Genomic DNA, 115,849 nt, shown 5'->3' with positions numbered 1-115,849 from the left:
AAATTGGTTCACAGGGGCCAGGGAAGGCACCCGCATCTCCATTTCTAGCTCTACTGAACCTAAATTTTATTATTTGATTTCAAAGCAAAAAATACACAACTTACTTTACTTCACAGAAGAAGAAACCTCAGCAAAGCATCTTTTTTCCCCTAGCAGGATTGGGTTATAGCTCCCCCACTCCCACCCATGCAGCTGAGCCCAGCGCCTGGTCAGCCTGAGAGCTGTGAGGAAATCAAATGCACATGTCAGCATCCCCCTCTCCTGCTCCAGCCACAAACCATCCCAAAGCCAGAAAACATGCCAGGGAGTGGTATACTAGCTGTGTCTTTTCTCAGATGAACTGTACAGCAAAGGCCTGTTTGCTCAACCAGATGAGTGTTTTGGAAAGGCAATACTCTAAAGGTTCACAGCACGGAGCTTTCACACCGAAGTTCAGAGCTCCGGGATACATAGCCAAGAGCTTAAATGTAACAAAATTAGTATTAATGCTCACTGAAAGTGGACAACAAATATTTCCTTAAAGGAAATTATGCCAGTCTGATTAAGCAAGTGCTAATTTACAAATATAACTGATTGCAAGTCTAAAAAAATTTGCCTTATTATTTTCATCTATAAGAGTAACAGTCCTCCCCTCCCTTCTCACTTGCTTAAGCAAAATACATAAATACTCAGCATAATATCATCATCTGCCTCACTCCAATAGTTTTTATTTAATGTTTATCTGGATTCCTTACAAAAGTTTCCTGTATTCCATATGTTGCTTAAAAATAGTATCTATCATTTAAGACTGCACTCCACCATCATTTCCATACATAGCTCTAAGGACAAATAAAAGTAACTACTAGTCAAAGTTACAAATATGCTACTCTCTTGTTAGGAGATGCAAGAGGACCATTTTTATTTTAATTTATCCTATTTAAATGAAGTGCAATGCTCAAAGTGAAGAAAAAGCTAACTAAGCAGCTTGTAAACATGAGCTACAGCTCACTCATAAAGCTGCCAAGCAGAGGAACCATGTACTCAACTTCTGAAGTTATTTTGCCATGAATAAAGCAAAGACGAGAGCCTTCTTTCAACAGAAGTTTTACACTAGTTGCATTTGGCTTCTTTTACTAAGAATCTAAGAGGAAGTAACAATTTATAACCCAGGGTAAATCAAAGCAAAATGGCATTTTGATAAACACTAGAGCCTGTCAATCACCAGGAAACACTGTATCAGATTGCTGAGGAATTCCAGAGCTGCTACAGCAGCTCCAGCAGAGCAGAGCCAAGGGTCTCTAGGAAAAGCCATCACTAGCTGTGGGCAGGTGGCGCAGCACCCACAGCCTGGCACCGAGACTGCCAGCTGCCCATGAGTAGCCAGAGTATTGCTAGAAACACATCCAGGAAGCAGAGAACAAAAGGGAAGGGAAACCGAAGACCAACTCGTGCTAGGAAGCCTCAGCGTTAAGAGACACACATTTGGCTGCCAATTTCTTCTGAACAGCATCACTGGCAGTCGAGTGTCTGCACCAGACTGATTTTCAGACTGATGAAAACTGAACTTATGTTTATAACCAAGGTGATAGCTCTGTTACAATTTTTCCCTAGTAGTATGGTTTGGCACTAAAAACAGAAAGGCAGAGATCATGAGATGATAAATCCTGTTAACACACCTACTACATGTTCAAAAATTTCAGGTTTTTGTTAGGGAGGGTGGGAAGACTGCAGTATTTCAGGGCCACGTACACAGCTGAAGCATTAAACCTCTTCTGCATATAAAAGGGTGGATAATGAACGTGCGGGTAAAGAAGGGTGAATGGTGAAATAAAGCTGAAAATTTACCATTGCTTCTGTTTGTAAACAGATGCAGGAGGAACCAGACAAGCATAATATTTGGTAGTCTGCATAATTACAACAGATGTCTATGTTGGATAAAGTGGCCTGTATAGCAGATATAGAGGCAGAGTCTAATATACATAAATAAAATCAAAACAGCTAGTTATTATCAATTTGCTTATGAAGAAGGAGGAGACAGTTTATCTGGTGTTTAGTATTTATAGCTATATTTACAGCAATATTCATTGCACCCTTGAAAGAAATTCAGATCTACTACGTTAAGCAAAGTGGGCTTCAAAAAACTGGATGTCAGACTATACAAATAAAGTATTAGTTTAGGCATGGTAGACTTTATTTTGGCACTTTAACAAATGCTTTATTTTACAGCAGTGGCACAGCATTTGCCAGAAATTTTCTTTTCTTGGCACAGTTATTTCAAGCAGTTATTTTACTAATTGAAGTTCACTAAATATTGCACAAGATATACCTGTTAAATTCTTACCCTGTTTTTACTTGCTGAACTTGTATGGCTTTGAAAAACTTGCCAGTTAAGTAAAAAGCAATATATTAAATATTTTAGCACAGGATAGCATTCATTTGTTCCTAAATGACCACTGAACTTGGGACAGCAACAAACACAAGTTGCGCAACTCTTATCTGAAGAGCTACCAGATCTTATTTACAATACATTGCCATTTCCGAAAAGCACTTCAGCTTGACATCCTGAACACCTGTACTTTGGAAATCCCAAAAATAAAAAATGAGGAGGTCAACAGAGCAGAAGACGAAGCCATTTGTCTGTTACAAAGCATAATATAAGGAGGCAGACTATCATCTTCTCCCCGTGTCCCTCTATCCAGCACCTATCTAAGGTCTAAGCAACAGAGACTTTCTCTTCTACTCGGAATATTTCTTTCTTCTCTTATGAAGATGTTCCACTTGTCTCAACTCTTCTGCTGGAGTCTGAGCAGAAAAAACCAAAATTCTCCAAAAGGACAGGGAAAAAAACAAACCCAAACAACAAATCAAAAACAAATACACACAGTAAATGAACTGGGGTACTCCTTTGAATTTTACAGTAGGGAAAACAACATTTGCAGGAAGAACAGCCCTGTGTCAACACTGCCATTAAACATAACGCAAAAGTCGAATGTCTCACAGCTGATACACCAGATGCAAGACTTAAACATTCCCACTTTTCTCTACCACTTCAGCAATAAATCTGGTATGAGGATCACCCTGATCAACAGCCTTTCTTTTTTTGGTCTGGATTTTTAAGATCTACTAGTGTACTCTGTGACATTAAAATGTAAGCAAATAGACATAAAATGAAAAACATACAAAAGTATATCACAATGAAGAATTCTCAGTATTAGGCCACATGATTTATTCAGTAGTGTTTATGTTCCCAAATTACAATTATGTCTATCCATGTAAGACTACAAAAGTTACCATTAGAATTGTCTGTGCTTATAAAATACCAACATTTTCTTTTACTGTTATATACTCATTAACACCAGTCTGCAACGAGTCACATATAATCATAGGCACTTCAAAGGCTTTAAAGACGTTTACAACTTAAATGCATTTTTAAAGAACAAAAATTTAAACCTCTACTTGTACCTTCAAATTGCAAATAATTAACAAATACAGTGGCCATAGAAATCTGCAGCAACTTCTCAAAATACTGTTAGAGTCTTTGGGTTTGCTTAGGTTCGTCAGTAGCTTACTACAAATCTTCCTTACAGGAGATTTGTTTAGTAAGAATATGACTATACAGTTTGTAGTAATAATCCAATTTTACACATTAATTTGCTGTTACAAATCTCACTGAAGCTACAGGTACGCTGAGAAACAATGCAAAGTGTAAAATTGATATTCTGACACTTAAATTTATACAAAGTGGAGGTTAAAGTTTACATAGCTGAAAAATTACATTTACACTAAAAGTTACTGTTATCTGAATTATCTGAAGACAAATTGCACCATGACAACTACAAAAAGGCATTTTTTGGAAACAGATAAATTAATGAAATAAAAACTAACTTGTAAGATCAATCTGAGACATGCTGACAAAAATTAAACAACTTTCATTGAACTATAGGATAAAACAATAATTTTCATTATTTTATATTTATGCATAAAGTTTTAAAAATCATTCAGTGAACATCAATGGTTTTATAAAATAATGCTTTGCCACTGTTATTCACAGAACACTGCAAATGTTAAGTTTTAATTTTACATTTTTAAACGAATATGTGAAAAGTTTTAAATACAATGGGGTTTTATCATAAAGGTGCCATAATGGCTCTTTAATGAAAAAAAAAACTTCATTATTCTATGCAAAAGCTTTATTTAAAAAAGTTCAGTGATCTCATAAATAGAGACACTAAGTTGGAATTTTATGCATAAAACTCCTTAGTAGGTGCCTTTTGATAGGCAGCACAGGATGGTTTACGTTCACCAAGGTCGTAACTGCCTTCATCCTTCTTCCTCATGCGATACACCAGCAGCAGGATAAGGAAGATTGCGAAAAGAAAACCAATAACTCCGCCAGCAATAACAGCTGCAATCAAAGAAACAGAGATTCACAATATGCCACTAAAACAAGTTTAGCACCGTACTTCTTTTTCATCTCACACAACGAGTTTGCTATTATTTTCAAATTGCAGGAAAGGGCTCCCATTATGCAACTGTCTTCATTATTAGTATCCTGAAATATACTGTCAAAAAGCTTGTTTGCTTTCATGAAGGCAATCATTTAAAACGACATTCCACTTACAAGTCAGAGATCTAACAATCCACAGTTCTAAGAAAGTTGTTAAATTTTTTTCAAAACCTCAATTAAGAAGACCACTACTACTGCCAGAGTATAAAGCTGTCTTTCAAACTCATTTTTTAAAGTTACATTTTCAACTTTAAAAGATTTTGTTACCCTAGCTAAAAAATGGGCTTTTCCTTTTCTCTGTCAGTTTTCACTCTGACTCTAGGCTAAAATGAACTTCCTATTGGTGAATAATAGGAGAGAACACCTCATGCACTTGTGAGTGTGTGCAAAGTATCAACTCCCAACCAGACTTCAAGAGGAAACCCACATGCTTCCACTGATGTGGATTTAAGGCTATTTCACATTTTGATGCTCACAGGAAGATGTGGTCCAAAACTATGTGACTTTCATGGCTCCCAACTCCCCTTCCAAATACAGGGGGGGAAAGTATACCTGTAAACACTGTCTTTAGGCCAAAAAAAATCTCACAGGTAGTGAAAACACTGGTGGCCAGCTTGTGCCTCCTGAGTTATACAGAGAAATAGACCCTCTTTTTCTCAAGGAGTATCTGTACCCTAATGGACTGTGCTTATCCATCCCTTTCCATCCACCCATGCCTGCCATGAGCTCCTCCCAGGCAGTGTTCATCTGCACCAATGTGCTCTTGGGAGGTGAGAAATACATTACAAGCATCAATCAAATTCCAACTCCTTTTCTGAGCTGTGAAAGCTCCAGATACTCAGCTGGCAGTGTTCAACTTGTGGGCATCAAATCAATTAACAACAGACTTCGCTATTAAGTATTTCCCCAAGATGCCCAATTCATTCTCATCAAATCAACCACTGGCTACCCACTATGAATGTGCTTAGTACTAAATGTGTTTAATACTACGAATATACCAAGAAAACTCAAATGCTGAGTTTGCATTATTTGATATGGATCCCCTCTGTTTTCTGTTTTATTTCTGGTGAGATAGACCTTGGCAAACACTGCCTCACCTGCCAGAACTTCTGTTCTCTGGAAGAGGTTTTCTGAATGCTTCTGAGTGAACACGTCAGTGTCATCCCCTGGCTCATCGCTCTTTTTCTTGGCATCCATCTCAGGCCTTTCTTCTTTATCAATTTCTTCAGGTGACTGTGGCACAAAAAAGAAAACTGAGCATTGCTTACAGAGAGGGCAGACCACAAGTCGGCAGAGTCACTGCCTGCCGTGGGCAGTCACATAGCTGTGGCTCCACGCACGTACTGCACAATACCAACACATCACAGAGAAAGCTTTAAGAACACAGAAAGTTGGTCTAGACATTGTAATTGGATCTATTTCTCGTCACAATGTCAGAATGAAAAATACTGCCTGTAAGTTTAAAACCTCCAAAAGTACATTTAGCGAACAGCTGTTAATATTGCCTGTGTTTATCAGGATAACAGCCTCTGAATGAAGTAACAACTCTGAAATTAACACATCAGATATGTTATATGCAGAGAACACCTTTGAGGGTAACCTAGACAGTATTATCTATGGTGGTAGAAGAAAATACTAAAATACTGAACGGGATCTGCTGAGTTTTCAAACTACAGCCAAACTGTACAGCATTCTCCTTTGAGAAGGGAAGTTTCACACAGAATTTTTGAATAACTCTTTGAGAAATGTAAAAAAGGTGCACCTCAAACTCAAAGATATCTTGAGAGACTGTCTGGTGTATCATGATACATTCTTATTTTGCATCTCTCTTTTCTTTCATGTGAAATCCAGATGTTCCCATACAGACTTTCTAGTGGGAATGAAAACAAACAGCTCTGTAGTCATTTAGCAGGCTGTAGTAGTAAGTAAAGTTTGGGGGTGCTTTTTAATCCATATAAATAGGAGACTTAACATCAAGCCCTCAAGAGTGTACAGTGGAACCATTTTAAATGGTGTTGCTCTCCAGCCACGCACCTTTGTTTGTGCAGGCACCTTGGTCTGCATTTTCACTGTGGTGGTCTCGGCCCTGGATGCATCACTAGTTGTCGGTAACTTTGGAACTGTTCTGGATGTTGTTATCACTGCACTATCCTCATCTTCTTCGGCACCTGGAGACACAACATAACGCTTCATTGACCTGTGAAATTCTTCCAGAGCAACTACATTCTTTATTATGACACCAAGGTAGAGGTGCTTGCACAGCCCACCCTAGGCAAGGTGCCTAGATGACAATGCCTGCTAAGATAGAGATGTGAGTGCAGTGTGCCCAAACTGTCAGAGGGATACTTGCCCCAAGTGACCCCATGAAAAAGGAAGGGAGTGCATCAGCTGGAATAAGTAGCAACCAAGAAACTACCATGATACTTTTCAAATAGAAGAACCCATCCTGAAAAGAGGTAAGAAAAAAGCTTTAACACTTGTAATAGGGGCAGAAAGTCTGGAGTGAAAGCAGCAGCCATCAGGCCTGGGTGACATGGGCAGACCCCAGTGCCATGGTCTGATGAGGTCCCATGGCATCAGAGGCTCTGCTGGAGCTTGGCAGTGCCACCCCCCACCCTGTGGCTACCCCCAGCAGCTACCCCCAGCTTCCCCAGAGCCACTGTGGGCACCCCGGAACCCACACCTTGGGGTGCAGGGTCTCCTCCTGGGGGTGGCAGGAGGTGGTGGTGGTGGGGGTCCAGGCTTATATGGGGGTACCCAAGTCCCCTACAGCAAGGGTGAGTGGACAGATGGTCCTGTACACTCAGATAAGGGGAGCTTACACACCCATGGCCTGTGAGATGGGTGTCTGTGTTGTGTGGCACACACTGGATCAGTTACAGAAAGTGATTTAGATATTTATAGTTGCTTGTTACCATTTTATAAATGGCAGGTATTGTGCTTGTCTGTTGCACTGTTGATATTAAGCCTAAAAGTATAGCTCAGTGATTGCTAGTTAATTACATACCATAAATAAATCAATACACTTCTTTATCTTTACTTAAACCATATGAACTGAACAGTTTTTGCCTGTCACATACTGCTTCAACAACAACATTTCTCCTCTACAGCATATCTGTTGAACTCTAAAAAACTAAGCAATTTCTATCTATAGGAAGATTATTATTTCTGTTTCAGTCACTAGCAACTCACATGGTTTTAAACTCCACAAAATTCAGAAGCCCTTTTCTTTTGAAATGAGTAAGAGGACAAAAAATTCCCTAAAGATTACCTTAAATTTAATTTCCTCCACATTCAAAGCCCTGCTGGAGTATGAAGGCCCCTTTAGAATATGGTAATGGCCATGTCTAATAAATATTCTTTAGTGATAGTGAAAGGAAGAAGACACAGGAAAGAGACTAAATTATTAGCAAGGCCTGAAAGAGGAAAAAAAGAATTGACCCATTCTTGGACCGCTCCTTAGGAATCTCAATGTGTTCTGCTCATTACAGGCACTGGTTACCCAAGTAACCCTTGGGTAATAAATCTAGCAAATGTGCAGAAGAGTAGTTCCTAACAAATAAAACGCTCCTACAACAGAATAGTATGACTCACTCATTCCAAACTGATTTTTTAGTTTGTTTTTTTAAAGAAAGAAAACAGACTGAAAATATGAGCACAATATGTTTTGAAGTCATGATCAAGAATTACGTACATTTGGCATTTAAAGGAGGGGCATTAACAAGACAGCAACAAAAACAACCTCTGATTGGTAGAAAACAAAATTTAGAATCATTAAAAAAAAAGTCCTAGATTAAAGATACTGGCACAGAATAATACTGGGAAAAAAAACTTTCAGAGATGCTGAATTTACAGCACAACCTCTATACTGAAGACCTCACAACAAGAATCAGGTATTTTCCTGAAATGCTATTCAAAGATCAAAAAAAAAAAAATCAACATCCTGCTTCAGAACAGAGGTGAGGAAAGGCATCCAACAGGAAAATTTTTCTGGCTTTGACTCAAGAGTTTTCTTTGAGAAATAATGGCCCCCTGGATAGCTCAGAGTTCTTCCTTCCAGTACTTTACCTTCCAGAGTTCCTCCATATTACACAAAGCTTTCACAGTCAAGGAAATTAAAACTGATGATCAGATTAGAGATCTGATAAAACACACCTTGAGAGTACAGAAATGTATTTTCTTCTTTTTATGAAATGAAAAGTCCCACTTAATCACAACTGTTCCTCCAAATTCTTAAATGCCACCTTTGCTTCAGGCAATAGTTGTGTCAGCCAGATAAAATGGAGAGCATTACAGTCTGAACCTCTTTGGCTAAGGAGGATGCAGATGCATGTTCTCTCAATAAATGGGTGACTAATCTAACCCCTGGACTAGTCACTAGATTTGCACCAAAGGTACCCAACTCTTCTTCCATATAGCCTTAGGGGAATCCTGACAATCCCCAAAACACTGAAGCAACTATCATTTAGGCTGGATTCGGGTACTGGCTCAGACACATCCCCATGGTTCCTGCTTTCTAATTAGCTTTATCTAAACAGGTCTCTGCTTGGCATGGAGTAGATCTAAACAAGGGGAAGATACTTACCTTGCTAAACTGACAGTAGTATTTTTGGAATTACCTGTAAATAGTGAGAGACCAAAAAAACCACTCACTAGTCCTCTCCAGAACACAGCAATAGCATTTTACATAGTTCCCTAAACACACATTTACATCATGTTCCCTAAAAGGCACAAATAAGAGCATCACCAAATCCAAGTAAGATTGGAAAGGAAAAGCCTACAGTGAGATGAGCATAACTTCTAAGTAGGTTGTTAAGAGGAATACTGTGAAACTGTTGGAGTACAAGATTTTGTAGAAGATTGAGTACAAGTGTTGATTTCTTCCTCTGGAAAATATCACTATTTCTATAGCTGGTTTCTGGATTGGGTCAGCTTGGGTCATGGTGCTGGGTATTAACTGCGTTGAGTCCCTCTTATTGAGGGCACCACAAAAACCCTGCAGTAATTAAACCCATAGCCATCTCTGTGGTAGAGCTGAAAGCTCTTGACCATCACATGCATCTTTTATCCACTGTAACTTCTTCAGGACATCCAACTGCTGTCTTCAGAGTGGTCAAAATAGCTCTAAATGCTGCCATAGTATTGGAAATATCTAATATAACCCTCAGCGATGTGTCTGTTAGCCACCCTTGGATGACAGGAATGTGAATACTCCTCAACACTCTTAGTGCTAGAGGAAACTTGTCAGGAAATCAAGATTGTGCCACCTTAAATTACTGCACAGAAAGCAGAAATTACTGTATAGCTAGTAATATTTTTTGTAGAAAAAAAGCCCACAGTAGTTAGCATTCTTACTTGCAAAGCAGCCAGTGATTAACACTTCCTACCAAAAAAATCCAATCATTTCACCCTATCTTTTGGCATCTTATTTGTCTGCTGTTGCACATCACACTCTGGGAGTACCACCAAACAAGCCAAGGTGGGCACACACAACCACCATCTCTTTCTCAGCAACGTGACACACATTTCTAGCTGACTTATCTTGCCTCCATTCACTGAAAAGTCCCCAATGCAACCCTTAATCAACACAGTGTTAGGCACCCAGAGATGACACTGTAAACATAATTCTGTGCCCTGCCAGGGAACTGCAGCTGAAGTAAATGCAGACAGTGCAAGGATGTCACCTCTCTGATAGCTCTCACACAAGGAAGAAAAAAAAAAACCAAAACCAACAAAACTTGAGGAAGGATTAAAAGGAATAGTTCTAACTATGCTGAAGTTTAAGATTCTGTCCAGCATATCAAAAACACACTTTTCAAACAGTATCACTGTAGATTTTTATGTCGAGGACCTGGAGAACCAGGCAGTCAATGTCATGAAGCATGCTTGGGGCTGGTTTAGCAGGTGGACAGAAGTTCTTGCTCCAAGACAATCTGAAAAGAACTTATGAGTGGGACCATAGCAAATGGAGAGTGAATCCTTGCTGTGTTGCCTGCACCATGGCAGGGGAAGCACACCAGGAGAGGTGTGCATGCCAGGCATGCCGCCCTATGGTCCAGGAGCACCCAGTGTCGGCCCTGGACCTGTGCTGGCTCCTGTGCAGCAGCCGGGAGAGCGCCCGTGCCCCCCAGCTTCCTCAGCCCCAGGACCACGACACAGCGCCCCGGCCACGCCACCCCCAGCCACAGGACTCCCAGACTGGCTGCTGGCCTTGGAGCGCAACGTCAGCTTCCCTCTCGGTCATGAGCCAAAGCAGATCTGCTCTTGTGTTTCTTGAAGAAGCTGCAACCCCCCCACCACAGCTTTTGTCCAAGAACAGCCCCCAGTCATAGCGTCAGAATACATAGAGTTCATCCTGAGCCAATGTTCTCAACTCAAGCTGCTACCAACTGAGAAATGTTAGGCTGGGGAAGAGAAGAAGGGGAAGGAAAAATGTGCATGATTTTATGATATATATTAGCATGAGTAATTTTAGAGAAGACACAAGAACAAGACAGACAGTTTTCCAAAGAACTCATAGACAATTCTGACAAAGATGGTATCTTTCCTTAACACAATGGGTAGTCACGCTGCTTAGCAGCTACTTTCACTGATTTCCAAGAACAAGGCTCTATTAAAATCTTTTATGCCAGATGAAAAAGTAGCAATAATTATAAAAGTATTTCAAATTGTATATAGGCTGGAAAACGATTTTTACTTTTTATTATTATGCTATATAAAACACCAATGCTAAAGAAGTGATGATAGACTGAAGCATCTCCTCAGAGATGGAGACTACAAGAAGGAAACAATGGACTAACTGAATCACTACAGATATTCTACTGTTGATATACAAGAATAAGGAGGCAGGCATGGCTCCTCTGTAAAGTGTTGACCTGTGGATTCAGATTCAATACTTGGGCAAATGCACAACAGTAGTTGAATGTATGCAAAGAAAAAAGAGGCTATGAAGGGAAAGAAAAGAAAAAACCAGAACACCTTTGCTACTCCTTACAAAAAGCCCTCAGCCAATTTCTAGTTTGAAATGTGTCATGCCTACAGTGACACTTGTCCATGTTAATGCTACTTGAAGACCTGCAAGGGCATTAATGGTGGTGCTGACAATTCCTGTTTATCTCCATAGGCCTGGTGGCAGCTAACAATTTTCACAGCAAGGAAAGGAGTCAGCAGTGTTGTCATCCTGGATCTGTTTGCTTGGACTACGCATGCTACAAAGCAAGAAAACCACTCCTGAGTGGGAAGGCTCTTCCTGCTAGAAACATTACATTACATCACTGAGTATCCAAGTAAAGAGAGAGAGACTGAACATAATATGAGAAACATCAATCAATGGTGTATCTGCAGGACTCTTTCAACATAAAACAGAGAGCAGTAAGTATCGGAGGAGGAGGGTAGAAAGGACGCTATTTTGCTTCCCTGAAGACTTTTTGCTCTGTTTAAAAATATTAGATCTGGGTACTGTCACATGAGCTCTCTGCGGGGGCACCAAGCTTGTCTGCAATGAGACTTTCCCTGTTTTCTTTTAGGAAAGAAACAGAGATTGCCAGAGACAGCAGAAGTGCACTCCAACTTTCACCCATGGCTCAAGGCTGAGCATAGGAAAATAAAGAAGAGAAAGACAAGGTGTTACTGTTGAAGTCTAGAGGTAGTCTAGACTTCTGTCTTTTTGGCTTCACTTTTACCACAAAATCACAGAATTGTTAGGCTTGGAAAGGATCTCTGGAGATCATCCAATCCAACCCCTCTGCCAAGGCAGAGTCACCTAGCGTAGGTCACAAAGGAATGTGTCCATGTGGGATTTGAACATCTCCAGAGAGGCACACTCTACAACCTCCCTGGGCAGCCTGTGCCAGTGCTCTGCTTCCCTCAGTGTAAAGGAGTTCTTCCTTCTATTGAGGTGAAACTTCTTGTATGTTAGTTTATGGTCATTGCCCCTTGTCCTGTCACTGGGCACGACTGAAAAGAGCTGGTGAAAAGGCACCATCTTCTTGGCACCTCCCTTTGAGGTATTTATAGGTGTTGATGAGATCCCCTCTCAGTCTTCTCTAAACAGGTGCAGCTTCCACAGTTTCTCCTCATAAAAGATGCTCCAGACCCCTCATCATCTTTGTGCCCCTCTCCTGCCCCTCTCCAGCAGCTCCTTGTCTTTTCTTGTACTGAGGAACACATAACTGGACATAGCTATCCAGATGTGGCCTCACTAGGGCTGAATAGAGGGGCAGGATCACCTCCCTCAATCTGCCGGCCACACTTTTCCCGATGCACCCCAGGAGAACACTGGCCCTCCTGGCCACAAGGCACTGCTGGCTCACGGTCAGCTTGTCATCCACCAAGACTCCCTGGTCCTTCTCTGCAGAGCTGGGTCAATCCCCAGCCTGTGCTGGTACTTGGGGTTATTCCTCCCCAGGCGCAGGATCCTTTGTTGAACCTTGATTTAACAAAATCTGAAGTCAGTTCTTGTGCTGTCTTTTCCACTTCAAAAGCAGGTCTGAATTTTTAATCTTCCATATTAGAAACGGTCAACACCACAGAGGGGTGGAAAAAAACTACACCAGACTGTTCTTCATACAACTATTTACTGTCAACCTACTTCCTTTCCTGAAGCTTACAAAGTCACCAGCATCTGAAGACATGACAGAATGGGATGCTGACTGAAAGCACATTTTTCCTGGAGATCAGAATATCCCTTAGACAGTCCTGGGAACTGAACAAAATCACCAATTCTATAATATTTTTTTTTTCAAATGAAATATTAAATTTCTCCTCAAACAAGTCTCCATCAAGGAGGTCCAATTAAGCCTCTCATCACACTGGAATGTCAAATTGCCCTGATAGAGGACTCCCAAAACACAGGGTATCACCAACGTATGAATGATGATGGGCCTGGATTTGCCTGGCAGCACAATTAGATGTCTGCAGACCTTATTTTAACATAGCTTTGAATCACCAAAAGAAAAGAAAAACGAAAATCCATCCAAAAAATCTGAAGTGTGCCTTACAGGTAACATAGACAAGGCACTAGAAGCAGGGTTTATCCTTTAAAAGTACACAAATTATATATAAGCATCGAAAGACATATTAAAAAAAAGTACAATAACAAACATGTAAGTAACACACTTGGAAAATAAATGGGATTTCCACAGCTCAGCAAATACTCACAACAATAAGGAAATGTGTTTTCCAGAGCTACCATAAAATCCTGCACTTAGCTTTTAATATTTGGAGTCTCCAAGCTAGTCTAGAAGATACTCGTTGAAGAGACGTTCTAAGAGAAATGATTAATGAGCTCTCACTGACACTTTTTTTGAAAAATTTTGAGCTAGCTACATGTCTCTAATGAGTGTTTAAGTCCGAGAACTCAGTATATTGTATTTAAGAATGTCTTTATTCACTATATGGATGTAATTTCCTCAGAGAAAACTCACAGTTTTGGCAGTATCTAGATTTCTAAATGTAAAAGAACAACAACAAAAGAGGAATGGACACCATGTTTACGTGAACCTGACTGCATATAAGAGAAAATAAGATTGCTGCTGCTATGTTTTCTTATGGAGTGCTACATTAGCATTATATCATGGGAGAACTAAGCCTTCTCTAATCTTTATGTCTAAACTCCAGGGAGATCTACACAGAAATCAGAAGGAAAGGAGAGAGCCAGCAGAGAGAAAATAATGCAGTGAAATGATGCAACTAAGGAGTAAGAGAAGAGAGCAGAAAGTTAATGCTTAAAACCTGGCCCACAGGGTGCCCAGTGCTCTGTAAAATAGCAAAGCACTCAGAACATTCACTGAAAGTATCATCTCCAGCTTATAAAGCAAAACTGCACAGATTTCCCTCAAATAATTGCATTACTTCTTACACTTTTGAAAATCAATTTGTGACATGTTTTCTCACCTGAACCTGACCCAGAAGAATAATCATCATCATCAATTGGATAGACGCCTGATGCTTCTTCAACAGAGCTGTTGTCAAGGTATAAATCTTTATCAGAGGTCAAATCTGTTCTCTGGAAAACAGATAAGAGGGAATGGTTAAAAGGGTAACAGTTCTCCAGCACAGCAGTTTCTTCATCTTCACTTCTATTTTCTAAGTTGATGGTGGCACACTGAAGCTTGTACTTTCAGTTTATGCCACACATTTATCTAAGTTGTTAAAGAAATTTGTAAAAATTACAGCATTACCAAAAAAAAAAAAAAATCCAAGCCTGCACAATGGAAACCACACTTCATCTCATTAAATGCATGAATGAATAAATAGGATTTGCAAATATACTCTGCAGAGCTTCTGTAACAAGAAGCAAATCCCAGGACTGAAACCCTCTGTCAGGATCTCAAATATACAAATCTATAGGCTGTCACATGAAGTCTGTTCATTTGATCTCAGATGAGAAGGAACAAAAGCATGTATCAAAAACTATCTCAGAGGTCAATCAAGCCAAACCTCATGAAACACTCTAGTAGTTAGAATGAACAACTGGGACTACAGAATATGAATGTTTCTAAGACAGTGCTATTGATTAAGGATTATGACATTTCCAGCCAGATAAAACAGCATTATGCTCCAATTCTTAAATGAATACATCCCTCCTAAAATTTAACTGCATCTTCAACAGACTAAAAATCTGGTTTCTTGTGACTATCACCACATTTCTATGTCTGCAAGTATCTTACCACTGAAGAGAGATTCTGTTAAAATGAGTTCAAAATAGAACAGGGTATCAGTCACCTTTTAAGTTGACAATTCAGGCATAGGAAGACTAAGAATTTTATTCCTCCACCTCGGCTTCCAGTTTCTTAACAGAGAATAAACTTCCTTAGGAGAGCCAGGTATCTTGGATGGCTGAGAAGGTACCTGTCACTACAACTCCTATTACTTTAACCAGAACTTCTGTCTATGCCTGTTTGTCATGACTTTTTGATGAAAATATGACAGTTATAAATGGACTTTCAAGTAAAAAAAAAAAACCTAAATGCCAAAACGCTATACCAAAATTAATCTATTCAGGATCTCATATAAGCACTCAATCCTGCTGCTTTGAGTCCCAAAGGTTTCCAACTTACTTATTACTGCATGGCACTGACTGCCCCTTTCATTCCATCCAGCATTCACTGTAGCTTTCCTAAAGGAGTACCGAACTGTGAATGGGTTAACTCCTGTATACAAAGACTCACATCTAACTTTACAAGGTAACTTTTTTTCCCAGAGGTCTAAAATTATTGTTGAAGACATTTGCGATTTCTTTTTAGGATTTTTTTGGGCAACAGATTCCTGTTTAAAGCCTCTTCACAGCAAGACACTGCTCTTCAAGTTGATCTACAACAAAAAAATTATTCTTTATGAAAAGCAGAAAGGCCATCCTGATTATTAGTGTATTTCACAGTAAAAGATCTTTGCATGGGGGGTACCTAATACTTCTCTGAGCAGCTCTGAACTAAAATAGTATTACCCCAATTTTCTTCTATAAAGGAAAAGAAAACCAACATGATTCTTGGTCAAAGTCTACTCCTACTATGGCCACTCTTACGCGTGGGATATGTGGGGTGGGAAAAAGCACCCTGTTGTTAAGATAAGCTCACAAACACCTGCTCTGATCTGCTGCTGTTAGTTCACATGGTCTGCCTGGAACTGGCTGCAGTCCAAAGCAGAAATTCAAGATGATGTCTGGTCACTATCAAACAACTTAATTCTTTTAAAAGATGTCTCCAAAGAAAGTCATTAAGTACCTTAGTATGTGTATACATGGTATTGCAATTAAGACACAGCTGAGACTGTTTCCGTATAGGAAAACAACTCCCTGTCACAGGCCAAATATCCTGCTCTTGATCCAGCTGCCACAATGGACCAAGCCACTTCACCTTATTTCACTTTCAGACACAATCATAGTACAAAACAGACCACTCCTCAATATCAGGCAGGAAAAAACAAAACATCTTAAAAAGGAAATGCAGGTGGTTGGCCATGAATATAGAAAGGCGTACAATATTCAAAAGGTATCAGAGGCAGTGAATGTTACCCAATGCTAAGTTGGGAAAAAAAGTGAAAGATCTACATGTAAGGAATTTCCCAACAATGGAAGTTGCTTTTGGCAAGAAGTGAGAAACAGCCTGAGTTTGCAAAAGTAGGAAATGAAAACCAGTCTTCATGAGAACAGAAGCATCAAACAGCCATGCCCAGAATTTTTAGTGCTCAGTAAAAATATGAACTTATCAATAAATTTATTCCCTAGACCATTTCCAACCTCTGTCTATATCAGAAGCAAACTTAGTAGGATTCAAAAACCAAACAAAACACTTGCTTCTCCTTCCCCCCTCAAAACAACCACCCTGCTCTCTTCCTCTTTTCAGCCTCACAGAACTCAGAGAAGACAGAAATGACTTGTGACAGTTCTTCTGACAGTTCAGTTTCTGTAAGACAGATGAGCAGCTAACCCAACCCGGCCCAAGTTGCAAGTGCCTGGTCAGCCCAGCTCCCCACCATCATATTCACTCCCTTTTTTTTGATGAATTATGTCTCTTCAGCTGCCAAAAGCTTTTATTTCTCACTATGCTGAGATGTTGTTAGGATTTAAACTAGCTGAACACAGAGGAACAGAAATGGAAGAGAAGCCGGGTAGCTTTCAGCAGGAATTTGAGCATCTGTTGTATTTTATTCTGGGGATGCAAAGAATACAATGTGAAACATTATTTAATATCTAGTATTGTGGATGGCACATCATCATCAGAATGAGCAAACTATTCCCCACAGTCTTATAGAACCAGTACAATATTTACTATAGGGAGAAATGTACAGTAAATTTCAAATGCATTCAGATCAGACATCAAGCTCCACCTGAGGAAGATGCTTTGCAGTCTCTCTGACCAGAGCCCCTTGCCTCAGTTCAGCCTGTTTCAGTACAAATGATTCTCATCTGGTGAAACTCAGCAGGACACAAGCACCCTCTTAAATCAAAGGCAAAGGAAGCATATCCTAGCTTAAAAATTTCTAAGCATCTGCATAGATAAATGCATTCATTGCACTGTCTTTGCAAGCTGGCTAGTAGACTCGGGGTAGAAGCACCCCCTCTATACCCACAGCTTGCCCCTTTTATCCCAGTTGCTCAGAAACACATAGATGCCTTAGGCCACTTGGAATGGAAACTGCTTTAAGGCTCAGAATAAAAAGAAAAGCCCAACAGTTAACAAAAAACCCCACAGCCATTAAAAATAATTCTGTGAAGATTAAGCTTAAAAAAATGAGAGAAAAATAATGAAAATAAAAAGAGTATTTTATGGTGTTTAGGTCAGTACCAAGCACTGAAGCCACGCTTTACAATTTTATGCTCTGCTATGTTAAAATAAACTTGATTTAGTATTTGCTCTAGAAATGTTTTCTTGCTTGTCAGCTGGGAATCCATGGGGGTCCATGGACTACTTCCAGGATGTTCACAAAAGACAAGTTGGAAAAACAAATCTGTTGTCAGTAGGCTTGGACACAGAAAGGTCTGTACTAGCATTTCAATATATTTAGGAGGAAAAATAAAAAAAGTTTGCAAATTCTAGATCCATAAAACTACTTTTAGGTATTATGAAGGCCAAATATTTAAGTGACCACTTCCTGTGGCTAACAATTGAAATGAGAGTACTCATGTCACTTTTATGTAACAGCCTTATTTTCAGACCTATTAAAACAGCAGGAACACCAGGCAAGGATGTCTCTCTTATCAGCCCTTTAATCTGGCCCTGAAGCCACAAAAACTGCTTGTTACCTCTTGACAGAGATTGCATTCTCGTCCATCATTGTTATCACAATTACATTTTTATTCCAAGAATATAATGCTGCAAAATCCTGTGACCTAAATACTTCACATGCTACATGCCAATGGTCACTGATTCCTGCCTGGTTATTGACTACACTGGCATAAATCTAAATCTCATGGAAGTAGTATAGATTAGCACCCATTAAGTACTAGATAAAAGACATTTCCCTACCAATAATATGTTGAATTTGAAATCTCAGTGTCTTTATTTTACTAAATCTTACATTTAAAGTAATTTTTAGTTTAATGAACTGGGATCATCCAGGACATATTAAAAAAAAATACCCAAACCCCACATTTTGACACTGAGAGAGGAAACAAAACAAAAAAACCCTTTTTCCTGTCCCATCATCTCATGAAACACCTAAGTCATCCATCAAAATTACAATGACAAAAACTGAAAACAGACAATGGGAGGCTTGGGAATGGATAGCGTATTTCATTAGAAAAAAATACAAAGTTTCCTGTCATAGCCATTCCCTTTCCTAGTTCTGCTGTTACAGTCAGTCCTCCCATTCCATGGGAGTGATTTTGGAGTAAGACATTAAAGACTTTTATGCCATGTGGATGAAGCCAAGAAAGCTGGTGTGAGCAGCAATGAAGGAGTAATGTCTACCATGGCTGTCCGTGACTGCTGAAACTCAAGACACTGGAGCAACGAGTAGCTGACACGTGGAAGGAAACACTTTATTATCTGCAGATGAACTCAAATTTTTGTTCTCTGTCTTTGCGTATATGCACGGGACAGCGAATCTGAGGTTTGCAGCTGTGTTACTAATGATACTTTGCCTCCCTTTTTCCCCAGATGGAATTCTTTTAGATGCAACCCATTTAGTATGCAGAGAACCAGAGACTAATATTTTAAGAGTGATGTTATATTACAAATATCTAAGCCAGAAGCCTCTGAAAATTTGCAAGCATTACAGCTGTTGATTAGGCAGAGATCTTCCATGTAAAAAGGAGAAAGAAAACAGATTTTCTCTTCTATTAACACACAGTGCAGTTTCATATATGCTTGTATAAAAGCACGCTCAGCTGGTGAGTCTGAGTTCACTAGAGCGCTGTACTCTTCACATACACTAAATTTTTGGAAAGCTAACTATGTGAACGCATTCATCTAAAGCCTGAGAGCCATCACAGAGGTTCTCACTGAAGGCTGGAAAAAAGGCAGTTGTGTGAAGAAGCTGTATTTCCCTCTAGGTTTCCTGCAAAAGGAACTATGATCTGCCACGCTACAGGATTTAGTCCTAACAAACCTCAGCACTGCTGACCTTGAAGCTGGCAGGTGTCCTCCTACTGTTGTTCACCAGTTCTTTGCTTTCCCTCGTCACACTAGGAAAGGTCGAAGTGTTTGTTAACCTTGTCCAGGAATGAGAGGCATGATTTTAAACCAAAAAAAAATGAAGTACAAAACTTGAAAATCAGATTTCCACTTCAAAGTACCATGTTTTCCCAGAGAAAAATACCAACCAGCAGAGCATCCATTTTCCATTTCTCATTGCATTACTGGTTCTCAGAGATGAGCCTCCACTGGCTCCTTCAGTCTGCAATTTCCTATGCTGCCCACATGTATCCAGCTACGAACATGTAATTTTGACAGAGGATTTTATGTTACAAGGTGTGTTTACCACTACTTGTCTTAGTACAGATGTCTGCCTGTCCTTTCACTGATATGCCCTACAGCTGGCCACAGTAGAAAACGAGGGAAGTAGTCTCCATTATTTCCTTTCAAGGTGACATTGCCCACTTTTAAGGGCTCACAGGACAAAGTCTTCCCAGCAAACCCCACCTCAGGTGCACTATGCCAACCACAGTGGCGCCTTCAGCGGAAGTGCTAGTGGGAGGTACGGCTGTGGGATTTTCTGGGAAGTAAGATGCTAATAATTGCTGACATCATTCAAGCAAAACACGCTAAGGACTACCGATTTCCTTCCTTAGAGACACCATCCTGCTTGCACAATGCTGATATGAGTGGAGCAGGTACTGGCTGCAGGAGAGCTGCCCTGCACCACAGTCCAGGTCATTGTGATCACAGTCAAAATATCCTTTCCATAATGACAGGCCCCAGACTGAATTTTGCAAGTTTGAGAGCAAGGGTTTTATACAGAAGATAGCATCTGTATTGCTCATTTACCCCAAATCATTCTGACAGTTACCATCTCCCAATTTTATCTCAAAATGGCTCAAAACCCTCACCGATCCTTGTGCCCATCTGCATGCCCAATGTGAAACCAGCCTTGTGACAGGAACTGCCTGGACTGAATTGCAAAAGCCACCACCACCTCCTCCACTGCTGCCTTTGGCCAACTAAATAACAAGCTTTGACTGCTGTGACTCATTCTGGAGAGCTCATTTCCACAGGTATTTTTAAAATCTTAGAGGACATCTGCTGCCCTTCCTCACCTAAGAGCATAAGAGCAAACTGGCTTTGCATGGGCGTCCCTACTAGTGTAGTGTTTGCCTCTAGGGATGGTGGTGTGGGTTGTTGTGGGACAGCAGTGGCGCTGCCATCCCGTGTGGTGCAGAGCGGAGCCACTACTGCGGCTCGAGCACCTGCCAGAAAGATTATTCACGCTCCTTGTACCTCATGTATAACTTCCTGATCCTGCACAAAACTATAGCTTTAGGCCTCCAATCTCTCATGACAGATAAAGAAAGGGTTTGACTGCTCGTGGCTGTTGAGGAAAGGCAGAGAGCCCAAAATAAACACAAGTACTGCAAACTGCTTCTACTACTGCTGGTGTTCAACAATAGAGAAGTCTACCAAAAGAGCTGATTTACAGAGATTGCCTCATGTCAGAGCCAAGAGTCTAAATATGCTGGCTTTTAGGATGCACACAATCTGTTACGCCAGACTAATTACCAAAACAGAGGCATATTTGACAGGGACAGCATTAATAAAACAACTCTTGCTGGTGTCAGGCATTTCAGCAGTCGATGTCATGGCTCACACTGAAAAAAAAAATAAACCACATCCAAGGAGACACCAACAAGCCACCACCACGTCAGTTACTTTTCACTTATGGCCACACACCGAAGAAATTACAGTGCTGCAGTTGATAGGTTTAAGTTCACACTCTTCACAAAGCCACAGAATCTCAAGTGCCTGTTTTCTAACAGTCATCTGTGCCTTTAGAAATATTCCCTAATGTGCAATTACATGCCGTATGGTACACTGCATGATAACAGAACTTAAAATGGTAACAGGAAAGCTTGTTTAACCTTAACTGAAAAATGTTTTTCTTCCCATTATAAAGACTCACAGATCTGTTTAGTGGGTCTTTGGCCTGCTTACAGCTTTGGAGCTGAAGCTTGTCCTATCTTGAGGAGAAAGATAAATGTCCTCTAAAGTTCTGGCCTGTTTGTGATGAATTCCAATAGGAAAAGCCTCTATCTTTCCACTTATTTTCACAGTGTCTGATTTCCAGCTGTGCATAATTTATCTACTAGGTGCACAAAGAGACCAAACTTTAGTCCTTATCCAGAAATTGTCTTGCCCATGGTGGGACAGAGGTTGCTGTATGAAGATACAGGAGGGAGATAAGCAAGCATGGCAGCAAGACAAGGCAGAGCTTTCTGTCCTTACACACGAGTACCAACAGCATCACCGGTGATGAAGGACAGATCCAATGACTTCCTCCACAGTCTCCACATCAGTTACCTTACAGCCTCCCTACACTATTAAATTAGGCTCAAGCTCATGAATAGTATTAAAGGACTGCTAGCTGAATAAGACCATAGTCATGCCACTCCAAAGATACATTCATCATCTAACCTGAGGAAGTTACCTGTATCTTCATTCAGTTATAATAATTTTCTGCAAAAACCAACCTTTACCTCTGTGGATCTTTGCCACCACTATAGTACAGTGAAGAGCAGTTCTACACGGGCTACAGCTTAGAACCAAGAGATCTTCCTAATTCCATGACCACATAAAATTTACTCTCAACTTCAATATGGTTACTTAGAAATTATAGAGGGGCCCACCAAATCTGATGTCAGCTGAGTCAAACAGTACTGCTGTGCTGTTTATACGAACCCCTCAGCTTGATGCTCTCTAACTCCACACCAAATGGTCTTTTCTTGTATGTGAAACTCAGAAATGAACACTGCAGTTGGCTCCTTCACCTTGAAAACCTCAAGTCTGCTTAACAGTCAATTAGAGCACACATCAATTCCCGTTTCCCATGTAGAAGCAGAAGTTTAGTATCAAAGTTTCTCTGGGTCTCCCCAAATTACAAGATCCAAAGCCCTTTCAAGCTTTCATGCCAAGCCATCAATCGATGCAAAGAAAGGTTTATTCTTCAACTCTGTCTTCGACGTAGGCACGATACAACAGAGAAACTATTTTAAAGGGCTACAGCTGGATCAGCTTCCAAAGTGCTACTCCAGACTGAAATATTAAAGGGCAATATACAGGCGAAACAGCATCAGAAGCCAGCAGCCAGCAATGTGCATCACAGATTGATTTATCTCAATTAGCACAGCAATTTACTGCACATTTTCCAAGAAGCATCCATCGGTTTCCCTAAAAATAGGATCAAAATCACCATGCAAATTGTTGCCACAGCTCAAAATGGTAATCAGTTTTTTAAGGACACATCAGTCCCATGTGCAGACAGGTTAAATTTAAGGCACGGCCATGACTGAGAAGCCAAATGAACTCCTTTGAAAATGCTGAATGAAGAGGTCAGCCTGTCTTTGAATCACCAGTCACAAGTCTGAAAGTAAAAGGAGAAGCAGGTAGCTTTTGGTGTAGAGGTCATAACTGAAGTACCTGCCCCAGTCAGTGCTTTTAAGTCTAATGCATACTGGCTCTTCCACACACACCTCCTCTCTCCTTTCATGCTTTACTGATCCTTTTTGCTAATCAATCAGAAGAACTAACACTTATATTTTCCTCCCTCCTCTTGAGAGTGTGGATGAATGATTAAAGCTGCCAGGGTAACCTCTTTGGCATGCATGCCAATAACTCCCCACCTAATAGCCTTTCCTCTGCCTCACTGCCCTGGCCCACTGGTGATTACTGCAATCCCTTGAAGTGGTCAAATTGCAGGGCAGACCCCATGGAAACCTATGTGGAGTTGTTCTAGTTCATACCAAAGAATAATGTTTTTAATACAGATTGTTCTTTTTAAAACTCTACAAAAGCAGCTGTAATGAGTCGTAGTGGGAACACTGCAAACCTCCACCAGGTTTCAGAACCCCCATATTGATTCCTTTCCGGTCCATGGATTTCAAAAAAATAACCCCATGTGAGGAACTGAGTGTCAACTAACACGAAATCATTTAAATTAAGATCTCTTTGCCATTGGTAGCAAGAATTAGCAATAAACTATCAATTACATTCCTTCTGCATGTCCTTCTGCACAGGAAAATCACATATAAAACAACTACATTATTATGGTTACATTACGCAGCAATTAAATACTGCTAGCAAATGTTATGCATGGCAACTGCAATTTGTCAGAGATCAGGAAGAATCAACTTCACAGTTTAAGGAGTGAGCATTTCCAGTTCTGGAATGCATAATCTGTTATTCAACAGAGCCTTACTCATTGAACAACAAGGTCTGCCTGTGACTATCTCAGTGGACACTCCTCTTTGCCACCTGCAGCCCCCAGCACTCCTGGTAACATCCCACCAAAGCTCCCCACAAGCAGAAAAATGACTACTGGTACACCCACAATCTCCTTGATATTTCTAAAATTGTGCTCAGTTGTACCAATTAGCTGCACGAACTTCTCTCCCTCCTACAAACACATGCAACCTATTTCAGAAGATAAACGCCACTAAATTAAGAGAAATTCTGGATTCTATAGAACTGAGATGAATGCGGGTGGTAGCACGTTTATATCCCAGGCTTGCTAGATTCTTAATTAAGGAAACTAGAGCTCAAATAAGCTGTAAGTATGCTTAAATGAAACACCTTTGTACCAGGGTCCCTCAGTTTCACTGCAACAGAATATGCAGACTGGGCACTCAACACAAGAACAATTACTCACCCTTTAAACAAATACATAAAACCCCCCAAATCATCATCTTTATACCACTTTGGGTGCTAGGAGAGAAGATAGTCAGCTCAAAAGCGGTACTGTATAATGATGCAAGATGTAAACTGAACTGCAGATCAATGTGAATTTTGCATTAGCCAGAACATGCTGGATGTGCTGACTTCTTTCTCCAGTCCAGGAAAACAATCACTTCATTTATTCAGGTAACTACTTCTAACTTGTTAGGTGCTGGAAGCACAGAGGTAGGGAGTTAGTTTGTCCTAGGTCAAAAACACTGATAAATTCAAAACTTGGTTAAATTAGGCCACAGTCTCTGCTGCCAGACAGATAAATGGTATCACTGCTACTCTTTCCACTGGTATACTCCTCAGACACTGACAGCAAACACAGACAGCACTGAGACACCAGGTACATCTGTGTGAGATACCTCTTTGTATTCCAGATCTCCACACAGAAAGACAACAAAGATGATTTTATTGCTATTTCCAGGTGTCAACTCATCTCACTGGTTTCCAAGATTAAATTGTTGGATTCAGCACACTCTGATCCCATCTTACTTAACTGAATTTTTGCTACAAAGGCTTGGTTTTCATATCCTCTTTGATGCCTACAAAGATAAGAAATGAGTTTCCTTCACATGGGATAAAACATCATTCTAATAACTTCCACTATAAAAGCAGTTGAGTGAAATCAGAGATAGGGTGGCCTGCACAGGCTATGTGGCTTCAGAAGCAGTCTACTGCCCTTCAGGCACAACTCCCCTCCTTCCACCAGGGAGAAGGAACTGGTGCCTCCTTCCACCAGGGAGAAGAACTAGTGCAGCACTGACACAAGCACAGCCAAAGACAGCAGACAGGTTGTGCTGGGGAGGACACAGCATCCTGCCAGCAATGCTAGACAAATTCCTAGCCAGCTGGGGCAGAGGCAAGAAAGATTTTCCCTCCTACCCTCCCTCTGTCTTTGGCTTTCCTGCTGGTTCTCTGGGGCTCCCAGTGCAGCATCAGACTGGACAAGGGAACCATGGGTACAACTTCTTCTAGAGACATACACAGCCCAGAGCTGCATTCAGAAACTAGATGGATATACTGAGCAGAACCACTAAAAGAGAATTTCAACTATACTGTTGGGAATTTCTCCCCACATGGTTGCCCACATCAACTGCACAGCAAGACAAACCAAGGCAGAACCTTGGTGAGGCAGTCTGCTGTGAGACTCCATACCTGCGCTTCCACACATTGTAGCAATTAACAAGCATTCATATTCCTGAGAAGAACCAGCTAACATGTCTGCTCTTAAAAACCCCCACAAATGTACATGGACACGGAGGGCATCAGGCTGAAACTGCACAGAAAAATGTACTCTAAAATAAAAGGGCTACTCCACAAGCAGTGGAAGGGCTGATGCCAGATTTCCTACACAGGTTCCCCTTTCCTGCTTCTTTCCCTTGTGCTACTGCCTCCCTATGAGCTGTGCAGATGGATATGGCAGAACATGGATCAAAAAACTCTGAAGATATGGGAATTTCTCAAAATAAAAAGTTTCAACTGGAATTACATAAGGGACCTCCTTCAAACAGCACATAATTTTTTGGTTTAAAGCATGGTTAATAAAGCTGTTGGTTTAATTGAAGTTTTAGTTACAACAATCTCTCCCAGTTATTGTGAGCAACTACTTTTAATAAAACTGAAATAAGCTTCATATTGATTATCTTCAGCTGATGTTTTAAAAAATAATGCTATATAAAATTAGCACCAAAAGAATTAATACATTCGTAATGAAGGTAGGGATCAATTACACCATATTAGATAAATCTACTTCCCTTGATTCAGTGGAAAGCAAGCCAAGTAAGTTGTTTGACAGCATTTTTAACAGTCAGATCCAACTGAAGAGTAAAATACAACAAAGACTCCTTAACAGTATTAAGTATCTTCTAACGAAGAACAATTCTTTCTTTCTTTCTAGCATTCATACTTTAAATCAGAGTTCTGCTGGAGGGAACAAAGATTTCAGTATTTCTATAGACGAATCTCAAATCTTCCTATAGCTGTCCCAGCACCATCAAGGTTAGCACCACTCTACAATCTTCACTGCCTTATAAACACTGTAAAGCTTTTAAAAATCTATATGCTTGCAAAACCTCCCGGAGCTGCTACACATTGAGGATTTCACAGCATTATTGACCTGGGCAGCCTCTTTATCCTCAGTAAGTTATTTTAAGCAACTTTCTGCCAGCAAGCAAGTCTCTTTGTTAGGCTTTGTCTGTATAATGGCTAAAGCACTGCTTACATACAGCACAAAATGGGAAGCTACTAAGCAGAAACCAGAATGAGGTCTGTCAAATTCTCTTTTTATTTCTTGTTTTCCTCCACTTTCCTGATATGCTTCTAATACCCTACAGATCACTGCCCTGCTGCCAGGAGTTCTTCCATGCACCTGAGCCACCTCCTGAGAGGGGGCAATGCGAATGCATAGCAGACGAAACAGACTGAATCGTATTTTTGGGACCATGCTCTCTAACTTGCACACTTTCTTTTGCCTTGTTTGAACTATATATAGACAGCAGAGAAACAGAACCTGGCAAGTGTATTTACCTACTGAGTGAGAAAATACATCACCTGGCTTGGGAGGTGAGGAAGAGAAAAACAAAAAAAGGTAAATTTCTCATACTTCAAACTCAAACCCTGAATACTCTGCTCTATTCTTAAGTCCCTTATCAGATAAGGGTCTCCAGCTTGAGGATCAGATTTCTTTGGCATGGTAGGAAAAGCAAATCTCAACCCGATATATACCAGCATACATCAAAAAGCCATCTCATGGTCTTCTGCAGGCTTGTGCCTGGAGGTATCAACAGAGAAGGCCAGTGCTAGCACAGAGGTCTTCCCCAGATGTAACTTATGAACAGCCTTGTCAAGCAGTCACATCCATGCATCTTCTACTTTTCTACTTACAAAAATATTTATGAGGCGATCCTGTTTGAGGGAGTAGCTCTTGCTTGTACTTCTACTTTTGAAGCTTTTTTTGAAAGCTTGTGTGGCCCAGTGACCCATACTATCCCCTTGGGATACCTACGTTGTTTTAATCCAAGGGCACATCATAAAATCTACTCAACTGACAGCCCAAACAGGCACAGAGAAGATTTAGACTTGATACCAACTTCAGCATCACACTTGATAACTAGACTCTCAGCTGAGGGCCAAGATACACAGTGGAAGCTGCCCAGGGAGAAAGGTAAAAGAAAGAGATTTGAACTTTAATCCACAAAGTCTTTGCTAGTGGTATTTTATTTCTGGATATTAGATCAACTTTCCTATTTCCTTGTTAAACCTGTACCTTGTGGAGAGAATGCAAAGAATGGATGTTTTCTAAGTTATCAATTCTGTAATGCTTGCGAGTACCATAAAACCAGCTTTTAACCAACGTCCTATAGAAGCAACTAATTCAGCACTGACATCTTTCTGCTACTTAACATGCTTAAAGGTTGGCAAAACTAGCAGAACAACGAATAAGTAACCTGTCCACCCTGTGTTATTCTACATAAAGTGCAGATGTATTCCAATAATCTGCACCTTATTTCCAACAGTTCTGCTTCAAAAATACAGCACATAATCTGCTCCATATAGCTGTCAATCAAATGGACAAATTCCCTTCAGTTTTCACTGCAGATATGTCTAAAGCAATTTCACTTTGCAAGGATATCCCAAGATTAATAACAAAACTTTAATTCAAACCACACATTTTTCTATGCAAGAAATAAAAAAGGTTGCTACACTGACGGCATTAGAAAGCTTCTTGGTTCCTGTTTGCTTCAGGAAAAGGGTCACTCAGCAGTTAGAAATGGAACAAGCAAATAGGGGTTTCATCAGCCTAAGTGTTATGGATGTTAGCTGCTTAACAGACCTGACCTTGCACAAACCTGTTCACCTCCCTGAGTTCTGTGAACTTAAAAAAAAAAATCTAAGGACAAAGAGGGAAGGTGTAAAAGCTCTGCTTAGGGAGACCATACAGACCACTGTAAGACAATGCAGAATAGTTTTGCAACATTACTAGCACAAACTTGCATATGTACATCTAAGAAAACAGAGGTCAAGAACTGCATTTCAAATGACAGCAATGCAACACAAAGCAACATTTTAACGTAAGCATCTATAAAGCTAGAAGCATAGAATGCTCATATAATGTAATTTTAGAAAAAAGTGTACAGGAGTGATCAAGAATAACCCTTTCTCAAAGGGCAGGGCATGAACTGTGTAAATCAGGTTTCCTCATAAACATACATGAGCAAATTAGATCAAGAAGTTATCAATAAATACAATTCTTCAAACAACAGAAATGGAAGCAGCTTTTTATGGCAAGTTGAGGAAGAACGTAAGGAGCCAATTGCAACATATCACATCATGGAAGGCAGCATTTGATTACTCACTTTGACAAGACAGGAGACATCAGAAAAATACTTTCCCATACCTTTCTAAGGGACAACAACTGAAGAAGGGCAGATGACGACCAAGAAGTCTTTGAGAACTGAGAAGGTGAAGATCGTTTCTGCTTAAAATTAGAGTCATGTCTATTCATTCAACTTCATAATGACACAATAAACAAAGACCACTAGGCAGAGGAACAGAATAGCTACCATCATTTGATAAAGCAGAGTCATCAACCCATTTCATTTCTTTAAAAAACATTGACTCCACACTGGACAAATCCCACCAAAACTAATGATACTTGTCCAGTGAAATACATAGCTGCACTTTGCTTGCAGAAAAAATTGTCTTATCAAGATATGCTGACACCTCCCCAGTTTGCTGTGCTGAAACTGTTCACCTCACAGCCTGACAGAGCATGGCCCCCTCTGGAGACCAAAGCCCCTGCCCAGCTCCTGACAGGGACTGTCCTTCCTTCACTAATTACATGTACACACACACAGGCCCAGGCAGCAATCCCCCAGGAAGCCTCTAATGGGCTGGGAGAGCCGATTACTACTGGCTTACAGCTCAGATGTGTGTAGCTGAAAGGTTTAACAAGCCTCCATTTCATTCTTTTAAAGCTAGTTTGAAGGGGGAAAAAATGATTGTATATGAAGAACATCACCAAAAAAGGTGACATAAAACACGGCGCAAAGTGGTGAGGTAACACCTCAGGTCTCACTTTCTGGAGTGAGGGCCATGTCAGGAGCCTCGATGCCTCCCAGAAAGTCAGAACTTGCTCTTTATTTTCTCCCCAAACACCACGTCCTTCATGAGGTGGTTTACAATTTTAGAAAGACCAAGCCATGCTCTGCAGGTCTAATATTATCAAAATCTGCTTTGGAGATCACTCCCTTTCCTATGGCAGGCCATGGAGCAGAAAGGAGAGGAAAAGGTCCATCCCACCTGATCCCTGCCCATGGCACCCGCAGCTACTGGCCGTGGGAATGCTGCTGCTCCTCACATGCACCATCTCAGCAGCCACTGGCTTCGGGCAGGCAGCAAACGGCACCGGGAGCCAAAGGCCTCCCTCCAGGCAAGCTGCGGCCTGCTTTTACAGAAAATGCAGCATTTTCTTCATTACTTTTCCAGCAGGGCCAGTTCTAAGTGGCACACCACTTGCATTCAGAGAGAAAAAAATTCTCATTTTGTCACCAGAAAGCTGTGGAGAAATTTCCAGCAAGCCATCTCCAGGCACACGCCCCCTGGACACTAACTTGTCCCCACTCGCTTTGTGGCAGCTCCAACACAAGCCCAGCTAGGCAATGGCCAGCCACAGGGACCTGGTTTTTTGAAACCCCATTTTGGGAGGATGAGAGAGGGCTGTGTTGTTCCCCTCTCTGTGCTCATTACTGCCACATTTCAGAGGTAACATAAAATGAAAAGCACTTGAGTTGGGAACAGCCAAAAGCAGTCCTTCAGCACTTGCTGAAAAAAAAAGGTGGCACTTAGAGATCTGACCAGAAAACCTCAGTACATACAGACTGTATGTTGAGAGACGGGTGCAACAGTACTGCTTTTTTCATCTGTTCTCTTTTTAAATCAATACATGAGATTCAAATTAAGGGATAGTTTAAGATACCTCACACCATTGCTCTACCTTAAAATATCTTAGGAAATTAACTTAATATCCACTATTGATTTATAAGCAAGATATATATTATCCTATATATCTTAGGATATCCCATTCTCAATTTATAACCAGCCCTATCATCTATAAATTAAAGCTCCTGTCACTGAAAGAGTCACTAAAAGGAGCGAGCTTTTCCCTGACTTTCAAGCCTACTCCACTGAATCACACAGCTGAAGGTTTCCACTTTGCTGGAGAAGGTTGTCATTCATGACATTATGCAGCACTGAAAGAGCCAAACAGATTAAATGGACATCTGCATTTCCAGTCTGCTATAAAAGTGGTTTAATGCCAAGCAGTGTTTAAACAGTAAAACTGTCTGCAATTTCTGCTCTATAATCTGTGAGTAATCAATCAGTCTCAATGCTGAGCTTCTATTACTGCTTCTCTGCAAGGAGATGGAATCCAGGGCACATACTTCTTGTTTATACCCCAACACTAAAGAGGAATTAAACACAGATTCAGTCTGCATTCACAGTGATCCTGGCACACGTCAAGTCTCAGGCTTGTATTTTCAAAGCAAAGCACAGAAAGTACCGTGAAACATCCAGTTATGGCAGCTATTTGGCATTTTACTTCCCCTCTGAATGCACCACTGCAATAAATACCCTGAGGACTTGCCAAAGCAGAGTAACCCATGAGAGCCCTCATCCTCATATTCTCTGAATCCTCTGCACCTCAGAAGAGAGGTGCTCAGAGAAAGCACAGGATGCAGCTGTGGTCCCATGCCACCAAGGGGGTCTGGATGCTCTGGCTGGAAGCCATCCCAAGCAACAGCAGCAAACTCGACATCTCAGAATTGTTGCTTGATGTTGTCGTGACTGTGGGATTAAGACTGTGGTGCTGGGGATTCAAACTCATACTTCTTTTAACAATCTGTGTTCACGCATTTTGCTTAACATGTAGGTGTCCCTTGCTCTAGGGAGCTACACAGACACTGCCAGCTGTGCAGATCAGCAGCTGACCTCCCTGCTCAGGAACACTGAAGGTGTTTCCATTTAAGCAGGGGAAGGCCAAGAAGGAGATGTGGGCACTCTGATCCAGGTACAGGTTGGAGCGAGGCCAGAGCTAAAGACAGGTAGCTCCCAGAGGCTCAGTGTACCCTGTGACAGGGTCTCACCTGGATTACACTGCTTCCTCAGCTGGATGTGAGCAGGCCCAGGCCATGCCTCTTACACAAGAGAAGGCTTCCAGCGTGGATTAATGCTCAACCTTTCCACGTTCCTTAATTCTGTTGTGCACAGGCTGTTGCAAAGTTCTCTCTGGCATGGTATATAAAGCATGACTAACATCCACCACCTGTTCGTCCCTTTGATACCAAAAATGTGACACCTTCACCCCTGCCCCAGTGCCAGGCTTCATGTGACAGAGACCCTTGCTTTTTCTGAAGTGGTCAGACAGGTTGTCCCACAAACACCCTAGGTTACACCATTCAATTTAATGTGGCAAAAGTGAAGCAGTTCTCCCTAACAGGGGTATCATCAGGGGTTGAATTCACATGTCTCAGCTGACAACTAGTTTAAAAGCAGCTCCTGCTCCATGTATTTATTCATCAATAAATTCTGAGTGTCTAGCAAGTGCCCAGCATGGTGGGCTGGACCAGGAGCTCAGAAAATGGGCACTGCTCCTCACTCAGCTCTGCTACTGACTGCAGTCACCCAACCTCAGTGGTGTCTCCTACATGGGCTGGGGGTTTCAGCCAGCTTCACGGAAAGTGCCACAGCCTGAAATATAACATAAACCTTGGATGAAACCTAACGTATTTTTCCAATGTTATCTGCATCTACTCCTACTCGCTGTGTCTCTCTGCTCAGCACAGGAAGACAAGGGATCAAAGCAAGTCCGTGAAGAGTCACATGCACATTCCTTTCCCTCTTAATACCTATGTACAATTAGGTTTAATCACTACAAATAGAGTTCACTTGAAATTTTGAATCCACTGGCCTCATGCTGATTTATCCAATTCAGAGCTTTAATATAGGGGCACTCTCAGATGAGACTAAGGAGGTAGGGAGACAAAGTCACTGTGTATTTCAAGCACCTAACTTTACTTCTATTCAGAGCAGCTAAATTTAGGACCAAAAGGTCCTTCTACACATCAGTGGAGAGAGGTATACTTCTCCAGCAGGCTGCTCACAGTCCTGATTTTATGTTTGAATTCAGATTCCTCAGCTAGCAGCTGAACAGTCTTTCCAACACATGATAAGCAAGGGAGTCAAACTGACTGAAATAGCACGTGTAACATCAGGTTCCAGTAGGTCTGAATGAGTTTTGGAATAACGCTAGAGAGGCACATTGCAAAACCAGCAGATCATCTGCATCTTCCGAGGGAACAATTACTGTGACAGCAGAACATTTACGAGACTCAGAAAAAAACCTCAGAATCTCAGAGCTGCCATGAGATGTGCTGAAGAAAAACCCAAACCCCATGACTTGGGGCTGCAGACATATACTTGCGCAACTGATGGTTCCAATAAGAGACCTCTGTTCATTTGCAATGACACACTATAACCCAGCCAAGTAGGTGACTTGTCCCTGGGCTGGAACAGCAAGTACTCATTTCTCTGGACAGTTAATAAGGAAGGGGAAATATAGCAACCACAGCATAATTCCTGACTGCAGAGCTCTTTCGGCAAGAAGCAGCTGTATTTCTCTAGCCATGTACAACAGCAGCTATTTCAGCTATATAAGCACCTGGACATCCCTGTCATGAAACTAAACGTGCAGACTTGGCTGTATAGAAAACCAATTCTGCTGGATAATTAGCACAGCATTATGGGCCAAAAAAATTCTTTCGGGTAAGCCTTTTACCTCTTCCTCTGCTTCTTATAGTCACTTGTTGACTGCTATGAAAATGATATTGTTCCACACCTGGAGAACTGTAACTCTCCTCCAGATCTTAATTTTACCCCGTACAGTCATAAAATCAATAGTTACATACATCCATTCTGAATGCCATCCAGTGGGCAGAGGAGAATGCACGCTGAACATAATAATGCTTTAGAAATAAGATTTTTCATGTGCCACTTTGAGGAAAGGAAACCAAAGGAGTAGCTGCATTGTGATACAGTCATTGAAATCCTCAAGACACGCAACTATCCAGACTTGCACTATCCGAGAAGGATGTAATGGTTTGTAAAACCTGCAGACTGTGTATTTTACTATATCTTCTCATGCACACTGAGAATGAAATGTAATCTACTAAGCCTTAAAATTAAACATCCTGTATCTATCATGCCATGGGACACAAACCAGCCAAAACAGTTCAAAATTCACAGTTCTCTTCTATGTAAAAGAGCTTTGTATACCTATCAGTTACAGAACAGCAGAAAAACTGACCTAAGGCCAACCTCTAAAAGGGAGCTGTGCTTGTGTTAAAAAGTGCTTGAAGTTTCTTGTAATTATACACCTATTCCACCTGCAGATAATAAGAACTTACTCCCTCAGTAAGACAGCACTCCAGTTCCTACTCCTGTGCCACCTTCTTTACTTTAGACCCAGGCTGTTGATAAATGCCCACACAGTATGAAAACCCCCTAAGGATACCTGCATATAATGCACTTACAAACAATGATGTCCTGGTCAGCACAGATGAAATTACCTTACAGTGGCTTAGAAAACCTTCCAAAAGGGACAAATTGTCCTAATGTAATAGGAGGCTGTGGGAACAAACAAGCTGAGAACAAAACAAGACAATTATACAAAAGCAACTTCCCTACAAATGTCTGAGAGGCAATTACAGGATACTGGCGTGCTTCCTGGCCCCAAGCTGAAGTACCATCGCGGTTCATCAGCGACAGGGAAAAAGGAAAAGAGAAAAAGCACAAACATGCATGGAGAATTTAAAACCCATTCCTGGAGAGCCCAAACTGCCCACAGGGCCAGGCTTAAAATGAGGCATTCAGCTTCAGAGACACGTTCTTTCAGGCAGGTGCTTGTGTTGAGCTCCATGCCCAAAATCCTATTTTAATCACTGGAAATCTTGTAGCTGCGGCCAGGGTAGCCCTGTTGAGCTTCCTAACACAGGCATATAGCACTGCTTGTGATGCCTCAGGCATACTGCCTTGTTCCCAGTTCCTGCTCCAGATGGAAATGCGTCTCCTGCAGATCCCATTGCACCTTTCAGGACTGGACTTTGCGAACCTCCCAGCATCAGAAGGTATCTCAAATGTCACAAAAAAGTTAACATTATTTGTCTTCTGTGTCCCATGCTGGGAGGGCTGGATTTGCAGCAGAAGGAGGAGGCTGTCTCTGAATTGGGGACTGGTCTGTGGCATAGAAGACAAATGACCCTGAATGAAGTTGTGCAGATGTCTAAAACACTTCTGGAACGCTCAGCTTTGTAACATAAGCAAAGTTTGGCTTATCATCCTTCAGTAACAACAACCCCTGCACAGTAAGGCAAGCTTTGGAGAGCCAAATCCCCAGATGCTCCTCACAGCAGCAGACATCAACCTAGACTTCTGCATCCCATGTCTGCAAGATGATTACATGGGATACAAGACCTATACTCAGAATTTTTTTCCCCATCAGGTTGGTTTTTTTAACTAAAAATGCCAAGCACAGAAAGTTTCCAAACCTTCAAAATGAATTTATAAGTAACCTGTTGGCAAGGAAATTAAAAGAACACTAATGTCTTTGTAACACAAATCTATTAGACAGTTTTTTTAACAACTAGAAAACCAGGGACCCAAGTATTTGCCCTCCTTCCACAACTTAAGATTTGCTTAAACTGGTTCTCCTTGCTTCTGTGAGAATCTGCAATAGCTCCTGCACCAGCAAAGGGACATGTCTAAGCTCTCCCTATGGAGCTTTTCTACAGATCACTAAGTTCCCCTCATCCCCTGCTGCCTCCGACACATCCATGTCAGAGGCTACAGGAGGCAAGCTGCTACATCAGCCACAGCTTCTTGCAGAAGGAACAATCCTCCTCCCCTTTGCCACAGCAAAAAAATATGTTAGGAAGGACTTGAAGGCTGCAATCCCGAACTGGATCTTTTATGAGATGAGCAGCCGAAGACAGCAAAGTGAAGCATTACTAGCTGTCTGGTTAAAACACATGTAGATACTCTTCTTCCAGAGTTTTCCACTGTACAGATCACCAGCCATATTTACACAGACATCAGAAAAAATCTCAGAGAACATCTCATTCTTTCTTCAAGGCCAGAAAGACAGGTCCAGGCAGAATCTGCCCAGACTGATGCCTTATTACTGATGTTTCCGTCTTGGCTGGATTAAGCCAGAAACTGGCCAGACAGGGGAGTCGATAGTAGCTCTCCCTTCCTCATCAAGGTGGTGATGAAAGCTCCAAATAAGACTTCCAAAATAAATCCTACTACAACATTTTTAGGGCGTAGGCACACCCCAAAACCGCATAAGCCAACAAGAAGGCTTTTGTTCTCTTGACTGAAGTTTAAGCCTTTCAGAGCACTCCACTAAAGACCAACCAGAAAGGCTACCTATTTCCTTCCTTCCCAGGCTCTCAAAACCACTAGCAATGGTATTTTTCTTCAACCATAAATCAGACTGCCTACTAACACACTGCAGCATGGTATGTAGAATTTAATTTGTACAGGCAGTCAAAAAAAAAAAGAAAAAAGCACAACTGTATACCATACCTCATTCACGTCTATTGAAAACAGGCAATTTGCTTTATTGCAATACTTCCAAAGGGAATAAAAGGACAACTTTAGATTTTAAAAAAAACCCAAAAACCTGTATACACATATACACACAAAGGAAACACACTCAAAACCCCGTTCACAAAATCCTGCCATCACCAGGAAAGGACAAGCCCCAGATTTTAATTCCTTTACAGGCTTGAATTCTGTGATTAAATTAAACATATGAGCAATTAACTTTTGTGAAACTATTATATAAGCTTTACTGCATATACAATTAGGAAGCCTTGACAGCTTCCTACAGAATAGCTATTCCCACAGGGGCTTTTAATTTCTTTTCAATATAAGTACCTCTTGTGATGAACAGAAAACAATACACAAACTCCTCACAACAGCCTGAGGATCCCAGCACAGACTGGGACATGGGGGAAGGATTTTTTTAAATCTTTACTCAGAAATTTAGAAAACTTGCTATACTTCTAAATTTCTTTGATTTTCCCATGAAGTGCGGTTGCTGCAATAACAGTCCCAGGTATCTAGAAGTCATTAGCAAGCTGCTTACTTTATGTTCTGTCCTTTTAAGGCAGAAAACATGTTCCAAGTTTAAACTTGCTTAATGAACTCTGTTATCTGGGCCTAAAATTTTTCCTGTGTAAAGCGAGCATTATTTAAATGTTTCTACTGTTTTCAAATACACAGACAAGATTCATTTGTCTGTGTCTTCCTGATATTGCCTTGAACCAGCAGCATTAAATCAAATGTCTCTTACTTAAGGAAGGAATGAGCATCATTTTCAAAATTGATACAGCATAAGTACCACACGTAAATTTAGACTTATTTGAGGTAACTTTCTTAAGCAGGGAAATCCTAAGGCTGCTTCTGGCAACAGGAAAAAAAACACCTTTATTTTGTTGGAACTACTGACTGAGAAATGTCCCCTGTTCAGCACCAGTAATGAAACCCACTGTGTTGGTTTTGGCTGGGATAGAACTCGTTTTCTTCACAGTGGCTGGTATGGGAGTGTGTTTCGAGTTTGTGCTGAACACAGGGTTGACAATATACTGATGTTTTTCCTGTTGCTGAGCAGGGCTTACACAGAGCCAAGGCCTTTTCTGCTTTTTGTACTGCCACAGGGGCAGGGAACTGGGGTTGTATGGGAGGTTGGGAGGACACACAGCCAGGGCCCAAACTGACCAAAAGAAACACAGGTGACCCAAACTTACCAAAGAGGCATTCTGTAATATGTGACATCATGCTCAGTAAATGAAGTGGGGAGAAGGAGGAAAAAGGAAATGTTTGGAATGATGGCATTTGTCCTCCTAAGTCACCATTACATCTGATGGGGCCCTGCTCGACTGGGGATGGCTGCCCATGGGAAGTAGTGAATTCCTTGTTTAGCTTTGCCTGTGCGCACAGCTTTTGCTTTCCCTATTAAACTGTCTTTATTCCAACCCACAAGTTTTCCAGCCTTTACCCCTTTACCTTCTCTCCCTGATCCCACTTGGTGGTTGGTTGTTGGATACTGTTAAACCATGACACCCCACCTTGTGTGGGCTGAACCCAAAGCACAGGTAATATTACTGCCCTTGAGAGGTAGCCTTAAATTATGGGAACTTGTTCCCAACAACCACTGACGAGAAAAAAAAAGTTCAGGCTTTAGCACATTCCTCTAAGGTTATAGGCTGTTGAAACCCTGAAGCCAAACCAGACGGATTTTTTTCCCTCAGAAATAATTAAATCACATTAGAAAAAAAAAATAGAGCAGAGGTAGCATAAAAAACCTATCTTTGACATCGGACACTAATTGAAAAGGATACAAAACCAAGTAAGTTTAGGAAAACATTAACCTTAACTATACAGTGAAAATCCATAGCCAGTAAAACAATCATCCACATCTAATACTTACTTATTATATGCCTTAAGTAAAACTGAGTACCTAGCTCAAGGGAACCCCTGCTTAAAAATTAAACATAAATAAACTGAAGCACAATAAGCATCCACAATATAAAGGCATTGCTCTTAAGTACAGCCATGAAACAACAGTTGTACTACAGCATCTCATCTGAGATTGTGTTTAGAAAGAGATGCCATTAGAGGAACAAATTTATTAGAAGAGAACACAGCAATTCCTGCCAAGCTGTTTGATAGAAACCAGGCACTGATATAACCTAATCTGAACAACTTCCCATTACCAATACCACTTCCTAAAAGGAAGGCATTAAGGTTGAAGGGCTCTCACAGCAGCTACCACAATTCACTACACAAAGCAAAGCAATCTAGCAGAATTCCTTTTCTAAAAAGTAAAATGGTCATCCTGAGATGTCTTTCCAAATCACAATTATTTAATGCTTCTTAACAGAGAAGAACTTGTAGCATACTATAGAATTTGCAAGTAATTTAGTTGTTTACTTTTTACAGGCACTCAAATGGGACTTGTTATCCAGTCTCTCTCCTTCTACCTTAGCTCTTGGCCATGCTGAAGGCAACAGTGCTGTCACTTATGGTTTAGATAAAGAGACTTCAGTGCTCACTCAGTGCTGTGGCGAGAATTACTCTGACACAGCATGGATCTGTATTTTTATCTCTTTGCAATCTCATTGAAGACTACAGCCTTCTTTTACACAGTTGAAGTATCAAGTTCTAGCAAGGAAGCTATAACACTGAGCTCTCAGTACCCACCTCTCTTGAAACTAAGATTACCAGGAAAAAAATGCTCCTCTCTTATTAGCCTTTTATTATGAAATAGCTATTCACAGATTCCTGAAATAGCTGCAATTCTTTTCATTCACTACGAAGAAACTCATATAAAGATTAATGAATTGCAGAAACATTATACACTAACAAAGGGAAGATGCTTCAAGAAACAGGAGGAATGCTCATTCAGCATTGCACAACACTGAAAAAATTATAGAAAGTAACAATGTCAAAAAAGGTGTATTTATAAAAAGTTCCCACAAAATATTTGTAAGAGATATAAAAAACAGGAAACTAAATTATAATGCATACACTTTCTAAAATTGACTAGTTTGCGTTAAGGGAAGAGAATGAAAAACAGGAGACAATAGTAAAATACTGTTATTTCCATATAAACCTGTCATAAACTATAAATTAGACTTTCCTTGTCAAGTTCTTCAAAAGGCCAGTGAAGCAGGTGACATGCTAACAGAAATTCCACACTGCAGATTACACTGTGCTTTCAAACTCACACAGCTTTTTTGAGGTGTATTCCCATGGCATAATTGAGAGGAGAGAGGTCCAAAGCTGAAGCTTCACTTGGAAAAGGCGAGGTGGAAAAACTTCCTCTGCCTATTTCACTTTCCTCAGCATTACTCGAGCAATTGTCACAGACTTTAAAGGACAAACAGAGGTCATACCAACAGCTGGCACTAGCTAAGTCACCACACCAATACAATTTGGAAACCTGCTTCCCCAAGAGTCACCCAAAGCAAGGCTGCTGGAATTTGACAAATAAAGCAGATCTGCCAAAAAGAAAAAACATTTGGCCATGTAGTCTATACCAGTTATTTCTACTCCCAACATGCCAGCCACCCTCCCTCTGTTGCTGGTGAGGCAGCCGGAGGAGCAGCCCTTCATTGCCAAGACCAGAGCTACCCGTGGGAGCAGCAGGCACAGCAGTGAGAAAAATGGAGAGACAAGGAAGGAAGGAAGGAAAGAATATACTAGGCCAGGTGAAATAAAGGGGTAATTTCCCAGTACAGCTTCTCTTCAATAGAGCACCTCAAATTTTACAGTAGCAAAAGCAACCTAGTAGCAAAGATGAATGATATAAAAGTTGAGCAACTGCAAAAACAAAATATGATGAATATATGAATCATATGATGAATATGACTGCAGAAAGGCAGCTTTTCATCGCTAATACACCCCAAGAGGATAAATTACGGTGAAAGTCCTATTACACAAAAATTCAGCCACCTGGGAATTCAAACAGTTAGCAGCCAGATCTATTTTTAATCACACTCATCTGTCAGGCCTAACAGCAGAGAGGGAAGGATTTCACAAAGCCAAATCCTCTGAAACAGCGCAGAACTGACTACAGGCTGCAGAGGTACTGCATTCACCGAACAGTATGTGCCCACAAACCCTGCCAGCTCCCCAGGCCAGGGCCAGAACATCTGGCTTCAGAGGAACACGCAGCTGAGCACAGTTTCAAGCAAACCCTTGACTTCAATAAACTAGAATTCATCTGTGCCTGATCTACGTGGGACAAGGCACCAAAGCTTCTCTGGTAGGAAACAGCAGAATCAGAATTATAAACAACTTCCAGAGGCAGTGTGTATGCAAGAGTAGAATTAAGGCCTCAGTCCCTGTGTCATACGTGACACAGATTTGGAGGACCCACTCTGCAATGTTGCTGACGTTCATGTGCACCAGTACCTACACCTGGTGTGAGCTGGCCAGCTCAGTGCTAGACCAAAGTCTACAGATGCAGATTCCCAGATGCCACAGTGAGACTCCAGCCCTTGCAAATATCTACTGATCTTGCCCTGAAGAGTACTCTCAAGCAAGAGGAAGGCAGTGGCCATCCAAAACCCTGGGCTTCAGCCAGGCCTGTGCTGCAGTACCAGAGACAGAGGAGATGCTGTGGTTTTATCCTTACAATGCTTAGTAATTTGAGTTTGGGTCAGGGGGGAGGATCTGGGAAGAGAGAAGATCAGGCAGACAATTGACAGTTATCAAGTAAGAAAAGCATGACTGCTTCACAAATACTTAGCATGGAGAGCTTGGAATGGAAAGTATTAACTGAAATGGGAATATGACACATGTTTTAATTCGGTCACATGTAGGAATGACGAGTTAACAGAATTACACAGGCAATGACAACCACTGGTCTCCTTCATATGAAACACAGAAGAAACATCCTTTCTTCCAATGAAGATTTGTTAAGACTCACAAACTTCTGTCATTTTGATTTCCTCTCTCAAGGACTGACCAAAGTAAGTGAGCCACTGGTAAAGCACTTTCTTCTGGAGTTACTCATCTTTTCCACTGAGATAATTCCATGTTTGTCTGCAGTGATCTGCATCTCCCCTCTAAGTTGCATTCCTAACTTTTATTGCCAAACAGCAAGTAAACTGCCTTTGGTATATAAAATTTACTTTTTATAGGAACCAACAGTTCCTCGGACAAACTTGCAAGCAGCCAGCTGCCTGTTCTTGCATTTGTCAGCTCCTCCTCATCAGCCTGCTCCTCTCAACACAACACTTCGTGACTTTGCCTTACTTCCATCTTTTCACTGACAGAACAAGTGTTCATACCATTCCATGCTTATACTGAATTTTGTACCATTCTCTCTTCCCTCCAGAGCATTCAAATTGCTTATATTATTTCGTAAATTCATAAATAAACTAAGTAGCAGACAAGAGCATGCTCTGGCCTGTCTTGGATCAATACAAAACTGTGAAAACACTCCATGGAGCAATTTAATAAAGCCAACAAATCCTCCAAAGAACTTATTTGGTCAGTTTTGGCCCTGTACCTGCTATCACTTTTGGATTAGAGCTTGCACTCCGTGACTCTGAACTCAGGCCTTTATCAGATGCCTGCCCTCATGTCTCACTTTATGCGCAACAAGGAGTCCCACCAGGGACCCCATCTGGGCTTGCTCAGTGTGCTTAACTTAAAGCATGTGCTTAAGTCATGGATTGCATCTGATTTGCTTTTTTTTATTTATTTTTAATTTATGCTGAAAAGAACTGCTCTGAAAATACAAGTTCTCTTTATTTTTTACTTACTTATTTACAACTCCAAAATACTTCAGGACACCATACAAGTAAGTGCTTGTACTTTAAACCCCTAAGATCTTTTTATTCAGCATCATCAACAATTGAGTGGTCTGAAAATGAGATACATGCAAGAGTAACAAAAGAGAAACGCCTGGGATCCATCTAACCTGCACATCACCACCAGCCTCTCCAGACAGTGCCTACTGCACGTATTCAACATGAGGCCCACCTGTCACAACACAAACTCTATCACAGCTGCACAGAGTTTTATTTAAAGGTCAACAATCATCAGAAGCTGAAGAGATACAAGTGAGGGAGGTGATGGATCAACCAGTATTTAATGTTATGCAACCAAAAGACTCTCTTTCAGCAGCAACTAGTCATATGTAGAGAGTGGGATTTTCCTAAATCCCAGCAAAATAAAGACCATCATCCAGCAGAGCAAAGCTCGTGCACTAATAGATGTGGACTCCCACACAAGGAATCACTGCTATTTCAACCCCTCTCCCTTGAGGACTGAAATCCTCAAGCATCCTAATTTATTTTGTCTTCAGTTACTGATGCCACATGGCCACACCATGGCCCCTGGCCCGCAGGCAGTGCTTATCCCACATGGCCATCACATGCCAATGGCAGGGCCACCCAGAGCCCCTGGTGTGAGAGAAGGAAAGGCTCAGGGACCATGGGGCAGTGTGGGGCTCCCAGCCACATGCCCAGCTCACCCGCTCCCCTGCAAGAACACAGCTGGCAGTAGAACTGGGAGCCTCCAAGCCATCCCAGCCCTCTTCCACCTCTGCAGAGGTGACAAGGGGGCTTGGGGCATGAGGCCCAGGGAAAGCTGCTGGCAGGGCTCAGGCAAGAGGGCTGTCCACGCCACAGTAGGCCCCAGGGATGTACTTGGGAAATTAGGATGATCACAATTCTCTGAATGCCCTTTTGCCAGTTCAAGTATCCACTTAATTCGGGGGTTAATTTCATTAAGCCATAACCATGACAGTCAATACTTCTTTGCATCCATCAAAGTTATCAATGGATGCCTAGCACGACCAAAGCACCTTCTTTTCCCATATAAATGAATTTCTGCTAAATCCACATCCTATGTGCACACAGAGATATAGCTACAGAAAATGGCTTGGCTTGGAAGAAGAATGAAGAGAGCTGTGAGCATGTAAGGAACTTTTTTTTTAAGAATCACTCTGGTGAAGTCTATTTAAAATAAATCTCTTTTGAAAGGCATTGTAATGAAGTTCTGCGTGCTTGTCACAATGCACTTTTACAGGACATACTTCAAAGCATTTCCTTTCTTTGCTGAGATGCCACCTAAACGTCTATCTTTTTCTGTCACACCATATTTATTTTTGTTGCTCAATGTTTATTCCTCTATAAATCAAAGTAGTAGAGAAATAGATGTGCATGTATTTATTATCAAAACAAGTAACAGGTCAGCTGTCTTTGTCATGCTTTCATTCTCCAAGAAAAACAACACCACCTTTCCGTACTCTCCGTTCTACCTGAGATCCTTCAGTGTCTCCAAAGCTCTAGCTTTTTTTTTTTCACTTTTCCATCTGGAATAAGATCTCCAATTCTACAACACAAACTTCACTGAAGCCAATGGCATTTGCTCAGGTACAACCAACAGTAAAAGCAATACTAAGTCCCAACAGAAATTAGCAAATGCTCCAGTAAATTTTGCTCAGAAGTAGACAAGGTACAAGATACTATTAACATGAACTACTTTATGCTGCACTTTTCTGATGTTCAACACTGAGCATCATCTTGATCCCAATTCTTTGGTTTTGGTGGCAGTAACTAGACTAACACTGATGTGATGGAGGAGAAGAAACAAACATTGGGTTTTGGGGAAGAGGGAAGGAAGAAAAAAAGATGGCAGCATATGGCAGCATATAGCTTACAACACTGCTTTTTCCTATAGAGATTCAGAACATAATCATGCTTTACAAAGCCTGAATCAATATCTGTTCATCCAGAAGATACCAGAAAGTTGAGATTTATTCATTTCTACAACTTTTTTCTTTGCATTCAACCAAGACAACATCAGGTTACGTTTGCCCCTAACTTAAGCGGCTGCAAGGTCAGCCTTTACTTCCCCAAAAGCAGAGGAGTTCCTGAATGCCCTGGTGAAGCTGCCAGGCTGCCCTTATCATCTTTAGGGCACCTTTCTCACTAGGCACAAGATGGAAGTGTCTGAGCTGGGAACAGGCACACAACCACAGGCACCGTGGCCCCGATGCTGCTGTTCACCCACAGCATGGGCAAAGGAGGAGGCACTGCTGTTTGCTGCACTGCACGAATGCCTGCAAGCTACTGGATGAATTATGCATTTGGGATAGCACCAGTTTCTATTTTCGTGGTGCTGAGGTGTCCATGTGCAGCTGGAGGACTGGACTCTTATTTTTTTCCAAGCAAAAGACTTAAAATACTTCAAGTTTGCTGCCTGAGGGTGGGAAAGCAGCTTATCCTATAAAACAAGAACCTTCTCACATTGTTATGAGAGGTTCTAATTTAACGTAACTGGGGTAATGGGTAGCCAATTTTAAGCAGGTGGTTTGGTTTAAATATTAACTCTGGTGGTACATAAGGCTTTATTCAAAGGGTAAGTTCAGCTGCATAGTGACAGTTACAGTTTACAAACTAAGTGTAACACAGCAGAGAACTGCCTTGTAATTAGGCCCTTAAAAGTTACTTTTAATCCTCAAAGTTTCATATTCTGCAGTCTCTTTAAGAAATAAAACCTCACACGAAACACATTGACTGAAAAGGAAATTAATAAAGTAAGAAGCATTGACTTTTTTATATGGTAAGAAGTATATAACTAAATCTGTCTCCATAATCCGGGTAGATCACGCTGATGCGTGGAAAGCCCTGAGCTGCTGGGCAATGGGAACTGGACATTGGAACAAGTGAAGTCCCTAACTTGCTTTGATTCCTCAAGGCAAGTCTGCAGCAAACCACCACTTAATGCATGAGGCAAATACCACTTACCAATTATTTCTTTTCAAAAGACCCAGCAACACATCCCAAGCTGTTGTTTGAGGCTAGATTGCTATTCCTTCATTGATCATAGTAAAATCAGTTCAAATTTTGGGGCTGATCTTTTCTTTCGCTTTGTTTGTATCTAGTCTGCTGTTTTTTAAGAAACAAACCAATATAATTCTGGCCAATTCTTTTTGGTTCCCCTTTGTTTTGCCTTTCATGTACAAATGGAGTTTTGCCTTTGCCATCAAACATCCATAATACATACATATGAATTACTGTTTTCATGTCCTGTAGAAAATCCTGTCTCCTCCAGCCTGAACTCTATATGCATTCACATGTTCTGGATGCTCTGGAAAATGTATCTGTAGTACTCCCAGATATCCTCTGACACTAACGCTGAAAAGCAATCCCAAATAGACTAATGCTTCACTTTAGTACTGCTTTCCTACTTCCCTCTCCACAAAGACTCTCTGGTCCTAAAAACACACCTGTCAATTCTGGATGCTTAAGCTTCAGAGATGAATCTACTTGACATTGAAAAACAGATTTTAAAAAGAAAAATGTGTTCAGAAATTCAGCAGTGTGACATGCATAATATCCACCTAAATTCATCAGGAGAAAGCACAGCATCGCTTGAGTAGATGATCCATTTCAATCCTCCCTGAGAAATGAACAAATTCATATCTCTAAAAGGATTTGCCTTGGAGAAATGGCCCCTTTCTGAGTGCTGGGAAGTGCAGATACCCACATCTCCATCCAGACCCACTGACAAGCACTGAAAAGGGACATTCCAACAGCAGGCAAAAAGCAGCAGGTGGGAAAGACATTGCCTCATGTAGATCCGGGCAGGGAGGGCAGGAAGAGAGATGCCTTTCCAGCTGAAGCTGCCTCCTGGAGAACCTCATTCATGAGGCATGAATGACTGATATTTAGCAGCTAATAAATATTTATTAGGTAAGAGCTAAGTAAGTTTTAATAGCTCATTTAAAATATTAGCTAATTTTCACCATGCAAGTAAGAATGTTATAACCATATGCACTGTGATGCATAAACTTGGCTAATTCATATACTGAAAGCCCTGAATAACATAGATTTTCAAAGATAAAACTGATAAAATACAGGTACTGTACTTCTTACATGAGCATAACAAAGTAATAACTGATTTGCTGTTGCTGCAAAAGGAGCTAGAAATTCCTTAGATTATGCTTAAGTATTTCCATGACAGCCATATCAGTTGATATGCATTTTCATCATTTCAGATGTCAAATACCACAAGGGGTATTTGTGCTTTTTCCACCCAAACAGTCAGCTACAACTTGCCACTCTGTCCCATCTCTCCTAGTGAAGGTGGTCCTCTGCTTTCACAGGAGCTACACACAAGCACCTCATCTTCCCTGGGTCATCTTTCTGAAGTCCCACAAACAAATCCACCATTACCTTCACCCTCATCTCTCAAACATTAGCTGCTACACCATCATGCTTCCCTGATGAAGGAAGGGTTTGGTGAGAAGTCAGTTCTTTCACCTTCTGGCCCATGCACTGGGAATGACAATGCCATGTACCTCTTCACTCTTCATCAGTGCTTCACTCGGCTCTTGGACAGAGCAGAGTGAGGAAGTGACTGTAGTCACATCTTCCACGCAACAAAAACAAAACAAAACCCCCAACAAAACAAAAGTAGAAGGAGTCAAAAGTTACAGCACATGTATTTTGTTCAAGGTTTTCCCTCCTTTTCAGGGAAAGCTGCATCTTTCCTATCCATTGTTGCAGCCACTTCCAAAACATGCATAATCTTCTGAAATGGCATTAACAGTTGTGAGCAGTCACAGAATGATTTTCAGCATGTAAAGTCACACCGTGGCTCTTATCTTTCCTTGTGTCTCTCCATCTGACTTTGTTGATGCCCTCTGTACACACAAGAGATCAGCAGCAGTAACACAGCATTACACCATCCCCTCTACAATATTTTCAGCAGAGTTTGACACTTTTTTATTAGTTGAGGGAAGATCTCTCCACATTAGAAATACAGACACCCAAACAAGCTCTGTTAGCAGCAGTTTCCGCTGAGAGGTAAAAGTGAACAGAAGTTGATACCTTTTTCTCACAGAAAGTGCTGAGACACCACCACTGGAGTTCCAGGCCACTTCATCCCTAACTTGTGCTAATTTTACTAGAAATCCAGTATATTTATTTACTATGCATCAATCCAGCCATTATCATAGAATTAAAAAGTAATTTTAAATTAATGAAATATGGAGGACAAAATACTTGGATTTGATATCTGTGGTATTTCCAAGACTGCCTGGAACTGCAATCACAGTAAGGAGGGCATGACAGGTCAGATCCATATATACTCTCAAAATTAGGCTCCTTACCAAAATACATATTTACTTGTTTGACCATGATACTGCCAAGAGACACACTGTCCTTTTGGAAAATGTCACCCACATCTTTCTCAAAAATACACTTTCTTATGCTTTTGTGAACACTTTAGCATACAAACACAAGCAACAAAAATACAAGAAAACCAGGAATCACAGACTGCCAAAGTTCCTTAATCACAGGCTTCTTCTCCCAGCATTAGAAAAAAGTAAATCCTGCTCTGCTTGGCAGGCCAGCATATTATCTTAAATAAGTAGAAGGGCTGAAAGAAAGTCTCCCTTCATTTCCCAAACCCCAAGAGAAAACAGAGGAGTTATTTCCAGAGCATGTTCTCAATGACCACCCAGTGAAGCCTATTCATTTTGGTCAGTTGTTGTAAGTCCTGCACCACACCTAATGAACACAACTACCTTCTTCTGATGCCTCTTACACTGCCAGCAGGAGAGGATTAAAAATAATTACAGAAAAAGAAAACAAAACAGCCCTAAAAAATCATATTGAAACAACTCTCTCTTTAATTTCCTTGGTTTGTCCCTTCTCCATTGGAAGATGTCACCTCATGCAAGAAGTCAGCCTTACAGTTTCAGATTCTAGTTATATTTTAGAGCAAACAAACCTCAAGAATTTGGACAACAGGGGCATGTGGGATCTCTGCTGTACAAGCAGGGACTTGGCACACCCCAGCCATTCTCCCGCAAAGGTTAAATAGCTCCCCAGGAGAGCCTGGATGCATCACCCAGTCTTCTGCTGATGGGAGATTTGTTATTTGTGCTACAGGTATTCTACGAGCGAAAATCATGAGGTAGCAAACTTGTCAGATGTTCATGCTTTCTCACTACTGAGCAGTTTCTCCAGTTCAAAACTAATGTCTTCCAAGAGTCTCTGCAGAGCACAGGCTTTGTTCAAGTTAGATATGACCGAGAAAAGATAAAAGGATAAACTAGGTGCTTTGAAACAGCCAAGCAGCTACAACCCAGAAAACACAAAGTTCATGCTCTACCAATAACTCAAGTCTTACCCTGTTTCTTTGCCCTGACTGGAGTATCAGCACTGCTCAGAGCATACTCTCAACTCTGGAAACATTTCATGTAATTGACCACAAATGAAGTAACACAGACATGCTCTTCCATAAACTGGAGAGGCTCTTTGGTCAGGGATAGGTGAGTTTCCAGTGGACCAGGAGGGCTGCATGGAGGGAGCAAGGCAGGAGTCTCCTGAAAACCCCACAACTGGAAGCTGCCCACCTTCCCTCCTGCTGCAGCTCCACCTGCCTCAGGCTGTTACAGCCATCTATTAAAATACACTCAATGAAACTCCTAGTGCCCTTTTTCAGACCTGCGTGAGTCAAATTTGACTCAGACGATCTCAGAGTCCTTTCATTCCTTCTTCTTGCCTTTCCTAACCAGAAAGGGGATGTGGCAGTTGGATGTAACAGCTTTCTGAACAGTGCAGCTCAGCAATTAGAAGATTATTCTTGGCTTTACCCCCTGCAATTTTTAAGTCTCTCATCCCTGCTATCTCTACAGATTCAGGCTTCCCAGTTCAACCTCCCTTCTTCTCATTCTCTGTCACAGCAGACCCTTCCTCAGAGGCTGGAGAAAAGGTTCCTCTGCCTCAAAGGAAACCACAGCTTACAGCCCTCTGACTACTCTCAGAGTAAGCCTCTGGCAGGCCAAACACTAATTCTTTCTGAAGGGGTGGATATTAAGAGGCGGCTTTGTACCAGATGATGATTCCCAAAACTTTACTCGAAGTCCCACAATAAAGCCCAGGACCAGCATATTCTAATAGTCTTATTTATCCCATTCTTTCACAAAAACTTCTTCCCTATGCAGGCTTGCCCTTCATTACTGGAAATAAACTGCACCCAAACCTCAGCAAGGTATTTTTGTGGTTGTTTTTTTTTTTCTGTAGCTAAGACACCCACATGAGTTTTTGTTCAAAACAAAATAAAATAAACTGGTATTAAAAGGAAGGTAAAAATAGAGCTCAGAGAGGACTCTCATAGCCTGCTCCTCAAACAAGGCTTCTCCTGTGCAGCACATCAAGGCTATTTCAAGAAGCACCTCCCATTTTTCACCCCTGAGTATGTCAAAGTGTGTCAGCTTAAGAAGCCAAAGAAAGAAATGGTTACTTAAGGGCAAGTGCAAATACCTTGAAGGGGTGGGAGGGAGACAGGGCTGGGTTACCAGGTTGCTCACCACACAGGGTATGGAGAAGCGTGCATGCACACGGCAGCTGCTGAGCCACAGATAATCCCCCTTCCCTGTGCCAGGCTCAGCATCTCCAGCGGGAGCACAAGCACCTCGGGGAGAAACCGCTTCCCTCCCTGCACTGCAGCCCTGGAGTGTGGCCATTAGCTCACGCACACGTTCGCACTCTTGGGGTAGCAACACTCAACATTTTCCCCTCTGGTATCCACGGAGAGAGATTAGCACTCCAGTATTTCATTAGCCAAGAGCGTTAAGTAATCCAGAAAGTCGTGGAAAGAGTAAAAGTACTGAGGTTAATGTACTTGGTGAGGCTCTGTTGAATGGTTTGGGATATTTTGTTTCAGTATAGCATAAGGAAAGCAGCTGTCACCTTGATTATAGTGCCCTCGGTAATCTGACACTTCAGCTAGTCCCAACTTCAGACGGCTCCCCCTCCATTTGAGCAGCGCAGTTACTGATCACTTAAACAGACAAACGGTGATGTGCACAAAGCAAGTTTTGAAGTGAGGCTGTAGATAAGAGGAGGAGCAATTTGCACCCACCATTCCCATCCTTCTGCAGTCAGAGAGGAGAACACAGAAGTCTTCCAAGAAAATCCAAAGAACAGAGAGAAATGCCAAGCTGCAACGTTTGGCTCTACACACACACTTTCCAGAAAGCAAAGGGGATGAGGGATGCAGTGCTCAAATCATCCATGTCTGCTTAAACGCTTGGTTTGTGCGCTCCAGCGCTGTCAAACAGACATAGCTGATGAGTCAAAGATGGAATTAGCATCCCTGATACAGCAACTCTTTTCCAGCCCAAACCAGTCACCTCCAGGTTTTTCCTTTAATTAAGGTCTGGCCAAGACATGTCAGCAGTCCAGCATCCCCTTCCTGCCAACAGCTCTGCCAATACTTTGGTCACTCACAACCAACTCCTCCCCACTCCCTCCTTCTCACTGCTGCGAGCTGAGTGAGCAGAAGGATTCCTGAGAGTGGGCAAAGGCCCAGAGCTGTCCCAGTTTTTCATCTACCTTTTCTTCTGCTCTTGGATCTTGTACTTGCAACATGAGACTGGAGAGCTGTGCCAATGCTAACAGTTACCTTTTGTGCCTGATAGCACAAAAGCAGCAGCAGGCAAAGAAAAAAATCAGTCTAATGAGGTTGGAAGCACAAGAGATTGCAAAGAAAAAGAGCAAATAAATAACTTAAGGTATAAATTACAATTAAAGTGCACTATAGTTACCATGTACTGTGCAGTATTGCTCAGAGATATCACTAGCACAAGTTAAAACACCCCACACTGAACAAAAAGTAGCACTTCTGGTAGGAAACTGGTACTCTTACACTACCACCATGGTGATAATGGCATGAGAAATTGTACGAGTGACAGGTCAGACAATTTTAAAGCCTTCAGTTTGTGTTGCTTTGTTTGTTTTTATCTTCTGATAAAAACAATCTACACCAACACAGACAATAACACAGAGCACTACCCATCCCTGCAGCACACTCTATTTTGCCACTGTTGAAAAATAAACCTGTTTTCTCCCCATTTTCTTTTGAAGACAGAAGTCCATAAAGACATGTCATTACATCTGCTTTTATTTATCCAGAGGAAAGTCAAAACATTTATGCTGTATACTTTAACTGATAAATTTACATAGCTACATGGACAATGCCTTGTAATTTAATGATTTCCCTCGAAAAGAAAGCAAACTTTTATTTATAAGCTGCTTTACATTTTAGAGGTTTTCACTAAAATAGAAGTTCAGCATAATACGAAACCTTTACTCATAGATAGAGAGCCAGCACTGAACTTCAGACTTAGTAATCGATCACAAAAAGATCCAGCAAATGAAAAGAAGTCTTAAGGAAAGCTAATTGACAACTGCAAAACACGGGAGGACGTGCCTCTGACAAACTGAACATCTTTTCTGTTAAGCTGAGTACTATATTTACCACCTGGCCTGCAAGGGCTGCTTTTATTCAAAAGCTCTGCAGTAAAATATATGCATGCATAGAGGATGAAGACTTTATCATTGAAACCTTCTGCAAGAAATTAGGGGAACGAGAAAGACTCACACACTTCCGCAGCAAAATTAGGTCAGGACGCCTTTGAACAGCTCCATTTGAAGGCTTTGCCAGACTCCAGATCAAATACTTTTTAGTGCATTAGACCCAACGGCTTAAGAGATGAACTTCTATACTGCTGATAATTATTACTGGTATTATGCATTGCTGCTTCCCTCTCCACCTGTGGATAATTATAAATAGCCTAGATTTTCCAGTCCCTGACATATGCCACTTGGTTAACAGCACTTCTAAAACCTATCCTTTATAACCACAGGTCACGCATTTCAAATATGACAACCACATATACACACAGATCGCTAAATCATGACTTGCCCCACACATGCTCTTATCTAAATGCTCCCTGAATATACAGATATGGCTAAATGGCATTAGCATCACAGTAATCAGTGATGTGAAGCTGTAAAGTGCCAAGCTGGTGATTCAAATACAAACCTGCCTCTGCCCTCCTGTGCCTACGCACAGCCCTGGACAGTGCAACCAGGAACATCACTGCGAATGGCTCCATCATCTCCAGATGCGGCTGGTGCTCTCCTCCATGACAGCTCCTGCTCTTGATGGTCTTCAGGGCCCTCCCCGAATAAAACACAGTCCAATAACCAAACTGGGAGGGCAAAGGTCCCCAGATATATGAGGCAGTTAATTATACACCTCTTCCCTGCTCAGCTTTACTGCTCAAACCTTGAGAAATGGGCAATAGAGCCCACCAGTCCCATATCCAGTCATGTTTGTGTAAATTTTCATTAATAAATAAATCTGTAAATAACCAACAACAATGCCCAAACCTCAAAACTACTTCATCGAGTCATTCAGAATTTTAAGTCTTTAAAAATTCAGACTTCTCTGGGGTTTTTTTAATCTCTTAAAATTCACAGCTGAATTCACTCTAGCAAGCTTGGTCCTTGGGAGGGTTGTTAAGATACACCAAAACATCCTACTCCAGTTTCCTACTGCTCCTTGTTTAGCTCTCCTGTTAGGTGACACTACTAATTGTACAGCTGCTACAGCTAGCTGCCAGAGACTGCTCTAAGGAGGTTTTCCAATTAGATTAGCTGAATTGAATAACGAGAGAGAGAGGGAGAGAGAGAGAGATTAGCTTTTTCTGTGCATCTCTAGGAAGCCACAGAGAAATCCCCCAAAATACTCTTGCTAATCCTCCCTTAGGACCCCTTCATCTCTGATCACAAATACAGAAATACCATGTGAGCAACTTCACTCCATGGGAACTGTGCCAGCCCTGACTCTCTGTAAGCAACAACCTTCATGACAAGGCATCCTACCTACTTTAAGACTGACAGTGTCTGTAAGAAGTTTTTTTCCTCAGTCTTCCTCAGGTTCCTGAAGTCAAATACACTTACCCATGTAAACTAGAGGAGGCAAGTCTCAGATGTTATGTGAAACCAGAAATGGCAAAGAAGCATTACAGAGACTCCTACCTGTGCAAACCACCACAATTTTTTCCCCAAAGTAAGGTTTGGGGTTTTTTTGTCATAACCTAAAGCTTCCTAATTCTATCAGTGCAGATAGAGAAGGTCAGAGGAAGAAACTCAAAAAAAAAAAACCTGACTGGCCCATGAAGTCAGTAGCATTACAAAATACTCACAAACCCAGAAAACTTCTTTAACCCACAGACAACATCCATGGTTCTCAAAAAACAGTACAAGAAAATCTACATTGCTATTATGTTTATGCCACCAGGCAAAAGACCAATTCAAGGTGTTCACCAGAAGAGACCTACATGAAGATGCCAAGTCACCAGATTTCAGTTACATAGGAGCGATACAGTCAAGCAACATTAGTATAACCACAAAACCCAAACCAATACAGGTTGTGAATTACTGAAAGAACTAAAACAAAAGATAATTCCCCTTTTCTAATGCCCTACAGTTGCGAAACAGACAAGAAGTGGCATTTTCATCACAGCAATACTGTTAAGAGTACTGTCTCAAACCATTTTGGATCCAATGCTCTGTGTTACCAGGAGCTCAGAAGTTCTCTCCATCAGAGAGCCCCAGCATGGTGGAGTGGGCACACGACTGCCTCTCCACTGCAGCAGAAAGGCTATTTATTACTGAGCCTGAGCCCCACCAAAGGCAAAGAGATCCCCCTTGCAGACACAGACCTCTTCTTCAACAGGGCATGGCTGGTTGGGCTAGACAGCACCAGAGAGAAAAATATTTGCAATAGGCAGCATGACTAAAGACAATGAGTCAACTCAACTTCAAGGCCCTGTCTCCTCCAGCACCTGCACACTTTAAGGAGGTAAGTCTGTTTTTAACAGGTGGCCATGGAACCTACTTTCCCCACCCTCAAACCCTGCACAGTCAGACCATCAAGCAAGACTGAGATGTTAAAACATTATCCAAACACGAATCATGAGCCCTGATTATTTAAGGCTGTTAAATGATACATCTTTTTATAGTCAGCAGACTTTTTCCTTCTCCCAACGCCTTCATGCCATTCCTCTCCTCTGCACACCAACGGATGCTCTGTGCTGCTCTGCAGGAAGGACCACAGCTCCTACCAGAACAGCAAAAACCATTTCATGGTTTGCCAGAGGGCTTCATCACTGCTAAACTCTCTGGAAATTTCTGGAGACATCTGTCATGCTTCCATGCAGCAGACAAGACAGACATGTCCACTGAAGTATTTTGGTCAAAAGCGATAAAAAGGAAAATTCAATTGTGACATGGACAAAAAATTTCTGCTGAGCCAGGGGTCCATTCAGGTCACAGCAGCTCCAGTGGGACCCCCCCAAGCCTGGTCAGGTCAGGTACAGAGCCATGCTAATGACTATTCCCAGTTTTTCTCCTTAGACCCAAATTTTTCCAACTCATTCACATTTTGCAGTGATGACCATGCCTGTCCCTGTACCACGGCTTTGACAGCAGAGAAACGGCTGTGCTGGAGAATCAAACCAAAAGCACCTACGGGAGCTACTGAGGATCAAATCATACACATAGGGGAAAATTTATGAAACTGCTGTATTAAATCATAAATGAAGAACAAGGAAAAAAAAAAATTGAAAAGAACATCTACTGTTTAAGGCTTTTTTCCTGGTAAGTAAGGTCAAAGAGGCTGCTCCTTACAAACTAATTCAGTCCAAGAAAATTATTAACACAATTTTGAGAGCAATGTTGTTGTGTTTATTTAACTGGAAAGCATGTTCTGTGGGGCATTTCTTTTCCTGACACTTGAAAGACACACATACAACAGTATAAAAAAATAAAAATATACGTAAAATAGAGCTCTATATAGAATAAAGTTCTATATAAAACACATACACACAGAGAGTTTCAAAGACCTTCCAAGCTAGAACTGCAGAAGCTGGAGATAGGTCAGTGCTGAATGCTCTGTGGAAGACAGTCTCTGTGAACACGTAATTTCAAAGGTACCCCAAGAGGTTTCGTTTCATGACATTTTAGATGGCTGATTTTTTTTGAATGTGACTTCATGGATGAGAAATAAGCAAAGAGCACATCTGGAAAATCATAAACACTTTCACCAAAGACAAGAATTCAGAATATATACATGGAACTTCAATAACTTTTCCTGTCTATCTCCAGGATTAGCCATTGCTCTTGTTCTGCCATGGAGAAGGACATTTGTCAGTTGCAGATGCTACCGATGCTTAAGCTACCAATTATTCTAAAGCATTAATCTTCTAACTTTGGATGCTGCCTCAGCAGTTCCTGAGAACTTTACACCTTCTCTCAATGACATTTACACAAGCTGTAACTAACACAACCAAACTTCACACACCCTCTTCATGGTTGCTCCGTCTCCTAGCTGGACAAACGCTTTCCTTCATGCTTGCACCGTCACCAGTGGCAAGTACCAAGTGCCTCTGAGCTCCCAAATGGGAGAAGATTCAGTCCCACAGTCAGGAGAGTACCTGAAGGTTTTGCAATCTACAGTCCACAAAAATCCTCAGAATCTTGCTTCTCAGCAGCATTATCTTATGCATATTCTTGCTATAGGAATTGTACATTATTATTATTTATAGGACTAAGACATATCTATCTTTATTTATACAATGTCACAAATTTATATTCAACGGAAGCTCCGTTTCTGGCTGTCCCAAAGATGGTGTGTTCCCATTACTTTGAACTACCATCACCTTTCCACTTTGCTTCCCTTGCAGGTTTTCATTTTAAATAATAAAAACACCATTAATGTCACACGTCAGTGACTGCATATTTGAACATGGAACTGCACTTGAAAAGGATTTGAATGGAAAGGCTTTGTGGATGCTTTCACCTGGTAATCAGTGAAAGTCACACACTGATGCTGGAATCTCCATATCCAGAGTGAGCACAGACAACCTGGGAAAGGAAGAATCTGTCTCCTGGACATCTCTCATCTCTGCAGCTTGCAACATACAGCATGTACTCAAACCCATTTCTAGCCTTCCCCTGCAGACCCCAGGCCAAAAAGCAAACAGGACTCAGCTCTTAAAGCCAAAACATATAAAGTGCGTGGGGTTTGGCTGTGCCCTCCAGGTACAGTGTCCAGCCAGCTATTCCTGCAGATACTGAAGAATCAACACAGCTGGAATTGATGCAGCTCAGCCCAGAGAAAGAAAAAGCTTGCTTCTACTTGTATAATTAAAGGAAGGACAGAAGCAGACATACCAGAAAGGATCCCTTTGAAGATGGGAGAGGGGAGACCTGGTTAGGTTTTTCATTCACGTGGCAGCAAGTATGATATTTATTTTGTTCTCTATTGAAACATCCTTAGTCTTGAGGCTACACTGGTCATGCATCCAACTGCTCCCTGGGAAGTACTTCATCTCCCAGGCTATATTACTTTAGCAGCACTCTTTCCTACAGCTCTGTAAGAGTCAGTCCTCTCAGTCCACACAGACAGTCACAGTTCTGAAATACACTTCAAATAACAGGGATAGGTCACTTCACACTGATCTGAAAGGCAACAAGTGACTTTCACTAATGTGGAAGAACGTCTAGAGAAAATTATGCTTTATTATATATGGTTAATCAAACAGGAACAAAACACGTCTGACAACATAATATTTAAATACAGACAATATATTCTGGTTGTTAATCACAGTGCTGGCTTCTGAACATTTTGATTCCATTCCTGTGTATACCACAGGCTGTTTGACCTTCTGCAAGCCCCTCTGTCTCCTTACTATTAATAAAAGTACAATGTATTTATCTTCATGCTCACAACTCAAACACAGCCAAACACATTTTTATTTGAACTTTCTCAAATCAATTCACCTTGGGAACACAACAATTTAGCTTAGAAGGGAGATTTCTGAAGAAGTTGTTTATATATAAACTAAAAACAGTGATTTCAGATGGAGTGTCCAGCTCAGGCTTTAGTTAAGCACAGCTTATATGACACTACACTCTAATAGCCTGTCTACAGACAAGGCCAATTTCTGCAGATTCATCACCGCCCTATTAGTCATTATTTCACTTTAAATGAAACCCCTGCTTGAGACATCAAAAAAAATAATTTGCTCAGCACAAACACACTTGTTGCAAATGGTTGTTAAATGCTACATTTTCTTCTACTGCAATCAGTATTCCAGTACTTTTGAGGATTACATGTATTCTGTATTTCTGCCTAAATTTCTAGTATGCTTTTGAAAGCATCCCCCAGGGCTGAGCTAATCAAGAAAACAACATACATACAGAGAACTGTCATTATTACAGGGTCAAACACTAATGCAATCTGTACTCAAGAGATTGCAAATTATACCTCAATGTGGGCAGAAGAAATCATGTTCCCAAATCACCGAATAGTGTCATGTAACCTACAAAAAATTACTAGTCCTGAAAAGATTATAGATAGCAATTTATTACCATCTTGTAAGCATGAACTGAAGATAACCAAACAACAAGCTGTTCACAAAACAGCCTCCAGTAATTCTCTCATCCTTCCTACAACACCAACTGCAAAGTGACTTGAATGTGGACCAAATCACTTGCTCATGACTTGCGCATCCTCTCTCAAATGCGGCAGCACAGAGGGCATCTTTATGACTCAGATTCAAGTAGGGTCTTATATGAGACCTCAAATAAGCTTGCCAATCTCAAACACAACATTTATGTTAAAAATCATAGTCTGTCAAATCTGTTCAGAAGACAAAAGAGCATTTCTCCATAACCAGACAAGAGTTCTTTGTTCAGTCGTTGAGCCTTACTAAAGCCTGCAATTCTCTGCCATAAGCAAAACGTTTGAACTGCTCAATGGCAGAAGTCAGTTTGGTGAGAAAATGTAATTAATAAATGCCATCCATATGCCTCAGCTTGACATTTTATAAAGACAACTTGCCATAAAGAGCAGTGCAAACGGAGAGCTCTGCAAGCGACTGGCTCCTCTGCAGGCTCTTCTCCAAGTTCAGGACACCCTGACAAAATGCCACATTCCCCCCTGACGATGGCAGGTAGCTCTCCACCATCCCCCCTGGAGGCATTAGATCATGGCTGTTTGACATAACTTGCACCTCTACTAGTCAAGAAATTAGGCCTTTATCTTGTCATCCTGAGATTATACTTAACTTAGGACCACAGAGACTCAGATCTACCCAATCTCCAAGCAAATGCCAGACTTAATGCGCACTCTCCAAAGTCCACCATCTTTATCCCATTAGCTGCAGTAACTATCTCAAACCTACCACAGAGGTGTTATCTGCCCAAGAACCACAATCCCAGCACCCAACTTCAAACCCTAAGATATTTGTCCTGACTTGTTCCTGAAGACAATGCTCTCATCTACTTCCTTGATAAGGATCTAGGAAAAAATGCAGAGAAAACATCTCTGCACTTTAGGCCTCAATAATTAAGTCAGTTCCAATGTAGACCTCAGGGCTAGGATGTTAAAAAGAGGAACTTCAGTGTTTGATCTTGGGTCAAGATTCAACTGTTCTTTAATTTTTAAAAGATAATCTAACCTGAGAGGGCAACCCATTTCCAGAAAGTGGCTCCTGAGAACATCCACCTAAGGGGCGGCTGTAATACCCAACACTGGTGGCAAACCCCAGAGCTCCCCAGAATTCCCAGTGCACGGCAGTGCAGACAGCTGTTGGATGGCAGAACCTAGAAGTTCCGTTAGAGCATGAGAAGCAGCCATGGCAGATTCCAGGTGTTGCCAAACCACAAAAAAGCAATGGATGAGCATTTATTAAGTCTACAGTGAGAAGGAAAAGTACATGTAAATTGGAGGTGGATAAAAATAAATCAAGACTGAAAAGGCTTCCTCCTTTCTTTGGAACTTATTTGACAAAACAAATTTAACACACATAGCTGGTATTTAGATTTATATGCTGTATGTGTCTCTCCTATCTCTTCAGCCCTTCTCCTCTAATTACTAGCTCTGAAGCCTAACTGCCTTTTTCAAAAACACGTTCCTCCTCTCCAACACACTATCAATTTTCCAAATTCCAAAACTAAAGTAACCATTAGAAACAAATGTAGGAAAATTACCGCATCATGCTTCTCAAATACTAAATACTTCTGAAAAATATACCAAATATTACCCTTGGATCATCTTTCAATAATTACATTTATGCCAACAACTCAGCGGTCAGATGCTTACACAAGAAACAAAGACCTCTCAGCTGATGCCCCGATGATCTGTTTCACTGGAAGTCCTAAACCCAGCCCCACACGCACGCATTGCTGACGTGAAGCAGTCTCCAGACTCCAGAATCTTCCCAAGAAGAGATGGAATTAACCTTCTGTGAGGAGAGCAGCACCATAACACTGCAGTATGCAACACTACCTGCTAGCCAGCAAAGTTTCTCAATGTGCACTTGGGCATGCAGAAAGGATCAGACTGTCACACAAGCTCGGGAAAACCATTTGTCCCACTGTTGCAAACCAGAACGAAACAGAAAGGTTTATCAACCTCTTCCGAATGGGAGCTGACAACTACAGCTGGATACTTGGCATTGCTCTCTGATGCTATTAAAATCAGCAAAAGCTGACTCCCAGCATCATCAAGACTGGGCTCAGCCTTTTAAAAGGCACATCAGGCCTCTCACTCACAGAGATTTCCTTTTCTTTCCAGCAGTTTCATGTCACTGTCTTTCTCTCTTGCATAAGCAAACCAAAAAAATTTCAAGGTAGCTAGAAAGCACATTTTTTTGCCATTCAGCCAAGCCTGGGTGAATCCCGCATGTCCTTGCGGACCCACACAGGTTACCAGACCCCACCATAATCTGATGTCTCACTGCACAGTGCACTGATGGCAGCAAATCACTCGGCAAGACCTGGGTGCACTCCACCAGCTTTGGTGTGGGTAATGCTTGCCACCATGTGCAGGCTGGCACTAACAGGTCGGGCTCCCTCTCACCCTCTCCATCACAGCCCGGTCCTGAAGCAGCTGCTCCCCTGGGGCAGCTGGCACAGCACAGCAGAGCACAGCTTCGATGCCACAGCCCATGCCAGGGCACAGGACGCACACACCCAGCACCGACAAACCACTCCCGTGGTTCAGTGGCAGGTCTCACTTCCAGGACATTCTTAACACAGTGCTAACATCTACTTGGCCCACCCCAATAAAAATGTTTGCTGATTATCTGGACCAAACATAAGGAACTCATTGCTTTAAGAAACAAAGTCTGCTGCGGCTTCCCCCTCCTCTACTTAAAACTCATGGATTATTTACTTCATCAGAAACGAGGGTTTTACCTTATGGCTTTGCCTAGCTAATGATAATAAATAGTAGAATCTAAACACAAGAAGAAATTTAGAGCTAAATCCACTTGACAGTGCTCTGGAGAGCTCGGAGAAGTTTTTTAAGCATCCATATAGAATTTCTCTTATGACAAGGACAGACTTCTGCAGAGAAGACAGATTTGGCATCTGTCTTTTCCCACAGACTGGTCTACAAAATCCTATCTTCAGGGACCATGCAGCTGCTGCCAGGCACAGTTAGAGGAAAAAGAAGGAAGGTGAAAGAAAAGGAAAAACACCAACCTCCTTTTACTTTCCCAGTCCCTCCACAACTTTCTGGCAGTAGTAAGGGCAGTGCAGCAGAGCCAGGAAGGCTCCCCCCACCTCACTCTCCCCACTGCCCCCTGAACCACACAGCCCCGGGTATGCCCCGACAACGTACCTCACACCGCCACAGTGTGTTCATCCTAAGGCAAAAGCCCATCAAACTTAATACTTTACTAATTACTGTGGCAGTTTAATAGCTACTCCACCATCAGAGAACTTTGTACTAACAGCATTTTTATAAAATTAAAGTGTATTGTACCTCATTAGCCAAGGGTGTTTCTGCAGCACAGTTACACTTAGTGGAAACAAGAGTCACTGTTCTACCCAACCCTTTTTTAATCAGTCTTTAAGAAAAGTGTTTTGCAATTGTATCCTTAGAAATCTCTAATGATGAGCCAGATTTCATGAAGGCTGTGACTTGGCTAATTTATACAATAGCTAGAGAACTTCTAAAGTTAACCCAAGCTAGTGACATTATTTAGTTCAGTGAAGCGGCTCATTTTAATTGGATTAAATTATCATGGTATTTTTTTAATTTCATATTGAAACCTCAATTTATCATTTCCTAATATTTGCCCAAACACTGCATCAGTGTCATTTGCATATCCCTTCCCTCAAGACAATCTCAGATCCACAGATGGAAAAGACTAAAACCCTCTGGCCGGCCCTCGCCGGCTCCTGCCGCGAAAGGGTGGGAGCGTTCACCGGAGAGAGGCTTTCCCAGAGGTACAAATCCCGGCAACAGAGCTAATTGCATTAAGCAGAGGACCCCGTTAGCGAATACACTGGTGGCGCGGAAAAAGTGTAAACAGCGGCATTATCCCGAGCACCTCGCGGCAAGCCCGCGGGGAAGGGCCGGCCGGGTCCGCAGCACGCTCGGGCTCCGCGGAGCCGGGACCGGGGGCTGGCTGGGAGGCGCGCAGCGCGTTATGTCTGAGGGGTCTGGGAGGTCCTGAGCCGCGCAGCCAAGGGTAGTTGCTGCCTCTTTTCTCTTTTTAGCAACGGGCCGTGAAGGGCGGATTTTGCAGGGGACGCTCCCGCCTCACCACCCGCGGAGCCGGGGGAGGCGGCGATGTCCTCGGGCGGCCGCTCGGACACGGGGCGGCCCGGCGGCTCCCGGCGCTGGTCCGGGACGGGTACAATCCCCCTCCCGCACTCAGCCCCGCACCGCGGCCCCTCGGGCGCCCCGCGGCCGCCGGGCAGCCGCCCCTCCTCCGGGGAGGCAGGGAAAGAGGCACCGGGGGGGCTCCGGGGCCGGCTGGAGGCTGGGTCGTCACGGCAAACTTCGACCAAGATTCGGTGTAGGGCGGCAGGGTGCTCCGCTCCGGCAGGGTGCTCCGCTCGGCTTCGTGGGGTGCTCGGGGTTTTGTTTTGTTTTGTTTTTTTTTTTTTTTTGGGTGGGGGGGGTCGTCTCTTTCTTTCTTTCTTTTCTTGGCGGGTGGGACGGAACGGTGCCTGCCGTTTGCAGAGCGCTCAACTATCAACAGATGCCCCCCCGGAGCCAGCCCAGTGCCCGACGATGCCACGGGGCAGGGCTCGGGCTGCGCGCCCGGCGCTCGGCTGACGGAACCGAGGTGGCCGCCCTCGTCCCGTGCCGTCCCGCAGGGCTGCCGCCGCCCCCTCCCCTCCGCCCCGGCACTCACCGGCTGCCCGGAGGCGCAGGCCACGAAGCTGACGGTGAGCGCCAGCCACACGCCCCGCATTATTCCCGCGGAGCCGGCGCGGCGGCCGCCGGGGGCCGGGCACAAAGGAGAAACCGGGGGCCGGCGGCGTCGGCAGCGCCCGAGGGGCGCGGGGCAGGGCCGGCGGCGCCCCGGATCCGGCCCGCCGCGCTCCGTGCGCTGGGCTCCGCACTCCGCTCCGGCGGGCCCGGTGCTGCGCTGGGCGCGCGGGCTGCAGGCTGCCGGCTCCGCCGCCCTCCCTCCGCCCCGAGTGCGCGGCGGCGGCGCCGCGGCTCCCAGTTAAACCCCGCAGAAATTCCTGCAGGATTACAACACAGATTGGCAGCTCCCCCAGCCAGTGGAAACAAGCAGCGCGCCGCCGCCGCCGGCTCTCGCCCCTCGCAAATTCAAGCAACTTTCCTCCCCCCGCCTCCTCCTCCTCTTTCTCCTTCTCCGCCCTGGTCTCCCCTTCTCTCGTCCTCCCCCACAGTGGAAAACATGAGCAGCGCCGCGGACCGACGAAGAGAGGGCTGGTCCCGTAAAAAAGCGGGGACGTGGAAAGGCTCCCCCTGCGCCAGAGAAATCTGGCCGCGACCGCGTGTTTTTAGCGCTGTGCCGCCGGGGTTCGCACCGCTGCTCCGCGCCACCCTCCCCGGTTAGCCTCGGTGGCAGCTTCAAGGGTCGGAAAAAACCCAAAATGGAGGGGTCAAAAATCACGGGAAGCGGGGCTATCCCAAAAATGCCAGCTCATTGTGAATCTCCACTTAGCTTTTTGCTGCAGAATGCATTACTTTAGACTTTTCGCCCTCAACACGAAGACTAGAAACTTTTAAGGGTGAGGGGAGGCAAAGTAAGAGAGGGCTGCGATTTGTAGCTAGTGACATGGATCCAGAAGCTATGTTTTCAAAATAAATATTGCAGGAATTGACAGCACCCATAATGTGTGCTCCAGAAGCCAAAACAAGAAGTCTTGCTACGACTAGTCCATGGTATTTCTCAACTGGGGAAAATGGTGGTTTTGCAGAGCTTAGAAGCCTCAACCCGATCCACTTGCGTATGCCAGCATGTTTCCACCACTGAAAGTGTACATACATTACATCAGTCACTGGACATGGGAAAGGAGCAATAACCAGGAAAGCAAAATATATCAGTCTCACTTGCAAACTACCACTGGTGATTTAAGTCAGAAGGTAGCAAACAGCGTTTTATAGCCTGAATCAAAAGGTCGCAAGGACCATAATGATCTCTTTTGTTTGAGCAAAATCTATCTCTCTCAGGGGACCCTGGCTCAAGAAGAGCCCAGGGAGATACCCTGGGCAGATGTTTTTCCCAGGCAGATGTTTTTGCAGGCCCTTCACTTTGCTTACTCTGTGCTCTGTGAAGGACTTTGGCCAACAGGTTGTGTTGAGATCCCAACCGCCTCCAGTTCCCGATCTGCTTGCCTTCCTATCAAAACAGGCATGCCATGTAAGAAAATAAAATAATCTGGCACAAGCAATCTCTCACCCCACTCATGACTTTCCCAGCCTCTCCCAGGCAAACACATCCCTGGAAATCCCTGTGCAGTGTGGGCGCGGCAGCTGACTCTGTGCTGGGAAATGGCAGGATCCGTGTCCTCAGAGGGGTGGCTGGCCATGCCTGGAGCGCTCTTACTGTGTGCGACCCACTCACAGGAACGTGATACCTCTCAACAGTTACCACACTTGCTATTTCTAGATCCACCTTCCGGACATGCCATGTCATTGATTTTAGGCTGCATTCCCCACTGAAATCCTACCAGATTTTCAGTGGTCTGCTCCTTGTTGGTGTCACACACAGAGATTTTTTAATGTATTCCTTATATTAAACAGATTGTTTAATATTATCTTTCTCCTTCAAAGTGTGTTGCAAATACTTAAGACCTAATTCTGTGTATCCTCTTCCTTTGTAGGCAGCCAGATTTCAATTCAACTAAGCAACAATTTCAGCACTGTTTGATGTGGGTGAGTAAAGTACAGTGAAGAAAAGGGAGTAAAACTGTTTGGGCAAAATCTGTAGGACCTCACATAGGCATGGGGTCTTACAGGCAGCGCAGACTGCCGGTAGGGGAGAGATGAAGAGGCTGCAACTTGCCCCCAGTCAAGGCGGAAACCAGAAACAGCATTCCTTAACAGTAGGAAAACAGAACGCCACATTAGAAACCAATACCATAAAAGAGCAAATGTGAAGATGGAGATGCTGCATATGGGAGGCATCCTAAGGGTTGTCAAACACCAAGGGGCAGGTGGTGTACCCTACTACAGTAGGGTATTTTTTTGACATTCTTTAACAGGCATGTCTTTTAACATATAAACCAAGCTCAGCTTTACTTCCATGTTACAATCCATGATTATCAGTTTTACATACTTGGCAGAATCTATCAACAATCAAAGCATCACCTGCAGCAAGTGAAGAGAAGACCTTCCTCAGGCAAAGATGATGGCAACAAATGGGCTCCTCATGGACCACCAGTGTACGTATGGGCAGAGCCCTTGAAGGATCTGGGGCTAAGACTTGCAGAACCTCCAAAGGCTTACACAAATCCTTAAGCCTCGGTGTGGACAATATCTAATGCTAAACATGAAGATAAACGCACAAATTAATGCCAGAAGGAGCAGAACTAAAGACTGGAAGCCAGACAGATGATTTGAAAAGATAGAAATGAGCATGAGGATTAAAGAATAGAAAACAAATAACCCTTGTAATTCACAGAAATAAAAAAATATTGTCTTGGGTTCCACTTACTCCCTCCCCACTCTCCTGAGTCTTCTATCTGGGAGCACTGTACAGCACTAAGAGCATTTCCTCATGGGGTCCCATGGAGAAGCAGCTGCAGGCCTGGGCATTTCTTATGCGGACTGTCAGGCAGTGTTCGCCTCCAGCCCTCCAATGGACACGGGCCACCCAGTCAGTACACCGACATTGAGGCAAACCAGGCAGGGGTGGGATTTAGGTGGGATTGAGACAAACTTCACCAAAGGCCATTTTTTTTTCAAAATGTATTATATGGTGGAAGAATGCAAGAGGACCTCATGTGTAGCATGTCGTGTGTGGTTATCAACTACAGAAAAGACCCAGTTGTCTACCAAATTTGAAAGTTCAGTTTTGGGTCTCTCCTAAGGGGAAAGTTACTGGAATTTTAGGGAAGAGTCATGGTTAGAAGCACATGGGAGCTGTGCAAAAAAGCAAGTTGGGAAATCTTGGGAAAAAGTTTTCCAGCCTATGGCCAAGGCACCATTAAGGATAAGGATGCATCACAATTTTTTGAGTGCTTCCCAAGCATTCATTTTTGCATGGTCAATCCTGCAGGGGACTTGCACAACAAGTAGCACCAAAGAAAGAGATCTACATGGGGAGGAGAGTTCCTAATCATGCCATTTCTCTATTAAGATTTGTTCAATAATACAAGTTGTGGTTGAGAACGCTTGGCCCAAAGCACAGCCCTGAACCTCACACTGCAGTGGGTGACAAGCTGGTGTTGGCCAGAGCTGTTTGTTATGTAAATGACTGATGGTTGTATTTGTGCCCAGAATGGGATAGCCTTGGCATCACATTCAAAGATCATAAGAGGTGGCAAATTTTCTCAAATAACTTATTCAAAGAGGGACAGAACCTGTGAAAAGGAAGAAAGCAGCTGATGTTAAATCCGTTTGAACCCACACTGGCAATGATCTGAAAAAAACTTGCTAAAATGTGTTGGTAGGACAGTTTAAAAAGATTTATTACCACATCCCCAAACTCCCAAATTTTATGCTTCTAATTTAAGAACAATTTGAGAACTGCTCATCTCTTCTATAAAAATGTCTGCAATACCTGTAAGTGCAGTTGTGTTCATTTCTGTGTTATGGTCTGAATTCAGGGATGTGATAGGGTGGGACTGGTACTCATGGGGCCATTGAACCACAGGAGAGGTGCCAGCAATTTTTGGTAACACATCAGTGAATTATTCTTTTCTGCATCAGGTCTTAACAGTGTAATTACATGAACATGCATCCTTCCTCAACAGGCTCTTGTTCTAAAGGGTAGCTTTTCTAAGCATCCCCAAAATACCCTAGGACATGCTTGCTTCTCTTTGATCCAGAGGCCTCTTTTGCTATGCAGTTTCTGAATCACAGAGATATGCAGGTTGTTTAATTTTTATTGTATCTATAGTTTTATTTTGGTTAGATATGAAGTAAAAAACATGTCTGCACAAAACCAGGCATCCCTGATAGCTGAAACAACAGCGCAGCAGGAGCTAAGGGCATTGCTGAGCAACCAGTGCTTGTTGTGTCTGCTGTGGCACCACTGGGGCTGCACAACTGGTCTGTATGGGGTTTATAAGGTGGTTTATAATGCTGGGCTTTATATGAATGCAGCAGAAAGTCTGAGCTTGGCCTGCAACAACTGGCAACAGAAGCATGCAGCTGACAGAACTTTTTTTTGTTCATTTTTCATGGACAAGTATAGTGGTAGGGAGACGTAATAAGAAAAATAAAAGGCTGGCATTAAAGGCAGAGCACAAGCAGCAGCCTCCTATGAGATGGTGGGTTGGGTGAAACAGTCCAGAAGTAGCCTGCAAATGGGGCTAGTTTGTGTTTGTCACTGTGCAACAAAAGGAGTGAGTATCAATGCAAAGAGACAGGGACATGCACCCAGGCTGGGGGCTTTGCGCCAGTGAGGGGATGTAGAGGGGGATGTGCAGGGCAGCAGGGGGATCTGGAGTCTTCTGTGCTCATTGAGAATGGGGTCAGACAGCTTTCCAGGAGAGTTACTTTTGGGAAGTCCTGACCCCTACCTAGAGGGGAACACCTGAACCAGTCATTCATCTGGATTCAAAGATGGCCTTTACACCTGGCATTGAAGTCCAGCTTTGGCAGGACTCCTGGAGTAGGGCCCATCCCCTGCTATTCAGCAACACGCTGAATCTTTTAAATGTAACATACATGCCCCAAGTGCCTTGCTGATCTCTTTTCCAGGGGAGATGCCTACCAAGAACTATAAGTAAAGTGAATGACAGTGCTGACAGCTAGAACTACCAAAAATTATGAAACTTGGCCAAAACCCACTTGTATCCTGGGTACAGAAGCTTTGTCTTTGGACATTAACTGCTGTAAGAAACTCAGTGTCACTTTGTGCTGGCTTCCTGAACAGGATAAAATTTACCACTCTGACAATCCTAGCCAAGGCTATTGCCCTTTTTTTTTATTAGGACAAACTGTACCTTTAAAATAGAAAAGATATTTCTTTATCTCTGATGGTTCCATTTAGAGCCATGGCTCAGTATTTGCCTGAGACATTTGCATACCTGAAAGTGTCTCATATGTGATGATCTCTGCAAATGAAATGCGTTGTTGATTTAGTTTATTATCCCAAAAGATCGTATCATGGTTAAGGTTTGTCTGCAGTACACCAGGAGAAAAATACAGAAGGGTTGAATTGAAATAGATTTCAATACTGCAAGGTATACTGCTCAAGTTAATGAAAGGCAGACATACATTTGGCTGCTGTTGCTAACTGAATAATACAAGTAATAACAGAGGCATCTATTCAATTCCTGATGAACATGAGTAATTTTCATTATCTTAAAATGTGTGGGAGTTATGAATTAGAGGTGTAATGATTGCCCAACACTTTTTCATTATTATATCTTGTTGTCAGTTGCTTATACATTTGCCAAAGTTGAATGCATCAAGCTGAAATTTCCTATACTGGGTATCAACCTCCAGCTGACTTCATTTGTTTAATTTTATTTTTGTTTTGCAAGTTTTATCAAGAATGGTGCATCTGTTTCCAAGAGCAAGGTTAGGAGAAAGTATGTTATTTTGTCTATGGTAATCCAAATTCCCTCCAATATTTCCCTGAGAAAATGTTTTACCTCCATGCATGGGAGGAAAGCACAAAAATTTGGCAAAAGGACTCAACCAAACACCAGAAATTTTCTTTTCAACACATTTGGGAAATTATTCTCAGCTTTGTACCATGTCTAAGCATTACTCTCTTTGCAGTTTGTGCATGCTCAGTAGAGACTTGTTAAATTCTGACATCTAAAAATCCCGTCTAAGCCAGACATGTTCCAGCTCAGAGCCACAGAAATCCTTCTTTGCTTGGTCTCCAAATAAAAGGGCTGGCTTTAGAGTTCCCCTTAGCACCTGTGAGACAGGGCCTGCTGTGTGTGCCTGTGCAGCAAGGGGGAAGAGAAGGGAGGAATAAAGAGAAGGTCAGTGGTTGTAAGACTTGGAGACTGAAGAAGAAGAAGAAGAGGAAGAAGAGGAGGAAGAGGAGGAACAGGAAGAAGAGGAAGAAGAAGAAGGAGGAGGAGAAGGAGAAGAAGAGTAATAATAGTAATAGTAATTGTAATAATGATAGGGGGGATATGGAGGGGGGGATATGGGGAGGAAGAAGGACAGGACCAAGGGTGGAGGGAGACATTGGCACAACGGAGCAAATGCCAGGACATCAGACCCATGGTAGATGATACCCATGGGGGCAGCAAGGGAGGAACGCAGGACCATGCAGTGTCTGGGGTGGCTGGGAGGAGAAGGGGAAGGATGCAGCCCTGACCAAGACAAGATGGTAACTGTCCATCATTGAACAACTGTGCTCTCCTCCAGACTTTGAAATTACCCCACCAGAGGTAAGGCACCATCTTCCTGTGCTGTCAGCAAATAGCAAAGGGAAGATGTCTGTTGGCCCCAACGCTCTGCACTGGGTGATCAGTATAAATAATAGGCTTTTTAGTGAGAGATAATGTTGTCAATAAGATCCATGCAGCAGTAAGATCCATGCAGTATTTTGTTGCAGAAATTTAAAGCTATGGAGACAATGACACAGACAACTATAATTAAAGATGGTATCATAGAGCATTAGTTGCAAGGACAGCCTTAATTTTGATGTTTTTCAACTTCAAGCACTTTGTTTTGTAGCTTAAATGCTTTTATAGCAAAGGTTTTCTTAATGTTGTTCTTAATATATAATGCCCAACGTATCCCATTTAACTAATTTCTGTTGTCTGGCCCTGGAAATCTGTACCTATATGAGGAATGCTTACAGACATGAAAAAATCACCAGAATTAGCTGACACCATGTATCGCTTCCTAACTTATGAGAGTAAACAGATCCTGAAGTACTTGCCCATTTAATTCACCGAACATGCTAAAGTTAGTCCAGATTTGTATGCAATTAATGAAAGTATTTTAAAACAGTATCTGCTACCTCTTGCCTGCTCCTACTTTGTTGTTCAGATATAAATGTATTTTAAATAAATATATATTCCAACAGCAAGTGAGCATCTGTCTATGTCATCACAGCTATCTGGGTTTTTTGCATTTCTGTTTCTCTCTCTGTTGGTGTTGCTTTTGCCTTCTCAGGATGGAACTGGATCCAGAGCCAAAAGAATTAAATAAAGATGTGTCCAGGTTATGCATGTTTCAGCATATTTATTCCAATTTCAGGATATACATCCTGTGAGCATCAAAACAAATTAGTCTACAGTACAAGGAGAGTCCATGGTCTGGCCGTTTTCAAGAGAAAATGCAGCTGGACTTTTCATGCTAGAGAGAAAGCTTCGTTTTCCTGCAGCAAGCTTTTATTTTTTGAGTCTAACTGCAAACTCCTCAGGTATGTAGAAAAGGCTGCTTATTAGGGGTGAAATGAACTAATAACCACTGTCCCTCAGAGGTTGTAGAACTGTCTCCAGGGGAAGTCTGGTACCCGGGTGAGAAGGACCACCATGCCATGAGGTGGTGTGGTGTGGTGTGGTGTGGTGTGGTGTGGTGTGGTGTGGTGTGGTGTGGTGTGGTGTGGTGTGGTGTGGTGTGGTGTGGTGTGGTGTGGGGCTTCCCTGGGCTGGAGTATCCCTCATTTCGGGTTTCTTAAATCAAAGAGTACTTAGTACACATGTTCTCGATAATGACCAGCTTTCTAAGATAGTAAAATGGCAATTATGCAGGGCTGCAAGCAAGGGATAGATTCTGAATGAGAGAAAATTGGTTCAAAGCATGTGATTAAATAGTAGTAGGCTTAAGGTCTTAATTCTCATCTCCCCCTATGTGAAGCAGGAGTAACTCATTTGTAGTCAGTGAAGCTACAGAGATGTAAAACAGCATTGAAGGAGAATCAAGCCATTGTTCTCTGCAAAACTCACTGATAAGACATTAATTACTAAAGAGAAAATGCCATCAAAGTATTTTAAATGCTTTGCAGAATTCAGGAGACAAACTCATTAAATGTTATGTCATACAGGGAATTAGTTCCAAATTTGTGAATGTGGAGAAGGCAAATGCTGCACTACAGATAAATGAAAGATTGTCTTGAAAGCCTTCTTCAGAAGACCACTTGCTTTTGGAGCGAGAGCCAACCCCACACATTACATCCAGAGATGTGAAACAATTCCAGATAAAATAAATCAGCCTGAACCTTGATCCATCTCACATACTGAATCCCAGCCAACTGCAGTTGTTTAAGGTTTGTAGAAGTTCACTGGACTCTGTTTCCTGCCCAGCCTGTCTCCCCTTCCTCGCCTCCACTCATAGCTCTCGTCTTAGGTCAAGCAAATCTTGGAAGCCGAAAAGTTAAACACCAGTCAGACAGCACCATGTGCGGTCTTTTTAACTGAACACCCAGTTAAGGCATAAGAAATCTCTGGGGGAAATCCCACCTCCAGGGATTTGATAAAATCTATGGTAAAATTCTCATTTGATCTCTCCAAGGGCAAGATTTTACCCTCCTCCTCAGGATAATGCCCAGATAGTTTTTCAGACCCTACCTGCTGAGATCGGGTGACCAAGGATTTGAAGATTCTGATGTCTTTTTGAACAAAAGCTCTGAGCAGTTAACCCTCAATTAAATCCTCCATGGAGGAGATGAAGCATATTAGTATACAAGAAGGAGCAGCAGAGGAGTTATTAAAATGACCATGTCACCGGGGACAGTGCTGCAAGCCCCGGCCACCACATTGTGCTGTGCCCCGCTGGGGGACCCTGGATGCTGAGGGTCTCAGTCCAGCATCATGGTTGTCTTGAAGGCACATTTTTCCCCCAGGCTCTTTGCTCCTGGCATGGGTAAAACCCTGTGGCAAGATGCTGGGAGTCAGGCTTCTCAGGGCTGAGTTCCACATCGGGCTGTGTGACGGAATGAGGGAAGCAGGACTAGAAGATATACTTGTCGCATGAGACAGGGGCAAGGTGAAGATGCCATGACAGTATGTCCCTAATACATGACCTGTGTGCAACACTGTCCTGGGATCTGATGGGGTGACTGCATTCCTCTCATGAGATCTGTGTGAAGGAGAGAGCCCTTTGAATGTGCCTTACATTCCAGCTCTTTCTTGTCACTGTTGTTCAAGCCCAGCCACTCAAAGCAGGAGAAGGGTCACACTATGCCATTGGCGTCATTGTGTACTGATCACACTTTGGGACTGGTGGCAGGAGCTCAAAAGGATTATTCACAGTCCCTCGAGCTGCCAAAGAGGCTGTCCACTGCAGAGCAGCAGGAGTGGTTCCCTGGCTCACAGGAGAATGCATCTGCCAGGACAGCAATGTCCTCAGCTGCGGGACATGTCTGCCAGGACAGCAGTGTTCTCAACTGCAGGACTTGCCTTGTCATTGCCATCCCATCCTGGGCACCTGCAGTTTAAATTTCTGGGTGACAAGAAGCATAACAGGTGGTTATAGCAGTGGTCAAAGTGGTCATAAGAACACAGTTTCACTCCTCAAAACAGAGATAACTTGTGCATCGACTAGAGACTGCTCTGATTTTGTCTCTCAGTGGATGGTGCTGCTGCCTCACAGATGTAATTTCCATCTTGAGTGGCACAGTGAAACTGCTGCCTTTCCCTTGCACTTTGGGATGGGTGCTCTCCTACTACCAGATAGTTCAGACTTCTCCTACACCAGGTAATCTTTGAGTTTCCATGGTTTGGATGCACTTGGTTTGGAGCATTGCAGCTGTCAATCCTTTGGTATAATTCTGGGCAATAGTGCAGATGCTCAAGGAGATCAAGTCTGACCAAGTGAGTGTAACCACAGAGGCTCACAGGCAGAGTCCCTGGAGCTGCAAAGTCTTAGACACAATGTGCAGATTGACCTGAAGGGTGTCCAGCTGCACAGTTTGAAGAGGGTAGAGGTTTTGGTTGTCTTGTTACAGTGGTAATGGTAGCTGTGAGCACACTGGTGCCAGACTGTGTTGCTCACTGAGGCAGCATGTGCCCAGGCTGGCTGGCTGCAGGTGTTTGAGACCATGGTGGGAAAGGAAATGTGTGCCATTGGCTAGAGAGATGTACAGCATGAGGCCCTTCAGTGAAGATAGCCACTGTCTACGTGGAGCATGACTGACCTGACCTCTGTTACCTGATTTCCTGAGGCAGCGAGAACACGTGGTCCTGGATCAGGGTAGAACCCAGAGAAGGTGTGAGCCAGAGGAACCATCTAGTGATTCTGGGGAGGACCAGAAGTCAAGACATATATCAAAGGTCAGGAAAAGGCTTAGCCACAGCCACAATGGGCTTAATTTAACAAGTGTATGAATTGCAAGCACTGCCTGGAGCAGCTGATCATCACACCAACATGCAGCTCCAAGGCTAGCCAGGAGAGTGTCCTTATCCAAGAACAGGTCACAGATCGAGGAAACATAGTAGAAAGAATGTCTTCTTTTGTGAATGATATATTTTGCATCCAAATCTACATGGGACCTATTTTAATAGTAAATTTATACTAAATTGAGGAAAATAATAGAGATATCCTTTTACTGTTCTTGCAAAGGCATCTTTTCAAAACAGGCCAAAAAATGGATTAATAGTATGGAATAAAAAAGAATTAAAACAGCAAATGTCAAAGTCATGTCTGTGCTGCTGCAGTGTTTCATCACTGGGCATCAGCTTGCTGGAACTGTGTCCATCCCAGTGTTTTGTTAAAACACTGCACTGGGAACAGTAATTAAACAGATTCTGATGATGGTTTTTAACACATGCCAGCTGGCTCCCAGCCAATGTCGAAGCAGAAACATTGTGGAAACTCATGGTCAATGATGACTTTGATCTTTGAAGGGCTTTGTAGTGGCGGAAGGAAATGGGAGGATAGGAGGGAGGGAGAAGGATGCAAGCAGTAGGGAGAAAAAAGACTAATATTCATTGGAGTGGGAATTATCACCTTGACAGAGGCAGTGGGTGCTTTCTTCCTTCCCCTCTTTCTTTACATGGGGTAGTAGGCACAGTCATAAACTTTATGATAAAGACTCATGTTTGTTAATGGCAACCCATATGAGCAACAGAAGTCCCTTGAATATTCCCACGTGTGTGTCACTGGGATTGCTCTGTGAGCACCTTCCTCTGCACACCGGCTTGCAGTGGCAGGCCCTGCCAGCACATTAGTTTGCATTGGACACTGCATAGTGTTGGAGTCCTTCAGGACAGGATCCAGGATAAAGGTGAAGAACCACTCTTCTGCAGCCAACAAAATCATAAACACACATGCTGTTCAAATTGTCTGCTTAGACATTGCCTGAAATGCTACAACAGCTCTTTAGGCACAAGGAAAATCATTGCTTCTGTCCCACAAGGTTCATTGCTTAGATGTTTCATGAATGAGGAACAAGGATAATGGACAGCCACATCTGGGATGAACGAGCACAGAGGGATGTTTCTACAGTTTCGACCAGTTAGCTGAAATTTGGTATGACTTTTCCATGTTAACAGCAATAGGCACGAAGAAGGAGAATCTTATTGCCCTTTTTAAGCCTTAGAGACTTAAAGAGGTAGAGGATGTTGCTGATTTTCAGGTGTAGTGCCAGCTGTGACTTGGTCAGAAATGAGCCCATGTTCCCAGCCTGTGCTGGAAGGCTCTGAATACTGGTGTGGTCTCTCTAAAGTAAATCTCACTTCTGAGATCACAGGTGCTTTCACACTATTGTCCTTAGGAAATTCTTTACAGAAGTAAGATTTGCTTGACAGTACAAGATGCAATGCCTCTGTAGAACCCCAGAAAAGCTGGAAAAACTTGAAAATATCTTCACATTGGAAAAAAACCCCTATTTGCCTTCCAAATTCTTCAATAATGTTAGATGGTGACATTGAAGATTTTTTTTCTTTCTTTCTTCTTTTCGGTAGTGAACAACAATTTTAAATTCATTAAATTCCAACTCTAGAAGGACACATTTAGCAGCTGCAGAGTTTTGGTGCAACTCCTAAGAATTTCAAATAAAAAAGTCCTTAATGAGTTCTTCTGTGCTTTTGCACACACAAAAGATGCTGTCAGTGAGAATAACCTTTATTTTAGTTCAAGGGCTCCAGCAGATAACTGAGTTAAGTAACTAACCTTGCATCAGCTGAGCTCCTAAAGACGTCAGTAATCATTTATGTGCACTCCTCACCTGCTCTAATTGCAAGGTGAGGCAACTCAGCATGAACTCTGGTGGGAGCATTTTAAGCTAAAGCATTTCCTCCAGAACTGAATGACAGTAGTTCAGTTTTGTATCTGAGTCATAAGAAAACAATAAGCTGGAAAAGATAACCCTGTTGTTTACAGGATGGTGTCTGGCCCCACTGCGAAGAGACCTTGAACTGGAATGAAAGGACAAGCAATCTGAGAATCATTCTTGCCTTTTATATCAACCTGTGTGGACATATTTAATTGATTTACAAATTACTAATAGCAAAGAAATTTATGTAAGTCAGTTATAAAATAATTTAAGTGTGCAAGATATATCTCATCCTCTTAATTAAAAACCTATTAATTAATGTAAATTTTTTGGTGTGTTTATACAATACATATTGGAAACTTTTTCATGTAGTATACCTTGAACTCTGACTGCAAAAACAACCATGGCATTAAATGCCCCAGCAATAGGCAGAACTACAAATGCCATGCCCAGAAAAAACATCCTGGCAATTACACCCACCATGGACTCTTAGGTAAGATATTTTTCTGTGTGCTTCTCCAATGTGCCTCACATAACTTGAGCATCCTTGCTTTCTGAATTTGTTTGTATGCTGAGGCAGGCCTGCAGAGATGTGAGAAAGGAGGGCAGCAGGAACTCAGAGGTGCTTCCTCAACAAATGGAGCGTGTAGCCACTTGGTCTCCCTGTTGGCTTGCAGGAAAGAGACTTGTAATCATAGCAGAGCTAACTAAAATGCTCAGCCTCTTGGTCATTATTTCAGTGCTCTGACAAAATCCTTGTTTAAAAAACTGAAAATAAAGTATAACTGTAGTTGCTGCAGTAGTAAGGACTGAAGTAGGTCAGCAGCCACTGCTGGAGAAGCAGCCTCTTCCTACGGGGCTCCCGCCTCCTCTCACTCCCAGGTCAGCAGCCATGGGTGCTTCCAGGCCCCTGACATAGGACAAAACCCCTGAATTTTACCCACCCTGCAAGGAGCCAGGCCTGCAGCACAACCAAATGAGTAACTCTTTTCAGAGGGTGCATGGGTGCCTCTGTCTGTCCCAGGACACTGCTGCCAGCACTGGGAGGAGCTGCTGGAGCTGCAGGGCTGCACTGCAGATGGAGTACTGGCCATCTGCATTTTAAATTGGATTTCTCCCAGGTGGGTAGACATTTATCCATCCATGGCTGATTTTCTACAGCAAGGTGTGGTTTTGCTAAGTGAAGATAGTAAAGCAGAGAATCTTGGTTGGAAGCAAGGGCTTGTTTACTGCAAGTGTGAAAGGTAAACAAGGCCAGGATAATAATCTTCTACACCACTGCCAGTGAAGCCACTCTGACACCAGCCAGCCCTGGGGATGCATGGCGAGAGGGGCTTGTACCTGTGGGGAAGTACAGGCACAGTTGTGCTGTCCGCAGGCAGCTGAGGCCGTGTGTCACTGTGGGAAGGGGTCGGTGGCACAGGCAGGGAGTGACAGCCACACGTGGCTTAGAACAGCCTTGTTGCAAGACCTCAGCACTAGGCTGGGAGCTCTGACCTCGGGCCTCTGCCCTGCCAGGAGCACCTACTATGAGGCTGAGCCTTCAGGTAGCTCAGCTGCAGGTGGAAGGACAAGGAGTGGGAACACTTCTCCACTGCACAGGAAGAAACAGGGACAGCGCACTGTAGGCTGAGAGGCTGTCATGTAGCAGGAGCAAAGTGTCTACAGCTTTGTGTTTTGTTGGAAGTCACAAAGTATGATTGTCTAAGAACTCACATCTGCATCCCAGTGCAGAGCTAGACAAAGCCCAGTAAGAGTAGCATTTCTTGATGAGCCTTTCTTCCTTAGCTAAGTATTATTTCCCAAAATTATGAAACCAGAGTCACCATTTTGCTTGGAAAACTAGATTGCTGCTACCCTTATTCTTCTGGACTGCTGCTCTATCCATGTGAGAGGTGAAAGGGAGTTCCTAGGAGATCTTTAGTCACAGTTTAAACAGACCTTGTTTTTTCAGTGGCGTGTGATGTCTCACAGAAAGTTACTCCTCCCTTAATGAGCCCCTGGGGATCCAGTTGTGTATTTTTTCAAGATCTGTGATGCACATATGTATCTATATGGCATAGTCCCAAATCCTTTCAAAGATTAAATGTGAGATGAACATCTGGTTTGCACTATTACAATCCTTATTAAACACTAATTTCTTCTTCAGAAAAGCACCATCTGCCACAGCTCAAGCCCTTGTTTTCTAACATGGGTTTTTCCTCAGAAGTACACAATGAAATAAATCTTCACCAGTTATAGTCCCCAGAAATTTCCTGAGATGAAAAAGCACAGTGACAGTAGTAGACTCCAAGAGTTGAATTGTTTCAAAAATCCTACATTATTATTTTACTTCGTAAGAAACCATATTATCAAGGATACTAGCTCCACATTATTAGGAGTTCATTTAAATGTTTTGATAAATCCTTTGCTGAAGGATTTGATACTTTTTCAGCAGCTTAGAGCACTACATCTTCAAGCCTTAATAGCCAAGGTGCAGATTTAACAAAATATCTTGTTTCTCACAAAATTTCTGGAAAAGAGATACAGCTTGTTATAGATATTAGAAAGTCAATTTTCATGCCAGTTTAGTCTGTCTTTATGACTCCTGTTCTTCAGCCCAGCAGTACCAAAAAAACAGGAGAGGACAACACCTCTGGGCCATCCATCATCTTCTGCCTCGTTCAGAGGCAACAGTATTCCCTGCATTTCCTGTGGTTCTGAGTCTCTCAGGTCTTTTACATGACATTGGAAGATTCACCTCACTCTGCTCAGGAGCTTGAGTGTCTAAAAGGATTATAGTCCCCTGGGCTCTTAGGCCCTTATTCTTGCCCGTTGCTAAAGCAAATCTAAATAAATGCTATTAAGAGGCTAAATTCAATTTGCTGTCTCTCGGTGTTCTGGTATCACACCAGTGAGAAGCTATGTGCATATCACTCCTGTGGCCAGGGAGCACCACATAATCAGCACCCTTAAAGGCCTTTTTAAAGTGCTGAGTCCACAATGTCATGGTGCTGGGCAGCTGTGGTGCATGACTCCAACCTCTGCAGTCAGTCCTGCCTGAAGAAGATAAAGCTGAATGAGCATGTTTAGCTTGATTTCAACCCTTCTCAGGTACTAGCAGCTGGAGAGATTTGCACAGAAAGAGCTACTGCCAAGATCAATGTTGGATTTAGATAGGAAAGGAGGAAGACGAAGGTGGACTCAGTCCCTCCACCTGTAGATGGCTGAGGATCTGACTTGAAGAGGCCAGGCAAGCCCCTGTAGGGAGTCCTTCTCCAAACATGATACTATGGGTCCTTTCTCTCAAAAGAGACCCCAAACCTGCTGAATGGCTGGTGTCAATGGCAGGAGAGAGTATGGCTGAACTCCACAAATGCCTCATGATGATGGTTTTCCTCACATCAACATCCAAGACCAGCTTACTGCACCCCCAGATCTCTGTGATGCCAACATGCAGCTGCTTTTGTGTTTGAAAATTCTTGCTGCATTTTGATGCCTCTGTAATTCCCAGGTGTTGTGTGGTCCATGGTGCAGCACAATATGAGCTCAGCCATGGAGACCAGGCCTCCTGCTCCTCTCTGCAGCCTGCTCTGCTGAGCTGCCTGCCCTGCCTGCCCACCTCTCCCAGGAGTTATGGTCATGGCAGCAACAAAAAGGAATTAATAAAAGTAACCTCACTGTGATACACCTCTGTGGTGTTAAAGGATATTCTACATACTACAAAAGCCACATTTTTCTAGTCTGGACCTCCGCTTTGAAGATTATTAGAAAGTTGTACCAAGTAGTGACAATGCAAGAGATGAGGGGTGTGCCTTTTTAATGTAAATCTGAAATTGATCCCAAATGTGCTGCTGATAAAAGTGCTTCAAGAAGAATGCTTGGGAGGTATAAACAGTGTAGGGATTTTCACCTGTTGGGTGGAGGTTCACATCTGTGTCAGCTTGACAGTAAATTTTACAAAAGTGAAGGATTAACAGGTAGAAACTGTGATTATAAAGAGTGGGTGAGCATCATATGGAGCCAGAAATGCCTGCTCACACCATGGTGAACATGAGGAAGGCACAAGTGCTGGCATGCCAACTTTTAAAGGAAACTGTACTTTTTCCTGCAGATCTGTATCTGATCCAAAATCTGTACATCTGAGGGGAGAGAAAGGTTCAGCCTCACATGGAAATTGACACCAGCAAGAAGGAGTCAAGGGAGACCCAGGCATGGCCACAGCTATCCCAGGGAAGAATGACCCTTTCTTAGTGGTTCCTAGATTTCAGTGTTGATCCAGCTCAGATAGTCCTCACTTGCCCTGTGGCGCCAGAACCAGACCCTGAGATAAGGTTCAAGAGTGCAGATGAACCACTGCACCACTCCTGTTGGACACTCTGCCCATGGTGCTGCCCCTTCAAGAACCATACTGCTGCAGAGAAATTTCAGAAGCTCTGTATTTATCTCAGCAGGAAATGGGGCCAAAATCACAGAGGATTCAGCGCATTGGTATCTTCTCCAGCTGTGCCTATTGCATAAAAATCCTCCTGCTGTTCCTCCAGTGATACATCTTTGCCAAACAGCCAGGGGTCTCAGTATACCTGCTACTAAAACTGAAACACAGGTAGGTGGGAAAATTTGCTTCAGAATCATAGGAAATCCTGTTTTTGAGGGTGGCACTGGCAGAACAGCACAGGGCTGGCAGGCTGCTGCTCCGCCCATCACCCAGCTGAGTTCTTTAGGGGAAGGGAGGTCAGAGGTGGAGGTCGCCTCTGTGTCGCCCTCCAGGTCAGGGATCAATCCTGTGGCATTCCTTGAAAAACAGAAGAGTGAATGTATAACCTCAGCAATGTCACCAAAATTCCTTTTGACCACTAAACGAAATGAAAGAGCCATCCAGAGCCACTGGAGTTACTGTGTCTGAGAATTACCTATGCAACACTGTTGTATGGTTGTTATCAGCTGATGGATTTTCACTGTAGTTTTACGCACCCCAAGTGTGAAAAATCCAGTACAAACCCAAATTCCTCAGGACTTATTTCACGGCAATTTCAATATTAAATGGCTCTTTCACACAGGCAGACTTTGAATGAGAAGCATATGTCCAGAACTGGTACCTTTTGTGAAGCCCATGCATAGGACGATGAAACCCAAAGCGACAAACTCTGAATTGTGTGACCTGAGTTGATTGTGTGAGCCACTTCCATGCACTGAGCTGAGAGTTTACAAGAACTTACTGCACTGACTAATTCCAGCAGGGTACGAGGAGTTTCATCCCATTGCCTGAGGGAGGTTTGATTACTCTGTACTGCATGTTGCAATCCTCAATCAAAACGTTTCACTACATTCAGTTCACCGAATGGGAACATCTGGCAATTTACAGCAGAACGTCTTGTAGCATTTAATGCCCAAGTATCTCTCTCCTACAACCTATTTTCATTTTACTGAACAGAGACCCAATTTCCTGAATTTTTAACCAGACTTGCTAACATAATCAAATTACCATGATTCCTCGGCAGCGATTTCAAAAAGTTGTAAAAGCGCTGTTCTGGCTTTGCAGTGAATCCCTATTACATGTAGAAGATTTTGTAAACACTTTAAATAGAATGCTTTTAATTCAATCAGACGAGTAAACAGTGTTTGGTTTTGACTATTCAATGTATTTGAGCCACAAGCATTTTTTCAAGTGAGTGGCTATGGGAGTTTGTAATGCAACACAAAGCAAACACTGAGAATAAAAAATCACACTTGTTCAAACAGGATTAGAGAGTTTATTCTAGCAGAGTTTCCAAGGATTTCAAAGAGAAAATAGCAATTTTTTTTTGCTTAGAGAGGTGGAAAATATGTGATGCCTGGTCAGTGATTGTACTTGGTAGAATCCCAGCAATACCGTGCAGTGGTTCTTGCTGGGTAGCAGGGCAGGGATGCCATTCACTTTTTAGTCTCCCAGCCCTTTGCATCTGTCTCCAGTTCTGGCTTTGCTCAGCAATCGCTTTCATTGTATTTCGTTAGCATGAACTGGAAGCCGGCAAAGAACTAAAAGCCTGTTTCTGGCATGCATACAGCAGTTGCTGAAAATAGGAACTACTCCACGTGTCTTCATGTGTGCTTTTTGCTTGCCATGTGTAGGATATGGTGGTAAGAAAGGGAGCAGTTTCCTTGTCTTGGGGCGTGCGTACAGTGCCTCAGCCCTTGCTTGGGCAATAGCTCTTGCTCCCATGCCCACGCCACTGTACCACTCCCTGCATCCCTCCTCCCTCACCATTCCTCCCTGTGCCTCCAGCAAAGGTCTCCAGGTACCTTTTGCCAGCATTTCCCAGCAAAACACCCTACACAGCACTGGAAATATCCAAAAGCATGGAGTGAGCATCATCCCTCCTCCACTTTCAGCTGTGTTGGACTGCATGGTGTCTGGCCACTCTGCCCTCTCCCACAGCCTTGCTCCCCAAGGCAGCAGCACATCAGGGTGATATCAGAGCTTCATAGGAAATGACTGCAAAAACCTCACCCCGTTCAAAATATTAGGCAACACAGAGAGGTCACTGCAGACTCCCCTAGAAGTATTTATTTCCTAGGTACTGCAATCCAATTTTCCATGATAGTAAAGTAGATGTTGTGTGGGTATGTAAATCCTTTATCCTGGATAGTGGTTAGCAGGTTAGCTTGTGAGCCCCCACCCATTTCTTCAGAGGCGTATTTGTAAGCAGACACCGAATTTCTTGAACACGATTTGTAGAGTATGGGTTGTGCACAAACTTCTTGTTTGTTTGTTTCACCCGCTCACAATTCAGGACTTACTTTGTGCAGTTGGCAATTTAAGTGACACAGTGTCATTTCTGATCCTGGATTAGATGGCTGAAGTATTTTAAAGAGAAGAGGTGAGAACAGCAGACAGAAAACAATGCCATTCTGCTGTGAAGACACATTTCTTCTACAGCTCATCATCAACTTCCATGGAATTTTTGTAGGCATGAGCAGTGGTCCAAATACTGTCCAGAGGTCAGTAAGACAATTCCACTGGACCCAGAGTATTAAAAAATATATTAAAAATGTAGATTTCTTTTACCAACTGGCCTCATGTGTCTGCATACACACCCACATTTGTATAGGGACACGTGTGGATGCAAAACAAGAAAAGAAGTATTAACCTTGTGCAAATACCATATGCACAAACAGTTTCTAGGCATTTACTGTAAAAATATACAATTTTGAGACCCCTCTGCACAGTTTGAGGAAATGTTTAGTGTTACTAAACTAAATAATTTAGTTACAAACTATATTATTGTGCAGAATCTCTAAATGCTGCCTTGATTTAGTACTCTGTTAGCAGTCTAAAAGCCTTATCAAAAAAGGTTAGAGAGCTGAATTTTTATTGTCAATTTCCTTAAAGTTGATGTTCAGAATCAAATAATATTTAGCCACTGCAGTGGTACCTAATTATTTCTCCTTTTGTTCAGGACACTGGAGTGCTCTAGAGAGCCTGGGTAATACGAGTGAAAATTTATGTCATTACCATTAACAGCAGTTCTGATGTAAGATAAAACCAGCTATTCTACAGGGGTATTTCCAAAAAAGGGTGGTAGTCATCCCAGGCATTTTGGGTCTGGGCAGCAATTCACTGTGCCATGCCCCCCTCACTGCTCCACAGCTCTTCATGCTGAGGGCCGAGCAGCTCCAGTGCCCAGCAGGATTTCGAGGCTGTGGAAAAGCAAAGCTTGGCAGTGAATCCTCCCTGCAAGTCCTCCCCACATCAGCAGGTTCCAGAGCTAACAAAAAGTGAAGGTTAGGGTTCCTTTTCACCTCATTGATGATCTAATGCTCATTTCCATTTGACCAAACTAGGAAGGATGTGCTTAAAATAGGGAAAGTGAATGCCTCCACTGGAATATTTAGATTCTGAAGAGTTATCAAATATATTTGTCACACGGGTGGGAGAATTTCCCCATACAGCTTGCAAGATGATACTGCAAAAAGACTACTTATAAGGGTAATATTGGGCAATAGTCATATTTTTAGCAACATTTTAAATAATTTAGCATCTGGAAGTAAGGAGAGAGAATCACTCCCAAGTGATTCACATTGGAGGATCTGCTTTGTAGGCCAGAGTTTGGGATGCTCTCTGCTGTCAGTAGTTATTTCTGCAGGAGGCTCCAGCGTGATACCATGAGTCATTCAGCACCAGTGTTTAGTGCTTTCTCAACAGCCTGTACCCATGTCAGACCTTTCTTAGAACCCAACTGCAATGGCAAAGCTTGCACAATAGGATCTTCAGACATGAGACTGTCTCAAGCTAGAAAATAACCTTGTTCACAAATCTAATGGTGAGGAATTCCTTAACTTTTTTCTCAGCTGTCTGCGTGGCATTCCTTTGACACTGGGGGGACATGAGAAAGTCTATGGCCCTAAACAATGGTAGTGGAGTGAGTTAAATGGTAACAGTTCTCCTGCTGGAAGACCTCTTGCAGCTTTTCAATCTCTCTTTCTTGGTTATTTTTATTTAGGTAAGTGCAATATAAATTAGGAAAAGAATTAGAGAACATTTTGGAAACAAATTTCAAAACTTTATAACCAGCTGATATAGTTGGCTGTTTACAAAATACTGAAGCAATGAGGTTCTCATTGCATTTGTTAAAAAAGGGAGGGCTAGGGTATTTATAGAATTTATTTTTCCCTGACCAAAACCATGCTCACAGCACATTACATGCCTTGTACCCAGGTGTCAATCATATTTTTTTTTCTAGATGAAAGCTCTGGTAGGGTAGGATTGCACCGTATCAAGATCACATAAAATAAATGAAACCCTCATTTTCCAAAGCTGGATGTTACAGCATCCATGGTGCCCACCGCCGGGGCCTCCAGTCAAGGACAGCAATTCACTGACACAACAATTTAGATGGGGACACTGGCAGCTAGTTAGGCACAGTATGAAACTTTCAATTCCTGCCTTTTATCATTTTATCTCATCACCTTGTAGTGGAGGCAGCATTTTATTGGTAAGCTTCGGAAGCCAGTAAATAACACTGTTTAGAAAAGTGGTGTGAATCCTAAGTGGCAGTGGGCTGAGATTTCAACAACCTCTGCAGATGGTAGAAGCAGGAGATGGGGAGATGGGCACTGGGACGTCTGCCTTTTTTTTTTTTTTTTAGTTTAGTTTTGTTTTGGGTTGGAGGTTTTTTTGTTTAAACTGCTGCAGGTTGTGTTGTTCATTTGCAATTAAAGTACCAAAGACCAAGTGGCCCCAGGAACACAGTCATTTCCGATTGTGCCAGTGAAAGACAAGATTGCTGAAATTTCAGTAAATGTTATTCATAGCCTCTTACTTATCAAAAGAACCATGCTATTTAGAGGTAACTAATGGATAAAATATGAACAAAGATTAAACTACAAAGGCTAAAAAGACTATTTAGAGCATTACCATTATGCAAAGTCCTGACATTAATATTTAGACACTCATGAACACTTACATAACTGCAGCTTATTTTTAATGGTTTTCTATCTTGCTTTGACAACAGGCTGCCAAAATGTAATTTAGGACTATAAGCTGTGAGCCCCACATGGAGAAGAAAAGCCTGTAGTTCACGTCATGCACAGGCTTTTAAGACTTAAGAGACGATAGCAATTGTATGGCAGAGTGCAGCTTGCAGGGCAATATCCATTTACATGCCATTCGAGCCCCTCGGGCTGCACGAAGCGCTGCAGAGTGCGTCATTAAAAAAATGGGATGAAAAGAAGCCGGTTTAGTTACAAGTGAGCTGACATGAAGGCAAATTAATTCGAAAGGTAAGAGGAAGAAAAGAAGTCCTGGTTCTGTCAGTGTGGCCACATACCCACTGACTCGGGCACATCTGTGACTTCACTTTTTGTTGTTGATTCATCACACCGGATTTTCTGTCCTTCCCGTGGTATAAAACTGCAGGAAGGGGGTAGAGCATCAGACCAGTGTTTCCCAGGCAAATAGAAAGTCAAGCAGAGCCAATGTTTTAGAAAAACCTGTGGTTTGTGTGTACTAGGAAATCAAGGTTATTAGTTAACATTTGTTTTTTCCTCATCCAGCCTGAAGTTAATAATTATTAAGCCTGTTTTGAGAAAGACAGGGCCAGGGCTTGACCCCTGCTAAGCATGGATGTCACCAGTAATTAGCCAGGGCCAGCTCTGATGTGATCCCTGGGAACTTAGTGTGGGTGACAGGCTGCAGAGGTGCTGCTGCAGCACCTGAGTGGCTGATCTGCCTCTGGTTTGCATTGCTGCAGCTGTTTTGCTCTTGGAGGAATCTGTTAGTGGTTCCCTGAGAAAGACCCTCAACCCCCCGTGTGTGATTGTGCGCTGAAGTTTGTGGGTGAAGCACTGCTCCTGCTGTCCACACTTGGGTGCAAGGAGTCGGGCACACAGAGTTGCAGACACTGAGACCAGGTGGCTGCTGCAAAGAGAGGAGCCCCAGTCACCCTGGGGTGAGGGCTGATGCTGCTGCTGTGCTGGGGCACATCCAAGGGTGGCTGGTGGGATGTGCCACCTTCCCCTTGGTTAGTCCTCTCAGGAGCCAGTGACCTCTGAGGAGTTGAATGGGAGTCTCATCTCTTTGCTTGTCATGGTATGTCCTGTTTGTCTCCAGTTTTATGGCCACATGATTTGGCCTTGAATTTATATGCATAAAAATAAGTGTTTATATTCCCACTCTAACAAAGGTTGGCTTTACTCGGGGATTGCAAGCAAGAGAGGGTGAGTATAAAAGTAAGATGAAGACAGAAGAGATGACCACACTTAAATGCACAGTTAACATATCTGCCATCAGTCAAGGTCTTTTGGTGCACTACATTTCCAACCTACTTCCCAACCTAAACTGCCAGTGGATACTCATGGTGGCATGTCGATCTGGGTCTTGGACACTCTGGGAGAGACCTCAGACATTGTTCATCTCCTCCTCCCAGAGCTCATCAGGGAGCTGAGCAAGGCTCTGGTTCAGTGCCAGGCTCTCTTTAGCCAAACCCTGGAGCCTGGGCTGCAGATCACCACTGGTGGCCAGCACTTTCCACTCCTCATCCTCTTTTATGGGTAATGAGCTCTCAGATGGGCTGTTTGCTTTATGCTGGCTTTGCAATAACTGGTTTAATCAACACCTTCATCCACTGTGTCTGGCTACAGATGGAATGAAGGAACAGGCAAGATTACAAGCCCTCTGTGTGACCTCCAGCCTGCCTACCACCTAGCACATTCCAGACCAGCATAGGTGTCCTGAACCTGGCTGAGACCTGGCTCTTCCTTTTGTTGATGGAGCTCTTCTTAGGAAAACAGCCCTCTAGAAGGGCCCTCTTCGTGGCCTCACAGCTTTACCAAATCACTGAGATGGTGCAGTCCATCTCCATAGTTAAAAGAGGCCTGATAACAGTGGTGACACGCTAAAGAGGTGTTTGCCTCAGTGTCCATGCAAACCAGAGGGGGAATTTGGGACAATCTTGGTGGATTTGTCTGGGAGAAGGATGGGCACCTGTGCTTTCTGCTGAGGCTGCTGGAGAACACCCCCCTGAAGATATACTTGAGATTTCCATAGGATTACATCACTTGTCATTTGGGCAGTTCGGCCCAAGGGTGCGATCTTAAGACACGATGTGATCATGTGGCTGCCTCCCTCAGCTCCTGCTGCCAGCAGATAACATGGGCATCTCCTGAAGGACTGACCCTCCCAGATCAACCACTGCTACAGAGAGGACAGTGGCTGATGGCTCTTTGTGGTGTTAATGCAATAGTGTGGTGGTGTAACTTCGTGAGTCTCAACATGCCACTGTGTTAGTGTATAAAAATGGCTGTGAGAAAAACTTCAGATCTGACAGTTGTAATTTCTTTCTTCACTCCTTGCTATAAAGACAAACCCTTCCTCTCCCATCTTTTTCTGATCATCTTTACTGAGAGGACTTGTGTCTTGAAGACATTTGTAGTAGGGAACCAGAAGCCTCCTGTTTAATGTGTGACTGGGAAAGGAAATCACCCAATGCAGAATTAACTTTACAGAGGACAGGCTGACCTGGTCCTGCAGCCGGAGCAGGCACTGCTACAGCTCTGTCAGAAAAGAGGCATCAGGCAGAAAATCTGGGGAGCCTGAACTGGGGTTGCACACAGAAACAGCACCAAATGGTACAAGCTGGGAATAGCTACATTGCCCTACACGGAGTCATATGTGGCGGCCGCTGAGCCTATGCAAAAAGGGACAAAGAGAGGCCACTGGTAGGACAGTCCCTAAGATCAGAGAGCCTCCCCAGATTACGGTGAACAGAAAAGGCTTCCCCCAGAATGCTCTGCTTTGGTATGGTAATGTACCCCAGTTCTGATTCCCTGGTTGCCCCGTTGGCCTCCCCGCCCCTTTGTACCTTATATGTCCCTGCCCTAGAAAGTTCTCCACTCCATGTTTCTCCCATTGGCCTTTGCCCCTCCCCACTGCCTCAGAGTTTCCCCATTGGCTCCCATTCCCCAGTCCCGCCTTTGTACCGCTCCCGTGCCATCAGATCATTGGGCCCTGGAGCTCGATCCGCTCCCGTACTTAAACCTGGACCCTCCATTGTTCTTCGTCTTCGTCCCTGGAACCCTTCAGGGTGTGGTTGCAATAAACCTCATCCGTGGAACCCCATACAGAGACCCTTCCCGGCTCTTTGTCGTCCATCCATTCCTGGAGCTATCCGTGTGTGTGTGTGCATGCATGTGTGTGTGAGCGTGTGCTGGTCCTGCTGAGTGGCTTCGCTTTGGAGACGCTTTTAGGAAGGTCACAGCAGCTCGTGCCCCGGCACCGACAAGCCACGCGGTCCGCGACAGTCATAGGAAACAATAGGACAACTATAGGTTCTCCACCCATCAAGGGTATTGTGGAGAGCATGTCATAAGCCTGGAGGGTGTCTGTCATGTCCCTGCCCAGAGGGCTGCTGCTTTGGAGCAACAGAGAATGCTGAAACGGGGTGAACAAACCATCAGCTGTAAAGAAGATGAACATCTGCACAGAAAAGTGGAGAAAGTCATTGGGGGTGTTTGTTCAGGCTGTATGAGGATGTCACCTTGGGTGTGCAAAGTTTCAACTTCTCCAGACCGCAGGAGGGGGAAGAAATGCTCCTGAGATAGTCACTCTGCCTGAGGAGGCTCCAGAGACAGCCGTGGCTGCTGGTGTTCTTATGCTTGAGAACATGATGTGATGTGACGTTACAGAACTGAGCTAATGAACTCCCTCCCCAATGACACCAGGTAAGCCTCACAGGTCATGAGACTGGACAGCTGCTGCCTGTCCTTGGACTAGGAGCCTAAATCCCACCAGAAGTACCAATTCTGGGAAGGAGGAGCCAAGAAACTCTTGAGCCTTCACTGACATCTTGGGCAAACATGGCAAATTATAAGGTTTTTTAATATGTGCTAGGATTTCTGTTGTGTTAATAATAATAATATTAGTGACTTTTTGGTTAGGCTGGAAAGGGCAAGGAAGAGGTTGGTGACAGCCCTACAAGAGGCCCACCAGAGCCATTTGCTGTCTTGTGCAGCAGCTCATGTTAGCCCTTGTTATGTGGTTTTGACTCAGACTCAGCAGAAGCACATCTGTGATGATTCTGTTGCTAAAAGAGGTTTCTAAGCACCACATCTATAACCTGCTTATATTTTTATGTGCATAAAAACAAGTGTATCACTCCAGTTCTGGACAAACTATGCAAAAGTCACAGGCAGAGTGGCTGTTAGCCCAAGCACTTCAGCAGAGTTGTAAAAGGGATGACAAGAGATGCTGGGGACTGCACTAATTTTTCCTGGGCTCTTAGGAAGCTGGTTGTTGGTGCTGTTTGTGAAGTTTGTGTCAGTGCCATATTCTCAACACAAGGTAGTCCATTAAATATCAGATCACAAATCAATGATGTGCAAATGCTGTGTGCCACAGAGAGACTTCTGCTCATTTCCTGTGTGAGACTGTTTATTTATTTCCTTCAAAACCTGCAGACTGGAAATTCAGGTTTCTAAATAGAAGGTAATTCTTCCATCACAGCAGGATAGCCATCATATTCTCCACAAAACCATCTGTAGTAATAAAAATACAAGCCTCACAATGAAAAGTCCTCCTCATTTTTTAAACCTTCTTCTTCGCAATAGTGATACTCTTCATTTCCCTCTTGCTTACTGATACTGAGAGCCCAGATGTGTCTGCCAAACTGGTTTAATTTTCTCTTTGGAATATGAAAAATATTTGCTACCAGGCATACATTGTTTTTAACCTGCTAAAGAAGGACTCCTTCTACAGTATGATAGCTGCTGCTTTCTTCTGTCAATCTGAGTTAACTTCTCTGTTTATGATGGACTGAGCACCAGAGGAAGGGAATTATTTTGGGGTGCTGCAGAGTAAGATGTTTCAAGGATGTTTGGCTGTAGGAGTGTTGATCTGCTGGAGGGTAGGAAGGCCAAGGATGGGCCAAGGCCAGTGTGTGAGGTTCTACAAGATGAAGTGAGGAGTTCTGCACTTGTGTCACAAGTGCTACAGGCAGTGCTACAGGCTGGGGGCAGAGTGGCTGGAAAGTGACCCATTGGAAAGGCCCTGGGGGTGCTGGTTGGCAGTGGCTGGATGTGAGCCAGAATGTGTCCAGGTAGTTAAGAAGGCCAATGGCATCCTGGCCTGTATCAGAAACAGTGTGGCCAGCAGGACCAGGGCAGCGATTGTCCACCTGTACTGGGCACTAGTGAGACTACAACTTGAATTCAGCTCAGTGTTCAGTTTTGGGCCCCTCATTACACAAAAGACTGGTGTCCAGAAAAGGGTAACAGGGCTGGTGAAGGGTCTGGAGCACAAGTCCTATGAGAAGCAGCCGTGGGAGCTGGGGTTGTTTAGTCTGGAGAAAATGAGGCTCAGGGGCAACCTTTTCACTCTCTACAACTGCCTGAAAGGAGTTTGTAGTGAGGAGAGGGTCAGTCTCCTCTTCCAAGTAATAATCTGTATGACAAAAGGAAATGGCTTCAAACTGCACCAGGGGAGGTTTAGATTGGATATTAGGAAAAACTTCTTCACTAAAAGGGTTGTCAAGCATTGGAACAGGGTGCTCAGAGAAGTGGTGGAGTCACCATCCATAGAGGTATTTAAAAGACGTGTAGATGTGGCATTCAGTTTAATGGTGCACTTGGCAGTTCCAAGTTAATGGTTGGACTTTATGAACTTAGAGGTCTTTTCCAACATAAACAATTCTATAACTATTTATTTTAAACATTTCTTTCCTTGATCACTCCTCAGCTGCCAGACCAAAGGGCAGTATGGTCAAGGAAGCCCCACATGAGTCTTGTCCCCACTGTGGTCTGCAGAGCAGCACAAGTAACTAGTGAGAGCCTTTGCTGCTCAGATGCCTGAAACTTCACTCCTTCCTGAGGTCCTGAACTCAGCTGGGGCATCCCCATGATACAAGCTTGATGCTTCACTGTGTCAATGGAAATTGAGTCTTTCTGGGGGAAGAAAAAGCTTTTGTTTGGGTCTATGAATATCCTCTGAGTCCGCTTCATTAGGTTTCCGGTAGGCAATTTTGCTGTGGATTTCATCAGGGATTTATCTTGATGCTCTCTGGGTCATTTCCTTGGCTTTACCCGCTGGCGTCAGGACTGTGGCTAGAGGCAAATTGATTCTCTGATGTCTTTGCAAATGAATTAAAAAATCATTTCAAATACAGTTGAGAAAGGTTTTTCAGGTTCCTGTGACCAGCGACCTTTCAATGCTAAATGATTCCGGCTCCAAATCTTTTCCTTGAAAATACCTTGAAAATAAACACAGAGTCTCATAAAATCATTTAACTTGAGTAAGACTGAATGCATAGTTGCTGTTCATAATAAATGACTAATCCAATGAAGGAAATTTTTACATTAGTTCTGTTTTAATTTTCAAAATAGAAAATTATATCAAATAATAAAATGGAATTGCTTTTCTAACACAGAAATTACAGGGATGGATTTCCCCCTCCTTTACACAGACCTGGAGTCCCTCTGGGTGAGTGCAGTATCCATAAGGGGAGAGCCTAACTTACAGGGTCAGGTATAACCAGACCCAGGCCTGCTGCAGTCAGTAGGATGTTGCCCTTCACTTCGGGATGTGCAGACTGAGTTTTAGATGCACGTTTTCCTTTAAAGCAATTGCACACCAGTTAATTGTTTGTGTGTGTATGTGTGTGTATGTGGACCAGATGCACAGATTTGCAGACCCCAGAGAATATCAATGCTTTCAAAGGATGTGATGTAAAATTCTGTACACTAAATTTATTTCTTCCCATGCAACTGTGTACAATCAGTTCTAATAGGAACTAGACACTTCCTGCACGTCTGTTTTTTAATGGAATCTGCTAAGTTTTACAAGGGCCATATTTAGCTGTACATCCTCTCAACTGTTAACTGTATTATCCTTTTAAGGAAGTCATTAGCTGCTCACTAAACACTCTTCCTATAGTGGTTTTACAATGCATGCACATCGAAATGTAGTTCTCTGCAGGCTAAATAGTTCTCCATAGTAAAAGAGTGCATATGTATGTGACTAGAATAAATAAGGACAACCTCTAAAATGTATGGCACAATTAGCAAATGATTCCTTCCTCTCTACCCTCCAACACCTCCTAAAACAAACTTAATATGCTTAAATAATTTCCTTTTTTTTTGTTCTGATCCCAGGACTTTTGTTCATGCCACCCAGACATTCTATTTTCTGCTACATTTTTGTTTCAGCTTGAAGGAAAGGAATGATTTTCACATCCTGACTGGTTCAGCATTTGCAGCTGAAGCTGTTTTCTTCCCTGTGTCATTCTGGACTAGCTTCTACATTTCATCTCACACCATTCTGTTATGCTTTGCATGTATGTCTCGGTTTGAAAGACAGGTGTCTGCTAAGGAAGGCAGAAGCCTCCCTTGGAGTGGCAGATGTAACCCCTTTCCCTCTGAGTTATTATAATTTTGAAATCAAGGGTCTTTAGGCAAAGATGTGGGAAAATAGGAATAACAGTTCTTTACTATATATATATATATATATATATATAACTAGTCAAACAAAACAACAACAACTATGGCAGTAACAGCAAACACAAACCCAGTCCCAGCCTTCTCGGCTGTCAGGCTATTTCCCCTCGGGTGCAGTTCCGCTTGCAGCCGACAGGGATCGCTGGCGGCTCCCGGTGAGCAGGGCAGGTGCGATGGTTCCCCCGCGGCTGCAGGGGGCGCTCCGGAGCGAGCTCGGGGAACACGCGGCTGCTCTGGCGCCCTGGGATCCCGGGGAAGGGTGGAACAAAGGAGCTTCACAAACCGGTGGGCAGCTGGTCCCGGAGTCTCGGAAACAGCAGGCTGGACTGGTAGGCTGGAGCGGCAGGCACAAACACAAATCCCGGGTGGCAGACGAGATGTATCCAAAAGGGGAACCCCCCGGGGCTCCAGGCAGGCAGGGTAAGCACGGCTACAGCGTAGCGAAGGCTCGAAGCAGCAGCGGGGCGGGCGGCCACAGCCCAGCCTCCAGCAGGGCAGGGAAAGCAGCCCTGGGATCCCCGGTGTTGTTCCCAGCAGAAAGGAAAGACGCCGAAAACGGGAACCAGCAGCTCCTCTCTCCGCGGCTTCTCCCTCCAGACGCTGAGAGCGAACTGAACTGCCCGCCAGGTGAAAACAAAAGCCTGGCCGGGCCCTTTTGTCTTTTCTTAAGTATGGCTATCTCCTCTCAAGTATGGCCATTTATCTCCTAGCAACATGCTATGGGAAAAAATTCCTTTAACAGAAAAAAAAACTAGGACTAAACTAAAACCCCAACATTATCCACCCCGAATTTTTTTCCATACTAACATGTTACATGAAACTTAACTTTTTAACCATATAAATACAAGCATCACCTAAGTTATATACATATGTACATGCTGATACTGATACAAGTACAGAGCCATGGGTAGTTCACCCTAAAACAAGGTCCCCTTGAGGTATGCATCGGGTCTCTCCATCCCTTTGCATCACCCACCAGGTACAACCTGGTCCCTGAGCAAAAACAACCCCACGGATGGGTTTGTCTTTGCTCAAGGCAGACTTTACCCAAACAGTTTTTCCAAGCATACCTCTCATGTGCACCACTGGAACCTTATCCCCATCTGTTGTTTGTAGGGGTTCGGATTGGGCAGGGCCAGCTCGGCTGGTGGAGCCTCGGGTGTTAACTAACCAGGTGGCTTTTGCTAAATGCACCTCCCAGTTTTTGAAAGTCCCCCCACCCAGTGCCTTCAAGGTGGTTTTAAGCAGTCCATTACACCGCTCAACCTTCCCAGCTGCTGGTGCATGGTAAGGGATGTGGTACACCCACTCAATGCCATGTTCTCTAGCCCAGGTGTTTATAAGGCTGTTCTTGAAGTGAGTCCCATTGTCAGATTCAATCCTCTCAGGGGTACCATGCCTCCAAAGGACTTGCTTTTCAAGGCCCAGGATGGTGTTACGGGCAGTAGCGTGAGGCACAGGGTAGGTCTCCAGCCATCCTGTGGTGGCTTCTACCATTGTGAGCACATGGCGCTTGCCTTGGCGGGTTTGAGGCAGTGTGATGTAATCAACCTGCCAGGCCTCCCCATACTTGTATTTGGACCACCGCCCACCATACCACAGGGGCTTCACCCGCTTGGCCTGCTTGATCGCAGCGCATGTCTCACAGTCATGGATGACCTGGGAGATACTGTCCATGGTCAGATCCACCCCTCGGTCTCGTGCCCACTTATAGGTGGCATCTCTGCCCTGATGGCCTGAGGCATCATGGGCCCATCGAGCTAGGAACAACTCTCCTTTATGTTGCCAATCCAGGTCTATCTGGGACACCTCTATTTTCGCAGCCTGATCTACCTGCTTGTTATTACGATGTTCTTCATTAGCCCGGCTCTTGGGAATGTGAGCATCTACATGACGGACCTTCACAGATAGCTTCTCTACTCGAGCGGCAATGTCTTTCCACTCCTCAGCAGCCCAGATTGGTTTTCCTCTGCGCTGCCATTTTGCCTTATTCCACCTTTCCAGCCAACCCCACAGAGCATTGGCTACCATCCATGAATCAGTGTAAAGGTAGAGCTTTGGCCACTTCTCTCTTTCAGCAATGTCCAGAGCTAATTGAACGGCTTTGAGTTCAGCAAATTGGCTCGATCCACCTTCTCCTTCCGTAGCCTGTGCAACTTGTCGTGTGGGGCTCCATACAGCGGCTTTCCATTTCCGGCTAGCGCCTACAATTCGGCAGGAACCATCAGTGAAGAGGGCATATTGTCTTTCACTCTCTGGTAGCTCGTTATACGGTGGGGCTTCTTCGGCACGCGTCACCTGCTCCTCTTCTTCTTCAGAAGATAACCCAAAAGTCTCACCTTCTGGCCAGTTCGTAATTATTTCCAAGATCCCAGGGCGACTTGGGTTTCCAATTCGGGCGCGCTGCGTGATGAGGGCGATCCATTTGCTCCAAGTAGCATCGGTGGCGTGATGCGTGGAGGGAACCTTTCCTTTGAACATCCACCCCAGCACCGGTAGTCGAGGTGCCAGGAGGAGTTGTGCCTCAGTTCCAATTACCTCTGAGGCAGCTTGGACTCCTTCATAAGCTGCCAAGATTTCTTTCTCTGTGGGAGTGTAGTTGGCTTCGGACCCTCTGTAGCTTCGGCTCCAGAATCCCAGCGGTCGGCCCCGAGTCTCACCAGGCACCTTCTGCCAGAGGCTCCAGGACAGACCATTGTTCCCGGCTGCAGAGTAGAGCACGTTCTTCACCTCTGGTCCTGTCCTGACTGGGCCAAGGGCTACGGCGTGAGCGATTTCCTGCTTGATCTGGGCAAAGGCTTGCTGTTGTTCTGGGCCCCAGTGGAAATCGTTCTTCTTGCGGGTAACCAGGTAGAGGGGGCTCACAATCTGGCTGTACTCAGGAATGTGCATCCTCCAGAAACCTATGGCGCCTAGGAAAGCTTGTGTTTCCTTCTTGTTGGTTGGTGGAGACATCGCAGTGATCTTATTGATGACCTCAGTGGGAATCTGACGCCGTCCATCTTGCCACTTCACTCCCAGGAACTGGATCTCTCGGGCAGGCCCCTTGACTTTGCTCTTCTTGATGGCGAAACCAGCTTTTAGGAGAATTTGGATTATTCTCTCTCCTTTCTCAAACACTTCTGTTGCGGTGTTCCCCCACACAATGATGTCATCAATGTACTGCAGATGTTCTGGGGCCTCACCCTTTTCCAGTGCAGCCTGGATCAGTCCATGGCAGATGGTGGGACTGTGCTTCCACCCCTGGGGCAGTCGGTTCCAGGTGTACTGCACACCCCTCCAGGTGAAAGCAAACTGGGGCCTGCACTCTGCTGCCAGAGGAATGGAGAAAAATGCATTGGCAATGTCAATAGTGGCATACCACTTTGCTGCTTTGGACTCCAGCTCATACTGGAGCTCCAACATGTCCGGCACAGCAGCGCTCAGTGGTGGAGTCACTTCATTCAAGCCACGATAGTCCACAGTCAATCTCCATTCCCCATCAGACTTGCGCACAGGCCAAATGGGGCTGTTGAAGGGTGAGTGGGTCTTGCTGACCACCCCTTGGCTCTCCAGCTCACGAATCATCTTGTGGATGGGAATCACAGCATCTCGATTTGTCCGATACTGCCGGCGGTGCACTGTCGAGGTGGCAATTGGCACTCGTTGCTCTTCCACTTTCAGGAGCCCAACTGCAGAAGGATTCTCAGACAGTCCGGACAGGGTGTTCAACTGCCTAATGCCCTCTGCCTCCACAGCAGCAATCCCAAACGCCCACCTGAGTCCCTTTGGGTCTTTGTAATAACCATTCCGGAGGAAGTCTATGCCCAGAATACATGGGGCCTCTGGACCGGTCACAATTGGATGCTTTTGCCACTCCTTCCCAGTCAGGCTCACCTCAGCTTCCAAAAGGGTCAACTGCTGTGATCCCCCAGTCACCCCAGCAATGGATACAGGTTCTGCCCCCACATGTCCCGATGGCATTAAAGTACACTGTGCCCCAGTATCAACCAATGCATCATATTTTTGTGGCTCTGATGTGCCAGGCCATCGGATCCACACCGTCCAGAAAACCCGGTTCTCCCGTGCCTCTTCCTGGCTAGAGGCAGGGCCCCTCTAGCCCTGGTTATCATTCTTTCCCTGGGCATACATACTAGAGGTACCTTCGAGGGGATCTGACATATCATCCTCCTGTCTGTAATACCTGGCAGCTCGGTCACGGGAGGCTGAGGCTACTTTCACCTTAGCGGAACCCCCTCGGTTAGTGCCTCCCTCCTTGAGTTCACGCACCCGCGCTGCCAGGACAGAGGTAGGTTTCCCATCCCACCTTCTCATGTCTTCCCCATGCTCACACAGGAAAAACCAGAGCTCAGCTCGTGGGGTGTACCCTCTCTCTCTAGCAGGGGGACGACGGGCTCTGACCTGGGGGCCTGTGACTCGCACTGGTGCCACACTGACCTTCCTCATCTCCTCCCTTATCTCCTTTATCTCCTCTTTGAGGTCCTGGACCACAGCAGAGACATGAGTTTTCAGTGGACCATTGACCATGCTATCATAATTCCTGAGCTTGTTGGCAACAGAGCCCACTGTTTCTCGGTTATTGTCAGCATCAATGGTTGCAATGAAGGTGGTGTATTGCGATGGCCCTAGCCTTGCCAGGTTCCACATCATCTGTCCTGTGCACCTGACCTTATCGGGGTCATTACCGTGCTGTCCATCCCTCCCAAAGAGTACCTCTAATACTGCCACTTCTCTTAGCTGTTGGATCCCTTCCTCAAGTGTCTTCCACTGCATTCTATGATGGTACTCCTGCATTCTCTCTTTGTGAATGAACCTTTCTCTCACACTCATTAAGAGCCGGTCCCAGAGAGAAAGGGGTCCTGGCTCCCTCACAAATATCTGGTTCACACCTGGGTCCTGGGTCAACGATCCCAGATACCTTGCCTCACCACTATCCAGTTGCACACTTGTGCCCATGAGGTCCCAAACCCGAAGCAGCCAGGTGGTATAAGGCTCACGCCCCCTTCGCACAATGTCGTCTCGCATACCACGGAGACTGTCGTACGACAGGGACTCAATGATGATTTCTGGCTCTGGCTCCCCTGCTGGTTGTGAGGGCCCTGGTTCCCCATCATCATTAACTGGTCGTACTGATTTGGTCTTACACTTCCTCCTTTGCACAGGGGCGACTGCTGCTGGCTGTACTTGTCCTTGGGGTTCAGCTGAAACCTGGGCGGTTGTAACATCCGTGGGTTCCACTGCTGCACCGTCAGACTCACCCTTTTTGGGGCAGGGAGAGGTTTTTTCACTAGCTGAGGAGGTGTATTCCCTTAGCAATTGGCATATCCCCTGGTGCACCTGGCCCATCTCCTGGCGCATCTCCTGCATCCCTTTCGCCAGTACCCCCACCCATTTCGGGTAGTCCATTTCTGAGGTGGGCTGTTGGGTGGTATCAGGCTGTGGGGCAGGGTCTCTAGTGTCTGGGGCTGTGTCAGGCTCTGGGGCTGAATCAGGCTCTGGGGTAGGATCTCTAGTGTCTGGGGCTGTGTCAGGTTCCGGGGCAGGATCAGGCTCTGGGGTAGGAACTCTACTCTCTGGGGCCATGTCAGGTTCTGGGGCAGGGTCAGGCTCTGGGGCAGGATCTCTAGTCTCTGGGGCTGGTGTCTGGGTAGTTATCCAAGCCAATCTCAACTTATCCTTGAATGCTAAATAGAGTAGGCCTACCAGCAGCAGGTGGTTAGTATTCAGAAGGAATCTAAACCCTTCAAAAATTGATGGGGTGGGTCCAAATAACTGGTTGAGGGGTTGGGGGAAAACTTCCCCTGGTGTCATTTCCTCACAGAAGGTACCATTGTTAACATAACCCCAAAAACATGCGCTCAGTGTGTGATAGCCATTTATCCACGTGCCCACATTCCGGAGGAAGTTAAAAACCCATGAATTCCTCACCTTCTCGACCCACAGCACAAGCTGGATAACAGCAATGGTAGCCTTAGTGAGAGGACCCATATTCAAGTAGGGAGCTGCAAAGGGGAAGAATATAGCCACGGCCACATGCCACCCGAACCAGGGCAAAGTAGACCACATAGTGCTGCCTACCAAGGTTCCTATATCCAACACACCGAATTAAGTTATCCAGGAACTGTTATTCCTTTTTCACCTCTCTCTCTTAATGCCCTCAGGCCCCACGGTTGGGCGCCAAGATCTGTCTCGGTTTGAAAGACAGGTGTCTGCTAAGGAAGGCAGAAGCCTCCCTTGGAGTGGCAGATGTAACCCCTTTCCCTCTGAGTTATTATAATTTTGAAATCAAGGGTCTTTAGGCAAAGATGTGGGAAAATAGGAATAACAGTTCTTTACTATATATATATATATATATATATATATAACTAGTCAAACAAAACAACAACAACTATGGCAGTAACAGCAAACACAAACCCAGTCCCAGCCTTCTCGGCTGTCAGGCTATTTCCCCTCGGGTGCAGTTCCGCTTGCAGCCGACAGGGATCGCTGGCGGCTCCCGGTGAGCAGGGCAGGTGCGATGGTTCCCCCGCGGCTGCAGGGGGCGCTCCGGAGCGAGCTCGGGGAACACGCGGCTGCTCTGGCGCCCTGGGATCCCGGGGAAGGGTGGAACAAAGGAGCTTCACAAACCGGTGGGCAGCTGGTCCCGGAGTCTCGGAAACAGCAGGCTGGACTGGTAGGCTGGAGCGGCAGGCACAAACACAAATCCCGGGTGGCAGACGAGATGTATCCAAAAGGGGAACCCCCCGGGGCTCCAGGCAGGCAGGGTAAGCACGGCTACAGCGTAGCGAAGGCTCGAAGCAGCAGCGGGGCGGGCGGCCACAGCCCAGCCTCCAGCAGGGCAGGGAAAGCAGCCCTGGGATCCCCGGTGTTGTTCCCAGCAGAAAGGAAAGACGCCGAAAACGGGAACCAGCAGCTCCTCTCTCCGCGGCTTCTCTCTCCAGACGCTGAGAGCGAACTGAACTGCCCGCCAGGTGAAAACAAAAGCCTGGCCGGGCCCTTTTGTCTTTTCTTAAGTATGGCTATCTCCTCTCAAGTATGGCCATTTATCTCCTAGCAACATGCTATGGGAAAAAATTCCTTTAACAGAAAAAAAAACTAGGACTAAACTAAAACCCCAACAATGTACAAAGTGGAACCATCAACTTTCAGCCTAAAAGGTCTATTTTAATATGAAGGGGAAATAAAATGAGGAAGATCATAAGTGAAGTCTCCATGAAGAAGTTCACTGCACTTCCTCTTTCTGAAAACAAACTGGGGGCTGCCTCTGGCAAATATGAGGTTTGTTTTAATGTGACTGTACAGGAAAGACCTTACTCCTTGAACCTGCCACAGTCCTGCTCTGTGAAGTCTGCATAAAGTTTACATGGGAGTTATAAATCCGGAAGAGAGAGCACTGAAATAAATGGTCTTTACTTCCTGTGGGATAATGGTATTGTACTCTGCCAAACTGCATGTTGGATTTTTGCTGTACCTCTTATTCCCTTGAATAATCAAATACCAAGAAATTAGAATCCACCTTCCTTTCTTTACTTACCTGCATCCACTTCCTTTACAAAAGCAAAAAATAAAGAAAAGACCACACCAGATCTTACTTTCCGATGTATATGATTTTGTTCTAAGTTCTGTGGTTCTTCCTCCCTCTAACTGAGACTTGTGGAAGTATGTGAGCAGGTGCCTAAATAATTTCAAGCATTCCCACATCAGGAAAACTTCCCTTTCCGACTCTGGGGGACTCTGCAGCCCCTGCAGAGTCAGTGGTAACAGGAACTGCCCATGGTCTTGTATAATCCACCTACTCTGCTGTTCACTTTTGTGGACTTCTCCCACAGCAGTGGTAGACAGTAGACAAAAATAAATGGCAGAAAAATTATTCTACCTTACATTTTTGAGAATTTTTATGTTTGGGCTCTTTCGTCCTGTCTGAGTCTGTCATGGGCAGGTCAAGGATGGATGGGGTCACAGTCCCAGAGCAGAAGCAAAATGCTGAGGCATGGACACAAAAACAAGACCTGCTCTCCCAGTTGGCTGGCAACATGTATTTGGAGATACAGTGAAGGGGCTGGGGAGGATGCAACCTTGACAGTGTGTGTGCTTAGAACAGGCTAGTAATGAGCCTTGGGCTCACCCTAGGATGCTGGTGGCATTGTGACCTCTGTGTGATTTGTGCTCTGACGTGCTCTAACCAGCACAGGGGACAGGGAAGTGGGAAGGAGCTGGTAAGTCTTGTCTTCAGTCTGGCAAAAGGACACCTCGTGCACTCTCAGCCTCTGTGAAGCCAAGGGGCCACACCACATCATTCCTCCCGAAAATGCAAATCCCAGGAGTCTGATAACTGGGAAAATCCAGGGTAAAACATGAAAAAACTTCTTAGAGAGTTTTGCCTTCATCTGCATTTTTAGGAGGTGTGATCAAGCTCTCAAGGCTGTTAGCCTAACATTTGGCATCCATTAAAAAAGTATTTATTTTCATCATCCACATAAACAGGATCCTTTTTTTCCCCTCCCTTCTGAAAGAAAAAAATACTGGCTGATATGTTTCTAGGAAGCTAACAAGGTCAAGAGTGCATACAAAGCTGGATATGTCCACTTCCCACAAAGTTCTGCTGAGTTCTGGTGTTTGGAGGACTTGGTCCTTTATGAATGAAAACAAGAGAAATTAATTGAATTCAACATGACTTAAAGCAAAGATTCCTGGAGAAACAATGTTAGAACAATGAAAAGAAAGTTATTTCCATTTTTACAGAATTATGGAAAAAAACACTTTTCAAAAAATCCCCAAGCTTCTTTTCAAAAAATAAGAAGTCAGAATTAGTCAGAACCTAATTTTCCAAAAATTCTTCTATGTTTTGTTTAGCTAGTTGGAGACTACACCCCTTGATGGAGCAAGGAAAATATCGGGATGGCCATGTGTGTAGCAGACATGATTACAGTCACACAGAGGGCTGCCATCTCCATGTTAGGCTTCCAGGGAGAACCCAGGGGCCTCATTCACAGCTTGGACCCCTCCAAACTGGGCCCTGCATAAACTCCCTGAGACATGCACAGCCAATTTACTTTTAAGAGCAGAAATATACAGCAAGTCAGTATTATTATTATTATTATTATTATTATTATTATACAATAGGAAATGGATGTGGAGGGTACAGTTTTGATTAAGGAGCAGGAATAGATGACTACACAGAGTGGAGCAATGGAGAAAACAGTCTTTTTGATGGAGATCTTCAGTCTAAAAGCCAAAGGTTGGTGTTTAGGGTAAAGGCAGATCCCTGCATCACGGAGCTGGTGGAGAAACCACTGTGCACTGACTCTTGGCAGATGCAAAGGATGAGACTGCCTTGCTTCTTGACCAAAGGCTTCTGACAATACTCCCCACTAGAGCCCTCAGGCAACTGCAGGCTTGGTTACAAGAAAGGAAACAAACCACAACTTTTTTACAATGGAGGAAGGTCACCGAAAGACTTTAGCAATTTGTGCTGGGACCTGCTGATCAATAGACTCACAAATGACCTAGGCAGAGAGGTGGGCAGCAAGATGAGAGCATTGTCAGATGATGGTAAGTATTCAGGATAGCAAGGCACTCTGCATTTCCCAGGGCAGAGTTATAAAGTTCAACCTGATGCATAAAACACATGAGATACAAACTGAACATGCATTGCCTAGTGGCAATGCTGGTAGCTCTAGACTGCCAGTGGTGTGTTGTATGCATAACTACACTGTAAATAGATTTATTTCAGTTTATCTTTTAATTAAATTCATGTCTGTAAGCTGCAAAACCAAAATACTTCCTGGGGACTCAGAGGAGCTGTGCCGGATGGAATGACGTTCTTCAGCTTTGAATCAGATCTCCTGGCTAGTGAAAGAGTATGATTAAGAAAGACTAAAACATCTGGAAAACAGCTGATGATGATGTCCCCCCAGGGGACATCATCAAAATATCCTGAAAGAATATTTTTGTTGCAGAAGCAAGGCCAGTATCGCACACACAGAAGTTTTTTTTCTTGGGAAAATAAAAAACCGTCCTCATCCAGAAGTTTTTTTCTTCTCTCTATTAAAATTCAGGAAAAAAAACTGAAATAGCAATTCCTCCTTTTTGGGATAATGAAAACAAATGCTTACTAATATTTCCATATTTAGACAGGACAGTATACTTGGGGGATTCAGTCACTCATTTGGTATCAAGGGTTCCTTTGTTTGAAGAAGCAAAAATAGCATTTCAATGACCCTCATGGACACTTGGGCCTTCAAGCATAACGTATCTGTAATACAAAATTGCAAGTAATTCAAACCCCCTTTGAAATTTATGTTGAGATTCAGCTCATTGAAAAGTTGCTGGAGGGGCTGGCTCAGGAGGGGTTTGCAGGGGGTTTGGGTGTCCATCAGCCAAGTCCCCTCAGGTTCATTCCCAGAGCTGCGCCTCTGGCTGGTGCAGTGGCTCAGGCGATGGCCAGCAGCCTTCTGCATGACAGCCCTCACTAGCCTTGCTTCTTAATTGGACAGAGAGATAACTGGACATCATAACTGCACATCAAACCTTCTTCCACAAAGGAAGAGTGACCTGCTGCTCTTGTCTTTAAGGCCTGAACTCATTTCCTCCCTGGCAGAGTCAGACACTTCCTCTTGTTCAGTGACACAGGGCTCAGCTCTGCCCTCCACGGCCATGTGCTCGTGGGATGACACAGAGCCAGCATGTCACCAGCACAGCTGGACAGGACAGAAGCAGCACAGCTAGACAGCTCTTTGACCTCCGTAACAAAGGGAATAACACCTCAAAAGTTTCCTGAAGAGCATTTCCACCCCTCTGGCTTTCTGGCTGTCTCAGTCTCCTCTTAATAGACAGGAATGCATGAGGCTGGCTGCTTCAACTTAACAAAGTGAGACCTTGGCTGCTGCTCTCTGTAAATTCTTACCTGACCATCCAAGGACATGGAGGTCATGGGTCAGCTTCCTAGTTGGGCAGTAGGGACAAAATAAGCTGATGAGTTTTAAGATGGAGCTTGATCCTTTTAGTAAAGGACTTCAGTGAGTTGTTGGACCTAGGAGACCCAAGTTCCTAGGAAGCTACGGGCTCTGTGTTTTCCATCTGCACCAGCTGTGTTTGCAGAGGATCAGACAGCTGTCTCATGGAGTGTTGTACAGGGTCACAGAAATGCTGGCCAATACTGTTTTCAGATATTAACCTTTGATGATGGCATTTAGTCAATCATTGCCCTTATGTGGCATCAAAAGGCTCCTCCTTATTCCTCATTATGGGTATTGTTGAGTTCTATTTCTAAGGTAGTTTTCGCCACTTCTTTTACATTTTCAAAGAGGAAACCAATTAATCAAATGGCCTTAAACCAACCTTTTTTCAGCATGGTATTTTTCCATTATGTCTTGTGGTCAGCAGCCTCTTGTGCCTGCCTCCATGGGATGTGTTTATCCCCTCATGGCAGTATTAAGTTTATACAGTCCTGCCCTTACCTGCAGTGTTTCCAAGATGAGTCAGGTAATTTTGGTGGGATCTCAGAAGCAGGCATCATAGGCTGCAGCAATTTCTGGCACATGGCAAGTACCCCATTCCAACCTGCCAGAAGCAATTATCTCTTTAATGCAAAGTTAGTCTCCAGTCAAGGTAAGGGAACTGAGAAAATGGCAAGGAAACGGGAGAGCTGCAATCTAAAATTCTGTGTAGTCAGAGCCATCTGAGATCCCATGCTGTGAAGATTGGACGTGATATCTAAGGCTGCATCACTCCATGCCTCAGTCCCTCTTCACATCCTCATGCAGTTCTGCTGAAGCCAGGGATAGTCCATGCAGGTTCTGCTATTTGGAGTTTCAGGATTTTTGCCTGAGTTTCAAACAGTTACCAGAATGTAATGGGAAATATGATCACAAGGGGTCTGGACTTGGTAGCTTTCCTATTTAGTTAATAAACCCATTTATTTAGACTTAGAAATTTCCTGTGGTCTGCAGCATATTTCCAGAAAGGAAACTCAAGTGCTGCTGTACAACTGCTGTCTATAAGCAGCACCACAGAAAGACAATACACAAGCCACTTTCATTTATTTCACAATTCGGAAGTAATCACACTCCTTTGTAGTCATGTGCTTTTTACTCAAAGCTCTCTGTGTACTTCCCCTCAACATAAAGTCATGTTCTGTTGCTAAAATTAATGCTTCCTGAATAGTGATCTTATGCAAGAAGAGCTGGTAACACCACTGACTCTGAGCCACCTGCATGCATCACTCCACCCAGCCAGCACCTTGCCAGAAGAAGTCAAACCGGCCCTCAGGTGCAAGCTGACCCATGCAGAGTCCATTCCCCAGCACCCTACCCAACGTTCCTAATGACCTGCTTTGTTTCCAGCCCCATAGCACAGCACTCACACTGTCTTAGTCCATAAAGAGGTACCCAAAAGAAGATTTGACTCAGCCTGTCCAAGCTGGGTGTAGGACTGATGGCCTCCTGATTTCCAGCCATGAGTTAAAATTCCCACCTGTACTACAGTGGTGTTTATTTAAAACAATAACAAACTCTCAAAATAGTGTAGCATCCTTTTGTCCAAAACCAATCCATTTAGAAAGAGGAGCATCATCACTCAAGACTACAAAAATAAATAGAAAAGGATAGTTACTTGGGGTATGTTACAACTGGTTGCCAGCTCCAGGCAGCTCATGCTATGCCATCAGACCTTCTCTGAGTTCATCCCTATAACACCGATTAAATCAGTTGTCAGTAATCTGGCTAAAGACGGCCCATGGGGATGAGTTAAAACAGAGGAAAGAAAACTACAGCAATAAAGGAAAGTGAATCTGAGATAATATGCATAACAGTAAACAGCAAGAAACCTGGCCCCTCTTTTCAGCACCATCAACGGTTATGAAAATTCTGTGTGATCATTACAGGGGTGTGTGTGTGCACAGAGGAAGCGTCAAATACTTACAATCCAAATTCTTGCAGGAGATGTCAGCTTTTAATGCAGGCACTGCTGAAAATAACCCAAAATGCTGTGCTGATTTCCCATGTTGCTGGCCCTGTGCAAGCCTACACTCCAAAGTACTGGTAGTTTGGCATGGGGAAGTCTGGGAAAGGATCTTGAAAACATGTTCACAAAGATGTTATTTAAGACAAAGAAATTCAAACCAGCAAATTTGTGGCCAGATTTTATCATAATACTTGTATTTATTGCTTACCCAGAAAACAGACTAATTAACAATTCTTCCTGTATCCACAGTAACTGAAAGTATTTTCACAATTTCAGTGACTCTGAAACCAAGCTGAAGTTTGAATTTCTAGCCAAGGCTCTTCACTGAGACCTTTGCCAGTGGTGGCTTTGGAGTGAAACAATCTCCCCGTCCTTCCTTGGAAAGACTGTCTTTTAAGCCCTGAATATGCCACATCCTCTCTTCTTTTCCCTGTTGTTCCCACACCATCTCTGCACGTACTGCCACCAAGACTTACGATTCCTTGCCAGTGGCAACTACTCCTCATGGGGAACCGATGGGAGTGAGAAGAGCAGGCCCCAGCTGAAGGGAAAAATACTGCCCAGGGTCAAGCACCTGAGGCCAGCCCCAGTCTTACCCATGCTGTTGGATACAAACAAGACGCCTCATTCAGGCTGGCTAGCAGTGGGGCAGGAGCAGGTTAGGTACCTGGGAACTTCCACAGGCTGGTGTGGATGGCACCCAGCCGGGCAAGTCCTGCCTCCATCCATCCCAGCAGCCACAGACAGGATGTGCTCACCCACAGCAGCTGGAGCTGCTCAGAGCTGGGTATAAGCAAGCACACCAGTGGCCTAGTAATTGGAGAAATATTGACACATGGGTGGACTTTAATTGGTGCAGGCAAACTCTAAATATCACTGCATTGAGGGCAATTGCATACTGTTCCTGCTTTTCCAATTAGTCTGAGGTCATTTCATTGGAAAGCACTTGGTTTCTCACATGGGGGTTTTTGGGGTTTTCTCTGAAGCATAGACTGGGAGGGACTTTTAACTGGCTTTTGAGGGTTCCCCCAGGGAGCTCCATGGGAGGAGAGTCTGAAGGTGCTGAGCATCACTGTGTGGATGCTGTTTTATATACATGTGGCATTAGCAATGCTATCCCTCCACACACAGCAGAGCAGGCTGTCTTTCATGTGCCTTTCCAAGCCATCACAGCATTTTATTTCTGCTTTTAGCCTTAGAGAAGATTGAAATATTTTCTCCAAGAGCAGCCAGGTTATGGATCTAAACCTTAGCTTCATTTGGTGCGGAAGTCCAACCAAAAGGAAAGTGGCATTACAAAAAACTTGGCTTCATACTATCATTGCTGTCTCCTTTTCTTCTCAGGCTAAGGATTTGTACTTAGGTTAACTCTACATTTCTAACTGTCTTTTTGATTTAACAGGGTTGGCAGGGAAGGGAAGAGCTGTCATAAATTGTTTCACCATCCTTTTTTTTTATTCTGAATCAAACAAACTCTGGAGGAAACTGTTTTACTAACAACAAAAAAATCTTTAATAAAACTTGGAGAGCTGTCGTGTCCCAGTTTCACACTGATTTCTGGAGCAGTCACTCACACATAAAAATATGCGTGTAAAACGCTGAAGAGGATCTGGTTCTGGAAAACTTCATCTAACCTATGTCTTGGAAAGTATGTTATATTATGAATGCTAAATATAAATATACATATAAGATTTTCAGGCCAGTATTAATACCCAGGATGTTAAAAGATGGCCCATTGTGTCCATTTCATGCAACAGAAAAATTGACAAGTGATTGCTACCATTTTCCTCATGCTTGGGTCTGAAATCACCTCCTCTGTTTGCAAATGCTTTGGAAGAGGTTGCTTAAGAAGAGAAGGTGTGAAGTAAAACCCAGCTTGTAAGACATTAACACTCGTTGGATCCAGAAGAGAAACTACAATGGCAATTAGATTTGGCCATTGACAATGGAGCAGCTAATCACCAAAGCTAAAATCAGATTACCCAAAATGAAAATCGTGCCTGGCTGCAGCTGAGTTTCAGATGTTCTTATTGTAAGTGTACCAAGAGGAATTGCAATCCTGTTATCCCGACAAGGACCAAAAGCCCAAATCAAATACCAGACAGATTAAACTGTGGCTTCCCATGTCCCCTCCCTTCTGCTGAGCCCAGAGCCAGGCACTGCCCCTGCTTGGACACCTCCTGCCAGGCACTGCCTCCGGCTCTCCACCAGCAGCCTCTGAGCCAACTCACAACACCCAACCAGCAGATCCAGTTTAAAAGACGATGTAAATTCAAACTGGAAACTTTTTGTCTCGTTGGTCTCCTGAGCTTTTCCACTCTTTGTGTTCACACATTGGTTGCAAGATTGCACATAAATTCAACAGCAAATTTTGTCCTCTGCTGGACAGGCACGCTGCAGTCAGAGATGGTGCAATATCATGCTGGCAAACATTTGGGCCCTTGGTATTTTTGCAAATTTATTAGTATTCAGCCAAAGTTTGCAGAAGGGTTTAACTAAAAGGTCAATGAAAGAATATCTGCATATTGTAAATCTAATAATCAGAGAAGATGTAATTTGTGTAAATTTGTAAAAAGCCAAAGTAAACACTTTTAAGAAATTGCTCATATATCTGAGGCTAGAGTTGGGGTAATAAAAATAGAAATTATGTACATAGGACCTATTGTGGTATAGAAACTTAACCTCAACATATTGATCGAGGCAGTTCTTTTCCCTGAATTAATATATGCCTACAAGTGAGTATTTGTTTTAGGAAAGTTAAATAGAAAGGCCATGAATAAATATAAAGGCTGAGATGAAATAGCCATCTGGACTACATTAGCCCAAAATACGTAATTGAAGCAAAGAGAGCATGCATCCTTTGATCCAGTCACGCACAACTGAAATGAAAGTCAATGGGCAATTCCTCTTATCTAATCATCGGAGAAGAGTTTGCAGCACATGTGAGTGAGAAGGACCACAGGAGGGCTCCAGCTGGGGCCACCTCTGCAGCAGGAGGACGCCAGGTACACAGCAACAGGTGTCCTCATGTCTGGTGCTCCATCAGGGCCAGGACTTCAGTGCAAGCCCTAGCTAGGTTTATGTTTAAACTGCTAAAACCACGTGTCCAGCCTTAGTATCTCTGCAGTTTCCACACAATTAGCAGCTGACCCATATGGCACAGCAAGCTTGGCTCTGTGCAGCTGGAAGAGGTGGGGTGGCTTTGCAGTGCTCCATTCAGCCAAGGTGGGGACACCCACACAGTGAGCGAGGGTGGGCAGCCAAGCAGGGAAACACCAGCCCTGTTTTAATCCAGATTGGTCTTGCAAGCAATAGCATGGAGAGGGGACATGCAGTGTTGTACTGCTGCCTTGGAGTATCCTCCATTTGGTTAAAAGTGAGGACATGGAAATGGGATTGCCAAAAAAATGATAATGGGAGTGAGAGCTTGTACTTCCAGAGCTTCAATTCTGCCTCAGTCTTAGAATTCAGGGCTGGCTCTGGTCTTCAAAGTGCACAGGTGCAATTAACACTAAGGTGAAGGAGCGGACAGAATTGAGGTCTTTGAATAGGATTTGTAACCTACTGTTGAAATCCCAACCAACTCCTGAGTGAGCTATAAACTAATCAGAAACTACCTTCAGTAAGCTCTGCTTCCCTGAGCACCGCCACCTCTTTGCCCAGGCTATACACGGCCCATCATCAGACCAAAGCCTGGAGAAGGTGGCTCTGCCTCCTGGAGCCTTGGTCTCTTGGTCAAAGATGTCCTGCTTGTCAGGGCTGCAAGTACCCCTGGTCCTAGATCAACAGTGTTGTTCTGGCAGAAGTCTAGTGTCAAGCCATCAGAGCATAAGAAACTTTTCACTGCTTTAGATGGCTCAAGGGGACCAAATGGGGGGGGAGGGAGTGGGAGGGGGCTGGTAGTCAGGTCACAGCAGAGGGCCAGAAGGCAGGGGCACCTGCTCAAGAGCCAAGCAGGAATAAGATGCCTGTTGATTTGGTGATGGGCAGCACACTGCCTGAGTGAGGAAACAGCGGGGCTCAGGAAAGCAAAGCTTGCTGAAGGCAGCTTCTGATTAGTTTTCCGCTCTCTCAGGAGCTGGCTGGGATTTCAACAGCTGGTTCAACCACAGTGAACCAAACTGTCTCCTAGCAGAGGCCTGTCTGGAAAGGGGTAAGAAGAAATTTAGTTGAATCCAAGGAAATAATTTTTCAAGATCCTGTTGTCAACTGCCAGCTTCTTGAATAGCTTTTCCATTTCTCCTGTGCTCTCAGTTCTGTGCCTGTGGTTAATGTGAACAGGCAGAATGTAAAGTCAGCCCTTCTGTGCCGAGAACAATGGCTCTGTGGCCAACAGCATAATATTGTCTAATAATCTTTCTTCATTATCTTCCCAGCTCACAGAACAAGGGAAATGATATGCAATTGTTCACATATATATGCATGCACACACACCCCCCTATATATATATGTATTTTCTGACATTACAACATTAAATATTCATGTGGAGAGTTTTTCCATTATTTCCCAAGTTCAAGCAGAAATATCTTAAATGGGTTTGTCTCACTTACATTATGTAGAGAATGTTATAGTTTTTAAGAGATAGAGATGATAATTCCAGAAAAAAAAACGAAAAAGAAATGCCAGAGCCTGCTGATTTTGAGAGTGGAAAGCTTTTAAAAATTAAAATTTCAAATCCTTGAAAAACTCTTCATTGAGTAACTTCCAGGCTAAGACAGAGCCGTTCCAACTAGCTATGTTTTGCAGTGGCAAAACTGCCTGAGTAATTGAGAGATGTGTTTGATATGGCTCTCTTAATGCTATCAAAAATTATATAATGAGTCCTGTACATACTGGTCATGATCAATGTTCTTTGGTAACAACCACCAGTCAAGTGAATGTGGGTGCTTTCTTCCAGTTAGTTAGGAAAGTCTGTGTGCCAAGCTGTTACATCCAGAGTAAAGACCCAGCAGTACAGAAAGGGCAGCTGAAAAAATACACTACACCTTTGAATAACAGCTCTGAGTCCTGACAGCTCCCTTATTTACATCCAAGCTGGAAAATAAGATGAAACAAGTTTTCTGTCTGGGACTGTATCACCCACTATTCTGTCCATCCTCTCACTGGAGGATGTCTTCCCTTTGTCCTCAACAGTTTGTAAGAATGCTGCTTTTTTGCCATTGGCATTTCACCATATTAAATGAGTAAAACTTGCACTAGAGTTCAGAAGGAAAGAGGATGCCCCATATCCCCGCACTCACTCTTTCCCACGGAGCCTGGCCACCCTCCTGCGCTGTCCGTCTGCCAAGTAAAATTCAACATCTCGGAGACAAATGGCAAGGGGGAAAGATTTTTCATGAGAAATGGTGAATTTTCAGAGCAAATACTATATTCATATTTGTCAGGAACAAAAAGTACCATTTATAGCCACGTGTGGCTGAATATAAATGAGTTTGCACAGCTGAGTTAACTTTAACCCTGATGGGGAGGAAGAGATTTAGCTCAAATGGAAAACCCCACATCAGATTTCTCCAGCCACAGCCCCATGCACTCCTGTACTGGCCCTTTTGGTCACACCACTGCAACCTGCCAGCAGCCTGAAAGATTTGTAAATGAAATACCATACTCCAGGACCAGGGGAAAGAAATACAGTTGAAGATTTTTTGTACCCCATTGAATCCAAGCCCAAATGCATTTGCAAACCTACCAGGAAAGCCCTCAGTGCTCTTACTTACCCAGTCTTCATCATGGTTCCACTAAATCTGAAAATGTTGTCTGAAAATGAGGTCAGGGTGACCCATCTGAAACAGGAAGGGTGAAGTCAGAGGGCAAGGCAAACAAACACAATTGTTACCTTTTGTCCCATTTCCGAGTCAATCTCTCAGGGTCTATAGTTTCTCATCTGGAGATATGGCTTGAAGTTCCTGCTCTGACCCAGCTGTTCCCATAGGCATTTCTGATGGAGCTGGCTGGTTTTTTGGCCTGCTCTAGCACTCACAGCACCTCTACCCACCCGTGAGGTAGCCGGCTCTGTTGCTTGGTCAACAAGACCCTGTTTCACTCCTGCAGCCTCCCATCAGGCCTGGAGAATAACCCAAGCCTGATTTGGGGCTCCCTGGTAGGACTCCCCACTGCTGCTGTGGAGCTGTGTGCCAGGCTGGAGAGAGGATGTCTGCATGTGACAGTGGCTGAGCGTGTCACGGGGAAGCCCAGGGGAGACCACAGGGTCTCTTTGATGAGGTTCAAGCTCCGCCACTTTCTTCACCATTTGTCGAGGAACAGCTGGAGATACTCAGGATACACTGTGATTAGCTCATGTGGATTCACTATCAGTCAAACACAGGCTGCCAGAGGAAAGATTCAGGGATAGAAAAGAAGGGGAAAACAATATATCTGGAATTTGTCCTCTTTCCACCCCTGTGCATGTTGCCTGAGTTGAGTTTCAAGGCTTTGTACATGTGCCTGGCTGCCAGCTGAGAGCAGGAGCAGCAGCTAGGCTGTGACATCCTGCAGTGCTGGGGGTGTGCAAGCTCCAGAGCAGCACAGGACAGGAGGTCCCAAGCTTTCCGGGCATGGCTGTCTCCTCCCCTCTGGCTGGGCCCGCTCAGGAAGGCAGCAGCTGCTCTACAAGGAAAGGCTTTTGTGTGGCTGTAGGCTGGGGGAGCTGATGCAGCCATTCCTGTGGAGCTGGTAGGTCTGATGTTGCTGGAGACATTGAGCTGTGAGATCAGTCAAGTGTCACAGGCGCCAGATGACAACCTTGCATTAAGCAACTTCCCCTGCCACCCCGCAGGGAGAAACAGGTTTGAAAGGGAACGTCTTCAGGACAGTACATCTTCTAGTTCATTCTTTGAATCAAAGCTAGTAAACTGTGCATGTAAATAGGTGACCCGAGTAACTTGGCCTCAGAATGCACATGGATGGATGGATGGATGGATGGATGGATGGATGGATGGATGGATGGATGGATGGGTGGATGGATCCACCTTTGGTACAAGTCCCCCAGCGTTGGTGGCCTTGTCCTAGATCAGCAGCTGTCCACATCTGGTTCCAGCTTGCTGACCGCTGGAAAGGCTGTGATTTACCTAAGAGTTGGACCTGATGATCCTTGTGGGTCACTTCCAACTCAGAATATTCTATGATTTTGTGATGGAGGAGCTTCTCCAGAGTTTTAGTCTGTCCAAGGCCACTTGAACATCAACCATTGAAGTACATGCAGTCCCTAGAGGGAAGGTGGAGCCCTGGACTCAGCAGGGGAGCTGGCAGGCACTCATTTAGTCCTTGATCCCTACACAAGAGAGGAAATACAGGAAAGCAAAGAACAGTTTTCCACAGGAAAAAGAAAAAGGGAGGGGGAACAGTGAACTTGCACACATGATTTTTATATCGAGATGCACTTGTCAGGAGCCATGAAACCAACACTTCACTAAGAAAGCAGAAGCCATGAAGGGCTCATTTGCTGACAGGCTCAGTCTCCTGTGGCCATTGAACTCAAGACCTACAGGGAGGTGAGGTACAATCATTTTCATTGTTCAAAAAACCACTGGCTTTATCATGGCCTGCCACAGGAGTACAGACACCTACAGATCTGGGAGTGTAGCTCAGATCAATGGCAAGACTAGAAAGGAGGGAAAACTTCCCTGGGGGTACTGAAAGCAAAACAGCCCCCCAGTCTTCAAAGGCAGCTCAGCAAGAGAAACAGATCCCACAAATTGATTTCTGCAGGCTCTGCTTATCTTTTCCAGTGCTGGAGGTTTCACACTTTAAAGACTCACTTCCTCTACGGTGCTCACACAACATCAGTATAATAATATTTCCCCCTCCTCCCTGGTGTCAGTCATTATCTTCCAGCTTCCCATATGTCTTACTCAGATCACACTCTTTGTGGGCTCTTCTGCAGAGTCACCCTTTCACACAGACAAACAATAAATAAATGCAAATCATTCCCAAGGTTTGTTTTCCTGGTGCTGCCAGATTTTCTCAAACACCATAAAAACCATGCAAAATGACTCATCCTGACCCATGGGCAGTGATGCTCATGGCAAGGGAGCTGTTAACTGCAGCCTGCCATTCTCTCCTCTCCTCTCCCTTTCCATCCACTCAGGTCTCTGTCTGTCTGTCCTGCTGTTGTCTGTCAACCCACAGCCCCTGGCTTTTGGGCAGTCAGGGGTCTGGCAGAGGTAGCATGGGAAACCAGGCAAAAATCCTGCTCTTCACCCCTTCACATGCATCCATGAAAATGCTACAGATAGTAGTCCTGATATTTTCCTTGCTTTCAGAAGGCTTTCATGGTCTGGGAATGCACAGCTCTGCCCCTTTCTAAGTCATCCTTCCTTTAAAGAAAGTTGAAAGCCCACTGTTTTGTATGTCATGTGCAGAGACAGACAGAACAGACTGGGTCCTCTGCAGAAGAAAGACAACACAAGAAAATTAGTAATGTTTGGGATGACTTTACCCAACCTATTAACTGTAGTTCTGACAAAAGATAAATTACCAGAAACTGAAGATGGCATAAAAAGAAGGACCTGAAATATCCTATATTAGCATGTGTGTTGGCTCAGTAAATTATCTAATTTCTGGTTTTCTGTCTTTTGTCCCTGCCTATCTACTGCACTACTTCATGCAATAATAAATATTTTTCTAAATAAATTTTTTAGCTTTCTAAATAAAGCTCCAAGCCCAAAGAACCCACTCTGAGTAAATTAATGGAAGTAAACAAGCAAGCAGCTAACTGGAGCTAATTATACATCTGCCAGCAGCCTTGCTTTTAAGCGCCTTACAGGTGAACATTTTAATTACTTAATGTGATCTATTGTTCTGGAATTAGATATAAGAAAAATAACATTGATCCAATCCTTTTTTATTTTTACACACTGGAGTTGGAAGGCAAGTGGCTTTGTAAGGGGATTATGCATGCATTAATCCTCTTTAGCTATGATAAAGTTCTGTGCTTCCTAGTGAGGTTGTTTAACCCTCTTCTAACAGCTGAAGGAAGCTGGAGAAGATGAGTTACAGCTTGGGAGAGTTGAAAGCAGAAAGAAAGAAATGTTTGTTTCTTATATTTTGCCATGCTGAATATTACTTATCACACTAGTAGGAATCCAGCCTCAAATTTAGCAGGTCCTGTAAGAAAGCAGGTGAATGTCATTCCAGCATGGAACCCTGTTTCCTTTTTATGCTGTAATGGGCTCAGAGTATCAGCACCATTGGGAAGAGGGGCGGCATGTAATTCCCATCTCATCAGGTGGAATTATCCTTTGCTGAAGTACAGTATTCCTGCATTTGGAAAACAGCATCATGCTGTGAGGACCAATGGGCAAAAGAGATGGATGCCTCAAATCAATGGAGCAAAGGGAGCACATGCCTGGACTCATCCCTGGTAATTTGAGTGCTTGCAGGAGGTGATGCAGTGTGAAGGTTGGTATAGCTGCATGCCTGCTCTCAGGCCACCTACAACTCCAGAGGATGATTAAACCATCTACAACCTCCCTTGCTCTTTGAAGGTGCCTATGGAATATTCTTGACTGGCAAGGAAGGCTATGGGGACTCTGCACCTAATTAAGGCTCTTCTGTCAATTGTCTTAAGTGGAGATGAATCCAAGCATCCCATCCTGCTGCTGGGAGAGGCTGACTGCCAGGACACATCTACCACCCACTGAAAGCTGAAGACTTGTGGGACCACATTAGGTGGAATGACAGAGATGAGCCAGGAACCCAGCTCAGAAACCAATGCTTTTAGTTCCTTTTTCTTTTCACTTTAAAATGGCTGTTATCCTCTTATCAAGTTCAAAAAGTAATTAGTCCTTAATGAAAGATCTCTGATGTGTCAAGGCAGAAGAGCATGGCTGGTGGAAACAAACACCAGGGTCTGAACAGGTTCAAGAACAGTATTTAAAAAGAAGAAATTGAAATTTTTAACCTGGTACAAAGACACTTGGGTCATCATCTCTTTAATTCTTGCTATAACAAAACAGGGAAAACACCCTGATGCAAAGAGGATCAGTCCACTCAGCAATTCTGATAAATGCAAAACCAAAACCAAGAGGGCCTTATGGTCCTGGTGTCAGTGGCAGGGCTTTACCAAACCATCCACTTTTACAAATTAGTTTCTTCATGCAGGAAGGCATTGCATGCCTGTGCAAAAAACCCCACAGCAAACAGGTTTCTCTGGAGATGTCCAACCAAGAACTGTGCACAGCACTCCAGGTGGGGTCTCACCAGAGCAGACTAGATGGGCAGAATCCCTTCCCTTGCCGTGCTGGCCACACTGCTTTGGATGCAGCCCAGGACACAACTGGCTTTCTGGGCTGCAAGCACACACTGCTGGGTCATGTCCAGTTTTTAATCCACCAGAACCCCTAAGTCCTCCTCCACAGGACTGCTCTCAATGAGTTCTCCCAGTTTGTATGCAAGACCTACTTTGTCCTATGTGTGTTGATCCACCTTTTGCAAACCCTAATTTTACATCAACAGCCAAGGTATTGGTCATGAAAGCTCACTGGAAAAGGCAGGTAAAGCAAAGTAAGCCAGTGAAACAAAATGAAATGAAGATCAGAATACAAGAATGGAGGGGGTATCACCTTGCTCCTGTTCCATCTTGCATTGTATTTTCATTTTTAAGGACTAAGAGACACGGATAACATTCTTGGATTTACTACAGAAGCCCTTTTTTCAGGAAGTCCCATGGTGATTTTCAGGTAACAGCATGGAACCCAAAGGTCTGGGATTTTACTCCTCTCTTTGTCTTCAGCTTCCTGAGGAAATGCAGACAAGTGACTTACCCTTTGTCCCCATTTCTGTTCTTTAATGTGAACTTACTGGCCACTCCCACCATCAGGTTTGCCATGTCCTATGCATTGTTTCAAAGGAATTTCTTCAACATGGAACTGGTATGAGAAAAAAAACTCTACAGCATGAAAGGTCATTACTGGTAATCATGTTACCATCCCTGTGAGAAGCACTGGAGCTGAATGAACAGCGTGTGCTGCTGAAACCCGAAGTCACCAAGTGGAACATTTCACCCTGAGAAATATTTTGGGATGTTTAGAGAACATGTCACCAGGAAATTGCAATTCAGCTCTATCTGGTTTCTCCACACCATTCCAGATGCATTTTAAGTGTGGGCACATGGAATGCATAGATGTGGATTTGGGAGCCAAATATGGCAAAGTCAGCAAAAGGGCAGAAATAATAATATTTAAAAAGTTATAAGCATCATTTTGCATCACCTACAGCCCTTACAGCACATAAATAAGAAAAAATGCAACGCTAAATGTCTCAGCTAATGTAATAAAAGGTCTTGGTTTTCTTCCAGGTTATTTATTTAATGGAAATACATATCTCTTAGCAATATTTGTCACTGTATTCTTTTTCCTCTCCATTACATACTGGAGTCAGGCTACAACAAAACCAATACAGGCTTACTTGTATTAGTGGCTGCCCTATGCAGAACCAGACTGAGAAGAATAAGGACACTGTTTCCTGCTGCAAGGAATGAGG

General features: G+C 43.7%; 1 protein-coding gene across 1 annotated transcript; it reads right to left on the bottom strand.

Moving 5' to 3' along the window:
• Positions 1–3,181: 3,181 nt before the first annotated feature.
• On the bottom strand, positions 3,182–62,344 carry SDC2 (syndecan 2). Its single transcript, XM_069005189.1, has 5 exons — positions 62,036–62,344; positions 14,381–14,492; positions 6,521–6,654; positions 5,584–5,719; positions 3,182–4,384 (listed from the first exon to the last, which is right to left on the bottom strand). The coding sequence occupies exons 1-5, from the start codon at positions 62,093–62,095 to the stop codon at positions 4,221–4,223; spliced, it is 606 nt and encodes a 201-aa protein (XP_068861290.1). The 5' UTR covers positions 62,096–62,344; the 3' UTR covers positions 3,182–4,220.
• Positions 62,345–115,849: the final 53,505 nt, after the last annotated feature.

The sequence above is a fragment of the Aphelocoma coerulescens genome, chromosome 2 (assembly GCF_041296385.1).
Source record: "Aphelocoma coerulescens isolate FSJ_1873_10779 chromosome 2, UR_Acoe_1.0, whole genome shotgun sequence".
Lineage (NCBI taxonomy): Eukaryota > Metazoa > Chordata > Aves > Passeriformes > Corvidae > Aphelocoma > Aphelocoma coerulescens.
The sequence above is the reverse complement of the archived record's forward strand: the minus strand, read 5'-3'. Positions and strand labels throughout refer to the sequence as shown.

Coding starts and splice junctions, on each gene's coding strand:
- SDC2 (XM_069005189.1), bottom strand. CDS start 62,095: ATGCGGGGCGTGTGGCTGGCGCTCACCGTCAGCTTCGTGGCCTGCGCC. Junction 14,493..62,035: donor CCTGCGCCTCCGGGCAGCCG/GTGAGTGCCGGG, acceptor TCTGTTTTCCAG/AGAACAGATTTGACCTCTGA. Junction 6,655..14,380: donor TTCTTCTGGGTCAGGTTCAG/GTGAGAAAACAT, acceptor TTGTGTCTCCAG/GTGCCGAAGAAGATGAGGAT.